This window comes from Nycticebus coucang, chromosome 15 (assembly GCF_027406575.1).
Source record: "Nycticebus coucang isolate mNycCou1 chromosome 15, mNycCou1.pri, whole genome shotgun sequence".
Taxonomy (NCBI): domain Eukaryota; kingdom Metazoa; phylum Chordata; class Mammalia; order Primates; family Lorisidae; genus Nycticebus; species Nycticebus coucang.
The window spans coordinates 78,391,001-78,533,846 of NC_069794.1; the positions used below are offsets into that span (position 1 = coordinate 78,391,001).

General features: G+C 44.7%; 4 protein-coding genes, 2 long non-coding RNA genes and 1 pseudogene across 15 annotated transcripts; 3 read left to right on the top strand and 4 right to left on the bottom strand.

The window, feature by feature from the left end:
• Nucleotides 1-21,480: 21,480 nt before the first annotated feature.
• Nucleotides 21,481-21,590, top strand: LOC128567119 (uncharacterized; annotated as a pseudogene).
• Nucleotides 21,591-59,825: 38,235 nt separating this feature from the next.
• Nucleotides 59,826-65,154, bottom strand: LOC128566757 (uncharacterized). Of its 3 annotated transcripts, none has more exons than XR_008374635.1 (5): nucleotides 65,020-65,154; nucleotides 62,642-64,317; nucleotides 62,119-62,502; nucleotides 60,845-60,983; nucleotides 59,826-59,959 (listed from the first exon to the last, which is right to left on the bottom strand). It is a non-coding gene; the product is annotated as an uncharacterized LOC128566757 (long non-coding RNA). The 3 variants fall into 3 exon arrangements; XR_008374634.1 differs by lacking the exon at nucleotides 59,826-59,959 and having other exon boundaries at nucleotides 62,642-63,335; nucleotides 63,867-64,317; XR_008374633.1 differs by lacking the exon at nucleotides 59,826-59,959 and having other exon boundaries at nucleotides 62,642-64,314; nucleotides 65,020-65,141.
• PDX1 (pancreatic and duodenal homeobox 1) lies at nucleotides 60,911-66,930 on the top strand. Its single transcript, XM_053563771.1, has 2 exons — nucleotides 60,911-61,503; nucleotides 65,038-66,930. The coding sequence occupies exons 1-2, from the start codon at nucleotides 60,921-60,923 to the stop codon at nucleotides 65,478-65,480; spliced, it is 1,026 nt and encodes a 341-aa protein (XP_053419746.1). The 5' UTR covers nucleotides 60,911-60,920; the 3' UTR covers nucleotides 65,481-66,930.
• On the bottom strand, nucleotides 65,656-68,996 carry LOC128566756 (uncharacterized). Its single transcript, XR_008374632.1, has 3 exons — nucleotides 68,862-68,996; nucleotides 68,363-68,550; nucleotides 65,656-65,777 (listed from the first exon to the last, which is right to left on the bottom strand). It is a non-coding gene; the product is annotated as an uncharacterized LOC128566756 (long non-coding RNA).
• On the top strand, nucleotides 68,921-87,853 carry LOC128566755 (uncharacterized). 7 transcript variants are annotated; one of them, XR_008374627.1, is made up of 6 exons: nucleotides 69,306-69,435; nucleotides 78,226-78,509; nucleotides 82,313-82,463; nucleotides 82,828-83,109; nucleotides 83,370-85,057; nucleotides 87,262-87,853. XR_008374627.1 is itself a non-coding variant. In XM_053563775.1 (2 exons), exons 1-2 carry the CDS (start codon nucleotides 68,921-68,923, stop codon nucleotides 69,708-69,710), a joined length of 618 nt encoding a protein of 205 aa, XP_053419750.1. In that variant the 3' UTR covers nucleotides 69,711-70,654. The 7 variants fall into 7 exon arrangements, 1 of the variants encoding a protein (XP_053419750.1); XR_008374626.1 differs by having other exon boundaries at nucleotides 78,226-78,340; XR_008374628.1 differs by having other exon boundaries at nucleotides 78,226-78,340; nucleotides 82,342-82,463.
• Nucleotides 87,854-95,668: 7,815 nt separating this feature from the next.
• CDX2 (caudal type homeobox 2) lies at nucleotides 95,669-102,236 on the bottom strand. 2 transcript variants are annotated; one of them, XM_053563772.1, is made up of 3 exons: nucleotides 101,506-102,236; nucleotides 97,989-98,134; nucleotides 95,669-96,899 (listed from the first exon to the last, which is right to left on the bottom strand). In XM_053563772.1, exons 1-3 carry the CDS (start codon nucleotides 102,044-102,046, stop codon nucleotides 96,642-96,644), a joined length of 945 nt encoding a protein of 314 aa, XP_053419747.1. In that variant the 5' UTR covers nucleotides 102,047-102,236; the 3' UTR covers nucleotides 95,669-96,641. The 2 variants fall into 2 exon arrangements, with proteins under 2 accessions (XP_053419747.1, XP_053419748.1); XM_053563773.1 differs by having other exon boundaries at nucleotides 96,755-96,899; nucleotides 97,993-98,134.
• A 7,306-nt stretch (nucleotides 102,237-109,542) lies between these two features.
• Nucleotides 109,543-120,335, bottom strand: URAD (ureidoimidazoline (2-oxo-4-hydroxy-4-carboxy-5-) decarboxylase). The gene is made up of 2 exons (XM_053563969.1): nucleotides 120,083-120,335; nucleotides 109,543-110,638 (listed from the first exon to the last, which is right to left on the bottom strand). The coding sequence occupies exons 1-2, from the start codon at nucleotides 120,255-120,257 to the stop codon at nucleotides 110,292-110,294; spliced, it is 522 nt and encodes a 173-aa protein (XP_053419944.1). The 5' UTR covers nucleotides 120,258-120,335; the 3' UTR covers nucleotides 109,543-110,291.
• Between the last annotated feature and the right edge of the window lie 22,511 nt (nucleotides 120,336-142,846).

Here is a 142,846-nt window from a genome sequence, read left to right on the forward strand (position 1 = left end):
CCTCACTCTGTCACCCTTGGTAGAGTACTGTGGCATCATACTGTACAGCAACTTCAAACTCTTGGGCTCAAGCGATCCTTTTGCCTCAACCTCCCAAGCAGCTGGGACTACAGGCACCCACTATAACGCCTGGCTAGTTTTTCCATTTTTAGTAGAAATGGGGTCTTGCTCTTGCTCAGGCTGGTCTCCAACTCCTGAGCTCAAGCAACTTACCCACCTCTGCCTCCCAGACTGCTGGGATTACAGGCGTGAGCCACCCGCACTTGACCAGACCCCAATCTTTTAATTTGTTTGCTCTTAGCTTCTTTAAGCTTTCAGCATTTCAGTTCATCTTACTTATTTCTACAAAGTTTTCATCCTAAAACGCAGAGCTGGCCTGGATTACTTTGGTCATATCTGAGCTAGCTGATTGCTTCACTTCCATGCACAAAACCTTTGAAAATTCCTTATTTTATATACTGAATAAAATCCAGTATACACATGCAGACAACCATGTCATCAGCCAGCAAGAAAATATTCACTGAGATCTCAGCCTGTGCTGGGGATTGTAAATGAGGAAGGAATTATAAAACATGGCTCCTGCATGAAAGTGTTTGAAACATGCATTTGTCACTTACAGACTACACAGGGCATGTTCATTTTGTATTTCCTCACCTTTTCATTTCTCTTTGGCTGAGCCTTCTTTATTCTGTTCCAGTACTTTGCTGCTGGGGGCAGTTTTTGGCTTGCCTGCTACAGGCCAAGGATGCTACCACCTCATCCCCCAGGACTCCAGGAGAAAAGCCCTCAGCTTCTCTCCAACTCTCTCTTTTTTCTTTAGAATGAGGTTAAGATACATGCATGTGATTTTTATCTCCTGTCCAAGTACTTTGAAAGGATTAATAAGAGGGCTTTAAAGGCCTTTGATAAGGCATGGTATATCGTCAAGGTAACCAACTATTACATTTTCTTATATGAAAGTCAAAACAAGCCACAGGAAGGGTTCCAGCATTCTACGTTTATTCATGTTTATTCTTGAAAACTGTTTCATTTGCCATTCAGGATTAGGACAACAGAGCCTGAGTACTGTGATTTTTAGGGCCCATAAACCTATAAATCTGCTCCCCAGATTAGGGTAAATAACTCTCCTGACTGACATAATTGAGGAAGTCAGAGCATGCCCAGGCTGTGGCTTGAAAGGGCTGTCATGAGAGGCACTCAGCTTTCTCAGCCTCTTGGCAGCTGGCAATGCAGCCCTGAAGTGCCCCCCTCTCATCCACGACGTCCCCAGCAGCCCCTTCTCCACTTCCTTCACAAAGCCTTCCTTCGCAACCCAACCTCCGGGTGCTGCTGTCCAGGGGCTCGTCCTCACCCTCCACTCTTCCGCAGTGACCTCACTTGCGCCAGCCTGTGGACAGGGCTCATTCTCCTTTTTACTGTTGGAAGAGCCTCTCTAGAACATTCCTTCACCTTCAGCCTCTTTATTTCACTTACTGGTTGTCTTAGAGGAAGTCCTACCTGCCCTCTGCCCTCCGGCCGTGGTCCATCCAAGCCAGTGACTGGATGTGCAGGACCATCTGAAGACGGAAGTATTGGGTGGCCCGTCCGGATGCAGCTCAAGAACCATGGCCTCTGATCAGCCTTATCAGCACTGATAGTAAGCGCTGATTCCTGGGCTTAGCAAGGAATTACTCACTGGGAAAGAAGTATTATTTGGTGACACCCCATACATACCATCTATTAATATATGCTGGTAACCCCCAGAGTTATATAGGAAGCCCGGATTTCTTTTCTGAGCCAGTTAGTACTGTATTTACACCTACGTGCATATAACTCACCTGCCACATGCTGGACAGCCTCAACATCAGAGATCTCCCCCCAGCTTGCCCCCACCTTAATAAGTGCCTGTGTGGTCTAGGACCTGACCTCCCACTCCCCATCCCACCCTCAGGCCTTTCCTAAGGCTTGGGAATCTCTCTCCAGGATACAGTTCAGCTCTCACTTTTCTCCCTTTCTGTTGCTTCCCATATGAGGTTGGATGATTAAGTTCTCCAACTCATTCTGGCAAAAGTGCTGCACACCTCACTGCTAAATATCATGATGGTCTCCTTCAAAGTACTCCCCCCGGGAAACTATGCACTAAAGCCAGTGCCTAGTCCACTCTTCACAGCAGTTTTGGAACTCTTCACAGCAGTTTTGGAACTCTTTTTGGAACTTCACAGCAGTTTTGGAACTCTTTCAATGGCCATCAGAGCTGTTGTCATATGAAGTCTGACAATTAAGTTCATTAACTCATTCTAGAAAAAGCTCTTTGCAAGGTGAACTAGTCTCTGGACTTCCCACGGGAAGTCCTTTGAAGGTGACCATAGTGATATTCAGCAATGAGGTACGTGCACTTATTCTAGCATGAGTTCACTAACTTAATTGTCTAAACTTATATAGCCTAAGCCAATGTTGTTTTTTGTGCAAAGTACTGCCATGACCTCTGAAAATTTTCCCTCATTTCTCTTTTGATCTGTTCCAGACTGTTCCTCATTTAACCAGATTCACATTCTTCAGCAAAGAGAATCTCGAAAGAATCCAAAGACAAATAGATGCTTGACGTACAGGGGAACACTCGCTGGAACGGCCATAGGCTTCTCATCAGAGGTGTGGAGCAGAGAGAGGAACCATTTCAAGTGCTGGAGGGGAGGGGAACACACACATAGCAAACCTGTCAACCCAGAATTTTACATCCAGTGAAAATATTTAAAAATGAGGGTGGAAAAATTCCACTTTGACCATGATGGAACAAGAAAGATCAAATTTTCCCTCCTATCTTAGAAAACAAAAAACCTGGGCAAAAATACATGAAGCAATGATTTCAAACACTGCACAACAGGCATCACAAGAAGGATAGCAGACAGGCTCTGTGATGTTCTGGCTCTGTGCGTAGGGAGAGTTCCCAGGACACAACACAGGTGTGGGGAGCAGGACGGAGCTCAGTGGTTGAGGAGATAAGGTTAAGGTTTGGGGAGGCCAGGAGGCTGGAATTCACAGGGCAGAATACTGGTGAGGAGTGCACTGCACAGAGAGGGGACAGATGCCCAAAGAACCCTAGAGAGCTGCCAAGGGATCCCCTGGAATCTTCATCTGAGTGCTTATGTGAAAGCTACTAGAGGCCAGGAAAAGAGCTGCCAGGAAGGAGCAGGCAAAATACCCTTGCAGCTCCTACAGGGGCTAGGAGTGTTCTGTGTTCCTACCAGGCCGAGCAGAAAAGCCTCAGGATACACGGGACAGAAGGTAGAATGCTCAGAGGGTATTCGCCCTAGTGGTGGCATGGGAATTATTGTTGTACAATTAAGTTCATGACAGTTAAGAGGGAGAACCTAGGGTGGTGGGAGAACCACAGGCTGCTGTGGCAAAGCTTAAAAGCTGATTCAAAAGGATCAAACGATTTCTGAATGATGTATCTGCATCCCAGAAAAAAACTGAAGAATTTTTTTTTTTTTTTTGTAGAGACAGAGTCTCTATTGCACTAAGGGCTGTGGCGTCACATGGCTCACAGCAACCTCCAGCTCTTAGGCTTAGACGATTTTCTTGCCTCAGCCTCCAGAGTAGCTGGGACTACAGGCACCTGCCACCACGCCCAGCTATTTTTTGTTTGTTTGTTTTGCAGTTCAGCCAGGGCCGGGTTTGAACCCGCCACCCTCGGTATATGGGGCCAGCGCCTTACTCACTGAGCCACAGGTGCTGCCCAAAACCGAAGAACTTTTAATGAAATACAAAATTATCTGGAACTCAATTAAGTAAAATTCACAATGTTTGGCATCCGGTTCAAAATTACCAGGTCTGCAAACACGGGGAAACGCCACATCCCTAATGAGGATAAAAACCGTGCAGTAGAAACAGACCCAGATGTGACGCAGATGATTAAATAAGAGGGTGAGGATGCAAAAACAGTTGTTTAACTCTGAAATAGTCATACTTCAAATACACCAGGAGAGGAGACCACAGCCAACTTATGGGAAGACATAGCAGATATATATGAAGACCCAAATTATAATTCTAGAGATGAAAAATCCAGTGCCTTGGATAAAAATACACTGAATAGGCTTAAAAGTAGGTTGGAGATTATGAGGTCAGATAATTAAGTTCACAAACTAATCCTAGAAAAAGTACCACATACTTTATTACTGAATATCTCTGTCACCTTTGAAGCACTCCCCTTGGGAAGCTGTGCCCTGATGTCAGAGCCTGGTCCACCCTTCAAAGCAATTTTAGTACTCCTTTCCTGCAATGGCCATCAGAATTATTGTTGTACAAAGTCTGACATTAAGTTCATGATCTCATCCTAGAAAAAGTACTTTGAAAGGGGAGCTAGGCACTGGCATCAGTGTACAGCTTCCCCAGGGGAGTAATGAGAAGGTGACCATAGTGAGATTCAGCAATGAGGTAGGTAGCAGTTTCTCTAGGATGAGTGCATGAATTTAATTGTCCAATCTAGAAGAAAAGATTTAATCCTCTTAAAGATCCTTTTAAAAAGGCAAAAAAAGGACTTTTTCTAAATAAAAGCTATAAAAAGTGCTAAAGGAATCTTCTTATGCTGAAAAGAAATGATATCAAAAGGAAACATAGATCTTCAAGAAGAAATGAAAATCATTAAAAATGGTAAACATAAAATAATAATTTTTTCCTTAAAATGAAAATACAACTGTTTAAAGTGAAAATTACAACATTGTTTTAGAAGGCTTATAACGTAGGTGGAGATTAATGTGTCTACACTGTTGAACAGTTTCTACCTGTCACATAAATTGGTACCAAATTAATCCTAAGTAAATTGTGACAGTAGAAGGGTGTCTATCTTAATCCTTAAAGCAACCATAAAAAAAATATGTAGCCTAGGCAGTGCCTGTGGCTCAAGGAGTAGGGTGCCGGACCCATATACCAGAGGTGGTAGGTTCAAACCCGGCCCCAGCCAAAAAAACTAAAAAAAAAAAAAAATATATATATATATATATATATATATATATAGTGCCTGTGACTCAGTGGGTGGGGCGCCATATACCAAGGGTGGCAGGTTCAAACCTGGCCCTGGTCAAACTGCAACAAAAAAAAGCCGGGTATTGTGGTGGGCACCTGTAACCCCAGCTACTCGGGAGGCTGAGGCAAGAGAATTGCCTGAGCCAAGAAGTTGGAGGTTGTTGTGAGCTGTGTGAGCCACAGCACTCTACCAAGGGTGATAAAATGTGACTCTGTCTCCACAAAAAAAAAAAAAAGAAAGAAAGAAAAATATGTAGCCAAAGAGCTAAAAACTAAATTAAAATAAGATTCCAAGGCCAGGCACAGTGGCTCAAACCTAAACAAATAAATAAATAAAATAGGATTTCAAAAATATGAAAAATAATCCAAAAGAAGGTAGGAAAGAGAGAATAAAAGGAAAGTAAATAAAGATCAACAGAAAATGAATAATAAAATGGTATTCTGAAATCTAATTATATCTGAAAATAATTACTTGAAAACTAATGAAGTATATATTGTGATTAAAATGCAGAAATTATCACAAAATATATAATGACAAGCCTAAAGTATATACTGTTCCTAAGACATGCATGTATATATATAAAGACACAAATTATAAGTCAGGGGATAGAAAATGATATACCATGCAAACAGCAAACATGAGAAGGCTGTAGGAGCTATCCTGATATCAGACAACACAGACTTTGAGGAAGGAACCATAATAACAAACATAAAGATATTTTATAGGGATAAAAGAGTAAATACAGGGTGTAAATACATACACCCTGTGTGTGTATGTGTGTAATAAAACTGCTTCATCATTGATAAAATGAGAAAATTGACAGAAATAACCCACAACTGTGCTTGAATATGAGTAGTTTAGGAATTGATAAGACCTAGAAAGAATTCAATGAAGAGACAGATGAACGGAACAAGACTATTAACCACTTTTATTTAATTGGTATTTACAGCACACTTTACCCAACAGTTTATATCTACAAAAAGGACATTCTCTTCAAGCACATATGGTTTATTGACCAAAATGGACCATATGCTGGACCATAAAACAAGGTTTGATACATTTAAGAGGGTTTAAATCATACAAAGCATAGTCTCGGATCAAAAAGGGTTAAGTTAGAAATTAATAATAGTAAGATAATTAAGGAGAAGTTAAATAATAGGGAAACGAAACAATTCACTTCTAAATAATCAACGGGTCGAAGAAAAAAAATCACAAGGGCAATTAGAAAATACTTTGAACTAGGGCAGCGCCTGTGGCTCAGTCGGTAAGGCGCCAGCCCCATATACCGAGGGTGGCGGGTTCAAACCCAGCCCCGGCCAAACTTCAACCAAAAAATAGCCAGGTGTTGTGGCGGGCGCCTGTGGTCCCAGCTGCTCGGGAGGCTGAGGCAAGAGAATCACTTAAGCCCAGGAGTTGGAGGTTGCTGTGAGCTGTGTGAGGCCACGGCACTCTACTGAGGGCAGTAAAGTGAGACTCTGTCTCAACAAAAAAAGAAAATACTTTGAACTAAATGACAAGGAAAGAAGGCCAGAATTTGTGGGATATAAACGAACAGTGCTTAGAAAGAAAGTTATAGCTTTAAGTGCATCTATTAGGAAAGAACAAGGTTTCAAAAACAGACCTAATGGTCCACCATAAAAATCTGGAAAAAGAAGAGCAAAATGAGCCCATAATAACTAGAAGAATAGGAATAATAAAAAGGAGAAATGGAACACACAATTGAGAAAATTAGCAAAGACTATTAAGTGTTTTTTTTATTTTATTTATTTATTTATTTTTTTGTAGAGACACAGAGACTCACTTTATCACCCTTGGTACAGTGCAGTGGCAGCCCAGCTCACAGCAACCTCCAACTCCTGGGCTTGCCTCAGCCTCCTGAGTAGCTGGGACTACAGGTGCCTGCCACATACGCCAGGATATTTTTTTGTTGCAGTTTGGCCAGGGCCAGGTTTAAACCTGCCACCCTCAGTATATGGGGCTGGTGCCCTACCTACTGAGCCACAGGCACTGCCCAAGATAAATATTAAGTTTGATAATAGAACTCTGGGAGGCTGAGGCAGGTGGATTGCCTACGCTCAGGACTTTGAGATCAGCCCGAGCCAGAGGGAGACCTCCTCTCTAAAATTAGCCATGTGCCGTGGCAGGCGCCTATAGTCCCAGCAACTTGGGAGACTGAGGCAAGAGAATCACTTGAGCCCAAGAGTTAGAGGTTGCTGTGAGCTATGATGTCACAGCACACTACTGAAGGTGACAAAGTGAGATTCTGTCTCAAAAAAAAAGTTTGATTATAGAGAAAGAATAAAAAAAATTCTCCATTTAATAGAGAAAAATAGTCTTTTCAGCATAAGTGGTGCTGGAGCAACTAGATGTCCACATCCAAAAGAAAGAAATTAAGCCACTGCCTCACACTGTACTCAAAGATTAACTCAAAATGGAACAGAGCTCTAACAGCTAAAACTATAAAATTCCTAAAAGAAAATATAGGCGTTAACCTGTGTGCCCTTAGGTAGTGGTTTCTTAGACATGACACAAAAGTACAAGTGACAAAAGAAAAACTATATTGGAATTCATCAAATTTTAAACTTTTATGCTTCAGAAGATACCATCAAAAGACAACCCATAGATTGGGAGAAAATGTTTGCAAACCACATATCTGATATCTAGGAGACAGATAAAGAACTCTTACAACACTAATAAAGGCAATCCAGTTTAAAAATAGAAAAATATTTGAAAAAGCTATACAAATGAGCAACAAGCTTATAAAAATATGTTCAATATTATTAGTGATTAAGGAAATGCAAACCAAAATCACAATGAGATACCACTTTGTGTCCATGAAAAATGTTGCCTGGACTAGGACTCCCAGCTGATGACTCCTCTTTCTCCTGCTCCTATGACCCCAGTGATCTTTGAAATGCAAGGCTGTTGATGTCACCACCCCTTCAGTGGCTTCCACGGCTCTTAGAATCAAGACTAAAATCTTTTTAGTCAAGTGGTTAGTAAAGACTAAACACTTTTTTGCAGACAAGTCTGATATCCAACCATGATATCTGTCTTGGTGTTCCAAAAGGTTAAGTCATTGAAAGAATTTTGTATTATACCAGTGGTGCATTTTACAAGGGTATATGTGAAACTTGGTAAATGTGGAATGTAAGTGTCTTGGCACAGTAACTGAGAGAAGGCCAGGAAGGCTATGTTAACCAGTGTGATGAAAGTGTGTCAAACGCTCTGTGAATCTAGTGAATGATGCCCCATGATCATATCAATGTACACAGCTATGATTTAATAAAAAAAATAAAATAATAAAAAAAGAAAGAATTTTGTATTATTAGCAAACAGTCATAGGAAGGAGAGTTCCTTCAAGCCTAGCCCAAAGAAGACATGAAAGTCTATTAGCACTCTAGTCTGAACATCCTATGTTGCCCAGGCCAGGTGGCCACAATGGACAAGCCACTGTCTGGCTCCTGAAGGTCCCACTCTACCTGCTCTGTATTCCAAAATGTGTCCCAGCACCGGCTTCCAAGCTTAGCAAGACTGGAGCTGAGCCAGGCGCAGTGGCTCACACCTGTAGTCTAGCACTCCGGGAGGCTGAAGCAGATGGATCGCTTGAGGTCAGAAGTTCGAGACCAGCCTGAGCAAGAGTGAGACCTCATCTCTACTAAAAATAGAAAAACTAGCCAGGCCTTGTGGCGAGTGCCTATAGTCACAGCTACTCAGGAGGCTGAGGCAAGAAGATCACCTAAGCCCAAGAGTTTGAGGTTGCTGTGAGCTGTGACGCCAGGGCACTGTACCCAGGTGACAGAATGAGACTGTGTTGCAAAAAAAGAAAAAAACAGAGCAGGGCTGAGAGAGAAAGTGGGCCCTTAGATCTCAGGAAGAATTGCAGACAAGGAGGTTGTACGCGTGCCCAAAGCGGGGTGGTTACTGCTAATGCACCCTTCACAGGCTCTGTCGCGTGCTGGAACAAATGCCAGGGCAGCAGGGATTTAGATTCTGTAGAATGGGTTTTCTGAAGGTAAGGATCATGAAATTCCAGTTAGCTCAGGAGATTGTATAATTCTTCTGCAAAGACTTTTAATAAACAGGAAGCCAGAGGAAAGATTTTTTTTTTTTAAGAAAAAAGTCTTTCCTTACGTCTATTTGGTTCTTTATACATTTTATTTCTGCGATGAAACTTTCTGCTCTTTTGTTTTAAGTATGTCTGGAATTGCTCGCTGCAATTCTTTAATGATAGCTATTTTAAAGTCCTTGTTAGGTCAATCCAACATCAGTGTTACATACCTAATGGCATTTATTGATCATGTTTTCTTGTTCAACTTGAGATCTTATTTCCTGGTCACTAATATGAGTGATTTTCAATTGTAGCCTGCACATTTAGGGTATTATTTTATGTGACTCTGGATCTTATCAAATGTCTGTTTTAGCAGAACTCATGGCAAACCTACAGTGGGAGAGGGAGGGAACCTTTTCTTCGTCTATCCAGTCTCTTACTAAGGGACACTTTTCAGCACTAGATTTATCATGGAAAAACAAACACACAGCAATATTCACTGTTCTGTATAACACTCTTGCTAAAACATACTACTTGAAATAAAGAAGGTATTTATGTACAGCGTGAGGACAAATTTTTCCATTAATTTTTAAATTATGATCTTTACAGATTGGCTTTCATCTTGGATAACTCTATGTTCACTCTATTCCTTGCCCTATTATAAGAAAGTATTCAATGATTTCAGTTCATCTTGGAAATTATGGTACCCCTCACTAGGAAATAAACTTTTGTGTGTATGTGTGTGTGTCTCTCTCTTCCCCTGAGACGCCTTAAATTCCTCCAGAGTAGGAAGTCTACTATTTTATCTTTAGGACCCAGCAGAAGGCTTAGTCCATAGCGATCTCTAAAAACATTGCTGCAGAACTTATCTCTGGGATAGTTTGCATGACTTTTTAAAATTCAAGATTTAGAAAACAGATTTAAAAGTGATAGATGGAAAGTTTCTCAACACCATTATTCTCAAAGAAACACAAATGTGAAACAGCCAGCTTCTCATGTTCCCAAAGATTAAAAAGATTGATTACACTAGAGCCGATATTCAGTGTGGTGCCCATTGGATGGGTGGGGTGTATGTCTGTCCCACTAAGTTGGGTTTCTGTATCCTTCAGTCTTTAAGATTCCTTCTATGCTGGTGATTATCTTGCCATCTGGTGGATATTTTAAAATTCATGCCCAGGTCATACGCTGTGTTAATTTGGTAAAGTCAAACGTTGGTGGCAGAGTGAATTAAAACATTTTTGGAGAGTAACCTAGCAGTATCTATCAAGGTGTACATACCTTGCAGTTCAACACCTGAACAAATGCACAAAGAAAGATGTGAAAGGACTTTCCATTTAGCATTTCCATGCCATCTCCTGGCAAATGCTAGAAATGTTGTCAAAGCTCATTGCCAGAGATTTGCCTCCAGTTGCCAGCCTCGAGGGTGTTTGGCTGCAGCTTTCTCATCCCTGGAATTGCAGCCATGAGTTCAACGACCCCAAAAGCAGCTCCTACTTCATGACCAGCTTCCCAGAAGACTAGTGTGGTAGATTTCTGGTAGTCATAGCTAGAAGCCCAACCTGGAGCCCACTCCTCCAGTCCATCCATTGATTTTGTAAGCTTCTGAGTCCGAGAACACACCACCATAGCTGAGATCCAGGAAACAAGTGAGATCCCCCACTCCCAGGACACTGGTGGCCAGGCATTAAAAAGGCTTCTGCAATAGCAGCCTCAGCCACCTGCAGTAAATAGCCAAGAGCAGTGGAAGGGACCTCTGCCTCACTTCTGCCTTCCGAGTCACGTGCCAGCACGTGTGAAAAGTGATGTGATTTATGGCCAGCTGGGAGGGAGCAAGGAAAAGATTTTCAACTTCCTAGCCTTTATGATACAAAAAGGCAATATTCCCCTATAGAACAGGAAGAGGACTGCCGATTAACCATTTCACCACAAACACTACCTTAGCATAGCATCTCTTTCTTTTCTTTCCTTTCTTTTTTCTTTCCTTCCTTCCTTCTTTCTTTCTTTCTTTGAGAAAGTGTTTCACTCAGTCACCCTGGTTAGAGTGCACTGGTGTCAGAGCCTACAGTAACCTCAAACACTTGGGCTCAGGATATCTTCTTCCCTCAGCCTCCTGAGTAGCAGGGACTACAGGCACCTGCCACAACAACTGGCCAGTTTTTCTATTTTTAGTAGAGACAGGGTCTCACTCTTGCTCAGGCTGGTCTTAAATTCCTGAGCTCAAGCAATCCTCCCGCCTCAGCCTCCCAGTGCTAGGATTACAGACAAGAGCTACCACTTCTGGCTTCCCTAGCATAGCATTTCTTAATTCTTTTATATACTAGGGGCTGCAAAACCTGAAAGTGGCCTTGTGCCTGTGAGGAGCTAGTGATGGTAGGATGAACAAAGATCTACAGTAAAAAAAAAAACAAATTTTTTTTCCATTTGTTTTTGCCTAAGTGCTTGAACCTCTCCCCAGGGCTAAATCTGCCACCTACGAGACACTTTTGAAGTAACAGCTTCACGAAGGCACAAGAATGTTGTTCTTTGCAATCAGCATCTCAAAGGTGCACAAGACCCCAAAAAGGGTGCAAAGCACTGAGCCAAAGGAAGCAGGGAAGTCATTGCCATTGTCAGCTGGAGTGGAGAGGAAGTGGGGTCACCCAGGCACAATGTGTGCTGGTGGTGCCCAGGAATCTAGTTCTGCGGAGGCCCCAGTTTTCTTCCATAGTCCTTTATTTTATTTTATTTTATTTTTTATTTTATTTTATTATTTTTGAGACAGTCTTACTGTCGTCTTGGGTTGAGTGCATCATCATAGCTCACAGCAACCTCAAACTCTTGGGGTTGAGCAATCCTTTTGCCTCAACCTCCCAAGGAGCTGGGACTATAGGCACCCACCACAACACCCAGCTAGTTTTTTGATTTTTAATAGCGACAGGATCTCCCCCTTGCTCAGTTTGGTCTTGAACTCCTGAGCTCAGGTGATCCTCCCGCCTTAGCCTGCCAGTAGTGCTAAGATTACAGGCATGAGCCACTGCGCCTGGCCACAGTCACTTATTTATTGATGCTCAAAAGCCAAATTTGGCTGTGCACCGTGGTCACCTGTGGAATTTGATAAAATACAGAATTTTGGCTCCCATCTTCACCCAGGCTGACCAAACCAAAATTTTTGAAGGGAGTAACTGTTTTGACCAGAAATCTGAATCTTTAATAAGTTTGACGGGTGACTCAGGTGCAGCACCAAGTTTGGGAGCCAATGCCTGAAAGCCTGGTGCTTGGCAGCTTGTCGGTGCTATTTCCTCCCTGTGCTGGCTGCTGGCCCCAGACACCTGCTCCCAGACAGGTGGGCCTTGGTCAGTCACTTTGGGACCCGTGATCCCGTTGCCCAATGTCCCCTTCAGGCTCCCCATCTGGAGAAATGGAAACTATTGCCTTCTACAAAGTATTGAGAAAGACTGACTCATGTCAAGAACTTTGTAATCTGCAGATAAAAGGCAATGCCTGATTCTCTCCCTGGAACTGCCGTCCCCAAGAGTGTTCTGTGAGGAAATCTCAGCCACCACTTCTGCAGGCAATCCATGAGCAGAGACACCAGCCCATGTCCACCACTGCGCACATGTCTCAGTCCTCTGTCATCCCAGTTACTGTCCCATCCCATGTTGCCAGGTGAGGGCCACGCTGCAGACTTCTTCACAAGTCTGATTCCAAATGTTTCTACCTGCGATCTGCTCCAGCTGTGGAATCTGCAGGTTGAGTTTAAACCTATTATCCTATCCCTGTGGACCTTAAACACTCTTTACTATATCTAACAGCAGTCAGCATTATGCAGGGCGAAGGGCAAGCAGATGACGTCTTTGCAAGGCGGCCAGATGTCGCCACAGGGCCAGTGGCTTTCATCCTGCGGCTGCTGAATTTCACATATATCAATATTTATCAGCTGGGATATTGTCAGTTTTATAAATGAAAACTGAATGGCCATAAATCATTCTGCCGGTAGGTAAGCATTGGGGCAGTGGGCGGTTCTATCTGGGAGCTTGCTAGCCAGGGGTGTCCATTCATTCAGTGGCAAGAGCAGGCTGCCCATCTGCCAGGATGGCTGGGGCCAGCGAGGGCTCACTGCGCACTCTGCTGCATACTACATGCTGGCATGCAGGCTGGAAGCAATTCACCAGCCTTGAAACCTCATGACCTTGTTTGTAAGGTAGTTTAATATGTGCCCCTATTATCACAATGTTCAGAGTCATGGCATAGTAGCAACTGATGTTACAGAGCCTGATGACAGACAGCATAGAACTGCTGTCTGGTCCCTGAACACCATCCCACCATGACGAGCTTCTAGGCTGATTTCTTTGAGATCTAGTAATTTCTTCATATTCGGGTGAAGTTGCATGGATGATAACTAATAGGGCCATCTACCGAGCACTCACTATGTGTACAGGACTAGGATCTCCCCCCCAAACCCAGGTCAAGCAGCCTCTCCTGGGCCCCAAATTCCAGATGGGAACTGAGGCTCAGAGAGGGTACACAACTTGTCCAGGGCACCAGACCATTAGCAGCAGAACCAGGATCATAACTTATTTCAGGCCGTTTTCAGAACCTGGACTCCTATAGTGATGGGATGACCAGGACTTCGTTAGACTAGACCAGTGCCAAAGAGCCCCAGGAGACATTCTGATTCTCAAGCTTCAATCTGACAACATTGTTTTGTTTGTTTGCTTGTTCAGTTGTTTTTTTGAGACAGAGTCTCACTCTACAACCCTGGGGTTGAGTGCTATGGTGTTATCACAGCTCACAACAACTTCAAACGTCTGGGCTCAAACAATCCTCTTGCCTCTGCCTCTGAGTAGCTGGGGCTACGGGTGTCTGCCACAATGCCCAGCTAGTTTTTCTTTTTTTAGTAGAAATTGAGTCTCATTCTTGCTCAAGCAGTTCTCGAACTCCTGAGCTCACACAATCCCCCTGCCTCAGCCTCCCAGAGTGCTAGGATTACAGGCGTGAGCCATGGTGCCCAGCTATGACACCATTGTTTTGATCTCTCTTCCAAGGAGAGAAAACATTGGTGCAAAGGAATGCTGCTAGGAACAGGGCCTTTTCCTTAGAGGAATCACCTGGAGGGCTCATTCAAACATGGATCACCAGGCCCCACTCTGGATTTTCTGATTCAGCAGGTCTGGGCTGGAGACTGGGCATTTGCATTTCCTGGGAGCGCCTAAGTGCTGCTGCTGGTCTAGGGACCACACTTTGAGGACCACTGTTTCAGCCCGTGGCACTACCCTGGGTGGCACGTTATGGTTGTACAGTTACCCTGAGCATGACTGGGTCTCCGCTTACTCTTCCCACCCCAATACAGGCCTCCCCAGGCTTTCCCTGGGCCAGTGCTCCCTGAGGGACTGTTATCACTAGCCAGATCTCTGCTTGCAGAGGGTTCTGATAGTCATTGTCACCTCCAGTCACCCCCTTCCAAGAGACTGACCCAGAAAACAGGCGAGGCAGAGCAATTCCCCAAACAATGGACTGAGTCAGGAATGGTGACATCTTGACACCTAAGGCTACTAAATCAGAGGCCCCCCAGGACACAAGAGGGTATATATGCCCTTTAAAAAAAAAAGGTGAAATCAGGTGCATAGAAGAAAAAAGGCATAAATAAGAGAAAAGCTTCTGGTAAAGGAAATGATGGCTTCAAGGCTGGTTTTCTCCACATCCATCACCTGTTCTCTGCATCAGCAAAAAGAAGCCCAGGTGGCTTTTCCCCTGTTTATTGTCTCTCTGATTAAGTCCAGTGTACTTCTTCATGCCCGCTCCTGGGGAAGGACCCTGGACCTCCTCCATGCGCACCCTCCTTTCATCTGTCCCCTCCCGTCACCACACCCACTTCTGCCCTGCCGGCAAAGTGACCTTTCCTCAGTGGGGCCTCCATTCCTGCGGGAGAGTGAGGGAGTGCACTGGCAGCTGGTCACGTAGGCAGGAAGCCCCTCCACCACCCTGCAGACCTTGAGAGGAGCGGGTCCCCTCCACTATCCCGCAGCCTTCTCAAGGCCAAGGGTTGTGCTGCTGTGGCACAGAGTAAGAATTCAACTAAACTTTTTGAATGAGTAAATGAATGACCTTTTAGGCCTCACAGAGGACAGACAGACACAACGCAGTGTTGCCTCCATGACAGTTCTCTGCACGGTAACCCTCGCTTGACCAGCAACCAGGCCAAGAAATGGAACGTGGCTGGCACACCCAGAAGCCACCTCCCACTCTGTTTTCACCACTGTGCCTGTCCCTTACCACAGGTGACCACAATTTTTCCTCTGAACAATATAAAACACCTTTGCCTGGCTTTGAACTTCGTACGAATGGAAACAGTTTGCACACTTGTCTCTGGCTTCTTTTGCTGTTTGTAGTCTTTGTGAGGTTCATGCATCTGTTTGCACAGAGCTGGATGGACGAGCCAAACATGTGTCCACCCACCCACACTGCTGTAGAGTACTCCATTTGTCTGAACACACTATGATGTATTTCTCCATTCTGCTGTTGTTGGCCTCACAGAGGACAGACAGACACGGGACAGTATTGCCTCCATGACAGTGCTCTGCACGGAGGTTTCTCCTTTGGTAGTTTCTACTTTGGGGCTGTCACAAAGAGCAGCAGCTATGAACAATCCAGTGCAGGGATTTTGATGAACTATGCATACATATTTGTTGAGTTTATGCCCCAAAGTGGGATCCCTGGGTCACAGCATGTTTAGCTTTAGGGGGTACTGCCAAGCCAAAGTGGTTCTATGAATGTGTGTGCCAATCTCTTCAATGCTGGTGTCGTCTGTTCCTCACGGTGCCATGCTGCTGGGTGCACAGTGGTATCACACCCTGGTTTCAATTTGTGTTTCTCTGAAGATTATTGGTGTAGAGCATCTTTTTATAAGTTCAATGACCACTTGAATATTCTCTCTTGTCCATAGTATTCTTCCTAACTTCTTGATTCTGGGAGAACTTTGCTTTATGTATTTATTTATTTATTTATTTATTTATTTGCTCATTTGTTCATTCATTCATTCGCCTAAGACAGAGTCTCACTCAGGCTAGAGTGTCATGGCATCGGCCTACCTCACAGCAACCTCAAACTCCTGGGCTCAAGCAATCGTCCTGCCTCAGCCTCCCAATTAGCTGGGACTACAGGTATCCACCACAATGCCCTGATAATTTTTCTATTTTTAGTAAAGACAGGGTCTCTCTCTGGTTCAGACTGGTTTTGAACTCCTGAGCTCAAGTGATCCTCCTGCCTCAGCCTGCCAGAGTGTTAGGATTACAGGTGTGAGCCAATGCACCCAGCTTTTGCTTTATTTTTTATTTGCTTTATTTTTTGTCAATGTGAGTGAAAATTAGTGCCCATTTAATATACACCTGGATCATATTCCTATACATCCACAGTCCCCAAACCCCACGCTGTGGACCAGTACCAGTCCGTGGCACAGTGGCACAGCAGGAGGCAAGTGGTGGGCAAGTGAGTAAAGCTTCATCTGTATTCACAGCCACTCCCCAGGGCTCACATCACTGCCTGGGCTTCACCTCCTGCCACATCAGCAATGTCATTAGGTTCTGACAGAAGTGTGAACCCCACTGCACACTGTAGTGTGAGGGATCTAGGTTGCACACTCCCTGCGAGACTCCAATGCCTGTTGATCTGGGGCGGAGATGTAATGCCTGGAATCATCCTGAAACCAACCGCCTCTCCTGGTCTGTGGAAAAATTGTCTTCCCTGAAACTGCTCTCTACTCCCAAAAGGTTGGAAAGCACTGCTGTACGTGGCCAATTGGCAGAGAAAGCAGTAACTATTGTAATAATGATGAGAGACAGCAATTTTGAGCATTCACTCTGGGTTATCTCATTTCCTCTTCACAAACACCCATCTTTTTAAATGGAAGAGTAAACTGAGGCACAAGATTGTTAAGTAACTTACACAAGATCACACAGGATTGAAACACAGGCAGCCTCACCTCAGAGCTGCTACATCAACCTCTATCCTAGTCCAGTTCCCAACTTCAGCCTCACGACACGTCACACCCATGAGAGAGGTTGTCCACCTCCACCGTCTGGCTAGGAATGGGGCTTCCGGTGATCCACGACAGTCTCCACCTGCCCAGGATTTTCGAAGTCAACCCTGACTATGGAACAAGCCTGTCCCACATTCAGACACATGACCGTCGTCTTTCATTTGGAAGAGGCCCCATAACTATCAACATGTGTTCTAGATTGGAGCGTTGAGGCCCCCGCGACCCCTCCCCTTCTGTCCACTCCCCTGTGCCCTTGTGTTCCTGCTGCTTTCCTAAAGTACAGCTCCTTTAAGGGGAGGAGCTGTTAGTTATTCATTCCAAGATCACCCTTATTAAAGGAACAGAGGGAGGTGGTATTGAATCATTTTGAATTACCACCAAAATAAAAACTATTTACCATGAAGGTAATTCATACCCTCCCTCAAAACCCAGTATCTATACAGGAAGAAAACTGACTGAAAATCTAGAAATATCCTAATGGAAAATACTCCGCTCCTAACCTCCACTCCACTTTTGGGAATGATGATGATGAGTGTCTCCAACAAGCTCCACCATTTGAGTGAACAGAGAGGCCTCGTGCCTTGGTCCAGAGGCCAATGAACTTGTCTCCACGGTGGAAAAAGTAGCGATTAGAGAGGAGAGCGCTGCCATCAGCTCCTGTTGCTCCTGCAGTCCGCCCATCCAAGCCCGGAGGAGCAGGCTGTAGCAATGTACTGCAGGTGGCCCCTGGAGGATGGTCCTTGGTAATATCCTATAGGACACTGAAGGTGCCTTGCCCTCTTCATCCAATGGAAAACTAGGTCCTCTCTGCTCTCAAGGCCTTTGTCAGCTCTTGTCTGAACTGTTACTGTGGCCCCATCTCTCACCGGTCTCCCTGACCCTCTCTGTCCCTCTTTCTGTATCTCCTGCCCCTGCTCTACCTTTGTTACCAGAGGACCAAATCTAAGAGCAACCTTGACCATGCACATCTCACTCCCATCTCCAGCAAGAACCTCGGAAGGCATGGACCCAGCCTGGCTCTCCTAATGCCCACGGGTCTGTTAGCTGCTGAGACCACAGCCAGCCCTGTGGCACACATCCCTGCCTGGGCCCATGACCTGGCCTTCCCACTGCTACCTTGCCCATTCCAAGACGTCCCCTTTATAGGGCACACATCGGTGCTGCTGTAGCAGTGGTTTGCTCTCCCACTGGGCTGTGTCCTATCACTTCCCTGTCACTTCTCAGGGCCCAGCCTGTGTTTGGCTCATGACAGTTGCCCGGGAAGCTGAAAGTCACTGCTGAAAGCTTCCTCAGTGGCAAAGCCCCAGGAGCCTCACTCCTACAGCCATCTCTGAGGGGTCAGCCAAAGATGGAGTCAGCTACTCATTTTACAGGTGAGAGACTGAGATGCTTTCCCCAGGCTTTGGGGTGTAGTAGGAAACCAATAAACAGGGTGCTGCTCTGCTGCGCTCAGACAAGCAGGGACTGGCTTCAGCGACAGGTGGACTCTATGACCCGGCAGGCTCAGGGCACCTTCTTGTTCTTCCTCAGATCCAGTGGGAGAGAGAAGAACTGAAACTCAAGGCGAAGGGGAGAATGAGTGGGATTACCACTCAGTACCCGAGTCCCACTACTGCTGGCCATGGAGGAGGACCAGGCCAGAGAAGGGATCCACCCTCGCATACCCGCCTCCTCAGGCTGTCCTCTGGCAAGGGTACTGGTGCTCTCTCAGCTGGCTAAAGTTTCTGCTGGTGCAGGCTGAGTAGTATTAGGCAAAATCAGAAAATCAGGACTCTGGCAGCTTAAACCCAGTGGGTGTGACTAGACATGCAAGGATTGACTCCTTAAAAAGCCCATTGCCCAGGCAGTGCCTGTGGCTCAGTGGGTAGGGCACTGGCCTCATATACCAAGGGTGGTAGATTCAAACCCGGCCCCAGCCAAACTGCAACAAAAATATAGCTGGGCGTTGTGGCAGGCGCCTGTAGTCCCAGCTGCTCAGGAGGCTGAAGCAAGAGAATCGCCTAAGCCCAGGAGTTGGAGGTTGCTGTGAGCTGTGTGACGCCACGGCACTCTACCGAGGGTGATGAAGTAAGACTCTGTCTCTACCAAAAAAAAAAAAAAAGCCCACTGCCCAAACCCAGCCATACACTTCCGCTGGTTTTGGAGATGGCCCCGGGGCCCAAATTCAAACTGCAGCACTTCAGTCAATTGTCAGCATTTATGAGGCCCACAGGCCTCCACTTCTTCAGAATACGGTCTGGCACGCAGAGGAAATCTCTTTGCAAAGTGATTTTTGCCTGGAAGGGGCTAGGTCCTGCCCAGGGTGGGAATGCCCCTCACTCCAGGTCAGGACCCTCCCTCTTTGCACCCCACCCAACTTCTGACCCCTCTGTGCCCTCTCAGGGCTTTTCATGGCCTTAGACCAGGCACCTGGATTCTGCCCCAACTGAGGGACCCTGGGTAATTCCATGACCCTGAGTCAGACTCAGTGCAGTTCGGCCCATGGGGGCAAAACCTGTCATCATGGGACTAGTGGGTAAATTAAAGTGCATCCATACCGCGGAACACCACAGTCATGGAAAAAAGTACTAGTATGGAATGATACCGACAATGTGCCACAAAGTGAAAAGAGCAAAGTACAGAATATTGTTATTTACTTACTATTGTTCATGGGAAAGGGGGGAAAGAATGCCTGCATGTAATTTCATATTATCTCTGAAAGACTTTTTTAAAAAGTGACCATGTTGGTTGTCTCCTGGATGGGGGTCTACACAGTTAGGGAACAGGGGCAGGGAGAAAATACTTTTCACTATCTGTCCTTTCAAATTTAGGCTATGTGGATATGTTATCTATTTACTAAAACTTTTGAAGTTAAAACAAGTCCCCAGATCAATTCTCCATCCTTTGCTTTCTCTTGGATATTGACTCAAATGCCTGCACCGCCTGACTCCCTCGCCGGCCTGCTTCTTGCTGGATTTTGCCTGTGGACATTCATAGGGCAAAAGGAGGGTAACTTAGGTGTCTCTCCCCTGCTCCCTCCTGGATCTGGGTTGCAAATTTTTAGTGAACAGCCCCCCTGCAGCTGAGCAACTCCCTCTACAGAACTGGCGCTCTCCCAGGATTCTGGTAAGAATAACTATTCCTTTCTCTTTCTCCTTCAGAGTAAGGGATGGGAATGGCTTCCTGCTGGCACCACTGCAAATACTTGTTTTATTAGAAGCTCCTCAGCTCAGTACCTATAGCACAGTGGTTATAGTGCCAGACACGTACACCAAGGATGTGGGTTCGAACCCAGCCCGGGCCAGCTAAACAACTGCAACAACAACAACAACAAAAAATAGCCGGGTATTGTGGTGGGCGCCTGTAGTCCCAGCTGCTTGGGAGGCTGAGGCAAGAGAATTGCTTAGGCCCAGGAGTTTGAGGTGGCTGTGAGCTGTGACGCCACAGCACTCTACTCAGCGCAACATGGTGGGACTCTGTCTCAAAAAAAATAATAACAATATAAAGCTCCTCAGCTGATCCATGCAAATGGATCCTGTTTCTACCCAAGACACCGTCTGATACAGATGTCCAGCTCTAGAGTGGAGGACAATTGTCTCTGTCTGCTCCTAACACAGGCACTGAGAGGATTATTAGAGAAAGAAAGTCATTCCCCCACAGAAAGGGCCACTGAGCAGTAAACATGCGTCCTCTACTAAGAGGACCCACCTGGGGGAGTAAGAGGAGACCCTGACTGGGGACAGAGCCGGGAAGATGCCGCCTCTCAGGGGCAAGAGAGGGAAGCTGCTCTAATGGGAAGGGAGGTGGAATGCAAAGGAATTGTGGGATGATTAGAAGACAAAGTTAGGGAAACTCCCTGAGAGAAAGGAGTAAGTTCAAGGAGGTTGCAAGTGCCTCAGAAAAGTTCAGCAGCGTGAGGACTAGGAAGAGGTTGCTGGATTGATTGATTAGAAAGTCACTGTTCGCTTTTGAACAAATAATCTTAGTAGAATGTGTGCCAGTTTTTTAAATACGCCCCATCCCATTTTTTAGAGTTAAATGGTTCCCATGAGAGGTGGTACTGTGTCCTTTTCCCCGGGATCTAAGCTGGATTTATGACTATTCTGATCAATGGGCAGCAGAAGAGACATTGTGTGGCTTCTGAGGCTGGATAAGAGAATGTTATGTAAACGGAGGTTGCTCTCCATAAGCTGCTCGCTGGGGGTTAAACCAGAGATCGTGTGAAAAGTCTGACTACCCTGAGTCTTCTGTGCTGGAGAGTCGGCTGCAGGTTCTCCAGGTAACAGGCAAGGTGAGCTTCCACCAGATATCTACCACCAGGACATCCACCACAGTCTCAGGTGACATCTGACCACAACCACAGGAGAAACTTTAAGCTAGAACTGCCCACCCAAGTTCTTCCCAATTTCTTATTTTACAAAATGATGAGTAGAAAGGGTGTGCTTAGAGTAAGGGGCCTGAAAAATGGCTCCTCTGTTTATAACACACCTAATAGGAATCTGGGGTCATTGTGATGAGAGGCACAATACAAATTCCGTACATGTGAAGAAGAAGAAAAAATATTATGAAATGTACATGGTGGGTGTAGGGCTGATCGCTGTAGAATTCTTTCAACTGTATTGTATGTTTAAAAAAATTGCCTAATGAAATATTAGAAAATTTTTAAAAAGCCATGAGTAGAGTTAAATGGTTGCTGGTTTAAGTTGCTAAGTTCCGAGGTGAGGCCCTTTGTTACACAGCAATAGTAACAACCAGACTCTGGCACTAGAAATGGGATACTCTGCACATACGTCCTTGGCTTTGGGACTGAAAGACAAGCGAAGCTGAGAGGACTCTGAGGAGACTTTTAGGAAATGACTGATAGTCCTCTGAGAAGTTGTCAGTGATAGCACACAGGACCACAAGGGAAATCTTACTGGAAACAGGAGAAAAGGAGATCTTTGTAAAAAGACGGCAGAAAATTTAATAAAATTTTCATCTGTGGTAATATGAAATACTGAAAACTTACTTAATGAACTGGTGAATCTGGCTGAGGAGATTTCTAGGCAGAATGTCAAAAGTGGGCTGGGTGCCGAGGCTCACACCTGTAACCCTGACACTCTGCGAGGCTGAGGCGAGTGGATCGCTTGAGCTTAGGAGTTGAGACCCCATTTCTACTTAAAAAAATATATATATATATAGAAACTAGCCAGTCATCATGATGGCATCATGATGAGTAGTCCCAGCTACTCAGGAGGTTGAGGCAAGAGAATCACTTGAGCCCAAGAGTTTGAGGTTGCTGTGAACTACGAAGCCAGGGCACTCTACCCAGGGTGACAGAGTGTACCCAAAACCAAAAAAGTGACAAGTGGTTTCTTTTAATTATGTATCAAAAGATAATGGTTGGAGAGAGATGAGCTGAAAAAAAAAAAGGTGGCGGGGATTAAGGGATTATTTTATGATCAAGCAGAATTTAGAGAAAATCTAAAAGAAACATAACTTAATAGGGTCAAAAACAAAATTATTTCTCATCCCCATTTCTCCTAGAAGATTCTGAAAGTAAAAAGTGACCATACAGAAAATAGCAAACCCAGAGTGCTGACAAAAAAATGTCTCAGAGAAAAGTAGAACCAAATGTGAGACTCCAACATCTTTGTTGAAACCTTGGGAAGTTTTTTGTGGGGAGGAGGGTTAAAATAAACTTTTTAAAACCTTAAGAATCTTAAAGTCTTGTCTGGCAGCCCTCTCTGTTAGATAATAGGGCTTCTCGTGGTTATTACCTCATACTGAAGCCTTATAAATAGCCCAAGGTAAAGAATGATTAATCTTGAAGAGATTTATAGGCATAGCTTTTGTCCAATGCAGTGGAATTATATAATGTAATACATAGGAATCTCACAACATTGTAAAGGGAATTTCAGCTTTGACTAAAAGGGACAAAATAGTACAAAATGAAAAGAATTTTTTAGACACCTCCCTCCAACTTTGTATGGGCAGGAAGCAGATGGAGAAATCTACTCAGTTGCAACCATGGTCATTTTTTGTGGAAGAAGGATGTCTCAGGGCAGGGAAACAACAGCCCAAAGAACAAAGCCAAAGCCCAGAGGATAGAAAAGAATCATACTTCAGGGTCTAAAAGCTTGTGCCTAGATGGATTCCAGAGTGAATATACCCCAGTGTGTCTCCCATTTCCCAGCTTTTGAATGGAAGTGTCTATAGCAGTTGCCCCTCACATGACATTCCCCGGGTTACGAACAAGATAGATTCTGTAGGCTTGCTCTTAGGTTGAATTTGCAGATAAGTTGGAACAGGTACATTTTCCTATTACCATTCATAGCTTCCATTCATAAGTTTGAGTTGTATGTCAGTCAAATATAGTCCCTGTATGTCAGGGACTGCCTGTAGTTTAGGTGAGTAGAAAACAGATATCATATTCAGTTCGTCAAACTATATTCAAGTGATCTCATTCAAAGAGGCTCTTTTGCTTGGGGACCTGGTTTAGGTGACAAGATCCTGACATGGCCCCTGATGCTATCAAGGAGATTTTAAGGGATTCTAGAGAGGGAGTATGTTACTGAAGGAGAAATGTAAATAATTTGTGATGAGAGGGTGGACTATGGCAGTTTTAAAACATAGTCTCAAAATTGTTTGATACTCTTCTCATTTAGAATTGGGGTCTCGGTCTTCTCCTTTTGAATCTAGGCAGGCTATGACTGCTTCACCCAGTAAAGCACAGGGGAAGTGATGATGTATAGCTCTGGTGCTGGGGTGAAAGGACCATCTAGTTTCTGCCTAATCTTTGGGGACACTTCCTATAGGGGAAGCCAGTTACCATTACTACTCTAAGCCTGCCACACTGGAGAGGCCACGGGAGGCATTTGAGTGGACAGATGCAACTGAGGTTTTGGACAGCAGCCACTATCAATTGCCTGTCACGGGAGTGGGCCATCTCAGATGCCAGCCCAGGTGAGCCTTCCACGCTGGCTGACATCTTGCAACTATACAAGAGGGCCCAAGGAGGAACCCTGTAGCCACCGTCTTCCCAAATTCCTGCTCAACAAAATTGTGAGCAATTGTTGTTTTAAGATACTACATTTTGGGATAATTTTAATGTAACAGTAATAACTGGAATAAATGGCGACAGTCCGAGACTAGTTACATGGGGTTAAGAATACATAAATACCACACTTATTGAGGCAATTTGAGAAATTCCGTACAGAAGGAAAGGAAAAAGAGGATAGCATGGTTTGGAAGCAAGAGGAGTTGAGGGAAACTTTCTTCTCTAAATGGAAAGGCTGAGCCAATAGACAGAAAGAGGGTGACAATGGCAGCACTGTCCCCAGAGAGGCGTGGTGTGATGGGCTCAGGGATACAGAGCCTTGGGCAGAAGGTAGGTTGATTTCTGCTCTGACACTGCGGAAGAAAGAAGGGGACCATTGGTGCAGCCATGAAGAGGACTGAGAACATTGCCACCAGATGAAGTAAGGACATTACTTCTGTAAACTCCAAACCCAGGACTTCGTGTCTCCATGAATAGCTGGATCATGCTCAGAAAAGACCCTCTGGCTGGGCACCCCAGCCTGGGCCTGCTAAACTAAAAAAATTGCCAACTGGGCAGCACCCATAGCTCAGTGGGTAGGTGCTGGCCACATACACCGAGGCTGGCAGGTTTGAACCCAGCCCAGGCCGGCTAAAACAACAATGACAAGTGCAACAACAAAAAAAATAGCCGGGCATTGTGGCAGGCGCCTATAGTCCCAACTACTTGGGGGTCTGAGGCAAGAGAATTGCTTAGGCCCAGGAGTTTGAGATTGCTGTGAGCTGTGACGCCACAGCACTCTACTAAGGGCAACATAGTGAGACTCTGTCTCAAAAAAAAAAAAAAAGACTCATTCCCAACACATAACAATATGCACAAGAAGTAAGAAGAAAAAAATCAAAAAGTCACAGCGGGGCTCAAAGTCAAGGTAAACATCTCCTTTCATTAGAATTTCTAAGTAGCATGTGGAAATAGTGGTGAAAGAAAATAGTCAAAATCAAGAAGATTGATTGACAGTCTGTTTAAAGAATCTAATCCTCCCAATCCACCTGGGTTTGACATACAAAGTAGGGAAAGTGACCAGAGCCACTGGGCTTAAAAAATAAAATTAAAAGTGAAGAAACCCAGAAGCCACTGTGATTTGCATGACATATTTTTTAAAAACTCAGGAATTGGCTGCATTCATAATCTGGAAAATGAGGGTGCACTGGAGGGGATGCTGTAAGTCGAGTAGATTGGGTGAAAATATGTTTAAAAGGAAATTTGTCACCCAAATCCTTTCCTTCACTCTGCAAACTCGGGGCAGTAGTGGGAATTCCAGCACCATAGGATAAGAAGGACTAAAAAAGTGGTACATTGTTAAGTAAAATAAGTAAGGAAGGAAAAGACAGAGGGTGCACGGTCTCACTCATATGTGGGGGCTAACAAAGTGACCTCCCGGAGGGGGAGGGATGAATGACAGCTGCCAGAGGTTGGGAAGTACAGTGAGGAGGGAGGCTAAAAAGGAGGTGGTTAATGGATGCAACACTACAAGTCGATAGAAGGACTAATATCTAGTGTCGGGTAGCACAACAGGGCAACAACAGTTAACATCAACTTACAGTATATTTCAAAATAACAAGAAGAGAGGAATTGGAATGTCCCTAACACGAAGAAGTGTTAGGAACTTGAGGTGATAGATACCCCAATTATCCTGCTCTAATTATCACTCACAGTATGCCAAAAATTCACATGTACCCCATAAATATGCACAACTATTATGTAGCTATAAAAATTACAAATACAAAAATGTAAATAAAATAAAATGTGATGCATTAAATAAAGGACTGGGGCAAACACTGGTGTTTAAAAATTGGGGTGTGATGGTAGCCCTGCTTCTACCAAATGCTATCTGAGATTACACTGCTCTTGGAGAAATGCTGGTTTGGGAAGGGAGGGAGATAGACCCAGCCCGTTTCTGGAAGCTGAGCCAAACTACTGTCTGAATTTATGCAAAGAGTGTTACAGAGCCCACCCCTGGATCAAGGGCCCAGAGAGTCAGAGAGAGGCAATAACAAAAATTCTAGGGAGGGAAGAGCATTCCAGTCAGTTATTGCTGTGTAACATCAACTCAAAGTGGCTTAAAACATTGCCCAGTTATTCTTTTTATTCATGAATCTGCCTTCTGCCAGGGTTCAATGGAGACGTCGGTGGCATCAGCTGGTGTGGTTCTGCTGGGGCTGGAAGACCCACTCCCAGGATGGCTCACTCACAAGGCAGGCGAATTGACCCTCACTGTTAGTTCTTCACAGCATGGTTGCTGGGTTCTGAAAGCAGCTACTGTAAGAAAGAAGAATGAAAGAGAAACGAAAACTCTTCTATTCCAAATATGTCTGAAAAATAAAAACAAAAATGCATGAAGAAATAAATCTAAGGCTGAGAAAATAGCAAGAGTTCAAGGTTCTAGGTAAAGACAGAGGACAGAACATAACCAGCTTTTTCTACCTTCCAAATATCATTAAGATAATATTTTAAGAACCAATAAATCCACAAGGATGAACAAAATAGGAGAAGAGACAAGGAACAAAATTTCAGGATTTTTAAGACAGATGAATGAGCCAGGTGTGGTGTCTCACACCTGTAATCGTAGCAATCCAGGAGGCTGGGGCAGGTGGATTGCTTGAACTCAGGAGTTTGAGGTTGTTGTGAGCTTTGACACCACAGCACTCTACTGAGGGTGACATAGTGAAACTCTGTCTCAAAAATAAATAAACAATCTGTGAATATTCATAGGCACAATACATAGTTTATTGTTTTTTTCCAAATTAAGCCATGGAATTTTAGAACAGGAAATAAATTTCTGGGCTTAAAAAATAACTTATTCTATTAAAATCTCCTATATTTTTATTAGTGCCAATGTCCTACAACATATTTCTTAAGTAGTTTTGTTTTTATCATTCAAATAAACAAAACTTGCCTGAAAAGCAAGAAAAAGAAAAGCAATAAGCAAAATTAGAGTATGAAATTACTCCATATAAAATTAATATTATATGGCACAATGGCTCAAGTCCCAGCTACTTGAGAAGCTAAGGCAGGAGGATCACTTGAGGCCAGGATCCTGGGCAACATAGTGAGACCCTATCTCAATAAATAAATAAATACTCTGGCAAAAACATGTACTAATATGTTTAAAATTTTAAAGAAGAAAATGAAGGCATAACTTCAATTAAAAAAAAAAAAAATATATATATATAGGCTCGGCACCTGTAGCTCAGCAGCTAGGGCGCCAGCCACATATATCGAAGCTGGCAGGTTCAAACCCAGCCCAGGCCTGCCAAACAACAATGACAACTGCAACAAGAAAATAGCCTGGCATTGTGGTGGGTGCCTATAGTACCAGCTGGTTGGGAGGCTGAGGCAAGAGAATCGCTTAAGCCCAAGAGTTTGAGTTTGAGGTTGCTATGAGCTGTGACGCCACAGCACTCTACCCAGGGTGACAGAGTGAGACTCTGTCTCAAAAAAAAAAAAAAAAAAAATATATATATATATATATAAAAAACAACTGCACTCTGTGAGGCCAAGGCAAGTGGATTGCCTGAGCTCATGAGTTGGAGATCAGCCTGAGCCAGAGTGAGACCTCATCATGGCACTCTATCGAGGGTGACAAAGTGAGACTCTGTCTCAAAATAATAATATATATATTATTATATATATATAAACACAAACTACCAGAAATAAAACAAAAATACATGATATCTTTTAAAACATCAGAAATCTTAGAAATGAAAAATACAACCACTGATGTAAAGTCTCCAACAGATGGGATATAATCTCTAGATCTAACATAATAAACAATAAAATAAATAAATTAAGAATAGTATGATAGATAGATTGCCCTCATGTAAGAAGTGGAGAAATAGGGGCAGAGAAAGAATTACTCAGGATCACATAGGCAGTGGCAGAGTTGAGATTTAAATGTAGGAATCTATGCCCATAGTTTAGGTACTTCACTGTCAGACTATAAATAAAAATTAACTTCTTACACATTTCCAAGTGCATTAATAAATCTGAAAAGACAATGTATCTTCTTCCCCTTAACTTTTTTCTTTTTTTTTTTTCATTGTTGGGGATTCATTGAGGGTACAATAAGCCAGGTTACACTGATTGCAATTGTTAGGTAAAGTCCCTCTTGCAATCATGTCTTGCCCCCATAAAGTGTGACACACACCAAGGCCCCACCCCCCTCCCTCCGTCCCTCTTTCTGCTTCCCCCCCCATAACCTTAATTGTCATTAATTGTCCTCATAACAAAATTGAGTACATAGGATTCATGCTTCTCCATTCTTGTGATGCTTTACTAAGAATAATGTCTTCCACTTCCATCCAGGTTAATACAAAGGCTGTAAAGTCTCCATCTTTTTTAATGGCTGAATAGTATTCCATGGTGTACATATACCACAGCTTGTTAATCCATTCCTGGGTTGGTGGGCATTTAGGCTGTTTCCACATTTTGGCGATTGTAAATTGAGCTGCAATAAACAGTCTAGTACAAGTGTCCTTATGATAAAAGGATTTTTTTCCTTAACTTTTTTCTTAATCATTTGATATTTCTGAAGGAGCTAGATGCTTGTTACAGAAAACACTAAGAAAATATTATTTTATATGTGGATTTTTTTTTTTATTATTTGGAATTACAAGGAGCCCAGATTAGAGTCTGATAATTTTATCATTGCCATAAAGACAGTTATTAATAAATTTATTTAAATCTAAATTTATTATGTCAGCAAGTGTTTCCAAGCTTATAATTAGTTTCAAAATAGCAATCATATTATATATGTGTGTATTTGTATATGTAAAAATTATATATGTAAAATACAAATAGTCATATGAAATATACTATATGTATATTTATTTTAGATTTCTTGGTAGTTTTATTTTTAAGATAAATTCATCTTAAAGAGTACATTAGTTAGGCTGTATAAAGTTACACTATTTTTGGATACTTCATTGTGACTCTTAAATTATGGACTCCATATGCCCATTGTCAGTAGCCAGCTTGAATAACTACCAAAATATAGACAATCTTGTTTCACCCACAATTATTTCTCATTTGTTACTCCATTCATCCCTTTCTCTTCTGATTATTTCAGAGCTAAGTGTTAAGATTTATTTATTTTTTATTTATTTTTTTTTTTTTGTAGAGACAGAGTCTCACTTTATGGCCCTCGGTAGAGTGCCGTGGCATCACACAGCTCACAGCAACCTCCAGCTCCTGGGCTTAAGCGATTCTCTTGCCTCAGCCTCCCGAGTAGCTGGGACTACAGGTGCCCGCCACAACGCCCGGCTATTTTTTGGTTGCAGTTTGGCCGGGGCCGGGTTTGAACCCGCCACCCTCGGTATATGGGGCTAGCGCCTTACCGACTGAGCCACAGGCGCCGCCCGTTAAGATTTATTTTTAATACAGGGTGTGGAGAGTCTTCACAATGAATTTTGGAGAGAATCCAGGAAACATAATGTACAGTATTTTGAATTGGAGTTCCTCATCATGAAAATTGATAAATCACAATTCCAAGACATGCTTTGAGCCCTGTGAGAAGAGTGATAATATGACAGTGTGGAAAGAGAAGACAGGCATACAAGTAGTCTCCTACTCCAGGCTGTGGTTCTAAAGAGATGTCCAATGAGTACCTACTATGTGCCGACCTCCGTTCTACACTTTGAGGCTATAAAGTCAAATAGCCTTTGGATCCTCAGTAGCCTCCTAAATGCTTGATACTAAGGTTCCTCATATTTTCACCATCTCATTGAACACAAATAGCAATACTTATTTTTCATACAGAGTTTGTTGCAAGGATCAAAAGAAATATGGCTTAAGAAGGCATATTTGGGGCTGCACCTGTGGCTCAGTGAGCAGGGCGCCGGCCCCATATACCAAGGGTGGCGGGTTCAAACCCAGCCCCGGCCAAACTGCAACAAAAAAATAGCCGGGCGTTGTAGCGGGTGCCTGTAGTCCCAGCTACTCGGGAGGCTGAGGCAGGAGAATCGCAGAAGCCCAGGAGTTGGAGGTTGCTGTGAGCTGTGTGACGCCACGGCACTCTACCGAGGGCAATAGAGTGAAACTCTTGTCTCTACAAAAAAAAAAAAAAAAAGAAGGCATATTTGAAAAGGGCCCAGCAATGTTATAAAAAGAAGGTAATAGTATTGATTGATTTGACATTTTCTTCTATTGCTGTTGTGCTAGTGATTATTACTGATCAGGTGCAAATGTGAGTTAATTGAAGTATAAATTTGGACTTAAAAAAATAGTAATGAGAATTTCACTCAGAATTCAGTACAGAGAGGCACTGAAAAAATTAATGAGAACTATCTAGAAATAGGATTGAGAGATTCCAAGAAATTTTTAACAGGAGTTCCAAAATAAAAGAAGGGAGGCCCCAACAGAGAAGAAACATGAAAAAAATAATCACAGGTAATTTTTCAGAAAGAAGAAACATATTGCCATTCACCTTGGATACTAAGCAGGAGAATAAAAAATACAATAAATTCCACACCCAGGCACATTATAGTGAAACTGGAGAACATTAAGTATGAAAGGACAATCCTACAAGCCATGATAGGAAAAAAGATACATTATCTACCACGAAATTTCAATAGACTTTCTTATCAGAACAGTAAAAGCTGGCAGTAAGGAGGTAATAATATCTTCAAAAGCGCTGAGAGAAATGACTGTGTCGGTTCTATTAATATCTGTGCAGAAATAAACTAAGGTACTGGGACATTAAGTAACTCTCCTAATTCTAGTAACTCTTTCAAGATGCAAACCTGTGTTTGCATCGCAGGTGGGATGCAAACCCAGACCATTCTTAGCTACTAACCTATACTGTGCTTATAGGGAGAATTTACATAATGCAAGGAATAATCCACCAAATAATGTGTTCTTAACAACAAAAGTTAAATATTTAACAACAGAAAAACAAGTAAATTATGGGATAGCCCCACAACAGAACACTGTGCAGTGATTAAAATGAATGAACAGTACTTATGTCTGTCAACAGATATATCTCTCAAATATATAAAGTGCCATGAACATGTGCCTGCACCCCCACTGAAAAAGATTAAAAGATCGATAGAAGCGTTAAAGGTGAGATTAAAGGTTTTTCTTCTGAAAAATGTCCTCCTGGGAAATTTACCTGTTACATCTTTTCCACAACTTCGAGATTTGAATAAGAAAAAGAAATTTTAGAGTGTATTGTTTGGACTGAGAACACGGAGGCATGTGAAAGTCTGAATGGGTTGACAATTCTTTCATACCTGTAGAGGTTACTTGAACAAATAAAACTGCCAGTTAATCCAAAATCCAGATGATCCTGTTGATCTCAGACGATTGCCTAGAATCACTTGTATTTAATTTGTAATTGGTCCCTTTTGGTTTTTCTGCTGACTTACGAAAAAAGCTCAGCAAGATCCTCTTCTAATTGTACAAAACAAGAAAAAATGGAAAGTCAGAGTGAATTTAAGTTTATTCGTAAGGAGTTATACTAGAAAACTAAAAATGCTTGACAGCAAGCACCAGTAAGAGGACCACATAGTGTGAGATAATCTTTGGACTCTCAACGATGAGTATTTGTTCAAAATCAATAATTTTGAAATTATTTCTCCAGTTGGCCTGAGGATAGGCAACAAATGTCAAATCTGGTAGCTTTCCCCCATATTTAGTGACTAGACAAATTAATACTATTTTTGAATTTTCAAAAGAGGGCTGAGTGTGGTGGCACAAGCCTGTAATCCTAGCACTTTGGGAGACAGAGGCAGGAGGATTGCTTGAGGCCAGGAGTTCAAGACCAGCCTGAGGCTAGGAGTGGGGGCTCAATCCTATAATCCTAACACTCTGGGAGGCTGAGGCTAGTGTATCTCTATTAAAAATAAAAAAAAAACAGCCTCCATCTCCATAAAAATAGAAAAACTATAGTCAGGTGTAATGGTGGGCACCTATAGTCCCAGCTAAATGAGAGGCTGAGGCAAGAGGATCACTTGAGCCCAAGAGTTTGAGGTTGCTGTGAGCTATGATGCGATGGCACTCTGCTCAGGGTAACAGAGTGAGACTCTGTCTCCAAAACATAGATAGATAGATAGATAGATAGATAGATAGATAGATAGATAGATAGATAGATAGATAGACAGACAGATAATTGAAAAATTAGCTGGGCATTGTGGTAGGTGCCTGTAGTCCTAGCTACTTGGGAGACAGAGGCAAGACTATTGCTTAAGCCCAAGAGTTTGAGGTTGCTGTGAGCTCTGACACCATGGCACTCTACCCACAGAGTGAGACTCTGACTCAAAAAAAAAAAGACCAGCCTAAGCAACATAGCAAGACCCGAGTCTCCACAAAAGATAGAAAAATTAGCTAGGTGTGGTGGCATGTACCAGCAGTCCCAGCTATTTGGGAGGCTGATGCAGGACAGGAGTTTGAGATTGCTGCACATTATGATGACGCCCAGGAATAGAGTGAGACTCTGTATCAGAAAGGAATGCTATGTTTGGACTACTGAAGTTGTTTTATTAGCAGTCTCCTACCAGGTTTCCCAGGATAGAGTTCAATCTCCCTAATGTCCATAGAATAAAATATGTATGTTCTCACTACATGTTCCTCTGACACCACACCCCCAAATCTGTCTGTCTTCTCAGCCAGACTGAAAATCTGCCCGTGGCAGGGACTATGTCTTATTCAGCTTCTGAGTTCTAATATTTATGCTTGACTCAGCTGTAGTTCAAAAATTGTTTGCTAAATCAACAAAACTCAGAATTGGTGGAGATGTAATACTAGAGAACGCTAGTAGGTGGCGCCATGTTTTGTTTTTGAGATGAAGAAAGAAAAATCTCCTGCTATTTAATAAACTCAAGAGCACCATAAAAAGCAGCCTTACTAACTGCTCTGCTTACACCAGTACCTGGGAAGAGACGTATTGCCCAAAAAGGCCCCATGAGAAAATCTTGCTGTTCATGAAAATCCCTTTCTGAAAGCTTTAGGGCCCACAGTTAAATGTACACCTCCGTATGGGATCAGTAACTCTTTCTATGGTTAATTTTATAAGTTAATCTGGCCTTTAGGAAAAAAGCTGAAGTGTCTAAAAGGTGTCTAAATTACCATCTTGTGAAATTATGATAAAATCATACATAGACCTAAAATAATCTGAGTACAAAAATACCCTATCTTTTATTAATGTAAGAAAAATACATACAAATCTTCTAAACTATAGAACCTAGGTAGAGGTGCTTTAGAAATATCTGTAGATATACAAAAGTTTTAAAATTTGACTTGGATGTCAAGAGAATATCCAGGCTATCCTAATGTCTAAATTCTCTATATATTCCTGGAAAGTCCAAAGCCTGGATAATTGAGAATTACTCAATTTGTATGTACCCAGGGATTAAGTGTTAAGGAAACCAGTTTTTAAATCCCTTCCTGAGAGAATTCTAAATGTTTAAAAACCTGTAGGTGAGCTTGGTAGCCAGGTAACAACTCAACTTAAACATTTATTAAGTGCATAATAAGTTTTTTTTATTTATAAAAACACTTGTACAACATTGGAAAATTTAGAAACCCATAATCCACCCACCCAGAGATAACTGCTTTTAACATTGTGGCATATACTTCAATTTAAATTTCTCCCCTGAAGTTTTCTTAAAACCTAAATTTTTAAACCTTACTATATATGACATTTTTTCCCTGGGCATTTTAACAAAGTTATTTCTCATGTTACTAAAAAAGTTTCGTAAACAAAATTTTAATCTTGAGTATTTTTAAAGTTTTGCTACATAGTTAATCATTTTCTTCATGGTTTCGACTTATGTTGTCATGTTTAAGGTTTCGCTACATATTATCGAATTAATCTACAGGAAGGTTGCATCAATTTACTGTTAAAATATAAAAATGCTGGGGCGGCGCCTGTGGCTCAGTCGGTAGGGCGCCGGCCCCATATACCGAGGGTGGCGGGTTCAAACCCGGCCCCGGCTGAACTGCAACCAAAAAATAGCTGGGCGTTGTGGTGGGCGCCTGTAGTCCCAGCTACTCGGGAGGCTGAGGCAAGAGAATCGCTTAAGCCCAGGAGTTGGAGGTTGCTGTGAGCTGGGTGAGGCCACGGCACTCTACCGAGGGCCATAAAGTGAGACTCTGTCTCTACAAAAAAAAATATATATATATATATTATTTATATATATATAAATGCCCACTTCCATACATCTTCAACAGATGTTGGAGGTTGCTGTGAGCTGTGATGCCATGCCACTCTACCCAGTGGAGGCTGAAGTTCCACTGGGGATAATTCCTATGCCCCGAGGCCTGCTAGAATTGTTCAAACCAGCCAAAGCCTCCTCACCCTGCTTTGCCCCTTCCTTCCCACAGAAACCATGTGCAGTCCTTCTCCCTCCACTCCTGTCCCACCTGGGGCTTCCCCAAGCAGTCCCCAGTGATGAGTGCCCCTTCCTCTTGCAATCTGTGGGTACAACAAACTCTCTTTTTAATGGCAGTCTTTTCCTGGTCTGCTGCTCTTGCCATACTTAAAAATAGTTAAAACTTCATTTAAAAACACAGGCCAAAATACATAAAATTCGATCCTAACGCCAGCATTTTATTTAATGGGGAGATAAGAGCTATTCCCAGTAAAGTCAGAAACCAGGCAAAATGTCCACTGCTCCCACAACTGGATAACAGTTCTAATCAAAATAACTTGACTAGAGATGACTACCGGAGGCATAAGGAAAATAAAATGTAAAATAAAACTCTCTATTAGCAGATGATATAATAGCAAACCTAAAATATGCTGGAAAATCAATGATAAAATAATTCAAACAATCAAAGAATTTCATAAGATAGCAGGATGTAAAATTAACATACAAAAATCAATAGTGTTGGCTTCTACCTTCTGGTCTAACATGCGAAGAGCTTGGAACTCACTACTCCCGATGGCAAAATAAGCAAAAGAAAAAGAAAAGAAAGTAAAGGCCGAGCAAACTGAAAACCAACAACTTTACAGAGATCTGAGAATTGAGGTCACAGGGCAAACTAGAGAGACACACAGATGATCAGCTTATGGGGAGCAGAATCATGCTGCTGGTGAAGGTGGGGACACTTAAAAGTTCCCCACCTTCCCCACCCGGCCCCGGCTGAACTGCAACCAAAAAAAAAAAAAATAGCCGGGCGTTGTGGCGGGCACCTGTGGTCCCAGCTACTCGGGAGGCTGAGGCAAGAGAATCGCTTAAGCCCAGGAGTTGGAGGTTGCTGTGAGCTGTATGATGCCATGGCACTCTACCGAGGGCCATAAAGTGAGACTCTGTCTCTACAAAAAAAAAAAAAAAAAAGACTCTGTATGATGCTTCACACCCCCCACACCATACTGCGACATCAGTGGGGATTATATTTTATATATATATATGTGAGATTTTAGCTGAAAGAACTACGAACTCCAGACCCTATCAAAGAAGGAATATCCAGGGAAACCCAAAGACAACAGAGGAGACAAAAAATAAGGACTCTAGAGGAAATTTTAGCCTTGGATACTACAACAAAGAGTAAGAGTAAGCATAGCCTAACTCCTGGCCAGATTAACATAAAACCTCACTCTAAAAGCCTAATTATCTCAGTTTCTTTTACCCAGTACTGGCTTTCAAAAGAAAAAAATTAAAAGGCAAAAATAATAGTCTGGGAAGACAAAGCATGCCTTAGAACCAGACTTAGATATGATAGAATGTTTTTTAATTATTAGACCAATAATTTCAAATAATTGTAATTGATATGCTAAGAATGCTAATGGCAAAAGTAGGCAACATGCAAGAACAGATGGGTAATGTAAGAAAAAAGATGGAAATTCTAAGACAGAATCAAAAAGAAATGCTAGAAATCAAATACACAATAACAGAAATTAAGAACGCCTTGGATGGGTTCTTTAGTAGACTAGCCACAGCCAAGGAGGGAATCCAGGAGCTTGAAGGGAGTTAAAAAAGAATGAGGAAAATCTCTATGAATCCATATAGAGTGACTTCCAGGAAATTTCACTGAGTCAGAAAAGCAAAGGAGAAAAAAAGCATTTAGAGTATGTGTATGAAGTCTTTTATGAAAAAAGAAGAAATTAGAAAATGCACATATGTCTGCTTACCATTGCAAAAAAAAAAAACCCCACAGGATGAAAAAACAATGAAGTCAGTTACCCCAGAGGTACAAAGGATATAGGACAGAATGATACTTCTCTGAATATAATTTTTTATATAGTTTTGGCTTTTGAGAACATGCTAATATTTTACATATTCAAAAATTAAATTAAATTATAAGAATTTATTATTATTCAAAAATAAAAGTAAATCAATAAGAATACCTCTTTGCAGGAAATACAAAGCTAAAAGTGAAAGCCATATGTATGTATGTATTTTCCAGACCTGTCTGCGGGAAAGGCTAAGAGGCAAACATACTCAGTAGTAATAGCATCCTGAAACACCCAGAACTTGGTCCCTAATACCATTCTGCATTAAAGGGACTAGGGGATCTTAGAAAAATGGCTAATCCAGGGTTTGTCAAGATGGCTCTAAGAATATAAATCTAAAATTTCATGTTATGCAGAAAGCAAGAAGTCTTTCTTTTTTATTTTATTTATTTATTTATTTTTGAGATAGGGTCTCACTCTAGAGTCCAGTGGCATCAGCCTAGCTCACAGCAACCTCAAACTCCCTCAGTTCAAGTGATCCTCCTGCCTCAGCCTCCCAAGTAGCTGGAACTACAGGCATCCACCACAATGCCTGGCTAATTTTTCTTTTTCTTTCTTTTTTTTGAGACAGAGTCTCACTGTTACCCTCGGCAGAGTGCTGTGGCATCACAGCTCACAGCAACTTTAAACTCTTGGTGAATCATTCTCTTCAAGAGTGATTCTCTTGCCTCAGCCTCCCAAGTAGCTGGGACTACAGGCACTCACCACAATGCCCAGCTATTTTTTGTTGCAGTTGTCATTGTTGTTTAGCTGGCCCAGGTCATGTTCGAACCCACCAGCCTCAGTGTATGTGGCTGACTCTGTAATCATTGGGCTACAGGCACTGAGCCTAATTTTTCTGTTTTTGTAGAGACAAGGTCTCTCTCTTGCTCAGGCTGATTTCAAACTCCTTGCCTCAAACGATCCTCTCACCTAGACCTCCCATAGTAGCTAGGATTTCAGGTTGAGCCACTGCACTGGCCAAAAAAGTCCTTTTTAAAAATGATGGCCTCATGGCTGGGAAGCCGTACTGAAGAGGCTCTGACTGGCCAAATCTGTCACAATTTTTGAGCACCAGAATAATTATTATAGTAATGAATTATGAATCACTCAAAAATAGGAATTCGTGAATAGTAACAATAATTCATGAGCCCAAATGAATAAATGTGAAGAAGGAAAGGCTTTTGCTTACAGGGTGCTGAGGGCCAGTTGGTAAACGTGGAGGGTTGCAAACTTGGAAAATAATCACTTTGCAACCACTAAGGAAAGATCAGATCAGTCAAGAATCGCCAGTGGATGAATTAATAAACAAAAATAGTACACACATATAATAATATTCAATCTTTAAAAAGAAGGAAATTTTGACATGTGCTACAACATTTCGCTTAGCTTCACAGAAGTTATGCTGAGGGAAATAAACTAGTCACAAAGAGACAAATGCTGTGTGATCCCACTCATGTGAGGTATCAAGAGTAGGCAACCCACAGAGAGTAGATTGTCAGATTCCTGGGGCTGGGGAAGAGGGAGGAAGGGGGGTTGTTTAACGGGTTTTGATTATCAATTTGGAAAGAGAAGAGTTCTGGAGATCGGTGCTAGTAATGATTTCACGGCAATGTTACTGAATTTACTTAATACCACTGAACCGTGTGCTGAAAAACGGTTAAGATAGTAGGAGGAACACACTTACAAGAGCAACCTTGCTTGACAAATGCAATTAGTGTAACCTAGATCTTTGTACTCTTTTTTTTTTTTTTTAGTTTTTTATTATTAAATCATAGCTGTGTACATTAATGCGATCATGGGGCACCATACACTGGTTTTATAGACCGTTTGACACATTTTCATCACACTGGTTAACATAGCTTTCCTGGCATTTTCTTAGTTATTGTGTTAAGACATTTATATTCTACATTTACTAAGTTTCACATGTACCCTTGTAAGATGCACTGCAGGTGTAATCCCACCAATCACCCTCCCTCTGCCCATCCTCCCCCCTGCCTCCCCTCCCTCTCCCCCTTCCCCATATTCTTAGGTTATAACTGGGTTATAGCTTTCATATGAAAGCCATAAATTAGTTTCATAGTAGGGCTGGATCTTTGTACTCTTAATGAATCCCCAACAATTAAAAAAAAATGGTTGAGATGGTACATTTTGTGTTAATGCATATTTTTACAATTAAAAATAAGTAAATAACTTAAAAAAAAATCATTGGCTGGGCACAGCGGCTCACATCTATTAATCCCAGTGCGTTGGGAGGCTGAGGCAGGAGTGCTTGAGGCCAGGAGTTTGAGAACTGTCTGAACAATATATCAAGACTTTGTCTCTACAAAAAAAAATCACAAATGAGCCTAGTGGTGGTGCATGCCTGGAGTCCCAGCTACTTAGGAAGCTGAGGCAAGAGAACCACTATAGTCCAGAAGTTCAAGGTTACAGTGAACTGTGATCAGACCACTGCATTCCAGCCTGGGTGATGGGAGCAAGACCCTAGCCCTAATATATATATATATACATTTTTTCCAAAAATTTGGTGTGTACAGGGGTTTTTTTTTACATGGATAAATTGAATCATGGTAAAGTCAGGCTTTCAGTGCACCCATCACCAGAATAATGCACCTTGTACTCAACAGGTAGATTTCTACTCCTTACTCCTCCTTGTCTACCCTCCCTCATCTTAGTTTCCAAAGTCCATTACTGCTCTTTATAATCATATATATCTTTCATTTAGTTCCACTTATAAGTGAGAACATATGGTATCCATTTTGCCATTCCTGAGATACTACACTTAGGATAATGGTCTCCAGTTCCATCCAAGTTACTGCAAAAGACATTATTTCATTCCTTTTCATGGCTGAGTAGTATTCCATGGTGTGTGAGTGTGTGTGTCTGTTTTCTTTGTCCACTCATCAGTTGATGGGTACTTAGGTTAATTCCATATCTTTGCTATTGTGAATTGTCTCAAAAAATTTTTTTAAGTAAAAGATAAAAATAAACAAAATTATGAAGAAGCATCAATGGATGCCAAAACCAGGGGGAAATTTGTATGAGGGCAGGATTTTGCATTATCTTAAAATGTCTCCCTATAAACTGTGTATTGGTTATAGAGAATAAATTAGGCAACATCTTGATCAGGGGATCAAAATTATAATAACATCACTAATGAGGCATAGATGGACAACATGTGTCTCCAAGAGTGATACCCTGAGATGGACACCAGAAGCATCAGACAAAGGCAAAATGTAGAATATTCTATTAGAAAAATGGGAGAAGAAGAGAGCCTGTAGCCTTTAAAACTGTTAATGTTGTAAAAGGCAAATAAAGGCTATTTAATGAAGCTAAAGAGACAGGCAATGCTGGACCATCAGGTGGAACCTGTGCTGGGGAAGGGAAATCTATCAAGGCTGTTATATGTTCAACTGACCAAATTAGAACAAGAGAAGTAGATTAAAGTAGTATATCAGTAAAGCAATGATTAAGTTGGTAGTTATACTGTGATTATGGAAGAGTGTATTCTATTCTTAAAGAATACAAACTGAAGTCATCTTCCGTAGCTCACATTAGGTTGTTGGTATTTAGGGTTAAAGAGATACAATAAATGTAACTTACCTTCAAGTAATTCAGGAAGAAAATATGTGTATGTATGTGTGTGTGTCTTGAGCACCCAGCACATAGTCGGCACTCAATAGATGTGTGCTGGAGGAAGGATGAAATTAAACAACCGGTTAGCGCGTAGCCCTGAGGACTGCACTTCAGCTGCCTTCCCTTTGCACCATGAACACACTTGGTGTTGTACTCCAGATCTGCCTTCTACTTTACCCTTGCCTCCACCCTCGGTTCAGGGATATTTCTTTAGGTCATTGGAAAGTGAAGCTCTTTCTGACTCTACCTGAGTTCTCTTCCTCGGTTCACAGTGGCCACTTGAACCCGCACACGGCAGCTTCCCCATTTCACAATTTGCCTTTTCCTGAGCACCCCTCCTGTCCTTGAGTTCAGCACCCCAACCCCTCATGCTTCTTGAATCCACAATTGTCCTGCAAGTTTTCTATTTCTTAAACTATTAATCCTCTCCCCCAAGGAGTCCACTCTGAGAAAACCAGATAAACACCCGCCATTTCATATTATCACACCTGCCTCTAGAACAGCAGGTTTATATTTTCAGGGCACACTGTTGTGGTAGAATCATTAGCATAAACATTATCATAACCGAATGCCTTTTTCTTACATCTTTATTACCCTTGCTCTGGCTAGGACCAAATTACTCTCAATACTAGTTTTTCAAGACAAGAAAATTTTGCCTGAAAGTGGTAAACAAGTTGATTTTTCTATTTATAAGTAACTTAAATAAAAAGACTTTCTGACTGTGCCTTTGGTGGAGTTTACTATTATCTTTGGGTTTTGCACATATAGGCTATCCACCAATAAATAACCTATCTGTCAAAGAACTTTAAATTCTTTTTCAAAGCCTGACCACTCTGTCCAAAAATAGCCAAATGAACCTCCAGATCTGGAGTCAGGACTATTTATTTATTTATTTATTCATTCATTCACTCACTCACTCACTCATTCAATCAATAAAAACCTGAGCACTGGGCGGTGCTTGTGGCTCAGTGAGTAGGGTGCTGGCCCCATATACCAAGGCTGGCAGGTTCAAACCCCGCCCCGGCCAAACTGCAACAACAACAAAAAAACAAAAACAAACAAAACCCTGAGCACTTATCCTGAACAAGGCATTATTCTAGGGGCTATGTGATAAAGCATTTGTTTTAAGCACTTGGTGATAAAGCATATGGTGGTTCCTGTCTTCCAGGAGACTAGTGAACCATAACAACTGGTCCTCTGATCCTTCCAGCAAGCTCGTCCTTCCCCCTTCATCTGGGCATGGACATGTGACACAGACCTTTCCCTGCCACTGCTCCTGAACGGAATAGGTCACAAAAGCCAGGCCAGCCAGATCTTTCCCCATGGGTTTTCTTTTTGGAGGTAGAGGAGAAGTTTCTCTTGCACTTGGATCACAAGCTATAAAGATGGCATTGAGCAAAGTAAGGTCCATTTTCCCTCCATAGAGGAAGCCAGTTATCATTAGGTAAGAATGAAGTCAACTCACAAATAGAGGCATAAGTTAGATGTAGAGGCTTTGGATCCAGTTGTGGCCCAGTTTTCCCTCATATTCCAGGTTATCTGAGCCCACAAATGCTCTCTTTGCTAATTTGCATTGTGATCCTGCCACATGCCACTTAGAGGCCCTGACGGACAAGGGAGCTGACAGTGATGACACCTAGCAACAGTAGTGGCCCCACGAATGACAGGAAGGATAAAACAAGCACCTACAAAAATTAAGAGGAGAGTTTTCCTTCACTGGGGAAGATCAGGAAAAAGTGACATTTGAACTGTTCTTAAAGAATGAGTTAAATCTTGATAAGTAGAAATGAGTAAGAGAATATTCTAGTGGACGGAACAAAGGGAAAGTGGTGAAGAAGTGTCCAGGTTGGCAAGAGGGTATTGGTAGCAGAGGAGTACAAGAACTAAGATAAGAAGGGAAGCTTGGGTCAGTCAGTGGAAGATTTTGAATTCTGAAAGAATATACATGTAGTATGGTCTCCCTGGTACACAAAATGTTATGGCGCAGCTCAAAAGAGTAGTTAGGGCTGGAGACCTAAGCTTGGGAACCACCTGCAGAAAAATTATAGTTCAAGCCTTCAGGAGACTGAGCACTCATAATAACTAATGGTAACTAAGGTATATTTTTCGTATTAAATTAAAATTTATTATTACATTAAGTCTCATTTTTTTGTTAGTAGCTAAGGTATGTTGAACACTTATTCAGGTTAGGTATTATGCTAAAGTATAGTGATTGCAGTTTTATTTAGTCCTAAGAGAAAACCCATGAGGTAAATACTAGTTTTTAGGCCATTTTGAAGTTGAAGGAAACAAGGCTTACAAAGTTAAACAACCAATTTATAGGCCCCAAACTAGTTAATGGCAGAGTCAGGATTTGAACTTAAGTCTGTCTTCCCTCCAGGGTGTAAGCTGTTAATCATCATGCTGTAATGCACTTCCCAGTGGGAAAATATAGGAAAAGAAAAAGGGCAGACAAACACTCTTGGGAAACATCTAGCAGAAACAAGATCTGTCTACTGGATCAGGTGGGAACCTGGGTTTGTAGATGCAATTGATTTTTTTTTTTTTTTTTTTTTTTTAGAGACAGAGTCTCTTTGTTGCCCTTGGTAGAGTGCTGTGGCATCACAGCTCACAGCAATCTCCAGCTCTTGGGCTTAGTTAATTCTCTTGCCTCAGCCTCCCGAGTAGCTGGGACCACAGGCTCCCACCACAACACTTGGCTATTTTTTGTTGCAGTTTGGCCAGGGCCGGGTTTGAACCCACCACCCTCGGTATATGGGGCCAATGCCCTACTCACTGAGCCACAGGCGCCACCCTGTAGATGCAATTTAAAGGTGGGAGAGCCAGGCAAGGATTTATTTGACCCATGTCCATTCTTTTGTGGTTCACATCTGTCACTCTGCTTCTCTTCCAATAACTATCATTCCCTCAAACTGACCTAATTTCATGCACTTTTTTCATGATGTCTCCATCTATCTTTTAAAGTAAATATCAGAGTTTCTGTCTACTTTGGTGGGTTCTGGCTCTAATGACAAATTAATTTTTAAAGCCCTTGCAGTATTATTTTGGTCTATTTTCATTTCTCTGGTGCAACAGGAGATTCTTTCTTTTCCCTGCATGTGTTGCTTAATGGCCCCAAAAGAACTTCCCTGGGTCAAGCGGCCTGGCACCTCTAGACTGGGGAGGGAAGTCCCAGGCCCAGGCCTGGCAGGGGTGGGGAATGACAGTGAGGCTTCCCAAGCTGTTTGTGTGTTGTGTTGAGATCTTCCTGGCCAGAGCCATCCTGCCTCCCAGTGTCTAAGTGCTCAGTGGGCGAGGAGAATCCCATCTAGTTTCCTAGCGTATCCCACTTTCCGAAGCCACTGGGCTTACCTGGTGTTTCCCATTTGATCCAGGGAGGAATGAGACCACCTGGGCTGCCTTCTTCTGCTTGGTGATGGTCAGGAAACACCAGGCCTGGGTCACATTTTACTACTGGTTGGGTGGCCATAAGATGCCCTGCTACTTTCTTGTTCCCTATCCTAGGGTTTCAACCTGTCTGCCTTCTTTTCACCTTTCAGAGTTGTCCTTTGGTGTTTGTTGTTCAGCAAGTTTATAGTTGTACTCAGAGGGGAGGAACAGAGAGAGAACAAGTCTCCACCATCTCATCTAGGCTGCAAATCTGATCACCTTTTTAGTGCCTCTTACTGACTAAACTCTACATACAGTAAAAGAGTGAATGAGCCCTTTAATGCAACATACAAAGGCAGCTTCCCAGAGCAGGGAGGAGGGAGAAGGCTGGAAAGTGGACTTGGAGAGGCAAACAGAACACCCAGCACAATGACCACTTCCTTGTGAAGGAAAAATCAAAACATGCTGAAATATACAAAGACCAAGAGCATTTTCCCACCCACACATCATCATTAAAAGAACATCAGAAAAACAGTAACCTTGAGGGTAAGGTTGGAAAAGCAAAAAAGTGAGATTGAAAATGAATAAAATACGATGGTATATTCAGTTAAACATTTATCAACAGCCACAAAACCTAATTGTGGGTTCTAAAACAGGTGATGCTCAATCGATAGATTAAAATCACAAGGAATACGGAGAGTGGTTCAGTGAATAAAGGTTAGCGCTGTCCCTGTCTTTTTCTAAAGAGGGACAATAGTCTTGGGTAACTTTAGATGTCATTAGAAATTTTACAGTTATAATGGATTTAAAAAAAAAAAATTAAGGGAACTACTGACAGAGTAACTGCATAAACGGGAAATGGGAAATATAAAAATCTTTACCCATTTTAAATGAGGCAGCAAAAAGCCAGAGAGGCAAGGGAAAGACGGCAAAAAAAGGTGGCAAAGAGGAAACGCGAAGTAAGTCGCTGGCACTGTTCTGAGAGTCGGGGGAGGCATGAACAAATCATTTGATTCAGCAAAACACAAATGTTTTCAATCTCTGCTTTGTGCGCAAAGTACTTTAAAGAGAATAAGGCAGCTTTGCTTTCTCACAAAAATTGATAATTAACCAGCTCCCTGAAGGATATATCGATGTGGGTTGGGGGAGTTAAAAATCAATCCCGGGTAAAACTATTTCCTGCTTCTTTCGTCTTCCCCCACCTGGCCTCCTCACTGGCCCTACACCCGGGACTTCAAACCCCTTTCAGACCTCAGAGCCTAGCACTTCTTTTGCCTGGAGGGGGGCAAAAGTGATTTGCTCCTTGCCATATATATAATAGAAATCACTAAGTAAATCTCTATTTTTACAGGAATTTCCCAAAACAATAAGGAAACCAGGAGCAATGACTACGTCTAATTCCTCTTTAAATCCCCTCTACTTAGCACAATAGCGACTGACACAGAAATTATTTACATAAAAGAGAAGGAAAGGAGGTAGAAAGGTGGGGGTAGGGAAGGAGAATCAATAAACATTTACTGAGCACTCCCTTGCTAAGCACTGAGGAAGTAGAATTGCAAAGGTATAGCATTGAAATGCATGGGATCCATTCCCAATAGTGTTGAAGGGACTCAGCTGCATTTGCAAGAATCAGATTTCCTGGATAAGACTGAGATTCTCAGTCTCATATCCCATGCCCTTCCCATTCCCTTCCTCATTGCCTCTAGCTCAACCCCTCCTCATGCATGACTGTTGTAGGATGAAGTATCTCACCCTGCATCCATATCCCTCTTCCTCTCACATAAAGCCAGAAGCATAACTTCAGCCCATCAGCTCTCTTTTTTGCAAATCTCCCCCTTAGCAGTATCTCCAAGAGCAACAACGTTAACAAATTCTTCATTAAGGTCACCAGATTCTTGCGTCTCAAATAATTTCTTTGAGAGTTGAGAGAATCTTTCACCAAATGTGTTGCTAATGGCGCATCCTACAGAGGCCACGTAGGAAAAAGCTGCTGGGCTACACATTCAAGATGTTCCACAATCTCCCACCTTTAAACCCCTGTCAATCTCTCAATCACAGCCACTAAGTAGCAGGGCCAAGACTGAATGGCATATATTCGGGCCATTTCAGTTTTTTACAGCTTTCTCTGATTTTTCAAGTTCAATCCCAGTGCTCAATCAATGTGTGCTTTATGGACCTATCCTAACCACCTATCTGGGGCCCTAGGACACAATCTAGTGAGAATCTTCTGCATATCCACCATCCAGGCCTCAAGGATGCTGTCTCAACATGCAAAGAATGTCGTGGGCACCCATCATGCAGGCGGAGTGCTGACCAAAAGGGAAGGATAACAGCTGATTGTGACAAGAGGGAGTTATTTTTCTCAAAGGAGAGACCCATAAAGACAGAAGAAACAATCCATCAGTGGACATCAACTTTTCAGCAGTAAATATAACATGAAAAATTTAATCAGGAAGTTTTTTTTTAAGTGGCCCTTTTTAAGAGACATGAACAGAAACTTTTCTCACGAAGACAGACAAATGGCCAACGAATATATGAAAATATGCTCATCATCCCTAATTACCAGGGAAATGCAAATCAAAACCACCCTGAGATATCACCTAACCCCAGTGAGAATGGCCCACATCACAAAGTCCCAAAGCTGCAGATGCTGGCGTGGATGTGGAGAGGAGGGAAAAGTTTTACACTGCTGGTGGGACTGCAAACTAATTCAGCCTCTTTGAAAAGAAGTATGGAGAATCCTCAAAGAGCTCAAATTTGACCTTCCATTTGATCCCGTAATTCCATTATGAATAATCCCATTATTAGGTGTCCTTTCTGAAGAAAAAAAATCATTTTATCATAAGGACATTTACATTAGATTGTTTATTGCAGCTCAATTTATAATTGCCACGATATGGAAACAACCTAAATGGCCATCAACTCAGGAATGAATTAATAAACTGTGGTTTGGGTGGACCATGGAATACTATTCAGCCATAAAAAGATGGAGACTTTACATCTTTTGTATTAATCTGGATAGAGTTGGAGAACATTCTCTTTACTAAAGTATCACAAGAATGAAAAAGCAAGTATCCAATGTACTCAATACTAATAAGAAGCTAGTAGATGAACTAAAACCCACACAAGAGAAAAACTTAATTTAATTCAAGTGGGGGGAGGGGCAAAGGACGGAGGAGAGAAAGGGGAGGAGGGCGGGGAATTGGTGTGCTCTCACCTAATGGCTACTATGTAAGACCCACCTCCTCGGTGAGTGGCACAAATCCAACGGGGAACTTACCTAACAAATGCAAACATTGTAATCTAATTGTTGTATTCTCATATTAATCTAAAATTTAAAAAAAATGATTATTGGTACAATTGCATTAATACCTACAAAATTTGTAACTTTTCTATTCATTGCACTTTATTTAAAAAATTCCACTCTTTTTTAAAAAAATGTTTCCAGATAGGAAAAAAATGTAGCCCTTCTCATGTATTTTTCTTCCACTGATAGTAATTGTATTCCTTGGTTTTGAATTTGAACATAGTAATATTTTGTTTCATACCAATATCCTTTTTATGCTATTTGCCATGTCGCTGGCCTTTGAAGGACAGACAGAAGTTTGCCAGGATCACACATGCAAGGCATTACTAGTCCAGGCAGCAGGAGGTCATGAGAGGACGTGCTGCCCCCGGAGAGGCTGAGAAGAGCCATTTGATTGGAGCATTTGATAGTTGGGGGAGGAGAGAATTTGTGGAAAAGGCCACTTGATGATGACGGGGTGGTGACAAAACTTAGCCTCAATGGAGAGTTTGACCTTACTCTGTAGGCAGTGGGGAAAAAGAAGTCAATTTTTGGATTGAGAACATTATAAAATTCATATTGTAAGAAAAATAACTGTAGTGATAAAATATACAAGCTAAGATGTGAAGAAGCAGGCTGCAGGGAACCTGGTGGACGCCTGTCACAACAGCCCAGATGAGACCCAGTCTGCACTACAGCAGCCAAGAACGTTAATTAAGGAAAAGCTGATTCAAGAAGCAGCACAGATGGGAATTGGGAAGCTAGAGGACGTGCGACCCAGACAGAAGCTGAGGAGGTGGAGCGAATGATGGCGCCTGCTCTGAGATTAGCTGGGCGCACTGCTCAGAACTCTTCACTGACTTTTCTGAGTCACGGCTGACTCAGATCTGCGACTCACTGTCCTCCAGTCACAGTCACACTTCTCCGAACTGAAGTACACAAACCATTTTTCTATGAGATCACACACTCACGAACTGTGCTTTACTGACTTTACTGACTCCCCTTTCTCTTTTCTGGTCCATAGGTGAATATATCCCCAAGAATTTAACTGTCTCTCTCTTTTCGTTTACACTCGATGTTGCCACCAGCAAATCAACACTTAGGTCTTTAGCTGTCCACGTGCCCAGCCCTGTTCTCTCACCCAGTCCTTTATTGCCAAAGGCCTGTAAGCCTCTTGAATTTATGTTGCCCACCTTCATCTCAAACTCAGCATATTCAAATAGGACTAATCGTTATCTTGCCCTGAAAACTGGCCCCCTCTATCAATACCACCTTTTCTGTCTATAGTAAAATCACTTTTTCAGTCTCACAGACTAGCAACCTTGAGGCCACCTTGGTAATAAATGAGCATGGGTTTTGGAGTCAGATAGATGCTGGGTAATATGACTCAATCCGCTATCACCAGATGACTCTGGGCGAGCTAATCAACCTTTCTGATCCTCGGCTTCTTCGATAGGGAAATGGGGATGATAGTCCCTGACTGAGGAATGCTATAGGATGTAAATGAGATCCTACAGGCAAAAAGTCAGTGCTCACTGAGACGTCTAGTCTTTTCCTTTGCTTCTGTTCAACTATTCACCAACTCCTATAGTCTCTTCCTGATTAAATTTTGGATTGTCCCCCCCTTTTCCCATTCTCACTACCATTCTAGGCTACATGTCCACTGCTACTCTAACAGCCTCTGAACTGGTCTGAACACCTTAGTCTCCCATTTGTGGGTCAGTGCTGGGTGCTGCCATATTCATGTTGCTGAAACATTGCTTTCATCCTCAGATGAGTTCGGTATGCACAAGCGGGTGCTTATATAAATATTTCTAAGTCATCTGTGTGTGTGTCCTCCACACACTTGTTTTCGTATAGCTTATAAGAAACAGATCCTTTCTTGTTGCCTTCCACCCCCTTAGTATCTTCCTACTAGTTGAGCACAGAGACAGGCAAATAGTGAGCACTCAGCAAACACTGTCAACCCCGTGATTAACTCACCTTTTCCTCAAATGCCTCTCAATCTACAGCAATTTATTTTCTAGAAGGTATATAGTTCGTGAATCCATAGAATTTCAGGGAACAGCAGTAGCAATGGGAAGAAAAAGGCAGACTTATTTCAGAGGAAAGTCTCCAGCCAGGAGGGAGAGCCCATGAGGACAGATGACATCCTACTCTAACAATGACAAAGCACTGAGAAAGTAACACGATGCAGAAGGTAAGTGGAAGGTAAAAACCCTGTTGGGTAGTTGCTAGGGAGGGGACAATGGGGAACTGTGGTTTAATACCATACAGAGTTTCAGTTTTACAACATGAAAAGAGTTCTAGAGGTGGGTCACACACGATGTGAATACACTTCACACTACACACTTAGAAATGGGTAAGGCGATAAATTTTAGGTTACGGGGTAGAAGGGTAAAATGTATGTCATTGTTCTGGTTTCTAAAACAAAACAAAACAAAAGAACAAAACTATGTGAGAATACTGAAGGAGCTGGAGGCTAGGGAGCTAATCAAGTAAAAAGAAAGCAGCTCAGGGTTAGGGGTGCACTTGGCCATGGAGTTGCCATCACAGCCTACATTCACCTCAGTCACAAAGATGAGTACTAGTTCCCTCTCTAGTAGTCTCACTCTCCTGCTAGATGCGATTTTTCTTTAAAGCAGAGACCACCTGTTTACTGTGGCATCTCTTAGTACAGAGCACACATTCCATAAATATTTGTGACATTGAGTGAGTTACGTGGCACTAGACACGTTCTTTCCACATATTAACTCCTGGGGAGGACTTTGTGGTAGACATCCTCTTTATCCCACTTTACAGCAGAGGAAACTGGATCACAGAGACTCTGGGTAAAGCACTTGCCCAAGGCCATACAACTAGCAAATGGTGAGGCTGGGCTTTAAACCAAATCAGTCAGCTTTGGAGTCTACACTCTTACCTGCTAAGCTGCCGTTCAGTAGGTAAGAATTGGAAATGCAGGTGAGCTGAAAGTCCGAAGTTAAATTGCTAGTAAGAGATGAGGCCCAACCATACCCTATCTGCTTTGAGGAAATAGGAAGCCTGGGCCACAAGAGGAGGCCGGATTGTCTCCATAGGAGCTGTGTGTCCACCGGCTTTTTACTCTGTGTGTGTGTGTGTGTGCGCGCGCACACATGGGAGCTTATTTTCTTCCTATTACTAGAATCTAAGGCCTCCAGGGTATAGATTATGTCTGATTCTGTTATATCCCCAAATCCTGGCAACAGTACCTGGCACAGAATAGATATTTAGACAATGAAAGGAAGAGAAAGAACAATCTGAAGCCAAACTACTATTTATGGCAACACATCAATGTCACAGTTCAATGCTTCTATAAGTCAATGAATTTCTAATTACTCTTGGACTTATTATTTCCTATATTCTAAACTCACCATATGACCTTCAGTAGGTTTATTACCTTCATATAGCAGGTGACTACAGCAAGAAAATTGAGCAATAATTATCAAATGTGTAAGTCCTCTGTAAGTAGCACGAATGTCCCTAATTAAACAACCAATAATCATTGAGAATATTTACAAGGAAGCACTTTTTATAAAGTTTTATAAAGTTCCATCGAGTGTGTCGGATTCAGACATAATTCAGAACTAGGGATGAAAAGTACAAGCTAGGTACTCAACACCAGTTGAGTCCAGGTGATGGAGGTGAGGGATAGGGGATTAAATTTCCTGAAATATCATGTAGAATATTGTGTGCTTACTCACAAGTGTTTTCCTCTGGGAAATGATTCAAAACATAATAATCTCAAAGAGCTACTTAAGTAAAACAACAAAGTCTGAACTATGTAGGACTTTGGAACAACTGCACCTCCGTATCTGTGGGTTAGGCAATGGCACATTCAACCAACTGTGTTGTTTTCAATCTGTTGGTTGGACCTGAAGAGGATAGGGACCCACAGAAGCAGAGGGCTGACTTTTTCAAAGCAGTTGTAAAGGACTTGTACATACTCAGATTTTGGTATCTGCGGGTGTCCTAGAACCAATGCTCTCAGGATACAGACAGCCAACTGCATCTTCCTCCACCTATTGGGGAAAAATATTTTTCTTCCAAGCACCAACTCCTTACAGATGGAGAGAAAAAAAGAAAGCAGATGAAATTTGTGAAGCTCCTAGTAGCCTGATAGAAAGGAAGCTTTGTGCAAAATTTGGATTTAAGGTGCTTGTTACTCTATTGCCCTAATTAGTGATTCTCTTAGAAGTTGAACTAAATTGATTCTTCAAGTACATTTTTATAGAAAACAAAGTTTAAATTAGATGGGGAATGAGGAGCAGGTGCAGCCATGTGCCTGTTGACTTCCATGACCGCTCCACTGTCCTTTACTCAACTGCTCTGTTATATTTTTTTCAGGTGAAATATACACAAACCATCTCCAGTTTTCTTCTCTTGTCATATTAAGCAAAAAACAGAACCAGAGTCCTAGAATATTGTAAATGCTAGATGGCATAATATCAGATTCTCTTAAAAAATGGCTCTGGGGCTTGCGAGGAAGAGATTCATAAGGAATCACAGCAGGATAAAGGGGAAAAACTAGAATGTTTCCCAATACTTTTTCTTACTAGATTTTTGTAGTTGTACATTTAAATTCAGCAACCAGTCATATAAATACAAAAATGTAAATAATGTCACTCCACTTTCTTGAGAAAAATACAAATTCTGTGTAATTATAGGCCAGGAGACAGATTACAGCAGGCGAGGGGTTAGAGACTTTTGTTTGCCTTTTTGTTATCACCTGTCACAATTTGCTGGGAAGGTAAGAAAACACTGCTGTTTATCTGGATTCATGACAATCTCTAACTTTCAGAAACTTCAAGGTTTGACTGTGACCTGTTGGCAGAGTCTAACAAATTGCTTTGTAAATGAAGCAGACAACACTGATTGATTATGTTTTACAATACAGCATTCGTAGAAAAAGGTTTTTTCCCACCTAAATTGAATTTTAGTTCCATGGGTGCCTCTTTTCCAAGAAAACCAATGAAAATGTAGTCAGTTTACATAGAGACTGAGCATAAAGTCTGAGAAACATAGATAATACTATTTTCTTTTGTATACCTGAAATATATTCTTGACATTATATAGAGCTTTCTGTGTTCAGACTTTTAAGGACACATTCTAGGAGTCGTGATTGGGTCTGTACTGAAAGTTCAGCACGCAAGTGACAATCTTGGATGCAAATTGGATCCAAGATATTTAGATATTTAAAGCCCCTCAGCTTCTACTTTCCCTTCAATTACCTGAACGGAGCAGGTCACAGAATTCTCTCCAGCAGGTATGTATATTAGCAGGTTGCTGTCATATACAGATGTACTGTGACAGGCATGGTACAGGACATATTGCAAGACTCTTGAACTGAATCATCAATATTTACATGAAAATAAACAAACGTGCAACACCCAAAACAAATGGGACCCACTCCTGGCTGTTTTTTAGATGAATTGTTCAGCAAAGATAGCCCTTCCTGACTCTGAAGAGTCGATGTGAATGAGGAATGCTCACGGGGACACACAGCATGCTGCAAGGGCTGACCCAGATGACACGGTGGACCAGATGATCCACACCTTCAATGAACCCCTCCCATATAAAATTTTCACCATTCAAATAATTATACAACAGTTGATATCCTATTGAATAATAATAAGAAATCATATGCATTAGATTTAAAAACCCAAATTCTTTCCTATGTTTTAAAATAATACATCTCAGCGATTAGAATTTGGCGCAGTTCTTACCTTACCCACGTCCTCTAGGAACCTAATCCAGTTAGAAACACTTTGTGAAAAATAATTTACTATCCAGAAAGTTTCCCTGTTTCCAAGATAAGAAAGCCTGTTCTGCCATCCCAGCAGGCAAGGGTTGTTTAAGTTACTAGATAACAACGTTGTTATTGATTCTATTATTTTTACTCTTCCTGATTCCTTGCAGTCCAAAGAATGATTTTTATTTAAAAAAAAAAAAAAAAGAGAGAGAGCAGTTATTGTTGTAACTGGCCTCATTGTGACAGATGGGATCCTAGTGTTTTCTCGCTGCCCTTTACTCAGGAGGTAAGAGAACAGAAAGCAAATAACCAAGAAACCAGCACACTCCTAGTAATCTGGATTTCTCAGCGTTGAGCCAGAGCACTTGGAAATCAAATATTGTCTCCTCCTGAACGCCCCTTTTAGCCTGTTGTTGTTAACCAGTGTAACATTCCCTTATCGCATGCTCATGTGGGCAGAATTAAATGGAATTAGCTACAAATTATATAAAATTCATTTACCTTTAGAGGAAGCTATTTGGTCAAGTTCAGTGTAGAGAGAGTATTGCATTAAGACACAAGTTAATGGTACTGCCTGGGGGTGAATCAATTTGCTTTGGTTTTATTACCTCTCTTTATTTGCCCTTATGTGTTAGCTCCTGTGGCTGGAAATGCTCAGCTCAAGTCCACAGAGCCCACATTGTAGCCACATTAATGTCCCAAGGAGAGGCCTACTATTCCTAAAGAGCTCAGTCTGAGTAAGCACAATAATACAGCAAGATCATGCCGATCCTCTCTAAATCTGTCATTACATAAAGAAAGAATGAATGTGTAAGAGAGAAAAGAAAACCTATGAAAATGTTCACATTTTGTAAGATTCAGATAATATCTATTGAGCTTCTATTTTCTGTACTGACTTCGGCATCTTTCCAGCGTTTCCTCATTTAAACCTCACAACCTTAAGATGTACCGGTATACTTTTACTTGAATGTCTACGCTTCATTTGTCCCTGAATAGTATATATGAGGCCAGGCATGGTGGCTGATGCCTGTAATCCTAGCACTCGGTGAGTCTGAGGCAAGTGGATTGCTTTGCGGTCAGGAGTTCAAGACCAGCCTGAACAACAATGAGACCCTGTCTCTACCAAAAAATAGAAAAAAATTAACCAGAAGTGTTGGCATGCATCTATACTCCCAGGTATTCAGGAGGCTGAGATAGGAGGCTCTCTCTAGCCCAGGAGTTTGAGGTTGCTGTCAGCTCTGATGATACTATGGCACTTTCGCCTGTGGAGCTGAGACTATGTCTCTAAAAAAAACAAAGAATGTGGGTGGTGCCTGTTGCTCAGTGAGTATCCCGCCAACCCCATGCACTCAGGGTGGCAGGTTCGAGCCCAGCCCCAGCCAAACTGCAACAAAAAATAGCCGGGCATTGTGGTGGGCACCTGTAGTCCTAGCTACTCAGGAGGCTGAGGCAAGAGAATCGCCTAAGCCCAAGAGCTGGAGATTTCTGTGAGCTGTGATGCCCTGGCACTTTGCAAAGGGTGACAAAGTGAGACTCTGTCTCTTAAAAAAAAACAAACAAAAAAACAATGTGTATGAGTATCCACATATCAAATAAATCATAGTTTCAGTGTGTTACTGTTATTCTGAATCTGTAATGTTCATAATAACAATGTTTTTAAATGCAGATTCCCAACTCTCACCCACCCTCATATTTTTATTCAATAGGTCTGGGATTGGGCTCAGATGTTTGCATTTTATAAGCATCCTAGTGATTTGGATACATATGATTCACAAATCACGCCTCCAGAAACACTGCCCTGTGAATCCAGGTTATTTCATTGGTAAGTAGGAATCTGTATCTTTATGGGATTTGCCTAAAGGTAAATGTGTCGCCATATATAACTAGAGAAAACACAGAAAATAAATGTATTCACAACCCTTTTCTCTCTGCACAACAATACATTGGTAAGTGATAGCTATGACACAAAGAATTATTATCAGGGAAATTTGACAAAGTTGGGACCCCAGTCAAACAACTGGCCTTTTACCTTAATCATTGCAAGACAAGATAGTGGGTCTACCCTAGGCAGTTAAAAGATAGGGCCTTCAGTTGTGTGGCTCTGAGCTTGGGATTGGCTCTGCTGCTTGAACCTCATAACTTTCTAATGCTAACATTTTGTGCATGAGTCTTAGATTTAGGGAACATACAGAAGAATCACTTTGATGGGGGTGTTCCCTGCACCTCACAGATGACCAGAATTACAAATGACATTTTGTCTAATCTGGAAAAAGTAAGGATGGGGCATATTTCCAGCCCTGCTGTGTCTGATCCAGAAACTGGAATGATTCCCTTCCCTCTTGAGTTATTTTATTTTATTCATTCTTTTTTTTTTTTACTTTTTTTTTTTTTTTGAGACAGAGTCTCACTATGTCACCCTGGGTAGAGTGCCATAGCATCATACCTCACAGCAACCTCAAACTCTTGGGCTCAAGCAATTCTCTTGCCTCAACCTCCCAAGTAGCTGGGACTACAGGTGCCTACCACAAGGCCTGGCTGTTTTGTTTTGTTCTGTGTTAGAGACAGGGTCTTGCTCTTGTTCAGGCTGATCTTGAACTTGTGAGCTCAAGCAATACACCCACCTCAGCCTTCCAGTGTGCTAGGATTACAGGCATGAGCCACTGTGCTGGGCTGCCGTTTTATTTTATTGATTTATTTATTTTGGAGACAGAGTCTTACTCTGTCTCTCTGGATAGAGTGCTATGGCATCATCATAGCTCATAGCAGCCTCAAACTCTAGGGCTCAAGGGATCCTCTTGACTCAGTTCCCCAAGTAGCTGGGACAACAGGTGTCTGCCATGACACTCGCCTATTTTTCTATTTTTAGTAGAGTAGGGGGATCTTGCTTTTTCTCAGGCTGGTCTTGAACTCCTGACCTCAGGTGTCCACCCACCCTGGCCTCCCAGAGTGCCAGGATTACAGGGGTGAGCCACTGTGCCCTGCCTGAGCCATTTTAGAAATTCCTGAGTCTATGATGATAGTTTCATCTTCCAACCTAGAAATGGAAGAATATGGGAGGGGCCTTCAGCTGGAAAACAACGCTGAGATGGGGGACTCCATACCTACTATGCTGACTAAGGCATTTTTAGCTGTGATTAGTTCACCCCTTCAAGTCTTTCTTTCAGGCTTTCCTGGCTGTGGAAAAGGAGAATTCCTGCTCCTCCCCCACACCTGTCTCTCTCCCTCTGCAGCACGTTGAGGGCAGCTTGATTGAGTGTCCCCCACAAACTCCTTCCTCCACATCCTTTAAGTGGGACTCTGCTGGGGGACACATTCCCCTAAAACACTGAACCCATGCAGTGCTTCCTCCCAGTGTTCCTGAATAAGTCTTTCCAGGCCTACTTGTCTGCAAATGTCTTCAGACATAGTCCTCTGGTAATAATCTGCAATTCTTTTGAATGCAATAATGGCCAATGGTTAAAAGTCTATTGGTGCATGAAAAGCAATCCTAAGGGAGAAAGGAAGAGAGCATTTGTTGAGAGCCCAAAACATGACTCCCCTCAGCTTGCTAAAAACATTAGACATTTTATCTCATTAAATTCTTACGAAAATAAAACAAATTTCTTAGTGCTTACTATATAGCAAAATAGTATTGTGTCATAGCCAATAGAATAGATCCTAAAACCATATCACCTTGGCCTGAATCTGGGCTCTGCCACTTACTAGCTATATGACGCTGGGCAAGTAACTTAATATGGCAGTGCCTCAATTTCCTCCATTGCAAAATGAAGACAACAGTACCAAGCTCATGAGATTTGTGAGAATTAACATATGGAAAGTACTTGAAACAGTGCCTGGCTCCATGCGATTGATGTAATTACTGTAAGTATTACTGTATGCAATAAGTGCTTTTTACAAGGCAGTGCTATTAGTTCCATTAAAAAGAATAAGGTGAGGGAGGCTTAGGGAAGTTATGTAAGCCCTCCTAACTTGCCAAGGAACACATAGTTTGTGCAGGGCCCAGCAAGATTTGGTAGACAGGGGCATGCAACTCCTGAGAGCTTTCTATAGTACACCAAAGCCAGAACATTTTCCTATGAGTGAGTTTTGGTCACTCAAGGAGTTTGCGGGCAGGTGCACAGTAAAAGCTCTATAGCCATTTGATCAATAACTATTATTGAAAACATTGGCCCTTGGGCGGCATCTGTGGCTCAGTGAGTAGGGTGCCGGCCCCATATGCCGAGGGTGGCGGGTTCAAACCCAGCCCCGGCCAAACTGCAACAAAAAAATAGCCGGGCGTTGTGGCGGGCGCCTGTAGTCCCAGCTGCTGGGGAGGCTGAGGCAAGAGAATAGCGTAAGCCCAAGAGTTAAGAGGTTGCTGTGAGCCGTGTGACGCCACGGCACTCTACCCGAGGGCAGTACAGTGAGACTCTGTCTCTACAAAAAAAAAAAAAAAAAGAAAAGAAAAGAAAACATTGGCCCTTCAAACCAATAAACCATGTGAAATTCAGCCTGGTAGAGGAGGGTGGCAGAAAGGGGCAGAAGGCACTGGGTGGTGTTGGTCAAGCCTTGTTTGGGCCATAGCAGAAACCTGGAGGTAAGGAGAGGTTCCCAGAAGAACAAAGGATTAGTCACAGCAAACAGGTGGGGGGCGGGGAGGCCCAGGAGGGGAATGCAATGGAAGCAAGGGCCTGGATATTCAGAACTAAGATCAGGATGGAAAGAGCAAGGGCTGGGATATCTGGACGCTGCACATCTGGACACCTGGGTGAATGGACCAAAGAGATGTGTCCAGAAAGGCAGAGGGTGGGCCACAGCAGACCTGGGAGCCTTTGGAGTCTCAACTTCCTTTCATGCTTTTCCTTTCACAGGGAAGCCACAGAAGGACTAAACCAAAAGGGGAAAGGGCTGGTGTCTGGGGCTCCCAGCCCAAGGGAGGTGACACTGGGGAGGGGTAGAAGGAGCGGTGTATAGGCTCAGCACCTGTAGCTCAGTGGTTAGGCAGCCACATACACCAGGGCTGGCAGGTTCGAACCCACCCAGGCCTGCCAAACAACAATGACAACTACAACAACAAAAAAAAACAGGCATTGTGGCGTAGTTACTGCAGTCATGGCTGTAGTCATAGCTATGTGGGAGGCTGAGACAAGAGAATCACTTACGCCCAAGAGTCTGAGGTTGCTGTGAGCTGTGATGCCGTGGCACTGTACCCAGGGCAACATAGTGAGACTCTTGTCAGAAAGAAGAAAGAAAGAAAGAAAGAAAGAGCAGTGTGTAGCCCCCAGATGGGCAGAGCCTCCCTTGTAGCTCCTCTCAACCTGAAGAGCCAGTGAAGTAGTAAATGAGGTAAGTATCCAGTTAAATTTGATTTTTAAGTTGCATTTATTTGTACAGTTGGGGGTGTGTGAATTATCTGGAGAATAATTTCAACTTTCCACTTACTTTCACTAGATGATTTTGTCCTGGGAAGCAATGGAAAACTTTTGATTCCAAGTCTGAGGTCCTTTTGCCTCTCACCCCCACAACTCCCCACGGGGGCTTCCCTGGCCCCTCTCAGACCTGGGTGCCAGACCTGAGAATTTAGAAAGTACCAGGAGGGAAGAATTGATCCCACCTAGGGAAATGAAAACCTGTCTGCATTAGTGCCACTGAAGGATATGCTAACACACAAAAATTCAAAGTCAAGCACAGAAGGATTCGTCTCAGTACATACATCACATTGTTTGCTTTATACAGTTTTTTAACTCAGTTTTTATTTTCAACAGCAAAATCGTTATAAAGATGAATATTCTCTAATAAAGTTCAACATATATTTATGATATACACCTTGGACTTAAAGTGAGGTTCATCTGGGCTTTTTGTTCTCCCGTATAATTAGATGCAAAGTCTTAAAATTTTTATCATCAAGCCAAATTCAGCACTTGGCATGCCTCTGGAAATCACCAACGAAGACTTAGCCATTTACCAGGAACAAGGCAACCTGTGTTCTCCAGGGCTCAAACTGCCGTCCTCTGCCAGGGGAAAGGAGAAAAGGGCAGGCGAGGACCTCCAGTATCAGCGAGGACTATCAGGACGTCCTGCTAATAAACGACTTTTTCACTGTCCACACTATAATTGGTTTACAGCCTTTTCTGTTTATTTATCCATAAGAGCTGCTGTTAAATGGCTCGGGAAGGCGCTGGCCTAATGGCTTGGGATCGCTGCCTGCCCGTAGGAGGCGAGGAGGCCTGGAGGGGCTGCCAGCGTCAGCGCGGATTCAGAGCGGAAACGCATTTCACCTGTAATGGACTTGGTGCTTTTATGGTACCAGCAGCTATATCCACAGAGAAATACAATACACGATCTTACTCAGTGGAAGGTCCTGGGGGATGCGTTTTTTATATATATACAGAAGTAGGTGGTGATTAGCCAATCCAAAATTCCTGATAGCCTTTTCTCACATGATGATGATAATAATAATAACAACAATAATAAAATGGCTGTTTGACGTTTGCTTCCTCGGTCTCTCCTTTAGGTAGCAGCTTGGCATGCCCCCATAGCGATCTTCAGCACCCCAACCCCCTCCCACAGTCTTTGCTCAGCCAGAGTACTCGGGTTTTAGCCAGCAACCGCGGTGGGTGGTTTTGTTTTCTGCTGAGAGCCTGTTTTCTTTCTGCAGGACCGAGCAAAAATATTAAATGGGAGCAAATGAAGCATCGAAATGGAGACCAATTTACAGAAATGTGCAATTAGATGAGAAGTGCAAAGTAAACACTCCGGGAGTGGCGAGCAGAGGAGGGAGAGTGGGGCGAGGACAGAGTCGGAGTTGGGTGATGGTTCCCAGGGGAAGAGGAGGGAATGAGAGGGGGAGGGTGAAAGTGGCCGATCTTTGTCCCGAGCAAGCGGAGCTCGCGGTCCTCTCATAACCGCGTCACCAAGTCAACCCTGGGCGACTCGGCAGATTATCTCTGTGGGTCAACACACCGCCGTGGCGGGGCAAACCCCCTCCGCCCTGCCCTCCTGATCAATGTGGTCACTCGCGGCCAGGGTGATAGCTGCAAGTCCTCCGCGGCCGCCCGAACAATGGACTCATTGACTCTGGGTGCAGAGATTAGATGCGCAAGTCTCATGATCTTTCACTTCCTGGCCCCCTAAGACCACAGGTGGCCCTTTTCCCTGAAGAAATCACAGAAACCCTCCCTGCCTGGCGTGCTTTCCTTGTCCTGACCTTCGGTGACAACCAGAGGGCTGCACGAGATCCCACACTCGCTGGGACCACTCAGGGACCAGAGCACATCGCAAGGCAAAGGTTGATACCACACCAGCTTCCCCCAGAGAAAGAATCTTCAGAGAAGCCCAAATTCCAGACTCACTTTTTCTTTAATGAAGAGTATTCAAATGCATTTAAAACACGAGTATTTCCAGTAAGAGAAGATAAAGTAAAATCTACTTGCAAAGGTCTAGATGCAGGCGTTGTTTAGGAAAGTCAGGTGGCAGTGATTTTCCTCTTGGTTTTTTGTGGTTCTCACTCTCTTTTGCTCAGGCTTTTCTGCACAAGTGTCCAGATTTTCTAAAACCTCTGTGGTGGCTGGAGAAATATCTTCATTTCGAGAGGATCCAGTCGGAGGCTGGTTGGACCACCCAGCCCTGGAAGGTCAGCAGCATCTGTCAAACACAGGCCCAGGACTGGGCACCATCGCCACCCACAGGTAGCTACTTGGTGCCAGTGAGTGCAGAAAAAGTGGCCCTATTTAAGTCAGGACCCCAGAGTGCCCAGACGTTATTGAACAGTTTGAAGCACAGCATAGATACTAGCATGAAAAATGCAGTATTTTTGTTTCTTTTTCTAAATTCCCCTTCTATCCCTCCCCATTCGCCTGCCTTATTTCAACTGCAAGCAGAAGAGAGTGGAAGTTCTCCACTGACAGACTCTGGCTGGGATGGGTGGGGTGTCATCAGGGGTCTAAAAACCATGTGCCCACCCCCTGTCCTGGCCTCCCAGCCCCAGCCAGAGGCCTCTTCTTTCACACTTGCCAAATTGGGAAACTGAGTTGTGAGTTGGCCAATTAGGTCCCAATTTCCCAAAATGAAAATGTATAATACCCTTCAATTAAAAAAAAAATAAGCCACTGCGAATGCTTCTTAAGTTACAGTTCACACTCCAGAAGTACCTGGAGCAAAATCACAGGTAAAAATCCACAACGAATGGGTTCTGTGTGTTTGTTCACTGACATCGTTGGTGGTTATGGACAAAGTTCCTAAATAAAATAGAACCAACTGTTTCGATCCATAGGACTGGGTCTGTAGACTTTTCTTATTCCTTACCATGTCTATTTATAAACTGTATTAATGAACTAATATGTACGTTATCAAGACACAAAGAAAACAGAAACGTTTATGGCACGCTGAGAATGTTTCTATAAATGAAGAGAAGTTTCACCACTTCCGTGCGCGCTCGCTACGGAGAGCACTGTCAGCTGCGCGTACAGGGTTGTGCAGCAAACTCAGATGAGAGAGAAAATTGAAACAAATGCAGGTGCTCGCGGGTACCTGGCCTTCTCTCTTAAGGCACTCAGCCAGGCCAATAACAGCCCCAGGCTGAGCCACGTGGGGCACGTCGGAGCCTATGGCGCCGCAGTCTGTCGGTCCTCCCCGCCAGCCGTGGGTTCCCTCTGAGAACAGTGCAGAGCTGTCAACGAGCGCAGGGGTGGTGCCCAGAGTGGGAGAGCCGCAATCACAGCGGCCAAGTCCCCTGCTCCAGCTCCCTACTCCCAGCTCCTGGTGCCGAAGCCCAGGCTGCAGCATGAACGGCGAGGAGGAGTACTACGCGGCCACGCAGCTTTACAAGGACCCGTGCGCGTTCCAGAGGGGCCCGGCGCTGGAGTTCAGCTCCAGCCCTCCTGCATGCCTGTACATGGGCCGCCAGCCCCCGCTGCCGCCGCCGCCCCCGTTTCCTGGAGCCCTGGGGGCGCTGGAGCAGGGCAGCCCCCCAGACATCTCCCCGTACGAGGTTCCCCCACTCGCTGACGACCCCGCGGTGGCGCAGCTACACCATCACCTCCCAGCTCAGCTCGCTCTCCCCCATCCGCATGCCGGGCCCTTCCCGGATGGAACAGAGCCGAGTGCCCCAGAGGAGCACAGTCGCGTCCAGCTGCCTTTCCCGTGGATGAAGTCTACCAAAGCTCATGCATGGAAAGGCCAGTGGTCAGGTAAGGCTGGCTCACCACCTCTTTCTCCTTTCCGGTTGTGGGCCTGGCTGCCCCTACTCTGCCTTAGACCGTCTCTCTGTTCGCGTTCTCCGACCCTTGGATAACCCAGAGTCGGACTAAACTACAGCAGAGAGCCAAGAAGCTGCTCAGAAGCCCTCCTTCGGTCCAATTCGGGGCATCTTTCCTACCCAGCTCTCCTCCTGGAAACTAAGCTCCTTCCTTCCCTATATACTGAACCCATCTTCCCCTAAGAGTCCTGGCACTTCTAGTGCCTCTCCAGAAAGTCAAGGCCTAGCCGGGCTCAGGGCTTCTGGCGCTCAGGATCTGCCTGGAGGGGAGCCGCCCTCAGCCTAGGTCTCCCTGGTACGCCTTGAGGAAGCCCAGCGTCACCCAGGACTTTTCTGACCCAGGCCGGAGGTCGCTTTCTGGTCCCCTCATACTTAGGCTTTATTAGAAAAGCCAGGCCGTTTCTGGGGCACTAGGTAGGTGCAGAAAGACTAGGAAGGAAAGGAAAACTGCATCCAATTCCTCAATGTCCCGTGGCGCTGGTGGAGGTACGGGAGTGGGAGCCATCAGGAAGGGGCTGGGGCAAGGCTAGGTGTGAGGGGTGCTCACCGTAAGGCTCCTCTCCTCGAGGGGACTCGTCTTCTAAGCCCAGAGCTGGGGAAGTGTTTGAGATGCCAATTCAATTTTGACCAACCAAAAGCATTCGAAGGGGGTCTCTGGAAGTGCTTCGCAGGAAGTTAAGTCTGGAAAAGGAGATGTGCCCTCCCCCACAGCCGGCTCGAGGAGGCGGGAGCCCGGGGTTCCCGGGCTCTAGGGGCCGGTGCCTAAAAGAAAGTCTTTCCGGGAGCTGGAGCGGGAGCCGGGAGCGGTAAACGCTGAACAGTCCTTTCCCAAGGACTTTCCGCCCGTAGCTGCTGGTGAGTTGCAGCGTGGTGTATGCCGCAGCCCTACACAATGTTATCTCTTCCGTGCGACAGCCACTTCTGGTCCCACCTGCATTGCAAATAGTGATCTTTTTTTTTCCTTTCAACCACAGTCCAGAGTAGGGGGACAGAAGCTCGAGTTGGCGCGCCTCCCCACCCCCCGCCAGGATCCTCAGTACATTGTCGGCTGAGTCTGGCCTGACACTGACCCGGGGCGTAGCCAAGCGGGGCGGGTGGGGGTGGAGGGCTCCAGGCTCGCCCAGGGTCCCCAGGGTTTGCTTCTTCGTAGTCCCCTCTCTAATGTCCTGAAGGAAGACTCGGCCCAAACTGCTGCAGTCACTCTACCTCCCGCGAAACCCGGGCGAGGCTGTCATGCTGCCTCGGCTCCTTGGCGTACTCATCCCTGCCACATAGCCAGGGCCAAAGGCCTCAAGGTCTCGGGAAATGCCGGATTCTTGGGAGGAAGGAGGATGGCGTGTTTCTGGCACCCCGGGCCCTCGCGGCTCCTGCCCTCCAAACATGGGGCTTCTTTGCGAAAAGAGCGAGACTCTCTGAGAGAGGGTAGCTGGGGTGGGCTAACTTCTCTATCTAACCCAAAAGGCATTGCTCCTTTCTAGAGGAGCTTGGGCTCGAGAGGACCCAAGAAGCCAGGAAGGAAAACCCAAAGGCAAATAAATAGGCAGCCTTGCCTGGGGGTGGATCCTCCAGCTGGGAGTCGGGGCTGGGCAGGCCTGTGCGGGCGCCTGGTAACCCACTGTGCTCTCAGCACGCGGGAAAGGAGCCGACCTCCTCCCGTTTCCTGGAAGCCGCCTGCCAGGTTGTCACATACCTTACAAATCCTCTGGGACAACTTTCGAAGTAGCCGAACTTCAAGAAGCCGCAGACCCACCTCCTGGCATGTCCCTAGGAAGAGTGAAGTGAGGAAAGGGCCCTCATTTGCAGTATGAATATGAATACTAAGAACAACAGATTTCTGAAAATCTCGATCTAAATAAACTGAAACAGATGCTCTGGCCAGTCTTCCTGCACTCTAAGCCTCCAGGGAGGGCCCAGACCCCGTCATTGACCTCTTGGCATAATGCCTCCAGCAGCCTCTATCCTAACCTCCACCTGGAGCCACCTCGCTCTGGACACAGCCCTCCACCCTCCACCCCCGACCCCCATGGTGGAGGCCTGCAGGAGGACAGAGGGCGGGACCCCCATCCAAAAGGTTTTAGTTGAATGTAAGAACTTTGGAGGGCATTTTAAAATACTTCATTAAGCCCCCGCCCCACTTCTTGGCCAGTCTAAGGAAGGCCCAGTGGCCTGGTAAGGTGCCCGGCTGGGAGCAGGGTCTGGCTTTCTGCCTAGGCATCTGGATCCTCCTCTCGACCTGGAGGGATATCCAGGAGGGTCCCATTGCAAAATGAACCCTCTTCCCAAAGACATACACACTTGCCTTTCAATTCCCTAAGGCTTCTCCAAGAGTCACAGTAGAAATGTTCCTCTCCCTTTGGTAGGACAAACCGACTTAAGCTTCTTTCCAGAGTTTTGATGGAACTTCGGGCTCTAGTGTCCACAGTCCGGGTACAGTCAGTATTTCTCACAGAAAGGAAAAGACCAGAAGGTCTTAGAGGAACGAGCACAGCAGAAACACCAACGGTGCTGCCCGCAGCCCTGTTGCTTCCTGGCAGCCCAGGCTTGGACCTGGGAGGCCGGAGACTCGGAAGGCTTGGTGTGCACTACCGCCCCCTCCTCGCTGCCCTCTCAGCTCCGGTGCTCCCCTTTCCCCCTTTGCCGGCATTTGGGACGAGGACCTGGGAATACAGAGTTGCCAGTGTCCTAGTCCCGCCACAGGCGACCTTTCCCCAAACAGTATTCCTTCTTCTCTCAGGCAGGGGTCCTGCTGAAATGAAAACAACAAATAGAATTTGCTGGTTCTCCAGTTGGGGCTGGTAACAATATAACTCCAGAGAGAGATAATATGTGATCAGATATAGCAAAATGTGTCAGAACCTGTATTAGCACAGGGATTTTCAAACCTCAGGTTGCATTAGTGATTCATAAAATCAGTTTGTTTCGTTTTCTTTTAACTAAATAGCAACGTGGAAAAAACTAGATAGCACGGAGGGCGGTAGCGGTTGGCTTAAGTCTTGTAAAATTTGTTAGTTATATCCATCTGTGAACTAGACAATGATCTGAAATGTATTTTTACTGCGGGTCATGGTTAGAAAGGTTTTTAAAGGTAAGTTCTTTGTTAAAGACAGTTTATTGCCTTTGTAGAATAGAATCGGTTTAAATATCTATCATATGCACTTAGATCATCATGGAGACACGTACCGGTTAAATGAACTCATTCAGGAACCACTCGTTGATGGAGCCCAGCGCCAGCTCACAGAGAGAGCTGGTTTGGCTTTGGCCTCCAAGAAAGGACTCCCTTCTATACTAGAGGAAAGGGCTGTGTGGGACCACAGTGGGTGCTGAAGTTGGAGACTGGGGGATCTGGTGGCTTTGGCGGGAGCAGCTGGGAAGGCAAGGGCTACGTGAGCCCCAGCTGAAGATTGGAAGGCGCGAGTCGGGCCTGGCAGGGGTCGGGGACCACACTCACACACTGTGTTGCCCGCAGGAGGCGCCTACGCGGCGGAGCAGGAGGAGACCAAGCGGACGCGCACCGCCTACACGCGCGCGCAGTTGCTGGAGCTGGAGAAAGAATTCTTGTTCAACAAGTACATCTCCCGGCCGCGTCGCGTGGAGCTGGCCGTAATGCTGAACTTGACCGAGAGACACATCAAGATCTGGTTCCAAAACCGCCGCATGAAATGGAAGAAAGAGGAGGACAAGAAGCGCGGCGGGGCAGCGGCCGGGGGCGGTGGGGGTGCAGAGCCCGAGCAGGACTGCGCGGTGACCTCGGGTGAAGAGATGCTGGCGCTGCCCCCGCCGCCACCCCCCGGGAGTGCTGTGCCGCCAGCTGCGCCTGTCTCTGCCCGAGAGGGCCGCCTACCACCCGGCCTTAGCACGTCGCCACAGCCCTCCAGTGTGGCGCCTAGGCGGCCCCAGGAACCACGGTGAGAGGCTGGGGCTGCTCCCTGCTGGGCGGCTTCGACCACTCGCCAAGGAAGGGGAGCGGGCCTAAGATCCCAGGTGTGGACAACTGGCCCTAGCAGTGGGACGGGGCCAGAAGTGGGGGGCCCAACCTAGACCAGAGGGGGAAACCCGCTCTCCCAGGCGCACGTGCCCCGGGAGGGAAACACTGGCAGACCTTCCTGAAGGAGAAGAGACTTTGGTTTCTGTAGTATTTGAGACCTCTTTCGGTGATATTATTTGATTTGTGGCCTCCTCTCTGCCTGCAGCACTTCGCCTTGGGACCTGTTTAGAGAAACCAACTATTCAAAAAAAAAATAGTAACTGTACAAATGGAAATACGCCTCAACATAGGGCGGGCCGGCGGGACAGAGTGCCTTAGTTTGCCCGTATACAGAGCCATTCTTACTCGGGTGCTCACTTTAAGCTTAGAAATAATTAAAAAGAAATGGGGCGGCGCCTGTGGCTCAGTGAGTAGGACGCCGGCCCAAACCCGGCCCCGGCCAAACTGCAACAACAAAAAAACAGCCGGGTGTTGTGGCGGGTGCCTGTAGTCCCAGCTACTTGGGAGGCTGAGGCAAGAGAATCACCTAAACCCAGGAGTCGGAGGTTGCTGTGAGCTGTGACGCCACGGCACTCTACCAAGGGTGACAAAGTGAGACTCTGTCTCAAGAAAAAGGAAAAAAGAAATGTTTGAGGTTCCAACTAGTCAGTGAACTTGAGGCCAGTGGAATAGAATGAGCGTCTCTCCTCTTCCTCCTCCTCTTTTTCCTTTTCTTGTTCTTCCTCTTACCCTTCTCCTCCAGTCGCATACTACACTACTGTTCATACTTCAACTTGTTCCCCTTTCTTTTGAAAAAGAGAAAATCTTGCCAGGAAGGCAGGGCAGCAGGGCTGGCCTGCAGGAGCGCAGCAGAAGTCCCTGTGTGCCCCAGGCGACCCCACAGTGCTGCCTGGGAGGAAGGCCTCGAGAAGACCCAACTGGATCTAGGGGTGAGACCACCCCTGAGCAATCACTGAAAGGAAGGTATCTGTAGCCCTCCGTTCAGGATGTGGATTTATTTCCTGCCTCGGCGGGAAGGCTGTGCAGGGTGGCCTGGTGCACTTTGGAAACAACTATGCACCAACCCACTGTGATTACCACATCTTTAGAAATTATTAAAACATACAGTGATTGGACAGTTTGCAAAACGGGTTGTTTTTATTTAAAGTTTTAAAATTGCCTAACTTTTCTTTACAGCAGGTCTGTGCTTTCCAGGTCAGTTCCTCCTTTCAAGATCTGGGCTTTGTATTCAGGTTATATTTGTGGGAAACGGTGAATAAATATGTATAAAATAGGAAGAGATAAAAATTGATTCTCCTTGCCTTGTCAAGCTTTACCTGCAGTGCAATGATTACTATTCATTTCAAAAATTAAACCAGCAGAGGTTTTTTTCCCCCAGTACTAACCACAGAAAACCAGGTAATTAAGAAACATCGAAGTTGTGCCTTGTCTTGGAGTAGCGTATGAACGGGTGAAAGTTCCTCTTTTGTTTTATTTTTAATTTGAGTCTTTCAAGATCTTTCTCAGGCAATACAGCCTGGGTTGTGAGAGTTGGCAATGCTGTTGGCTGACACCCAATGAGGGCACGGACCAAATCTTCTCTGAGCAGAAGGCAAGAAAAACAGCGCAGCTGCTGGGCCCATGGAGCGGTCTCCTCTTTCCTCTCCCAACTAGGGACTCCAGGGAGGCCTTCATCCGCAGCCCATTCAAAGGCAGTGTTGGTTTGGATTCGTTTCCGCCCCAAGAGACCGAGGGCCAAGTGTCTTGTGTTAGAGACACAGATGTTCTGATTTAGAAGGCTTCCTAACTCGGAGCCACCCTGCGTCTCGCTCTCTCGCAGCTCTCCCACGCGCGCCCCAGCCAGACCGCGGAGCTCCGACGGCCGCCTCCTGGGCTGGTCTGGGTTCAGAACGAGAGACTCGCTTTCGGGAGTCACCGGTTTTATTTTCTTCTCAGGGCATTTGTTGTTGTTTTGTTTTGTTTTGAGAAATCGGGTCAGAACGCCCCCTCTGGATAAATGAAAGTCCCCTGCACCAGTAAGACGGCGGCGCTCTTTCCCCGCGTCGTCTCCACACACGTCTAGGCTCCGGAGTCTGGCAAATCTGGTTCTTCAAATATTGATTTGTAACATAAAAATTATTCAAGCTTTCTGTGCCTCAGTTTTCCTCATCCATGCAGTGGAGGCAAATATTACTTACTCATGGAGTTGCTGTGAAGTCTAAATCAAAGCACACACGGATGGTGCTCAATTTGGTTTCGGAATATAGTTATCCTTCCCCCAATATTAGCTATTGTTTTATGACCCTCGTCGTTTTCGGAAGCAGGGAGAGCTGCTCCTCGGTCAAATCCTCGCACAGTCACTATTGATCCGATTCTTGTTCGTGTACCCACCGGGTAATTTAGACTTGCTGGAGCTCCGCGGCCCTCTGCGTGGAGGTGCCCCGACTTCCCCGGCCGGAAAGAACCCGCTTCTTTCTCTCTCTCTCTCTCTCTCTCTCTCTCTCTCTCTCTCTCTCTCTGTCTCTCTCTCTCTCTCTCTCTCTCTCTCTCTCTCTCTCTCTCTCTCTCTCTCTCTCTCTCTTTCTCGGAGGCTCCAGGCCCAGCTCCGGTACGTGCTGACTGGAGCCAGGCATGCCCCACCACCCCGCCCAGGCCTGCGGCTGGGCTTGGGATCTCTGGGTTTTGGGGGAAATCTCCCTGGACCCCAGACTCGAGCACCCAATCCTATACCTCCCGCAGAGAAAATCTCTGGAGTCCCACAGCCTTGGGATTTGACTTCCCGGACTTTCTTGCCTACGCTTGGCCTTAATTAATTCGCTTCACTCACTGTCTCCAGGTCCATAGAATGTGCTCATAACGAGGGTTTAATAAGGTGATATCTTTGAAGGACAGGGCCGGTCACGCAGTCTCCAGCACACGCGGTGGGGGTGGCGGAGGGGATGTGCTGTAGTTGCCAGTAGAAACTGGCCTCCCAGAGAGGCTCAGGGAGGCCGCGGACAGTGAAGCCAGACTGGCCTAGAAAAAAGCGATGAAAGAAGAACCAGCGCCGCGCCGGAGCACCCCTCGGGATCAACTCATGCAGCGGACTCGGGGCAGGTGGGGGCTCTGTCCGGACCCTTCAGGTGTCTGGACCGCAACGCAGCCGCGGAGATATACATCAAGCCCCATGGGGTGACTCGCCTGGGGCTTGATGTGTGTAGCTCAGACTCCGAGCGGACACCCTTGGCCGACTGGCCAGTGGACGCCAGCCGTGGGCCCGTGCCTCGGAAGCGACTTCTTTCTGCAAACGAAGGGACCTCCAGGTTTGACCCTAATACCTGCCTCACCTGGGAGCTAACGGCTTCCCTCTGCTCTTCAGTCTTGGCGTGCTCCATCCACTCCTGTAATGATCAGACATCGGTGCCTTCGAAAACCCTGGGGGGACAGTGGCCTTAGGCGCAGAGCAAGAGCGGAGCTCCAGCAGTGCTGCGCTCGGCTCCCGGCGCAGGCGCGCTCCGGCACCCCAGCAACCCGCCAGCCCCACTGCGCTCTGGCCAGGAGTGAAACTCGGAGAGCGCGCCCCGCTGCACTTCCCGCCCCTCCCTGCCGCCGAAATCCTCCAAGCTGGAGCCACAGGCCTCGCCATTCCTCTTCAACCCCTAGGGGAGGTACGTTAGTGGAACGCTGCCGAGCACTGCACGAGATTCGGACACTGATCGGGTCCCAAGACTCCACCGAGCCCTTCCCGCGCGCCGCTACTTGCGAAGCACTCTCCTGGGTTGGTCGAAGATTCCGAACTCCGGATTCGGAAAATCCTGCGCTGGTTCCTCACCACACGCACCCTCAGGTGGAAGCCTATGAAAATGGGAACCTGAAAAAGCGCACCGCTAAGTGGACGCGGACTGAGCTGTGGGACTACTTGTGAGTTTCCCCAAGTCGGTTGTGTCCCACGCCGCGCCGGGGGCGCATAGTGACACCTAGTGCCTAAAATAGTGCATGGAAGACAAACCAAAAGGAAGCTAAATCTATATCATACAATAACAATATCTGAGAGTTGGTGATGATTTCCCGTCCTGTCTATTGTTTTTAACAGCGGAGGCGATGTCTGTAATTCACCTGGACCCTTTGCCCCAGGACTGGAGCCTGAACACATTCAGCGTCATTTCTTGGGCTGGGCATGGCTGGAAACCGTATAGTGCTTGCCCTGAAAATGCTTACAGTTTTATAAAGTCGATTACTTCTTCCCGCTGATGGTCGACACGGTCGTGGACGTTAATTTGACTATTGGTAAATTTACTAGAGTATATTGAAGCCACTCGGATTCCCAAAATGCCTCCCTTTGAACAAAAGCTGTTATGGGGGCGGCGCCTGTGGCTCAAAGGAGTAGGGCACTGGACCCATATACGGGAGGTGGCAGGTTCAGACCCAGCCCCAGCCAAAAAAAACTGCAAAAAAAAAAAATTTAAAAGGAGCTGTTATGATTTCTCCAAATTAATTTTGGCCCCCTTCACCGACCGCTGCCACCCTCTCTAACATCCTTGCCTTCGATTCAGTTCAGTTCAATGCATTTAAGTTTGAATGAAATTTAAGTATCGCCCTGCTTTTTTCAGGTTGGTAAAATCTACCTGTTTTTATGTGTCTATCCCCCACGTCCCCTCTCATTCTCCTCACCCCTTCCTTACATCCTGTGGGGGAGGAGGGGGGAGTGTGGTTTGTGTCTGAGGGCTAGTCTCTTCAACCTCATGTGTCTGGAGATGCCTGTGTGTACTATATGTGTTTGTGTGAATGTGTTTAGAATGTGTCTTATCCAGGTGCCATGGTGACAATGATCAGGTGTATCTGGGAACCAGGTGCACATCCTGCATACTCTTTTTTTTTTATTTTTTTTTTTATAGAGACAGAGTTTCACTTTATCGCCCTTGGTAGAGTGCAATGGCGTCACACTGCTCACAGCAACCGCCAACTCCTGGGCTTAGGCGATTCTCTTGCCTCAGCCTCCCAAGTAGCTGGGACAACAGGCGCCCGCAACACCCGGCTGTTTTGTTGTTGTTGTTGTTGTTGTTATTGTTGTTGCAGTTCGGCCGGGCAGGGTTTGAACCCGCCACCCTCTGTATATGGGGCCGGCGACCTACCCACTGAGCCACAGGTGCCGCCCACTGAGCCACAGGTACCGCCCCCTGCATACTCTTTTATTCCTCCCAGCACAACCATCTCCCAAATGCCTGATGACAGTGTGATTATGTAAACTGTCCACTCATGTTACTGTCTCAATTCTTCATGTTGACATGAAGTGTGTGAAGGGAGGAAAAGTGGTCTTTTAGGCCTGGTGCTATGGCTCACGCCTGTAATCCCAGCACTTGGGAGGCCAAGGTAGGTGGATTGCCTGAGCTGTAGTCCCAGCTACTTGAGAGGCTGAGGCAAAAAGGATAGCTTGAACCCCAGAGTTTGAGGTTGCTGCAAGTTATGGCATGATGCCACACCACTCTACCCAGGGTGACCGAGTGAAACTCTGTCTCAAAAAAAGAAAGGAAGGAAGGAAGAAAAGAAAAGCTGTCTTTAAAAGGACACAAGGTTGAAACTTTGGTAAAAGCTGGCACTGCTAAAATATTACCGTAATAATTTTAAAATATTTTCTTTCCAAGAAAAAAATTTCACACCTAAGGTATTTCATGAGTTCAACAGCTTTACCTGCAAAAATCCTCCTGAAAATGAAGAAGATAGAATGGTCAAAACAGGCAAGTTCTGGGTTGATATTGAATCAAACTTTACTCCAACCTAGCTCGGACAAGCTAGATGTAGGAGCAATAAACTTAATGAAAAATTGAGGCAGAACAGCAGAAAGACTTCCCTGCAAAAGAACTGGGAATGGCACAGACTGGCAGCCAGACTTCACTGCCTATGGACAACTTGGCAGTGGGAAGAGATTGCCAGAAATTCTTTGGAGGCCAACCTCTGCAAATAGTAGCTGCAAATAGCTGTTTTGCTTTTTTGTTTGTTTGTTTTAACATTTTTTTTTCATTAATCTTGTGTGTGTGTGTGTGTTTTGGCCGGGGGTGGGTTTGAACCCGCCACCTCCGGCATATGGGACCGGCGCCCTACACCTTGAGCCACAGGCGCCGCCCTGCAAATAGCTGTTTTAAGAGTGAGAATGGCTGGCTGAAAAAAATCTGTCAAGCTAGGATCCTGTATTAAAGTGCTGGTGTATTTATATTTACAAAATATTCTGTCCTTACTGGCCACCTCTTTGTAAAATTTTATAATGAGTATTTTGTAAATAAAGATACATTTAGCTATAATTTCCCATTTTCCCTATTATGGCAACTTTAAGGGCAACCTTTGGGACAAGCACCTGGTTCCTCCAGAAACTGACACCTTCTTGCCCCACTAGATGGAAAACAGCGCTTTTGCTTAGTGGGCCACAGAGGAGGTAACAACACAAATTGGAGGCCTTCTAGTCCTCCCTCAAATGGAGACAGCTAGATCTTGTCCTCACTCTTCACAAGAAAATGTTACTGCAAAGTCACATTGGTGCTGACCAGACATGAGCAAAAATAAGCCACCACCTCTATAAAACAGAGGCAAAAGCTAACAGCACTGAAGTCACACGGCAAATAGCATTCATTGATGCCCGTGTGCAACTAGCTTTATGTGTAAGGCACACTTGTTTTAACCAACTTAAGGATAGTCTGATGACCAAAACTAGAAAGTCTCTTGCAAAATGGAATTTGTCTGAGGAACCCTGAGACCCCAAGAACAGAAGATTGTCCTAGGACCTCCTTCATAAGTGATTGCCTTAGATGTTGCTATATTGATTAGGTTTGGCTGTGACTAATAGAGACCTCCATTAGCACTTGCTTATGAGTGGTGTTAATTTCTCTCCTCTATGGAAGGCTAAAGGTAGTAATCCAGGACTGGAATGTTGCTCCAGAATTGTCTGGTACCCAAGGGCTGCTTTGGATTTCCACTCTGCTATCCCTAAACTGTGCCCCTCCCTCAGTCCCATAGGGCACTCCAGCCATCACACCCACTTCCTAAGCAGCAGGAGGGAACATATAAGGAAGAAAAATAGGACCCTACCACAGGTAGGCAGAGTAATGGTGTCTGAAAAACTGAAAGTTGTCCATGTTATAATCCCTGGAACCCATGACTCTGATCCCTCACAGGACAAAACAGATTTTACAGATGTAATTAGGTTAGGGGCCTTAAATGAAGAGATTATTCAGGCTTATCTTCATGGGCCCAATTTAATCCTACAAACCCTTAAAAGCAAAGAAATTCTTCCAGCTGGAATTCAAGAGACATAGCAGCAGGAAAAGTTGAAGAGACGATTTGCTAAACCATTGCAAGGACCTAAAAGAGGCCCTTTGGAGCTAAGGGATGCCCCAGGAGACAGAAAGGAAACTGAAGCCTGATTCCTCCAAACATAAGACCTGTCCTTGTGAACACTAGTGAGAGAAATAGGCTGAGCCAAGGGGTACTTTGACCTACAGAAACTGTAAGAAAATAAAATTGTATTGTTCTTAGCTGCCAAATTTGTGGTCATGTGTTACTGAAGCAATAGAAAACATATACAGTCCCTTTACCTTTGTAATATGTCAAGGAAGTTACACACACATGACTCCTGCTTACACGTCATTAGCAGAACTTAATTGGGTGAAAACATCTGGATGCATAGCTGGCAGGGAAAGCTAGTCTCTATTGCGCATGGTCATTATCTACTTAAAATTGGGAGGAGGTATAGCATTTAAAAAGAAAAATCAAACGGATTTTAGGGACAACAGGCAGTCTCCACTACTGTTACCAAGGGTTTGTATGAAAAAGTGTCATAATAATGTGATGGTTTCTGAAAAGCCACAGATGAAAATAATATTCATTATTATCCAATAGCCCATACATGGAGCCCATGTCCTGGAATTTAATGCTAGAAGGAAGTTTGTCCAGATAAACGTGTCTGCTTGCTTTTATCAAACAATGAGCATATATAGCCCATTGTTTGCCCTGCCTATCAGAAAGCTCAGAACCAAAATTAGTAGGCCATTAGTGTGCAATTGCATATCTCATTCTAACATAGGATATGGAAGAAGGCTGAAATTTTCAACCAGAAAGTTTGGTTTCCAGTTCTGTAATTACTATTCATCACCCTTCTGAACTGGGGCAAATGACTTTGTTATCTTTTGAGCCTCCATTTTCTCATTAGTCAATTGGGAGAAATACCCATCTCAGAGGACTGTTATGAGGGCCAATAAAAAACGTATGTGGGGGTGGCGCCTGTGGCTCAGTGAGTAGGGCGCCAGCCCCAAATACCAAGAGTCGGGCACCTGTAGTCCAAGCTACATGGGAGGCTGAGGCAAGAGAATTGCCTAAGCCCAAGAGCTGGAGGTTGCTGTGAGCTGTGACACCACGGCCCTCAGTAGTGAGACTCTGTCTCTTAAAAAAAAAAAAAAAGTATGTGCAAAGAGATGGAAAAGGGCCCTATAAATATAACTATGTAACATTTGAGCTCTGCTTCCTCTGTCAATGTTTTTTCAACAGTAAATTGCAATAAATTAGTAATTAATGAAATCAAGTAAGTAGGCTGTTACCAGATTTTTTTAAGTTAAATAAAATAGAATGGAAAATATCAGAGTGCATTCTGCACAGTGAGGATAAGGATCGCTATGCAAAACTTCTCTCAGTGACATACGTATGTGTGTCATAAATCATAATATAACAACTATTTCTACTTTGGCTGCCATACAAAATTTTGAATGGTGTGTGGTCCTTACTTTAAGCCTTTTCATTTTAAATATCCTATTCAGTGTGTGTCTTTGTTGAAAAACAACTCAAATCCTCTTTGGAGAGAGAAATTTAGGTGAAAAATGGGAAGTATGGGGAGAAACTCATGCCAAATACTATTTGGACAAGATACGATTGTTCAGCTCTTATTTCTTGGGCCCAAATCCACCCTTCTATACGCTGCTCTGTGATGAGTGATGCTGGAGATGGGGTGAGACACTGAAAACTAGATTTCTTCTTTGGCACCTGGCTATTGGTCAGGCTTTGCCAATCAACATGAGGCATGCGGGAGGCTATAAGACTGAAGGCCAGAGGAAGGCCTGGTTTCTTCCTTTCTGCGTCCAGTTTTCCTCAGTGCAAGCCTGCCCACACATCTTCAAAGAGTGACCCGTTAGCCCATTAATAGCACCTTATTGCGATTTGTAGTTTTTCAAGAATTAGCACCTTCTCAAAGACAGACACCAGTTCATCATCAGCCCCTCCTGATCTAAGTCTCTCCTCCTTTGAACTTCTAGTTTTCATATATATGTGTGTGTGCGTGTGTATAATTTTTTTTTTTTTAAACAGAGTCTCACTCTGTTGCCGTGGGTAGAGTGCTGTGGCATCACAGTTCACAGCAACCTCAAACTTTTGGGCTCAAGAGATCCTCTTACTTCTCCCTCCAGAGTAGCTGGGACAACAGGTGGATGCCTCTACACTTGGCTAGGTTTCTTTCTACTTTTAGTAGAGATGTGGCCTCACTCTTGCTCAGCCTGCTAGATTTCATATTTATTGATAAAACCTCTTTATTTTGCTGCTTCAGCCCTAGAACTGATAGCTGCTTGTTGTCGTTACACCTCTTGTGATACCTTGTGTTCCATTTTTACTTTTTTGGTTTTCTAATACATAATTCTCCTCCTAAGTGAATTTGTATTCTGACTAGATTGTGAACTAAGAGACACCATAATGTGCTTTGAGGGCAAGGTAGATTGTTCAGGGGGAAGTGACAGAATTTATACATTTTTCCCAGCCTCCCTGCCTGTCTATGGAGAACTCACATTGACTGTGAGTGACCAGTCAAGATAAGACATTTGGTTTATCTATGTGAAAATACCTGATTACTTAGCTTATCCATTTTGGGACTGGTCTTAGAAGTCGAATTGTTACTAAAGTTATGTTTTTAAATTGCATTGGTGAGATGTGATCCCTGTAAAGACAAGGCATCTTTCATCCTGCAAAAACATGTCACTAGGGAATGATTTGCGGGATTCTGTGTCATTAATTTATAACATTGTGTTACACAAAGTTCACATTTCGTTTTACAACAGAAGCTATGGGGATGTGCCAGTTCTGATTTTGTTTTGTTTTGTTTAGATAGAGGCTCATTCCGTCGCCCAGACTACCTCATAGCAACATCAAACTCCTGGGTTCAACCAATCCCCTTGCCTCAGCCTTTGGAAGCTGGCACTATAGACACCCACCACAATGCCCCACTAATTTTTCTATTTTTAATAGAGACAGGGTCTCGCTTATGCTCAGGCTAGTCTCAAACTCTTGAGCTCAAGTTATCCTTCTCCCGCCTTGGCCTCCCAGAGTGCTAGGATTATAGGTATGAACCACCATACTGGCCCTGATATTTATTTTTAAATTGCACATACACATACACATTCATATATAGTTACATACAATGTGTTATATGTGAAACATTTTATAATAAAATATGAGACAAAATTCAATGCATTAACATAAATAGCCCCACATGTACTATTACTTTCTAATGTACTTCTTAATCACGACACAAATCTTTCAAATATTGGAGTCCGTTCCTTTTCCCTTCCAGAATCCTCTTGAATCTGTTTCCTTCTGTGCTTCTCCCACCAAGGTTTTTCCTTCTCCTCCCTCCTTTCTCACCAGTTCTGTTGCCATGGATAACTGATCTTGCTCTCTGTAGCACTGTCTTCTCCAACCCATCCCTCACTGAGGCCTGAAAACCTTCCTTTCTTTCTTTCTTTTTGTGTTTTTGAGACAGAGTATCACTTTGTTGCCCTCAGTAGAGTGACACCATGGTGTCACAGCTAACAGCAACCTCCAACTCCTGGGCTTAAGCAATTCTCTTGCCTCAGCCTCCTGAGTAGCTGGGACTACAGGCACCTGCCACAACGCCTGGGTTGTTGTTGTTGTTGCTGCTGCTGTTTTAGCTGGCTGGCCGGGGCTGGGTTTGAACCTGCCACCTTCGGTATATGGGGCCGGTGCCTACCCACTGAGCCACAGGCACTGCCCAACCTTTCTAAAATGTGAATATGATCACATCTCTCCATCCTGCAAAGCTATGCATTAACTTCTATAGTCTGAAGGGTCAAGTGCAAATTCCTCAGACAGGACTATCAGGCCCTTCCTTCTCTGGGACCATAGGTACAGGTGTGGGTCCTAAAACCTACTACATAACCTGTAAACAACATAGCTCAGCCTCTAACTAAAAGGGCCTACTAGCTGACACTGCCTGCCTTCTTTCCTTCTGTCCAGCCTTCTCTTAAAATGTATTGAGTAATTACTGTCCTAGGCTCTGGACCTGGCCTTGGGTCCTCCAAAAGCCTATTATCACACCAAGTATTGGATGTTCTCCATGAAAGTCCCAAACTTCTCCAGAATCCTTCTGTGGTAACTAGCTTATGAAATGGCCCCCAGTGAGTCATCCCCCTCGATTTCCACGCCTTTATTTCCTCTCACATTGAATCTGGACTGGGCCTATGGCTCACTTTAACCAGTAGACTACAGCAAAATTGATACTATGCCAGTTCTGGGCTTAAAACTTAGGAAGACCTGACAGCTTCTACATTTGTGCTTTGGAGAATCCCGGACATCCCTATGTTTAAAAAAAGAAAAAAAAAAATACACAGCTGTTTTGCTAGTAAGATGACATCATGAAAGGTTCACATAAAGATACTCCACAGAGAAGAGAAACCCTAAGAAAACATGAAGAGAAGGCCAGGGATGGTGGCTTACACCTGTGATCCTAGCCCTCTGAGAGGTCGATGCCAACCCGAGCCAGAGTGAGATCCTGTCTCTAAAAAAATAGCTGAGTGTCACGGCGGGAGCCTGTAGTCCCAGCTATTGAGGAGGCTGAAGCAAGAGGATTGCTTAACCCAAGAGTTGGAGGTTCTGTGAGCTATGGCTCTCTACCCAGGGAGACAGAGTAAGACTCTGTTGAAAGGAAGGAAGGAAGAGAGAGAGGGGAGAGAGGAAAGAAAAAGAGAGAGACAGAGAGAGACAGAGAGAAAAGAAAGGGAGGAAGGAAGGAACGAAGGAAGAAAGAAAGAGTGGGGGAAGGAAAAGAAAAGGAAATAGTGACTAATTCTCATTTAAGTTGGATTTAATTTTGACCAAAGTACATTACTTGAACAATAATTTTTAATTCAACTTGTTAATATATTGTTTAGGATATTGCATCCTCATTTATAAGTGAAATATGTTTGTAATTTCCCTTTATAATAATATATATTTTTCCGATTTTAATCTCAGGTATATCCAGATGAAGTAGAATGAGTTTGAAGTATTTCTTCTTTTTCTATTGTCTGTAAGATTTGGCATGCTCTGTTTTTTGAAATTATCTTCTATTTTTATTTATAAATATTAGTTGTCTATTTTTTTGAGACTTTGGAAAAAGAAAGAAAGCGAGAGAGAGAGAGGAAAAAAAGAGAAACAATTTGAAGAATTTCATGCTATAGGTGATTAGGTATTTATGAAGTCATTGAAAAAAAGCCACCAGGTTTTTTGCCTCAAGGTCATATTGCCATAATTGTAATACAGAAGTCTAGAAACTGCTGATTTTACCATATTTCTACCCTATATCCAAGAAGATGATGGAAAGTGGATTTGGCTATGCAAATACATCTGCCAGAACCAGTCAACCCCAAACATGACAACAACAACGACCTCTCTCCTCTTTCTGTCTTCCAGATATTGGACGCATGCATCTCAATTGGCAGAACCTTCATCACACCTGGAGGTCAGATCTTGCTGCTAAAACTTCTGGAAAACCCAGATGCCACTCCCAGCTACTCAGGAGGCTGAGGTGGGAGGATCTCTTGAGGCCAGGAGTTTGAGGCAGCCGTGTGCTATGATTGCACCTGTAAATAGCTGCTGCATTCTATTCTGCTCTCAACATAGTGAGAGCTCATCACAAAGAAAAAATATAACTTCTGAAAAATGTAGCTTTTAGCATTGCAACTAATACTATACAGGTGAGAATAAAAATGAAGTTAGAAATGGATGATGAGGGTCAATTAACAACATGTAGCGTCTTTCTGTATCCCTACCCCAATCCAAGCTCTGGTAAGTAGAGGGTCTTACAGGTTTATTGAATGAATTGGTAAACATACAAATAAATTATCAGTCAGTCAGGATAGCTTATAGTTATGGTTCTCTCCCATGCTAGATGCTAGGAAAGCAAAGGTGAACAGATGGTAAAGACATTTCCAAAAAGCAAAGTCCCAGGGAAGAGCTGAAGTGTGAATTTTATAAGATTCTCACTATTATTTTTGGAGTCCTTATCTTCTACTCTCTTGTGAAAGTAAATAGGCAAATGCAGAATCCATTTCAGATTTTAACCTCGTCAACATGTTTTGCTAATGTAACTAGATTATCCTGGCTGTTTTTCCAAATCCAGCCCTGTAGCTGATTCAAAAAAACATAAAGCATGTTTAAAGACAATAAATCAGCCACAGTCTATATTCTTGAAAACAGTCACAACTAAGGCTGTCTTGAAAGGTAAACTCTATGGCTTCCTCTTGAACTTTATTTAACCTTGGAGGTTAAATAAAATCACTTCACACATGCTATTTATTTATCCAAGCTGTCACTTAAAGCTCCACATAGCTGTCAATCCTGTGATGTGGAAAAGTGGAACACAGACCAGAAATAGGAATTCAAGAGTCTAGTGTTCTTTTCTTAGTTTAGCAATCAGCTTGTAAATTCTAGTTAAGAACTTGTTTTCAGCTATATTATTTTCACCATTTACAAAGTGCAGGTTTTATATGGGTAGCCAAACAAGGCTAATAAAATATTGGACAGTTGCCATAGATACCATTACCTTTATCTGCTTTATGTTGAATATATGAGAAAATTTGTTTAATTATAAGGCTTATGCCCCACTATGCCCCACACATCCCTCACACAATTTGTTTAGCCATTCATAAACAAAAGATTAGGATTTTGTGTTAAAAGAAATTAATTGATCTCAGGTGTTCTGTACAAATTTTTTTGTTGGTTTCCATTTCTGTTGTTAAGTTCTTGTGCTTTCGGCTAGGAGTGGTGTCTGGCACCTGTAATCCTAGCACTCTGGGAGGCTGAGGCAGGTGGATTGCTTGAGCTCAGAAGTTTGAGACCAGCCTGAGCAAGAGCAAGACTCTGTCTCTACTAAAAATAGAAAAACTATCTGGGTATTATGGCAAACACTTGTAGTCCCAGATATTCAGGAGGCTGAGGCAGGAGGATCACTGGAGCCTCAGGAGTCTGAGGTTGCTGTGAGCTATGCCACCAGGGCAGTCTAGTCTGGGGCAACAGTGTTAAGATTGTCTCAAAGGAAAAAATAATCTTGTGCTTTTTAAAGAGGTTGCTTAGGCTGGGCGCCTGTGCTCAGTGGTTAGGGTGCCGGCCATATGCACCAAGGCTGGTGGATTTGAACTCGGCCCAGACCTGCTAAACAAAAAATAGCCAGGCATTGTGGGCAGGCACCTGTATTCCCAACTACTTGGGAGGCTGAGGCAAGAGAACTGCTTGAGCCCAAGAGTTTGAGGTTGCTGTGAGCTATTGATAGCACCGCACTCTACATAGGGTGACAAAGTGAGACTCTGTCTCAATAAAAATAAAATTAAATAAAGTGGTTGCTTAATAGCTTAAAAAAAGATGAGATAAAACTATAACCAAATATTAAGTCAGGAGAGTGCAACTGGGCATTCCTTTTATTTTACATTTTCTTCTGCATTGTCTCTATTTGTGATGATGGGCGTGGACTGATTTTAAAATTAAAAGTACACTTTCTAAGTGTTGTCGATGACTAACTCTGAGTACAGAGATTGCAGGTGATTAAAAAAAATTTTTCTTGGGCGGCGCCTGTGGCTCAGCCGGTAGGGCGCCGGCCCCATATACCAAGGGTGGCGGGTTCAAACCCAGCCCCGGCCAAACTGCAACAACAACAACAAAAAAAATAGCCGGGCGTTGTGGCAGGCGCCTGTAGTCCCAGCTACTTGGGAGGCTGAGTCAAGAGAATCGCCTAAGCCCAAGGATTTGGAGGTTGCTGTGAGCTGTGTGACGCCACGGCACTCTACCAAGGGCGATAAGGTGAGACTCTGTCTCTACAAAAAAAAAAAAAAATTGTTTTCTTATTTGAACTTTACTTATGTTGAGAAAAATCAGCATTATTTAAAAGAACATTGACTAAACTTTGTCACTTTTCCTGCAGAAAAGAGCAACAAGTGTATCAAGTTACAAGTAGGTCTGTTCTGAGAAGTCTATAAACTCTTCTCCACCTCATTAATCATTGGCTGACCTGTAGAGACTCAGGAATAATGAGCTGGGGTCAAACTGCACAGTACTTGGAAGGCTGTCTGACTTCTAATGTACTGAGAGGGATGGCCTCAGACCTCACAGTTCAAGGTCAGACTGACTGGGAAGGGAACAGGAGTCTTCCTAGGGTGTGAAGGGTAGAACCTGGCCAGACAATGCCAGGTACTCCAGAGTAAATTGCCTTAGTTAAGGCATTATTTGTATGGTGTGATTCCTTATTGTGGTTTTCCATTTGTTCTCATCCCATAAATTTGTGTGAACTGCTGATCACTGAGTCTAGAAAGAGGCAAGATATATGTAGGATCCTTGCCCTCAAAAAGTCCATCATCAAAAGCAAGAATTAGACAGGCAAAACAGATAAATTATAATGCAATATAGTAAGTGATATAACATAGGTTTACACAAAGTGCTCAAGAAGTACAGAGTACAAGCGTGGAGGATTCAGGGGAGTCCTAACAGAGTTACTCCTGAAGTAGGCAAGCTAGGAGAAGGCAGCTGGGAGAGGAGGGAATCTCAAGCCCACAGAACACCTGGGGCAAAGATCTAGAAACAAGAACTAGCAACGAGAAAGGATACATTCATAATTTCTGCATTTGTTTTGTATGACTGTTGTCAAATTACCACAAATGTAGAGGCTTCCAACAACAGAAGGTGGCTATGTAAAGATCATGGAAGCAAGATTTTGTAGAAATGAGATTAGAAGAGCAGCCTTGAGAGGTTGGAAAGGGCAAGAAAAGGCAGGAACGGTGGCTTACACCTGTAATCCTAGCACTCTGGGAGGCTGAGGCTGGTGGATCCCTTAAGCTCAGAGTTCAAGACCAGCCTGAGCAAGAACGAGACCCCATGGGCGGTGCCTGTGGCTCAAGGAGTAGGGCTCCAGCCTCATATACTGGAGGTGGCAGGTTCAAACCTGGCCCCGGTCAAAAACTGCAGAAAAAAAAGAACGAGACCCCCATCTCTAGTAAGAATTGAAAAACTAGCCAGGGGGCAGCGCCTGTGGCTCAGTAAGTGGGGCGCTGGCCCCATGTACCAAGGGCATGGGTTCGAGCCCGGCCCCAGCCAAACTGCAACAACAACAACAAAAAATAGCCGGGCGTTGTGGAAGGCGCCTATAGTCCCAGCTGCTTGGGAGGCTGAGGCAAGAGAATCACCTAAGTCCAAGAGCTGGAGGTTGCTGTGAGCTGTGATGCCAAGCACTCTACCGAGGGCAACATAATGAGACTGTGTCTCTAAAAAAAAAAAAAAAAGAAAGAAAAAGAAAAACTAGCCAGGCAGTGTGGTGGGTACCTGTAGTCCTGCTACTCAGGAGGCTGGGGCAAGAGAATTGCTCAAGCTCAAGAGTTTGAGGTCGGTGTGAGCTATGATGCCACAGCACTCTACCCAGGGTGACAGACTCTGACTCAAAAAAATAAATGAAATGAAATGATAAAGAGTAAAATCTGAAAATGGCTAAAAATATTTTGTTATTCCTTCTCTGAAGAAGTGGATTTATGTCCTCTCCTCTCAAAGCTGCTTCAATCAATGGACAATACTAGTGAGAGTGACACCATACGATCTGAAGCTGTATCATAATTGTAAACACAGTTTCCACCTCACTTTCTGAAACAACCCTTGGAGCTGAGAACCACAAGGTAAGAATTCTAATGACATCATGGAAGCCCAAGCCAAGTGAAGAGAAATTCTGGTTAATAATCCATAATAAGATGAACCTTTGAGGGCGGTGCCTGTGGCTCAGTCGGTAAGGCGCCGGCCCCATATACCGAGGGTGGCGGGTTCAAACCCAGCCCCGGCCAAACTGCAACCAAAAAATAGCCGGGCGTTGTGGCAGGTGCCTGTGGTCCCAGCTACTCGGGAGGCTGAGGCAGGAGTTGGAGGTTGCCCAGGAGTTGGAGGTTGCTGTGAGCTATGTGAGGACACGGCACTCTACCGAGGGCCATGAAGTGAGACTCTGTCTCTACAAAAAAAAAAAAAAAATGAACCTTTGACTTGTTGCAGCCCAGACACGAACTATATAAGTAAAGCAACCTCTAGGTGATTTTGGCTGCAGCCATTCCAGTCTTCCTAACTGAGGTTCCAGACATTGTGAAGGGCAGAAGGCACAGAAGGGTGGTGTTGGTCAAGCCTTGTTTGGGCCATAGCAGAAGCCTGGAGGTAAGGAGAGGTTCCCAGAAGAACAAAGGATTAGTCACAGCAAACAGGTGGGGCGGGGGAGGCCCAGGAGGGGAATGCAATGGAAGCAAGCGCCTGGATATTCAGAACTAAGATCAGGATGGAGGGGTGGTGCCTGTGGCTCAGTGAGTAGGGCGAGGGTGGCGGGTTCAAACCCAGCCCCCGCCAAACTGCAACAAAAAAATAGCCGGGCGTTGTGGAGGGCGCCTGTAGTCCCAGCTACTCGGGAGGCTGAGGCAGGAGAATCATGTAAGCCCAAGAGTTAGAGGTTGCTGTGAGCCGTGTGACACCACGGCACTCTACCCGAGGGCGGTACAGTGAGTCTCTACAAAAAAAAAAAAAAAAAAAAAAAAGATCAGGATGGAAAGAGCAAGGGCTGGGATATCTGGACGCTGCACATCTGGACACCTGGGTGAATGGACCAAAGAGATGTGTCCAGAAAGGCAGAGGGTGGGCCACAGCAGACCTGGGAGCCTTTGGAGTCTCAACTTCCTTTCATGCTTTTCCTTTCACAGGGAAGCCACAGAAGGACTAAACCAAAAGGGGAAAGGGCTGGTGTCTGGGGCTTCCAGCCCAAGGGAGGTGACACTGGGGAGGGGTAGAAGGAGCAGTGTATAGGCTCAGCACCTGTAGCTCAGTGGTTAGGCAGCCACATACACCAGGGTTGGCAGGTTCGAACCCACCCAGGCCTGCCAAACAACAATGACAACTACAACAACAAAAAAAAACAGGCATTGTGGCGTAGTTACTGCAGTCATGGCTGTAGTCATAGCTATGTGGGAGGCTGAGACAAGAGAATCATTTGAGCCAAAAGAGTTTGAGGTTGCTGTGAGCTAGACACCGTGGCTCTCTACCGAGGGTGACAAAGGAAGTCTCTGTCTCAAAAAAAAAAAAATCTCATACCTGCAAAGACTTTTTTGGTTGGGTTTTGCTTGTTTGTTTTTTGTTTGTTTGGTTTGGTTTAGTATTTTTTGCAGTTTTGGCCAGGGCCGGGCTTGGACCTGCCACCCCTGGTATATGGGGCCGGCACCCTACTCCTTGAGCCACAGGCGCCACCTGCCAGTATCTTCTTGGGGACATTTTTTTTAGCTTACTAGCATTTCATAGTTGCAAAATGTTATAATATGTATATTCTTTTGTATCTTGCCTTTTTAAATGTATGACCCAAAATACGATTCCCCGTGCCATTACTTACACCGAAAATAGCAGTTTGATGGTTATGTATGGATCTTCATGACTGTGAGTAGTTTAAGACTTGTAAAATATATCACCAAATTGGCATTTAAAAAATATATATTAATGTATTATCTTATATATATAAATGTATTATCTTATTATTTGTGTAGGAGATGCCTGTTTCATCATATCCCCAGCAGCACTGAGTACTGGTTTTTGTTTTTTTTTGGAAGTGTTAGTTGTTTGCTGATATTTCTTTAGAAATCTAGTGTTTTTCTTATCAATTTATTTCTTTTTTTTAATAGTATTTTGTTGTTGTTGTTGTTGTTGCAGTTTTTGGCCAGGACCAGATTTGAACCTGCCACCTCTGGTATATGGGCTGGCACCCTACTCCTTGAACCTACTCTTATCAATTTCTATTGGGATATATATATATACACATACATATATAATAAGGATACCAATCCTCTGTCTTTTTTTAGCAATTTTTTTTTGTCATTTTATAATTTGCTTTTATGGCTATGATCTTTTCGATAGCTATCTATTAGTTTCTTTGTCATTTCAAACCCTGCCTTTATACTTAGAATGTCTGCTTCTCTCAGAAAGCAGACACTACAGTGGTTTACATAGCATGGTGTTTGATGTCAGAAAAGCCTGGATTAGTATTTATCCCATAGGAATGGATACTGATTGTTGCAAAACTTAAACAAAATAATTTAAGTTAAAAAAATAAGCACTCACACCATTTCTTTTAGTTCTGTTTAGGAGAAGAACAAATTCAGGCTGAGAGTGCTGGCCCGCGCCTATAATCCTAGCACACTAAGAGGTTAAAGTGGAACGATCTCTTGAAGTCAAGAGTTGGAGACCAGTCTGAATAAGAGTAAGACCCTATATCTACAAAAATAGAAAAAAATGGCTGGGTCTTGGGCCTGCAGTCCCAGCTACTGGGGAGGCTAAGGCAGAAGGATTGTTTGAGCCCTGGAGTTTGAGGTTGCAGTGAGCTATGGTGATGTCATTGCACTCCATCCCAAGCAACAGAGCAACACTCTATCTCAAAAAATAAACAAACAAGGCAGAGTGCAGGTTTGAGGTTGCTGTGAGCTATGATGCCACAGCACTCTACCGAGCGTGACAAAAATGAGGATTAAACCTGTAATCTTAGCACTTTGGGAGGCTGAAGCAGGGGGATAGCTTTAACTCAAGAGTTTGAGACCAGCCTGAGTAAGGGCCAGACCCCTCATAAAAAACAGCTAGTGTTGTGGCAGGTGATTATAGTCCCAGCTATTAGGGAGCCTGAGGCAAGAGGATTGCTCAGGAGTCTGAGGTTGCTGTGAGCTATGACACCAACAGGGTGATGGAAGGAGAGACTTTGTCTCAAAAAAGAAAAGAAAGGGTGGCGCCTGTCGCTCAGAGGAGTAGGGCGCCGGCCCCATATGCTGGAGGTGGCGGGTTCAATCCCAGCCCTGGCCAAAAACTGCAAAAAAAAAAAGAAAGAAAACAAAACAAAACAAAACAAACTGCTAGCAGACTCAAAACAAATCATGGAAAGGAAAATGCAAATGCCCAATAAACATATGGAAATATGCTCAACCCACATAATAATTTTTTTTTTTTGAGACAGAGTCTGAAGCTGTCGCCCTGAATAGAGTGCCGTGGCGTCACAGCTCATAGCAACCTCAAACTCTTCAGCTTAAGTGATTCTCTTGCCTCAGCCTCCCAGTAGCTCAGACTACAGGCATCTGCCACAACACCTGGCTATTTTTTTGTTGCAATTGCTATTGTTGTTTTAGCTGGCCCAGGCCAAGTTCAAACCCGCCAGCCTCGGTATATGTGGCGGGCACCCTACCCACCACTACGGGCGCCGCCAACCCACTTAATAATTTTTGAGTGGAAAGTTAAATTGGTTATCATTATTTGTCCAATCAGATTAGCAAAAACTTAAATCATAACCTCTAGTGCAAAAGAGGATATGAAGAAAGGGGAACTCACTCTTGAACACTGTGAATTGTGTGACTTGCTCAACCTTTTTGGAAAGCAATGACTATTATTTACTAAAGTTAAAATTATGCATATTCTTTGATCCAGCATTCTCTACTTAAGTAATGCATCTTTCAAAAATACAAAAACACGAAGGGATATATAAGATGTTTACCTCTTTACGATTTGTAGTAACAAAACACTGACAACAATTTGAATGTACACTGGTAAGAAAATAATTAGAAAAGGGATTTTTAGCTGCATGTGGCCTGTAGTTCTAGCTACTGGAAGCCAGGAGTTCTAGGCCAGGCTGGAAATACAGCAAGACACCAGCTGATGTCAAAAAAAAAAAAAAAATACAGAGAGAGAGAACAGGGATTTTTATCTGTGACTATTACTGCTATTTTCCAAGCACCTAGCATATTGTAAACATTTAAAATAAATTGTCCAGGGCATGTACTCCCAGCTACTTGGGAGGCTGAGGCAAGAGGATCACTTGAGCCCAAGAGTTTGAGGTTGCTGTGAGCTATGATGCCATAGCACTCTACTGAGGGTGACAAAATTGAGACTATCTCAAAAAAATAAGTTGTTGAATAAATGAGTAAAAATTCTGGTATATTCGCATTTATAAAATTTTATAATAATTTATAAAATTAATTAATTTTTAATAAACTTTCATTTTAATTTTATTTATTTATTTATTTAATCTGAGACAGTCTCACTTCGTCACCCAATGCAGGGTTGTGACAGTTCACAGCAACCTCAAACTCAAGCAATTCTCTTGCCTCAGCCTCCCGAGTAGCTGGGACTACCCGTGCCAGCCACAAGGCCTGGCTATTTTTAGAGATAAGGTCTCTCTCTTGCTCAGGCTGGTCTCCTACCTGTGAGCTAAGGCAATCCGCCGCCTCGGCCTCCCAGAGGGCTAGTATTACAGGCGTGAGCCACTGCGCCTGGCAATTTATAAAATTTAGACATTAAAAAAATTGGTTGGATTTATGGTTAATGAACTGGGGAAATGCTCATGATATTAAGTGATAAAAGCAAGTCACAGAGTTAAGTATGATTTCATTGTTGTTGTTATTTGTTTGTTTGTTTGTTTGTTTTAAGGATTGAAAATGAAGAACAAGCAATTCTTGAAATGACATGAACTGGTGTTAACATTGGTCTGGCAGAGGGATGGAATCGAAACGATCGGGGAGAAATTACTAACTTTTTTCTTTCCACACCTCTGCATTGTTGGAAGGAATTGTTTGTGCAAACCCTTACTTTGCACTAATAAAAGCTCAAACCCGACCAAACCTTGCTATTTCTCATAAACGATACGCTTGAATTGCACACACACTAGAAACAAGTGAACTTGACGCTATCAGGTATTTTTTTGTACAGTATTGGTTTGCTGTCTTTTTCTTTGAGTGTTTGTTGAACCTCGTAAAGTCTGCTCCCCCTGTCCCCTTTAGTTTGCTCTGCCTGTCCCTTTCCTGCGGGTATTTTTGCTGTGGAGCCTGCCAACTCTGTCCTGCCCGCTTATCTCTTTGACTCCAGTTTGGAGCCTGAGCTGCTTCTGTGGGGGCAGCTACTGTGTGCACTCTCGACCTTTGCCACTTGCCGCGCTGGTGAGAACTGGAGGAGGATGTGGTTTAGCCAGAATGTGACACAAGCGTCCTTGTTTCTGGAATATACCCCGAAGTACAAGTCTCATCTCCAATTCTGAAAGAATTATTGGAGGAAGGGGATTTGCTTGGAGGAGGTGGGGGTGAGAGGGGAAGATGAGGGGTTGTTGGAGAAGCACGAAGCATGGCGCCTCTATTAATATTAACTTTTCTTAATAAGACCTGTTCCTTTTCTCCCCGGGGCTCACAAAGCAGGAAGTAAAGGGCAGTGGTACAGGGAAAGGAATTGGCAGGAAGAGAAGACCTTGAGTAAATTATTTAGCTGTGCCATGAGATTAAGAGTGATTCCGCCCTCCTCCCTACTCCACACACCGCAAAGTGGGCCCAGGTTGGGGATCAGCCCTCAAATGGCCACTAACCATTTAAGCCGAGAGGCAAAATCAGGTTTCTGGGAGCCCCCAAATTGCAGGGGTCTGGTGAGGGGCAAAGGCCATGGTGGCGACCCGGGAAGGCGTTTCTTTGTCTGTGATGAGATGGAAACCGTCTTTGGGCCACAAACGGACTCTGGGGGAGAATGGCCTTTGCCTAGAGGGCAGGCCGCGCCTTCTGGTGGCTGTGAAGAGAAACCTGAAAAAGGTGACACCCCCTGAGCCCTACCCCGAGCCCCGAGCCCCGAGCCCCGAGCCCTCGGCGGGGAAGTCAGGAAAGCCATCGAGGCGGGTGGGGAAGGGCCGCGGGGTCCCCGGGCTCTTCTTGCAGCGGCTCAGTCCTGTGGCTTCCCGCTCCGAGTCCCGGCTCTCTCAAGGCCCCAGGGCCGGGGCCAGAGTCCGGCGGCTGCTCCCCACCCCCGACCCGCTGTTCCGCCCTTTCAGCCGGAGCGGCAGCGCCGCCTGCCGGGGGCCTCGGAGACCAACCCGGTGCCCGCAGGCCGCGGTTGGGAGCAGCGCGGAGGGGGCAGAACCCACGAACACTCCTGTCCTCCCCTTTCAAACTATACTTCCTCGGTCCGGGTCGCCACCGTCACTGGCCAAACGATGGAATCCGCTGTTCCTCGTGCCCATGGCCCAGGTTTTCAGCACCTCCGCGCCATAGCTGCCTGCGTCGGAGCTGTTTAAAAATCATCCCATGGCCGCTGCGGTGGCTCACGCCTGTAATCCTAGTGCTCTAGGAGGCCAAGGCGGGAGGATTGCCTGAGTTCAGGAGTTCGAGACCAGCCTGAGAAAGAGCGAGACCTTGTCTCTACCAAAAATAGAAAAACTAGCCTACTGTTGTGGCGGGTGCCAGTAATCCCAGCGGCTGGGGAGGCCGAGGCAGGAGGATGGCTTGAGCTCAGGAATTTGAGGTTGCTACGATGCCATGGAACTCTACCCAGGGCGACAGAGTGAGACTCTGTCTCAATAAGTGAAATGAAATGGAAATAAATAAAAATTTAAAATAATCCCATGAGGCTCGGTGCCGTGGCTCACGCCTCTACTGTGGGAGGCTGAGGCCCAAGGATTGTTTAAGGACAGGAGTTGGAGATCAGTGAGACCGCGTTTCTACAAAAATAGAAAACTTCGCAGGAGGTTTAGCGCCGCGCCGGCTGGGCTGGCGGGGGTGGGCCTGCGACCAGTGCCTGGCGGCCCATCTCCCGCCCCAAACCCCCCCGGAAGAGGCCACGAATCTCGGCGGCAAGCGGCGAGGGCGCCCGACAGAGCGGTCTGGCTCCGGGTGCCGGGGCTGCGCGCCCTGAGCGGCCCCACGGGACGGAAGGCAGGCTGACCTTGTGCGCGGCGGAAGACCCGCCACAGCCCCTCCCAGGCGGCAGGGGTGGGCGTGGAGTCGCTGCTACCCGAACCGTATCTTCTCCAAGATACCAGACTCAAAGCTTCCTGCAGGCATATAGTGGACACCTGGCCTATTGGGGCATAAGCAAAGAACCAGTTTCATCCATTTTTCTGTCTAAAATATACAGGTTCTGGGTGGCGCCTGTGGCTCAGAGGGGTAGGGCGTGGCCCCATATGCCGGAGGTGGCGGGTTCAAACCCAGCCCCGGCCAAAAACTATAAATAAATAAATAAAATAAAAAATTATAAAAAATAAAATAAAATATACAGGTTCAAACTTAGACAATGGTTTCTCTGAGGTAGAGGTGAAGGGAGGAAGAAAACTAAAGTTAGGGCTGAGGAAAGAGCACTTGCTTCTTGTTGATTTTGCCCGTCTCTAGATTTGCAAAAGTAGCGCTCAGCTTTATTCGGGCATAACAAGTCCATCTGAAAATTTACCCACGGAACAACTTCAGATGTCACGACCTTTCGGTGATAGCTTTTTTTTTTCTTTTTTTTTCCCGCCCCTTAGAGTCTCACTCTGTTGCTCAGGCTAGAGTGCAGTGGTGTCATCATAGATCACCTGGGCTCAAGGGATCCTCCTTAAGGATCTCAGCCTTCCAAGTAGCTGGGACTACAGGGATCTGGCCACAACGACCAGCTAATTCTTCTATTTTTAGTAGAGACAGGTCTCACTCTTGTTCAGGCTGGTCTTGAACTTCTGAACTCGAGGATTCCTCCCTCCTCCTTGGCCTCCCAGAGTGCTAAGATTGCAGGATGAGCCACCCCTGGTGATAGCTTTTTAGTTTTCCATTCTGGCCAAGGGTCCACTAAAGACGACCAATCATGACACCAGATGTACATTTCAAGGGCCTCGCTTTTCTGTAGAAATGAGAAATATTTAAGTTTTGATTGTAGGTTGCCTGTAGATTTGTCATCATGCCCAAGAACTGCCGTTCTCCAGTTATAGGATCTGAATCAGTGTCTAATGTGCCACGTAACATGATATTTATCACTGACAGCTACCTAAAAGTATTAAAGATGTTTATATGAAATTTATAGATAGGATGAAAATAATAGGAGCAAATAAAGACAAATAGGAATTGAGATTTCTGAAATATGCAACATTTTCAATAAAGTAGTTCAAGGGGGAAAACATTAATTTTTTTATGTTGTGAGTTTCAGACAGTCTACCTTTTTGTTCTTCCTGCCCTCTTCTATGTTGTTATTTACTGGACAATGATCCCTGGTTCTGGCTTATTTATGTCCTTCTTCTGTTTCTGGCAATGCACTTATACCCTACCATGATTCTGTCTAGAAAATAGTAGGGTAAAGTGAAGACTACAAATAGAATCTAGTTCTATTGAGTTTTGTGTTTCTTGTTTTAAAAATTACATATACAGAGTGAAAGGACCATATACTGTGTGTCTTTCATGAGTAGAAGACCTGCCCTAGTCATTTCTTTTCTTTTCTTTTCTTTTTTTTTTTTTTTTGAGACATAGTCTCACTATATTGCCCTCAGTAGAGTGCCGTGGTGTCACAGCTCATAGCACCTCTAACTCTTGGGCTTAAGCGATTCTCTTGCCTCAGCCTACTGAGTAGTTGGGACTATAGGCGCCCACCACAACACCCAGCTATTTTTTCATTGTAGTTGTCATTGTTTTTTGGCAGGCTTGGGTTGGGTTTGAACCCGCCAATTCCTGTGTATGTGGCTGGTGCCCTAGCTGCTGAACTACAAGAGCAGAGCCTGCCCTATCATTTCTAACAATTCCAAATCTCTGTGGCACGTGGCTCATGCCAGTAGTCCTACAACTCTGGGAGGCTGAGGTGGGTGGATTGCTTGTGCACAGGAGTTCAGAGACCAGCCTAAGCAAGAGTGAGACCCCATCTCTACTAAAAATAGAAGTACTAGCTGGTATGGTAGCACAGGCCTGTGTTCCCAACTACTTGGAAGGCTGAGGCAAGAGAATTGCTCAAGCCCAAGACTGTGAGGTTGCTGTGAGCTATGACTCCGTGGCACTCTACCCAGGACGACAGAGTCAAACTCTATATAAAAAAAAAAAAAAATCCTAATCTGTGGTTTAGGTTCTTAATCTTTGTCACTGATTCTACTAATCATCAATAAATTAAAATTATTTAAATGCCACACAATAAGCCATTGTATGTTTGTACTACAATGACTTTAGCTCCTACATTGTTTTTATTGTTTGCTTTCCTGAGGTTGGAAAGGCATTTATCAACTACCACTTGTATATTATTGTCGTACTACAAATACAAAGTATTATGATAGCAGACTGTCAATCCTGAAAGTTCTGAGATAACACAGGAACAATTAGGAAAGAATTCCTTTCCTAGAAGTTAAAATTCAGATATAAAAATGCATGCACTGCCTGAGGTTCTTACTTGCTGATAAACTATTAGATACCTCAGCCCAAGAAAGGACAGAAGTATTGTTTAAATAAATGTGTATGTATGTGAAAGGATGGTTTGGTAATACTTTCATCTCAGGGAACTCTTTTTTCATGGATCTGGTTGTACTCCAGTTTATGAATTAGATCTCCCTAGCACGGAATTGCCAGGATCCTGCAGAAAGGAAAAAACAAAAACAAAACAGGTTGTTTAACTTTGGTCATCCGGCAACTTAGTTGATAGTATCTATATCTATTGTGTTTAATGACGAATTCCAATTTGGAAAAGCTGTTATTAAAGCAAATGTAGTGTTTGGGTACTAGAGACATAGGAGCCAAAAGGTCACCTAAGCACTTGCCCACATCTCCTATAGACTGACAGCAAGAAGAAAGACAAGGTAAATGTTGGTATAATCTTTAGAACTGATAGATTCTGTTTTTATTTGGAATTTGCGTTTTTTTCTAGATATAATTTCATAACCTTCTAGAAAATCACGATATAAGAAATAGATACATTTCCTCTGATTTGTAGCTCAGAAAAGAAGATGTTGAGTGTTTTGGCCCAGTATCACACAGCTAGTCCCACAGCTAAAAACCTGCTGGGTTTCCCAAAATTGTAATGCACCTTTTCCCAGAAGAGCAAGAAGCAAAAGGAAAATGTAAAGGAAAAATGACTTCTAGGGATGAATCAGCCCTAGAGAATTAAAAGTACAGCAGCCTCTTGGGGTGGCTCCTGAAAGAGTACAGCATTAATATTGAGATGTTTGGGTGGAAATTGTTATAAAATAAAGAAATTTTAATTCCATCTAGAGTATCTGCCTCTCTGCTTCTTTTGGGTTAAGATTGTACTGATAGAATATGGGAAGGTTCTCAACTACATCCTCAACTAATCCAGATTCTCCTAAGTACAACCAGAAAATAGACTGTGAACACTGGTAAATGAAAGGGCAAGTAAACTATGCAGATTAGTAACTTATCTTCACATCTGGAATGTCAGTGCTTTGCCACTCGTGATTTTATGCAGATGCCTAAGCAGAGGTAATCAGGAAACAGCAGAGGTGAGGCTATTCTGGAAAGGGGTTATTCTATTGTGATTTGAAAAGTCATCTTGTTCAAAAGCTCTCTGTAAAGACTGTCCAGAACTTTACAGAAAATAGTTCAAGAAGCAGCTCATCTTATAATTGGAGTGTAATCTTAAGTGTATATAAAGCTATGTTCGCTAATTACCTCATTTGATCCGCTTGAGATGAGGAAGTGGCAGCTCAGAGGTTGTGATCTTCCCAAGGCCAGTAAGCTGATGAGTAAGCAGCCAGTCTCTAAAGCAAGGTGCAGATAGTGGCCCTAGAAAACATTTAACCTTTTCTTGTCATTCTGTAGCTGATATTGCTTTCATTTCTGCTTGTTGCCTTCTCTCATTTTTTCCTATGTGGTTGGGAATAACAGCAAAAATATTGCTGTTTACATATTTGGATTGCTAGTAGACTAATTTTCTTGACTAGATATTGTTAGAAAGACGTGAAACTCAGTAACCTAATTGAAACATTTCTTGCTTTAATTATCAGTCCATTTGTTAATTTTATTGTATGAATGTGTTAAAGTCACAAATTGTTTACAGAAAAATAAAAAAGACTTCAGCTATTTTCTCTGCACATGAGTTCCACAACACTGGTACATTTTATTCCCATGTTTATACTAAATTTATACTACTTTTATGCTAAACTTCCAGTCTTGCCATATATTAAAACCATGCCCACATTACTGTAATTTTTAAAAATACAATACAGACACATCTTGTGCAAAATGATCCTTTTAGAATGGCATAGATATCCCCTTTCTCCCAATTTTGTTCTTCTTGAACATTCACCAAATCCAGGAATCGCCCTCGCCTGAACTTAGTTTCAAGAGACCCACGGTCAACGTGGGAAAATCTCATAGTGCCCCAATTTGGGAGCAGCCCGGGTTGGGAGAGGCTCCGGAGATTGTACCTTCCGATGGGCTGAGCACTGGAGCCCTTTCCCGCCTCTCTTCCCAGAGCGCGCGCGCCCCCTCGTGGTCTATGCCGACGACTGCGCTTCGAGTGCCCAGTGCCAGAGGCGCTCAGAGTCCTAAGTCACCTGGTCTACCGTCATCCCTGGCTCCCCACGCAGGCCTCCCTAAATTCATCAGGTTGTGCTGCCCCTCATGCCACGTCCCTAATTCCTTGGATTTGCTCCGCAGGTGACACGGTGTCTCGGCTTCAGAAGCGCAGACCTCCCTTGCTGGGGAGGACCCTGGTTTTTGCGCCTTTTCGGTGGCCTGGGAGGCCGGGCGGGCGGGCGCAAAAGCGAGCCGGTGGTGCATGTCAGGGGGAAGCCCAGCTCCGCTCCCTGGTCCCCCATCTGCGCTCATGGAGGCCGAGCGCCGGGAAGGGGAAGAACGTGTAATCGCTTGCAGCGGGACAATGACGACTTTTGAACCTCTAACCACTAAGCAAACAACCCTTGTGCTCTCGCTCCACTGTCCAAACAGCGTTTATTGACAGGCGTTTCACAGCAACGCATAGCAACTGCGGCTGCCGGGGGCGGGCGTGTGGGCGCGGCCGGGGCGTGGGCCGGAGCTCCCTACTTGTGCCGGGAGACCCGGGGGGCACCGGGATCACAGCGGCCCTGAACCCGGACCCCTCGCCCAGCGGATCCCAACACCGCTTCCCTCCTGTTCCTGCAGCCCCCGCACCCGCGCTCCACACTGACAAGGCCGGCCAGGCCCCCCTCCTCCCGCTCCCGCCGGGCGCCCGCGGGCCCCACCCACCTGAACCCCTTTCCCAATCCCGGAGGAGAACGCGCCACCCGGAAGGGCGGCGGAACTGGGGGGGCCCTGCAGAGGGTATTTATGCCTCTTGCTGCGCATTCTCCCCAGCAGCCCTCGAATGGCCTCCCCACTCTGTTGAGGCACTGATTAGGCCCTAAGGTGCTGGCGGGAAGAAACGGAGGCCAAAGCCCTCCTCCCCCTAGGCCCTGCCGGGAGCGCCCAGCTCCGGGGCCTCCAGGACCAAAAACCTCAAGGGCGGCAGCCAAGTCCCCAGAGGAACAGCCAGATAACAAGCAGCCATCACTGAAGCGATCTTCTTACACTGGGTCTTGAATTCTTCTTTGGGGAGGAGATGGGATAAGGAAACCTCAGGAACAGGAAAGGAAGAGGCAGAAATGCTCATGGAAATGTCCAGTCTTCTGGATTCCCAGAAGACCGTACTTGCATAAAGGTTGTCTTGGGCAACAGTGGGGGAGATGTTTTTCTTCACATAATGAATGCTATGTGTAATTAGCTAGATTGTGGGGCATCTCTAGGGAGGAAGGTGTCACTGAAGAGGGGACTTGCCTGGCCTTTGCAATTGCTTTAAGGGGGCCCTCTCACCTCCACCCCCCCATAATTCTAGGCGGCTGGGAAGCAGCTGACCATTCAGATGTGTATTTTGCCCAAAGGCACCCCTAGGAGAACCACACATTCCAAAGCTGGGCTCCAGCTTGGGGGCAGGGAAGGTCTCAGAACCTGCTCCTTCAGGCTTCTGACCCTCTGGGGTAAAATGAGGCTGTCCAGATAACCTTCTCCACCCACTCCCTGATTTTTCTGATTCTAGCTCGCAACCAAAGAAGATATTTAAAAAAAAAAAAAATCCAGATAAAAACTGAAAAAAAAAAATCCATAAGTACAAAATCTGAAATCAGGAATGCTCATTTATCTCTTTTTTCTTTTTAGAAAAAAAAATTCAAAAGTGTTCAAATATCCCCCACTTCCCTTCACCATATCGTTCTCTTCCCATAGATTCAGAAGGCTTTTAGAATCTTGGCTTGGATGTTTACACAGACCAACAACCCAAACAGCAGCAACAACAACAAAAACTCCCCTTCTTCATCAGCCCAAGATTGTGAAAATGACAGGAAGTCCAGGTTGGCTCTGGCATTTATAGCACTGACATACATTCAGCCCAGAGAAGCTCTGGTGACAGGCTTTCTAAACAAGCCCTGTCTGGGGCCCCTTGTCAGGCCTGGAGTCCAATAACCACCCCCTCCCACCACACACCACCATACACCAGCCATGCCTCTCCTGATCTGGAGAGGGAGGAGAAAAAAGACACAGGCCACCTGGGGGTTCTGCAGTCTTTGGTCAGTCCAGCCTTCTATCTTAGCTGCCTCTGGCTTCTGCAGTTTAAATCTTGCCCGCCCCGAGGCAGGAGGGCCAGTTAGGCCTTGGGTGGTTGTAAGCAGGCAGTGCCATCTTGGCTCCGAGTGTGCAGTTCCTGAGTCCCTCTCTCCCCTCAGTTCCAGCCAGGCATGCAGTTTGCAGATCTTGGAGGCAAAAGCTAGGGAGGAGAAAGCTGAAAGCCTGGTCAGTGTGGTCAGTCCAGGCAATGCTTCTGCCAGTGGTGAAGGAAGTCCAGTAGTCATTTCCTGTCTCCTCAATGGCAGAAAAAGCCAGACTGGAAAAAGGAAAAATCTGGGAGAATATCTTCCTTGAGAGCTCCATCCCACTTGTCTTTACTCGCAGCCCGCATTTTTCCTCGAGAGCTAGGTTTATAGGTATGTGTTTGTGGGTGGGAGTGGAGGGGTCTCTTCTGAGGATTCTAGCAGAGTCCATGCTCCTCATGGCTCAGCCTGGAATTGCTCTGCCACTGCCAACCACGGTGGGTCACTAGGTGACAGTGGGGTTTAACACACCCCCAGTGGGCCCCAGAACCCCAGGGACAGAACCTGGCACTGAGCCTTGCAGGGAAGACACAGGACTCAAGGGCTCTGGCACATTTCTCAAAGGACCAGGCTGAGGCTGGGGAGGCTGTTGGGGAGGCGGTGGAGGTGGCTGCTGCTGTGGCTGTTGCTGCTGCTGCTGCTGCAACTTTTTCTTGTTGATTTTCCTTTCCTTTGCTCTTCGGTTCTGAAACCAAATCTTAACCTAGAAATGAAAAGGTGGAAAAATATATAGAAGGCAATGACAAAAAGGAAAAGAGAAACCGTATCCATCAATATCACCAATGTCTCCCTCCCCAGCTATGGAATCCCAAATCCTTCTAGAAGCTTTCATTGGGCCCATCTCTGGAGTCATTCCCAAGCCAAGTTCATTCTCAGGTAAAGTCCTCCTCCTCCCTTGCTCCCCAGTTTTCTTTTCAAAGCAACCTTTATCTATAACTTTACTGGAAAAGTTCAGAGTCTCGGGACCAAAAGGCCCTTTCTACACAAGCAAAAGGAGGCCAGTGTACTTTAAATGACAACCTTTGGCCCCTCAAGGCTAAACTGAAATGTAATATTCCTCACCTTGGAGCTGAATTTGAGGTACAATGCATGGCTTCCTGGTTGTGAATTTGGCCTGCTTTGTTCTAGATTATATAGAAAGTGTTCGTGAAACAAAATGTTGCCCCTCTAGTTTTTATTAGCAGAAATCGGTTAATATTTTTCTCTCTCACTACAACACCAAAAACAAAAAGAAAAGATATTCCATATGTCCTTATTGACACAAATGGAATTCTGTTTTAATCTAATACCATAGGCTTTTTCTCACACCTATCAGAGCCCTCAACATAGAAAAACAAACACAACATCAAAGAAGACAACTAACCAGAGATAGAAGAAATCTTTTTAAAAAGAACTCCAGGACAGCACCTGTGGCTCAGCTTGTAGGGTGCCGGCCCCATATACTGAGAGTGTCAGGTTCGAACCTGGCCCTGGCCAAACTGCAACAAAAAATAGCCAGGTGTTTGGCGGACACTTGTAGTCCCAGCTACTCTACTCGGGAGGCTGAGGCAAGAGACTCACCTAAGCCCAAGAGCTGGAGGTTGCTGTGAGCTACATCACCATGGCACTATACGGAGGGCAACAAAGACTCTGCCTCTTAAAAAAAAAAAAAATGTACTCCAAAGGCAAATGGAGCTCATCCTCCTGCTATAATCTGCCCACAGAACTAGGTGGCCCCTATGGCCAGCCTTCTAACTCCCACAACCCTCCCCTAGGCAGTGTCCAGGACCACGGGTAGCTGGGCGGTTCCCACCTGCCTCTCTGAAAGCCCCAGCGTGGCAGCCAGCTCTGCCTTCCTCCGGATGGTGATGTAGCGGCTGTAGTGAAACTCTTTCTCCAGCTCCAGCCGCTGGTGGTCCGTGTACACGACCCGGTATTTGTCTTTCGTCCTGGTTTTCACTGTGGAGGAAGGAAAAGTTAGGACTGAGGACTACAAGGCAGCCCATCAGTCATGGGTAATGACAAACCTCCCTAACCCAAGGGCCATTTCTCTTCCTCCACCACGCTAGGGGGTCCCTGATTTGGCCGGTTCCTGCCAAGTCTGACAAGACCCCCCAGAGGGTCGGGGGGGGGGGGGGAGGAAGGAGACTAGTGGGAGCAACTAAACTAACCTTGGGGTTAAGTGGCTTTTTTAATTAAAAAAAAAAAAGCCTGAAACCTCATACACATGGAAGATAACTGAAGCCAACCACCCTTTGGGTAAAGCAAATCTCATACGGGCATATATTTGGCACCATGGGAAAGAGGTGGGGGTGGGTAGCCAGAGTCCAGGGAACATCCAGATTTTCAGGCCTACCAGAAGCAGAAGCCCAGCCTGAATACAGCTGGGGTTGTGTTGCAAAGGTGGAGGTTAAGGTTACTTTCTGTTTGCTTTACTACAAATAGAAAGTGGGGTGCAAGAGCTGACAGGTTCCCTCAAGTCGCTAGAATCAACCCCCACCACCACCACCACCACCATGGAGTAGAATTCTGAGCTGGGCTTTGGCATTCGGAACCCATGCTGGCAGGCCGAAAACCAGTCCAGCTGGGGACATTTTATGCCTGGGAGAACTCAGTTTGGCATTTGGCACTTTTTCTTTTTAATCCTCCATTTAGTCCAGCAGCAAACCTGGCCAGAGCTATCCTGACCAGTGATCTATGCTCATTGGATTGAGTCAACATATTAAATCCTGGATTGATTGTTTTACTGAAGGGCCTTGACAAATAATGTCCACAATTGTTGGAGCAGCAGGAGCCTGTGTCTCCATCAGGTCTGTCCTGGGTGTCAGAGCCCCGGTCAGGAGCTGTTCTCTGGGGCTGGGTCCCGAGTTGGGATCTTCGTGCAGCTGAACAGGTTCAATTGCCCCCGTGCCCAATCCTACAGAAAGATCTAAAGGGTCTGAGAGTTGCCTGGAGGTGTTTAATGCCCCGCAGGCCGACTTTGTTCAGGTAAAACCCTTTGCAAACCACAACAAAAGCGTCCTGGGAAGATACAGGCCGGATCAGAGGGAGCTCCCCGGAGCCGCTGAAAGGGGAACACAGCCGCAAACAATGCAGGACAAGGCGATCTTATCAAAGAAAAGCCCTTTCAATGCCTTAATAACAACCGCGTTCTGTTTGAATTACCACTACTGAGCAAATGGCGGCCCCAGCTTTCATCCCCCTCCCCGCCAGGCGCATTAACATAAACACGGCTGGCAGGCGCATTTGAATGGACGCGACAGCCCCGACCCCGAGGCCGCTAGTAAAGTGCAGGGAACCGACACGTCCCGGGAGCTGTCTACCCGGTGGGCGCGCTCACAGGCACTACCGCCTCAAACCCACTCGCCGCTGCCATTGACACTTGCCTCTTCTTACAGATGAGGAAATGGGGCATCAGACCAGGTCACGCAGATAGTATAAGGCGGGGAGCCGGGACACCCCCAGGGCTGGGGACCGGGCACAGAACAGTTCCCTCAGCAGGACACCCCAGGAGCGATACTCGCCTTGAGGTGCTTCTTAGCGACCCTTGCTCGGGTGCTGCCCTTTCAGTGTCCCGGGAGGGCGGGGAAACTCGGTGACCAGGACCCTGCGATCTCTTCGGCCCGCGCCCCAAGGGCCTTGGAGGCGCCCCGCACCCCCTGGGAACCAAGGAGGGGGGGCAGAAGGAGGGAAGGGATGAGAGGGACTTGTCAGAATTCATTATTGACTGCGAAAGTCACCACCCTCTTTCCGGGCCCTAAAAGAGACAATGGCAGGGCTGGGAAGGTGTATATCAAAGCGAGCCAGGCCGCGTACCCCCAACCCCTCTACCCCTTGACAGATGACGCTCTGCAGAGGAGTCGGGCACTGCCGGCAAGGAGCGGCCTCCCCATATTAACATCACAAGGGCGCCTGGCGCCGTCCGCGGCCTTGCCACCTCCGCGCAGGACTTCACAGCGACCTCTCATCTGCTGACCCCACGGCCTGGGCTTCTGCAGCTCCCTTCCCTCCCCCACACTCGGCCCTGGCCCCCCTGCAATTCTCCCGGGACACGCAAAAGGTCTCCCTTCGGCTGCCGACGACCCCAATCAACCATGCCCCAGTCAGCCTGTGTAGAAAGGGTACCTGGGAGCTCGGTCTCTTGTGGAGCGGACCAAGTCCAGTCTCTAGGGCCAGCCCAAGGCTGATCTGCGGCCTTCTGTGGGGCGGCCGCATTTCCCACCGGACTCTGCTCCGCCTGTGCTCAGAGATGCCAAAACTAACTGATGCCCAGACACAGCCTCAATAGCCGCTCTGATTTATGCGGCTGTAATTGGCTGTAAACCTCTCCAAAGTGGCCATAACCTGCGTGCGAGCCCGACTGGGCAAGCAAGGAGAAAGGCCAAACAAGCGGAAGCGCGGAGGTCTGGGGAAAGCCTTCTTGGAGTAAAAGAGGTCGCAGAAAGAACTCCCACCATCACACCTATTCGCACTTCTTTCCCACCTGGACGCACATCATGACACCAGAAGGAGCCAATGAGCTCCTCAGTCTTGCAAGCCCGGGAGTCTGGAACACACACAAATGTACGCACACACTCCTGACATCCTTGAAAGGAAGATCTGGGAAAATGACTACCATCTGGAGCAGCATCCCTACCAGGCTTTCTTCCCACTCTACCTGCTCTCTTGTCAAACAGAAAAGACTCCCTCGGTTTCTAGCCCCTAGCCTTCCAACTTTTGCCAGGAATAACCCCTTCGCATGTAAAAGGTTCAGAAACTGGCACGCCCCAGACCCCTTGGCCCCTGGGGCCAGCACCTTCTTTCCTCCGCAGCGTTCCCCGCCCTCTCTGCTCGCTGTAGCTCCTATACCTCGAATTAACACGAATGGCCAAACCTGGCCCCTCGCGCAGCTTCACCACCCGCCTGACAAGTCTCAGGCCACCTTTCTTCAAGGGAGGCTTAGATGGGGAAGGAGATCGCAGAGAAGAATGGTTTAGACCCGGCTCCTTCTCCTCAGCGGCGAGAAGCTAAGCTAGGAGCAACGGCCACAGCAAATGCGAAGGACTCGATTCACCATCTCAGAGTCGTGAATGAGGGACTATTGGAAAGAGGGAGCCTCTCCTCTTCCCGAATCTGAACACGGTGTTGTGAAGCTCAGAATATTCATTCCCAGGTGCAGTAGCCAGAACCCTGTAGGGGACAGAGCCCCCGGAATTTGTCCCCTGGTTCTGCCGCCCTGGCGCGGAGCTCCTAGACAGCCCGAGCTCGCTGGGCACGCTGCCGCCCCGCAGCCAGCGGCGGGGCCAGCGCCTTCTCAGAGCGCCCTCGCGCGGGACACCAGGGCCGCTTACCTTGGCTTCCAAGAGACGGCTGCGCCGGCTTCCGCATCCACTCGCACAGGTTCCGCCGCTGGCCTCCCGGGGACAACTGCTCCGCGGCGGCGGTGGCGGCCGGCCCGGGCGGCCCGGGGTTGAGCGTCTGCAGCAGCCCAGAGGCGCAAGAAGGCGCAGCGGCCGGATGGTGCGGGTGGTGGTGTGGGTGGTGGTGCGGGTGGTAATCCGCGGGGCTACTGTAGCCCATGGCGGCGGCTGGGGATCCCCCGTTGAGGCTGTGCGCCACGGCGTTGGCGGCGGCCGCTGCGCCCCCCGGCGCATAGCCGTTCCAGTCCTCCCGGAGCGGGGCGCCATATGCGGGCGGCCAGGATGGCCCTGGGGACTGCGCGCTGTCCAAGTTCGCGGCCGCCGCGGCCGCAGCCGCCACGTGGTAACCTCCGTAGTCCGGGTACTGCGGGGGGCTGACGAAGTTCTGCGGCGCCAGGTTGAGGCCGCCAGAGTGGCGCACGGAGCTGGGGTACATGCTCACGTCCTTGTCCAGAAGGTAGCTCACGTACATGGTGGCGAGGGCCCGAGAGCAGACTTCACCATGCTGCCTGGGGACGAATGCTGGAGGCTGCCCGGGGCGCGAAGGAGAAGGGGCTGGGGGCGCGGGGAGAGGCGGAAGGCTGAGCCCCAGCCCGCGGTGCTCCGCTCTCTCCTTGCGGCGCTTCTGTCTCCGAGGCGGTCCCTCCCTCTGGCCTGCCTCCTCCCTCCCTCCCTCCCTTTCTTCCTACTTTCCTCCCACCTCCTTCCCACTGAGCCGCAGAGGCGGGGAAGACCCGCCACAGGCTGGCGTGCGGAGCCCCTGGACGGCGGCCTTACGTGATTAACGAGTGTTTACAAGACTCTATTAGTAATGACACAGACACCAATGGCTGGAGACGTCGAGGCGCAGCGAGCATTCAGCGCACAACCCCCCGAAACACAATTTGCATTTTAAAAGATAAGGGGGGGAGCTCGGGAGAGGGCAGCGACCTGCTCACAGCTAAATATTCAAACCTTTATTGTTTAGAGCTTCCTCCTTCCAACCTGGTGCACTTTAACCTCCAATCACAGGTTCAAAGAATGAAATCAAGAGACTTGCAAAAGAGAGGGGGAGAGAAAGCTATCTCGGTGGGAATCTGGGCTTGGAGACAGTAGTAGTTCTTGTTTATGCATTTGCAGGGAAGGGGGCGGTCAAGAAACTCCTTCTGCCCCAAAGAGAAAAGAAAACGGAAGCCATTGCTTTGATGAGAGTATCTCTGACCAGCCAGGGAGGTGTCGAGCAGAGCCCAAAGAGATGGGCCGATTCCTTCCCGCCCTGCGCTCCCAGCCAGGAGGACTGGGGGCGAGCAGGGGGGGGAGGCGACAACTGTCACCGCCAATCACTTGTTTTCTTGCCCAAGGAAATCACTTGCACAAGATAAATTACGATTCTAGCTTTGAGCTGCATCTTGGAATCCGTCTTACATTTGGTATTTGAGTTAAATTAAAGCAACTTATTTTTTAATCATTTACATTCAAGAATCATAAAAATCTTAACTGAAAAACCAAGTTAGACTAGTGGTTACCTGGGAGAGCATAACTGGGGAGCAGCAGAAGGGATTGCTAGGGTGTTGGTAATGGTTTCCTGTGCTTCTCCTTACACAGAGTATTCAGTTTGTTAGTTTTGCGAGCTAAACTTGCATGTTTATGATACTTACATCAGTGGTTAAAAATCAAAGAAAAGGAGTCTAGAATTTCTGCTAGTAAGTATGGCTACTAGCATGTTTTACCTTATATCTATGCCTTAAAAACACTTTTCCTTTACAAAGTAAAACATTCTTGGGGAAATTTGTTTTTCATCTCTAGGGAATGGAATGGCAACTCAGGGCCATTCTTGCTAATGAAAAGCTACAAGCGAGGAAAGGTTGAGAAAGGAATTCTCTTGCCTTTGGGAGTGCTGCGGCCAAGGCTGGGATTGGCCACGGTGGAGACGGAAGCTGCGCAGCGGTGATCGGGAATAGCCCCGACACCAGCGCGAAGGCGGCGAGATTTGGCTCTCGGGCGCCCATCTCCCTCGGTTTCAGCAAACCATGGAGTGGGCCGGCGGTCGCTGTTTGCCTCCTCTGCGAGCCCCAGTCGGCGCTGCCAGACTCGGGTGTGAAGATCGCTGCGGCCTGGCCCAGGGGGCCGGGCAGCCTGACTGGGTGGGTTAGAGAGCCCTCAAACCCGCGGGCTGCCGCTCTCCTGGAAACCTGCACTTGTATTTGTCACCTACCGCCATCATCCCATCATTTCTGGAGTGCTTTCCAGTGTGGGCATCTCACATCTCCTAGATCCGGGACAAAGCCAGTGTTATCCTCCTCCCCGTTTTGCAGGTGACAGCTGCCATGCTGCCTCTGCGGACAGACCTAAGTGAGATCAAAACTAGCCCAGGTGGGCTGCACATCTTATATTTTCTGGTCCCCTCCTTTGCGTTCTGTGAGGAAGAAGATTAAAATTGGGGGTGGCAGAGTACCCAGGAGACAAGGAGCTTCTCCCTCAAGAGTTAGGAGGCCAGAGCTGGTCCTCTGGGAGGCCCTCCAGGCCTGGCCCAGACAGCCCAGCGTGCTCAGACTTCCCAAGAAATAAAACCGGAAGTAAATTGCAAACCCCATTACAAATCCCAGCTCCCTGAGAGCATGGGAGAAAGGGATGTCTACAGTCTTGATGGGGTGGGAATGCGGCAGGTTAAGTGGTGGGCACTGGGAACTTTTGATCTAGAAAACATCTTCCTCTTTTTCCTGAAGACACAATCCCCCCTTTCCATCCCCCACAACTCCCCCAACCCCAGACCTGAGCCCTGTAAGCCTAGGCTGAGGCTCCAGCCGGTGTCTTCGGAATGCAGGCATTCTTTGGAACAATCGCTTTATTGGGGACAGCTATCCCTCCTCCCTGTGGTGGCCGCTTCCTGCGTTTTTATGGCTGGGGCTGCTGGCCACTAGCTAATTGTGCCGGTTTTCCAGCTGTGTCTCTCTGCTCTACCCTGGAGAAGAGTCTCTGGCCTACACACCTAACTGCTTTGGGAGCGTCCAAGGCTGCTCTGGCCGTTGGGGTGAAGCTGGACCTCAGAGCTGGCCAGGTCCTAGGGAAGGCTGAGGCTGGCTTGGGGTGCTCCAGCCACCAAAAGAATATGAATCAGTTTCCTCATTGCAAAAATGTGTCTCTTGGCAGTAGCCTGGCCTGCTTGTGGTTCCAGGGTCTGGGCTGTTTGGTGAGGGGAAAAAATCTTGTAAAAATTCTCAGTGTGGCAGTGTCCTTCTATATCCAGGTTGCACTCTCAGCCAAGAGGGAACCCAGCTGGGAACACAGAAAGGGCAGGATTATATGAGATGTCAGGGAGGGGTTGAAGGTGGCTGATGGGATGGAAGACTGGACAGCCCTAGACCCTTGCAGGTTGGTGGCCCTGGCTGTCGTCTGGAGGACAGGACTCTGGGCAAGGGCAGAATCTCTAGCCTCTGAGTGCAGGTGTGTAGCCCTGGGAGGATGCTGGAGCCACCTGCATCAGGCCCAGTGCAAGGCTTTAGTAGTTCTAGGGCCAAGGTGCTTAGTGGGTTTCTTAGAGAACCCAGAAGGGAGACTGGGATAACCATTACTAACCCCTGCTGCTTGGAAGCATCCTTCCGTCTTGTCCTTCTCTGTCCCCACACTGCTGCTGCTGCCTCCTGGCCAGAAAAGCTGATAGCAAATCATGAGGGGGGAGGGGGTGTGTGCAAATTTGTTTGGGAAGGTTGAGGTTGGGGTTGGAGTGGGGCTGAAGCTGCAACCCCATGATGCCATAGCCAGAGACTTTTAAAGGCAGAAAAGTGTGAGAAGAGATCCAGGTAAATAAAGTGACAAGAAAACTGCAGGGGCAGCTGCAACCAGGTTATCAAAGAGACATCTCTTTGTTACTAAATGTGTGGAGGCCATTTCACATTCCTGACAGAGGGTCTGGGCCTCCAGGATCCTGCTGGTGGCAAGGGCAGGAGCTGCAAGAGGGGTTGGGAGTGGGAGGCTGCCGGAAGGGGCAGGCTGCCTTGCCAGGCAGATGAGACACTCCTTAAATCCACAGATCATTGACACAGCACCCTCCCTGCTCAAAGGTCCCCAGTGTTTGCTCCAGCTTGGGGGACCTGCCTCTGCCTACTATTTGTGGCTCCAGGAAACTGGGGAGCCCAGTGACCCACATAACAAGCTGTCTCTACCCAATTTACCAAGTAATCTACTTGAGTTCTTTTTGGATCAAGAATATTATCTAATGCATACTCTCCCATACCCCTTTCCTCCCCTGCCCAGGAAATCCTCACCCTGCTTTGACCTGAATTCCCAGGATAATTAAGTAAATGTGAGAGGGAAGGGAACATTGTCTGATAAAATTATCCAGCTCCGCAGTCTGTACTGCTATGGAAAAACTGCTCAATCTCTGGGTAATTTGGCATTTAGGGAGTCTTTCAACCATTACACTCAATCAGCCATCCACTCACAAAGAAAGGCTGGATAATGGATGGTTTGACCCCAACACCCGCACCCTGCCCTGCATCAGAACATTCTGCTAACATCTCCAGGAAGGAAATCAATAACAGTGTCCTTTCTGTGGGGCCTCCCCAGAGTCCACCACCTGTCTGGCCCCATCAGGCCACAAAGGAACCCAACATGTTCATCTTGAACAGCAGGGAGGGGCCGCAGCTGCCCACAGCTGCCCAGGCTTCATTCACAAGAGCAGATGTGTCCTTGCCCAGTGGAGTGAACAATGTTTTCCTCTCAAAACATGGGTTTCTTGTCCTTTCTATCTAAGGAAAAGCTTCCAAATTCATGAGAAGTCATTGGTGGGCTAAAGTTTTACCCCTTATGGACTAGGATGCAGGAGGCTAGGATGAGGAAAAACAGCTGTCTTTTCTTATGGAGGAAACACCAAGGTTTCTGACCCAAGGCAGATAATACATACATTTTTTATGTTTCTCTATCCAGAATATATTCTTATAGCCAGGAGATCAAGGAAAATAAAGAGCCTAAGGAGAGGTAGTATTTGGGTATAGAAACCTGGTTTTGCTCATTGGGTGAAAGTTATGGATTCTAAATATTAGTGATGGGTGAGCACAGAGATGCTTTAAATCCCAAAGAGGGAAAGTTTTGGGAATAGCAGGGATTTGATACCCCCACTGAGAGTGGGGGCTTCTACCCCCGAGGAAACTGCTTGGTGCTAGGAAGGATCTGGCTCTCTAAACAGGCACCAGCCAATTGCTACCACTATTACATGGCCTTGGCATGGAAAGCTTCCCCCTAATATTTGTTCACTCACTATTGCCTGATTGGGGGAATGACCTTTGTTTATCATATGAAAATACATTCCTAGGAAGCCCTACCAGTAAGTTTTACCTGGCTAAAGGAAGTGCTTAGATAAAGGTTCAACTCTCCTTGAGTCACGGGACCCACTGGCTAGCTACCTTCTCTAGAGGGGACCCAGGGGTCTTAGAATATGTATAACATTTACATTTTACAAAGGAGAATCTGAGGCCCAGAGAAGTTAGATAATTTTCCCAAGGTCACACAGCTAGCTGTTCAAGTCCCTTGAATTAAATAAGCTACAATATGTGCAGTCCGTACAGATATTAACAATTAGTGGTGTCACCCTAGAAACACTGCATCCTCAATGCAAAACCAATTGGCTTGATTCAGAAAATCCCAACTTCCCATTCCCATCCCCTCCACCAAAACGATCAGTTTTTCTTGTTGCTACAATTCTGACCACTTTCCACATCCTTATTTATTTCTCTCTTTCATGAGTACCTTGCTTACTTCAATTATTGAATAGCGAATTTTCCATAAATTCCATTTTTTTCCATCTACTTTTGTCTCATAGTAAACACTCTCTGAAAGAGAAAGAGCTCTTCTCTGTTTTTGAATCAGAACCAACATCCTGTGGCTATTCTCTGGAAACACGGTGAATTTAAAATGAGTAAAGATTATGCAGAGAATTTGTGTTGCTTTTTCCCCGTTTCTTTCTTCCCATATGAATGCCTTGTAGATATCTTTTGGATACACAGACCAAACCCCCTACCTTTCAGGTTGCCAGTTACATAGGTGAGCAACAAGGTTGTATTCTGCTTCTGAATTCCTAGCGGGAGCCCCCTTCACTCCCCTCAGAGCATAGGTTCAAATGGGCTTGGACATTTCAAAAAGCAGTGAAAATCCACAAAGCCGCCCCCCACCTCGTAAGGGCCTGTGCACGGATGGGTTGTTGGCTCACAGAAATTGAAATCAGGTCCTCACCTTCCAATTCTCTTAAGCGTTGCCAATGTGGTTCTTTTTGTTTTGTTTTCTTTTTAACGAATTGGCCAGTAAAATATTAATGTTCACTGTGGAATCTGCACAAACTATTTCTGGGGTCCCTGACGCTCACTGAGTGTGGCCTGTCCCCACATTCCGCAGAGGTGGCGGGCTTGTGTGCCTTAGGGTCCCCGTGTCCCGGGCTTGTCTCCCGCATCCTGCGCATCAGAGAGCAGAAACGAGAAATTGTCTCTGCCTAGCCATGGTCGGCAGAAGCCCAGGGCGTGTCGCTGTTTGAGCCGAGAGGTCTCCGGAGAAAACTGCCTACCAGACTTCAGCAGCCACAGATGACCCACCGGCGCCAGAAACAGCCTCTACCCCTTTGCTCCTCCCGCAGGGGAAAGGAAGAGCCCCCAGCGGCTTTTGCTAGGGCCCTCCCCAACCCCACGCCCGCGTCCGCGTCCCCCACTCTCCCCAAGGCTGCTAGTGGTCAGAGGCTTTGGGAGAGGGATCCTACAGTCAGGTCTCTGTCCTCTCACCCCCACCTCCTTCCACAGAGACAAATCCAGCGTCTGACTCCCACAAGGATAAACAATTTTTTGAACAAGCTTTTAACTGTTGAAATGTAATTGTGTAACTGTTAACACCTGGGGTTGTGCCTCAGCGTCTAGATCACATCTGTGCTCCTGCTTAAAAAAAAAAAAAAACTGCAGGGAATTTTGCCCTGGTAGGTTCTGTGCATCTGGTGTTGAGCTCATTGACATGAGGGCAGCTGAACACTAAATTTAGGAGGCCTATTTAGCTAAGCATTGGACGCATCTCAGAGTCAGACAGGGTGCCTGCCTTAAGTGCAGTGGGTTATTCTGAGTCTTAGGCTCAGTCTGGGATAGTTGAATCCTGGGTCAGAAAATCCTCTTCACCAAACAGCGAGTTATTGTGTATGCCAGGAAATCCCCAAAGTTACCTACCTTGGGGATAGGGAAACAGGTGTCTAGCTCAGACCTCAGCCCCCAACCATTGCCTCAAAGTCCTAAAGTTCAGGAATCGAGTGAGTCATTGAGTTCCCTTCAGGATGTGCACCTGGTGCTCCTACACCCAGAAAAGGGTCCGAGCACAAGCCCACAGACATTGCCCACTTCCCTGGCACCCACCCCATTTCCAGCTTTTCCTTCCTTCACCTTTACTTAACTACTAGCAGGGAACACCAGTAAGATGGGAAGGGGAAAGGAGTGACTTGTCTAAAATTTCCAGTGTGAGAAGAATGATTAATTCCTCCCAAACATCAGCTCCAGAACCAAGGGTGAGGCCACACAGCACTTTATAGAAAGGAAAGGTTTTCTTGCTGTAGCTGCTAATCTTGAACAGGGATGGTCACTGGTGGAAGTTCTTGTCCTCAGAAGGGCCTCCCCCTCTTACCTTATCTGTGTTAGGGAAGACATGGATGATTTGTTTCTCTTCTGCCAATAGAAGCCTAACCAGTATTTGTTGGGGCCTGGCCTGGCACACCTTCCGTGCATGTGAGGTGTGTGTGTGTGAGAGAGAGAGAGAGCATGTGGTGGGCTCCTTCTGCGTGATGGACCTTCCCCCAGCGGCCATTCAGATGGCTGATGCAGGAAGCTACTCAGCCTAATTCAGCTCCAAAGCCCTGGTGTTGACAAACTCCCCAGACTTGGCCTACTATGCCTGGGAAGGTTTCTACGGGAGAGTCCAGTTCATGTCATGGGTGGGGGGGGGGAGAAGGTTTATAATACTCAGCGGTTCGGTAAGTCGTATTATTTTAATAACTGATTGGTTTCCCAGGACAGTCGAGCCAACCCCCAAGAGCTGACCACCGAGTGCGACAAGGGGCCCACCTGCTCCAGGCAGTCAGGCCCATCCAGCGCGGACACCGCACACCCCTCCCTGTGAACAATGGCTGCAGCGACTCCGCACGTCCCCCCTGCGCGCCTTCCAAACGCTGGGCCTCCGTGGGGCTCTTCCTGGGCCACCGCCCCTTCCTGAGACTTTCCCCCACACCCCAGACCAAGGCCAGTGCTTTGCTTTCCTAGCTCCGACTCGGTGCCCCAGAGTGAGAAAGCCGCTTCTGCTCACGCGTAAATTTGGGGTGGGGGGGACGCCACAGACAAACCGCTGTGGAATAAATGTTTTCTTTTCCGTCTGTTTTGCTTTGCAGCTCAGGCTTAGCAGGAGAGAGTGGGAAGCCAACAAGACCTGGAAAAGCGCTTTCAAATCCTCAAAAGCTGGTGGGGTCAACAGGCCGCAAAAGAAGTGAAAAATTGAGTGAATACATGGGGCAAAGCACTAAACTATATATTTTGGCAGCGCGTGCACGTGTGGGCGAGTGGACAAAAGGGCTCATTACTGGTATGATTGACTCAATTCTCCACTTCCTGCGAGCGCGTGTTTGGACGCTGGTTCCAGGCCAGAGTCAGCCTCTCGCCCAGGGCGCACAGCTCCAGGCCCGGGGCCCCGCTCCTCTCGCCGCGCGTCCCGAGTCCCCGCCTGTGTGCAAGCTACAGCCTAGCCGGATCGGCGCCGAAGAGGTCGGCGAGGCGCAGGCGGCCGATCTTCTTCACCTCGCCCAGGGCGGTGCGCAGCTCCTCCGCCGGCGGGCAGCGCAGTCGGCATGCCAGCTCGCGCGGCACCGCAGCCCGGTCGCTGAGGCGCGCAGCGACCACGAAGGGGAAACCGAAGCGTGCGCGGTACTGCGCGTTGAGCTCGGCTAGCTGGAGCTGCTCGGCCGCGCCCAGACTTGTCAGGCCGGCCCCGCTCTGTTCCCGCTGCGACTCGGCTGTCAGTGTGCCCCGCTGCAGCTCGCGGCCCGCCAGGTCCGGGTGGCAGCGCAGGATGCCCTCTTGGCCTGTGGAGAAGCGCAAACAAGTGGCGGGAGCGCGTCACCGCGCCTGTTCCGCGTGGTGCTGCGGGTCGGCGCGCACGCTGGGAGCTGGAAGAGCCCGCCCCACTGCCCCGCCCCAACCCGAAGGAGGCTGCGGAAGGGCAAAGCAGGGTCCCCAGACCGAGGTGTTGTGGCGTAGCAGGGGAACCCACTGCGCCCGCCCCTCTACCAAGTCCCGAACCGTAACCCTCACTGTCCCTGCTACTTTCGGTCTGGGCTGGGGTCGAGGCGAGAAGTGATAGGTTTGTCTTTCGAGACCTTGGGTGGTGAACAGCGGAGGAGAGGGGGCGGCCGCGGAGGCTCGGAATTTACGACTCCGTCGGGAGGGAGCAGGGGCGCGATAAGAAGCCCGGAGCAGTTCGTATCTTCGAATCTTTTCAAAGTCCTTTGCTCTCAGGGGGGCTTTGATGTCGAAAGGGGCCCGACCGTAGTGCCTAAAGACTTCCTGCAAAAGCCCTGGAATGGGCTTCGTTCTGCTCCAAAGGAGAAGGGACAGGGGCGGGGTGGATCTGTAGGGATAACATCCATGGGGCTTGGCAAATAAATGTCCAGAATTCTGTTACCCTGAGTGTGAGTTCTGGGTTTCTGCAGGCATCTAAAAAGCCTCACAGGCGATTAACTGCAAAGAAATCCATTTCCAGCAGGAGATCTACAGCCCTTTGAAAGAAAGTGGCTTTCCTCTCTTTAGGGAAATTGCACCCACTCACCACCTAATCTCCTAGGCCTAAAATTGGAAACCCGTGGTGTGGTGTGATACCTGGGTTTGCTTTATTATTTGTTCCCCCAGAGACAGGATCTCTCACTATCACCCAGGCTGCAGTGCAGTGGAACGACCATAGTTTACTCAAGTTATCCTCCTGCCTTAGCCTCCTGAGTAGCTGAGATTACCAACTAGTATTTTGGGGTTTTGTAGACAGGGATCTCACTATTTTGCCTAGGCTAGTCTCAAACTTCCAGCCTCATTTGATCCTGCCTTCTCTGCTTCTGAAAGTGCTGGAGTTACAGGCATGAGCCCTGGTTCCCAGACCACACATGAGATTTTAAATTCTAACCCAAGGGCTTTCTCTGAACCCTGGCCAATCGTTTAGTTTAGCTCTTTAACGTGAGAATTAGAATCCTCCTGGCTAGGCAAGACTTCAGACATGGTGAACAGGGTACCATGATCTGTAAAAAAGAAGGTGACACCTAATTTGCTAAGTAGTTGTGAAGATTAAAGACAATTCATTTACAAAAACAGAGCCTAATCCTTAGTAAACATAAATAGCCACTATTGGTCATAGTAAACCCAGTGGAATTGGACTAGTGGGCCATGGAAAGTACCTAGCTCTTGGAATCTTAGTACCTATCTTCAGCAGTTGTCAGCCTCTGGTGCTGAGAATAGGTGTGAGGCTCTATTAGAAAGGGAAAGTGTGTAAAATACCTTTCATAAATTACATCTCAATAAAGTTGAAGGGGAAAAAACCCTTTTATTATGGTATAACCTTCTCATCCTGAAACCTTATAGTTTCTATATAGTAAAATGATGGTTGAGATTGTCCTGTCTAATTCATGGACCAAAGTCCTGAGAAGTAGGGAGAACTAGGAGTAATGTCTTCATGTAAGAGAGAATTTAATAAATGCCAAGAGAGGCTTAGTTGACCTTCCCTGGTCAGTCAGCCCTCTGCCTGGACCATCAACTCCAAATCACAAGTGTTTTCAGGGCATGGCTGCCCCTGCAAGGTTAAAGGGAGTTCAAAACGAAACTCATGCCACCAATAATCACATCCCTCTAACACCAACATTTTGCAGCCCCTCTTGTAGGTGGCCTGCCCCTGGGGCTTCGCAAATAGGAGCTGGGTGTTTATTTTCCTTCTTTCCTTCCTTCCTTCCTTCTATTTTTCTATTTTTAGTAGAGACAGGGTCTCACTCTTGCTCACACTGGTCTCAAACTCCTGAGCTAAAGCAATTCTCCTGCCTCAGTTTCCCAAAGTGCTAGGTTACAGGAGTGAAGTCCCATCCCTTGGTTCTTTCTCGCTCCCCAAGTCCAACCCCATCCTCCTCTGCAAAAATGTGGGTGTTAAATTCCCCACCTGGAGGAGTAGCCCCAGCCCTAGACCTGGGGTTGTCCTGGCACCACAGCTTCTTGCCAGGCCAGGGAGAATCCAGCTCAGCGCAGACTCAGAGCCCCGCCTGGATCTCCTCGGTGGCCAAGCAGTCAGTGTCTGCAAAGGGCCCCAGCTGCAGAGAAGGGGAAATCAAGGGTCCTGAGCAGCTTCTGTGCAGGGACCCACCGGACAGTCCCCGTGCCTACCCCTCACTTATTCAAAAATAAGTCCTTTAAGTGCCTTTGCCCAGTCGGGGAGCTCCCTTTGCCCCATATTTCATACTGTACTCTCAGGAAGATTATTCCGAGCTGCAGAGGAAGTAGTCATGGGAGGCAGACCCCAGCTTGGGGGTAGAGCTGAGATCTGTGCCCTTACCACCCCCTACACAGCCTGCTGGCAGAGTGGAGGGGGTGGCGAGCAGCGCCCGTGTGCCACCAAGGCCCCCTCTTGCCCTTCTTGGCCTTCATCTTGCATCTCACTCCCCCCTAGGGTTTATCTACCCACTTGAAAACATCACCCCGGGGCCGGGGTTAATGTTTGCCTAGGACAGAACATGTGCTTTTAACTCTTGCAGAGAGGAGAGAAAAGAGGCCAAGAAAAGGGCAGCGCAAAAGACACAAGCAAAGAGACTAAAAAAGAAGAACTGGAATTTACACATATACACACATACACACCCTCAGCTGCATGTAAGAAAAGGGTGTGGGGAGTCAGAGGATAGTAGCTCAGAAGAAATGGATCCTGACCTCGCCCAGCCAAAGCCTTCATCTTCATTGCCCCAAAGCACTGAGTACTGGGGAGGGGGGAGGGTAGAGATGGTGACCACGCCACCCACGGGCCTGCAGCAAGGACCCCGTTCCCCTGCAAGGGCTGTATCCCAAAGGGGCCCCTGGGTGCACACATGCTAGCTAGCTGAGCAGTGCAATGGCGAATGGCTCCTTAGGGCGTCTCAATGCGGTCCATTCTTCAGGCTTTCCTGAAATCCTGGACTTAGTGCTTGTCCCACTGGCGTGTCATATCTAAAGATGTAGGTATGAGTGTGTATTATTTGCCAGCACCACAGGATATGAGTCTTTGCACCTAGAAGAGGCACAGAGTGGACACTCTTTGTTTCACCGAGACCTCGAAACTCAGAAGTTCATACCAGTTCACCTGCCTCCCTTCTCTGTACCCATGTATGTGTTTTTCACTCCTGGTACAATGGATAGTCTGTCCTTTCTATGTTAGATCAACCCCACCATTTGGGTTATGGAAGCCAGCCCCTCTCCTTCTCATTTCTTTGCTTATGGAATTTTCAATATCTATTTCTCCATCCCTCCAACCCTCATCAACATGCAAACCTGCCTTAGAATTACTCATCCTACAAACAAAATTAAAGCTCTCTCTCAATTCCTTGTTGCCCTCTAGTTTCTCCCTATTTCTCTGCCCCTCCTTACAGAAAAACCTGAAAAGAATTGTCTTCTGCCTCATCTCCCCTTCCAGGTTTACTACTATCAAGCTTCCAGCCACACCCCCCACCAATCTGTACTCATCAAGGTCATAGATGATGGACATCTTGCCTGAGCCCAAAGACCAGTGCCCCGGCTTCTTCTTTGTTACCCTCTCTGGAGCATATCTCCTGGTTGGTCCTCTCTCCTTCTTAAAAGATTAAGAGAGAAAGCTTGCCCATTTTCATCTTGCTCTGCCAGATCACAAACATTGAGGTAGGTACCCCAGGACTCAATACTCACATCTCTTCTCTTCTTTACTTACATCAATGCACAATGTGTTCTCGTCCAATCTCACGCTTTATTTTATTTGTTTTTGAGAAAGAGTCTCACTCTGTTGCCTTAAGTAGAATGCTTTGTCATCATAGTTCACAGCAACCTCAAACTCCTGGATTTAAGCGATCCTCTTGCCTCAGCTTCTCAAGTAGCTGAGGTTACAGGTGCCCAACAACGTCTCAAGTAGCTGAGGTTACAGGTGCCCAACAACGCCCCAGCTAGTTTTTTTATTTTTAGTAGAGACAAGGTCTCACTCTTGCTCAGGCTGGTCTTGAACTCCTGAGCTCAAGCAATCCACCAGCATAGTCCTCCCAGAGTGCTAGAATTACAGACATGCCCTGACCATCTCATGGTTTTATTTTTATTTATTTATTTTTGCAGTTTTTGGCCGGGGCTGGGTTTGAACCTGCCACCTCCAGCATATGGGGCCGGTGCCCTACTCCTTTGAGCCACAGGCGTCGCCCCATCATCTCATGGTTTTAAAGGCCATCAGTTCTTCAATCACATTCAGATCTAGTTCAGCTCTTAGTTTTTCATGGAGTTGTGATCCAACCGAGCATAATTATGGATAATTATGGGGCATCTTAGATTCAGCAAGCTCTTTCTCCATCCTGCTGTCTCAATTCTAAGTCTTCCTCACCTCAGGAAATGGCACCACCACTCATCCAGTTGCTCAGACTAAAAATTTAGGAGTTTTGATTCAGCTTTGTTTTTTATCTGCCTCCCCTCCCACAAATCCATTTAAAATAAAGCCTGTAGGCTCTAACTCTTAAGATTTCTTCTAGACTGGGTGTGGTGGCTCATGCCTATATTCTCAGCACCTTGGGAGGCTGAGCCAGATGGATTGCCTGGACTCAGGAATTTGAGACCAGCCTGAGCAAAAGTGAGACGCTATCTCTAAAAGTAGCCAGGTGTTGTAGCAGGTGTCTGTAGTCCCGGCTACTCAGGAGACTGAGGCTAGAGGATCACTTGAACCCAAGAGTTTGAGGTTGCTGTGAGCTATGACACCACCATACTCTACAGAGCGACAAAGTGAGACTCTGTCTCAAAAAAAATAAAAATCTCTCCTGAGAACCCTGTCACATTTCTCCATCTCTGTTGCCCCAACTACAACCCTGGCAACCTGTTACTTGTAGTACTGCAGCCACCCTGGACCTGTTCCCCCTGTGTCTGATGTAGCTCCTACACAACCGTCCTAAAGGGTAAAGCCAGTGGTGAATGGTTGCAAGGGCAGAAAACCAAATTCCTTAAAATACCTAAACAGATCTGCACGATCTGGCCCTTGCTGCCTCTTCTTCCTCAATTCCCTCCACCCTTTACTATTCTCCAACTACCCTGGTCTTTCTGTGTCCCCCAATTAGCAAGTGCCTTCTGGTCTCAGGTTCCTTTTCTTAGAGCGGCCTCATCCTACGTTTTGGCCGCTTCCTTCTCATCCTTCAGGTTTAAACTTATATCTCACCTCTTAGGAAAGAACTCTTAGATATTTTCTCCGATAATTCCTAGAATCTGAAATAATCATATTTTTTATGTTAATCTTGAAGGAAGCCATTCAGTCTTGTTCACTACTCAGTTTCCAGTGCCCAAGACAATACCAGGGCCATAGTGGTATTTATCAACCAACATATCACTCTTCAAAAGGAGTGGTGGTTTTTTTGTTTGTTTGTTTGTTTTTCCAGTTTTTGGCTGGGGCTGGGTTTGAACCCACCACCTCAGGTATATGTACATGGGGCCGGTGCCGTACTCCTTTGAGCCACAGGCACCGCCTGTTTTTTTTTGTTTGTTTTTGTTTTGTTTTTTGCTGAATGACTTAATAATCACCCTAGAATAGCTTAATCTAAAACCTTCATAGCCTATTTTAAAAGGGGATTATTAGTATCCATCTCCTTTATTCAGATTAGAAACAAATATCTGTTCGTGTGGGGGTGTGTGTTTCAACCTTCTTCCCCTCACTATTTCCATTCCTCTTACCTTTCCCCATCCCCCATCCTTGTAAGAACAGATGGGCTAGAATGGTACTTGGCTGGTTAATGCTCGGCCAAATATTAATCCTGGACTGCCACCTACTGGCCAATAACCATCATAGCATGACCTAAATGGACTTCCAACTTCGATTTGCTCTGGAAACTCAATTTTCAGTTTTCTGTTAATGGGGAAGGGTTTCCCTAGATCATCAAAACAAATACTCGAATGGGTAGATCACCGTATCCTGATCATCTTTCTAAGGTGCCTTCTAGTTTTAGGATTCAAAGACTCTATTTCACCCAGTTTGTTCCTTATTATGCAAGAGGTAAAGCTAGACTATGCAATAAATCCCTTTTAAAATATTTTTTGATACATACAAATTTTATATGTTTATACCGTGAAATTTGATGTTTTGATGTATAAATACACTTTGAAATAATGAAAACAAGCTGTTCAACATATCTGTAATCTCACATACTCAATGTTTTTTGGTGGTAAGAATATTTAAAATCTACTGTCTCAGCAATCTTCAGGTATCCAAAAGATTACTGTTAACCATAGCTACCACAATGCACAATAGGCTATTTTATTCGATTATTTAAACACTGAAACATGGGGTCTGGGACATCAAGCGTTCATGTTAATTGAATATATTAGTGAATGAATGAATCAAACCATGAAACTCCTTAAAACTATTCCTAGAATTTGTTTCTGATTCCTTGGAAAATTCTTTAAAACCTGTTGGGTTTGACTCCCCATTCTGACACTTTCTTCAAAAGCTGTTGGTTTGACTCTCAGGGTTATTAGAATTCCAGTTCTACCACTTTCTAATGGTGTGGCCTTGCTCAAGTTACTTAATCTCTCTATGCCTCAGTTTTCTCATCTGTAAAATGAGGGTAACAATATTATTATCTACTTTATAGGATTATTAGGAGGATAAAATGAGTTAACATGTACAAAGTGTTTTGAAAAGTGCCTGGAACACACCTGTGGTAAAAGTTGGATAAATTTAAGCTATTTGTTATTCTTGTGATTACTATTGCTAGCATCACTTATCTAATCTCATTAAGATGATTAGATAAGGAGCAGCCTCCAGACAGCATTGAGGCATTGCTCCCGGCTGCCTTGGAGACAAGTGTGGACACCACCGTACGTCCCATACGCAGCCTCCACCAGAGGAGAGGTTCCTCCAGAGAACTGTGTCTAGTGCAAAAGCCACAACTATCCGGTTTGCACAAACTCTCTGTAGTCATTTTGTTCCACTAATCTAAGGTAAAGTTCCCCCCAGTTAAAATGTTAAAAGGGAAGGGGTGATACCAGGATCCATCTTTAAACCTCATTTTGGGCTCACTTTGAGATCAATTTCATTCATTCATTCAGCAAACATGTATTAAGTTCCCAATATCCTATTCACTCAGTAGTGTGCGATTTTTTTTTTTTAACTGAGTCTCACTCTGTCCTGGTGTCATCATAGCTTACAGCACCTCAAATTGTTTTTTTTTTCTTTTTTTTAGAGACAGAGTCTCACTTTGTCATTCTGGGTAGAGTGCCGTTGCATCACAGCTCACAGCAACCTCCAAGTCTTGGGCTTAGGCGATTCTCTTGCCTCAGCCTCCCAAGTAGCTGGGACTACAGGCACCCGCCACAATGCCTGGCTATTTTTTGTTGCAGTTTGGCCGGGGCTGGGTTTAGCCACCCTCGGTATATGGGGCCAGCGCCGTACTCACTGAGCCACAGGCGCCGCCCAGCACCTCAAATTCTTGAGCTCAAGAGATCCTCTTGCCTCAGCATTCCCCGTAGCTGGGATGACTGGCATGGGCTCTTCTCTTCTGACCTGGCTAGCTCTTCTACTTTTTCCAGTGAAGACGAGTTCTCACTCTTGCTGGTCTCAAACTCCTAAGCTCAAGCAATCCACTTGCCTTGGCCTCACAGAGTGCTAGGGTTACAGGTGTGAGCCACCATACCGAGCTACTGGTCTGGGATTCTGACACTGGCCAGAGAAGACAGAGGACCTATTGAATCAGGAGAGGGATCAAAACATCAGTGCCCAATCCGGGCCACACCTCCCAGTACTCAGAATCATGACTAGATTCCCCCTTAACTAGGTCAAAACGGATTGGGGTGAGAGTTGGTAGGAAAGAAAATGGAAATAGAGAAAATTTTATTTATCTAAGTTCTGGGGACAGGATAATAAACTGCAAATAAATGTGTGTTAAATAAGTTGACAAACCAATGAATAATAGATCTAAATGATTCCTGCTCTCCTATCTTTCTCAACACGTTCCCTCCTCACCCCCACCACCTCCTTGGGTATTAAGACAATCATGGGATTTCCCCCTTTTTTCTGATAGATAAAAGAAGTCACTCAGAACCTCTAAAAATTATTTTCCCCTGTCCCTCAAGAAGCTCTCTCCTTGCTTCTTCCACCTTCCCGCCAGACACTGAGCGTAGTCTCCAAAGGCCTCTTGCTTGTGCCATCTTGCCCTGCAGCTATGGGCTGGGCTGCCCTGTGGTTGTGGGTCAGAGGCTCCTGGGACTGCGGCCTTCCCTCAGGGCTGGGGACTCAGCCCATTGGAGGAGCCAGGGAGCCCAGCCATGGAGAAGCCCCAAGAAATAGGTGAGTGTCAACATGATCTCTACATTCCTGTCAATTTAATTTTATGACGTGATCCTCTTCTTTTCCTAGATGTGCCCAAAATGAATTAAGATCAGTTCCTTTTTTTTGAAGAAGTTCGTATGACGATTGGAAGCCATACAGGTTGTCCAAGGCTGTGCTGAGGGGCAACCCTGTTTTGTTGGCTCCTTGGTGGAGCAGAAGTCTGCCCACTGGATGTCTGCAGAAGGCCTCGGTGTGAAGGCTGCCCCTTCAGCACACTTCAGGCTTCTCCAAAAAGCATCTAGGACAGCCCCAGAGGCAGCCTGGGTTGCCTGCCCTCAGCTCCTGACTGTGTCACACACAGCCTAAACCTCCACCTCTTCTCCCCCACCCCACACCCAGAAGAAACTCTTTTTCTCTCTCTCCCTCAAGAGAAAGCAACAACTTCTTTCTCTTTCTCCAGGGGGATTCCTTCAGATTTTCCTCTTTCCCCCTCAATCCCTCAGGGAGTTGCTGATCTGAATGAATTCACCTTCCTCAGCAATCCAGTCCAAACTGGCCCATTCTGGTAAAAAAAAAAAAAAAAGGGCAGCCATTTGCTCTTTCCCCTGGGCTCCTGAGATAGTCTGATATCCAGCCGTCGCCTCTCTTGCATACAGGACATTCCCCGAATGAACACTGGGTGGCTGAGGGTGGGCCCTCAGCCTGACCTTCGGCCCCTAAATCACTCTGAGGCCTTTAGCCCTGTCTCTGCTGCGACCTCAAAGCTCTAATATTTAACAGCCATGTTACCCTTGCCAGAACACCTTCCTTTGGCCAACTTCTGACCTAAACCACAAACAGGCTTGCCTGTCATTGACTAAACCTGAGGAAACATACTGAACCTTCTGATGAAAATTAGCTAAATAAATATATCAAGTATAAGCAACTAGACTGAAATATCTAAGCATGTCTTGATAGGCATATTTGAGGGCCCTTTGGAGAGAATGTCTTTCTGAAGCCTTACCTGACTGTGGCAGAGCATCAATAAAGGCAAAAAAGTGCTTCTCTAAATCTTCCACGTCCGAGAATGGTCTCTGGGACCAAACGGCAGCTGCAATAAGAGGACATCGCTCAATGACGTTCCCAAACACATCCACAAATTCTCCAAAGTCCATGGAGTTGACCTTGTCAATGTCCATTGCTCGTGTTGAGCTGCAGGGAGCAGGATGTCCTGCTTCCCGCTCCCAGAGTGAGTGACACCAACTCTGCTCACTGGTTATATTTGCTGAATACACTAGCTTGCTTTTTATGCAATACCGCAAATGTCCCTGGGAGAAGCAGATCCAGAATATTTGTGTAATGAACAAACACAGGCTTAAGGTTCTAATCAAAGGAGCAGAGATCGCTGCAAGGTCAACATTTCTAACCAAATTGTCTCCGTAGTCAAAACTAGCCAGAGCCATACTTCAGCCTGAGCCTTTCAGCCAGATGTACTTTTTGTGTCATAAGCATTTTTGTTGTTGTTGTTGTTGTTGCAGTTTGGCCAGGGAAGGCTCGAACCTGCCGCCCTCAGTATATGGGGCTGGCACCTTACCCACTGAGACACGGGCACCGCCCGTCATTAGCATTTTAATATCATTGCTTTTCCAGGTTAGTTTTCCCTGATAATTTAGATAGTTCACAGGCCATCCCATTTGGAACTTGATTTCTTATTTTTCTCCTGGCGGAATAAATGCTTTTTAAACAGGGTGATCCATTCTCTAGGCTCTCAAATACCATTATAAGTTAGTGTCTGGAACATATCTGTCCTCATCTGAAACCATCTTGCTATTGTATTTATTTACTTTCATGTCCTGGAATCAGTCAACTCTCAGCCCTGACTGGTTCCAGGAGCCTAAAGACAGTGTGTCTTGTTATCTCTGTATCCTGGGTGCCTAGAACCTGCCATGGCAGGCATGCAAGTACCATAAGGAATGAATTATTTGGCCAATTGACCACATAGATTAGATTTCACATGGTAATGTCTCCCATGTATACAAAAACAAAAATAATGTGCAAGGTGGCCAGGCACAGTGGTTCGTGCCTGTAATCCTACACTCTGGGAGGCCAAGGTGGGTGGATCCCTTGAGTTCAGGAGTTTGAGACCAGCCTGAGCAAGAGTCAGACCAGGTCTCTACTAAAAAATAGAAAAACTAGGCAGGTGTTTTCATGGATACCTGTAATCCCAGCTACTTGGGAGGCTGAGGCAAAGGGATCTCACACACCCAGGAGTTGGAGGTTGCTGTGAGCTATGATGCCAGGGCACTCTACCCAGGGTGACAGAGTGAGACTCTGTCTCAAAAATAAATAAATAAATAAATAAATAAAAAACAAAAAAGTTGGAAGGTAAAGTCAAAGAAGGGGTCAGAGTTTACAAATAAAGACATCACTACTATTTCCCCTTAGAATTAGATATGAAAATGTATTTTCAAAAGTTGTACCAGTTACACATTTGCTTCCATTTGAATCAAAATTCCTCAAGAGAGCAATAGCATGAGGATTAATGAAGCAATCACATTTGCCCATATGGTCTGTGAGAGGCAGGTGACGACAGTGCCCATGTGGTCTTTCAGTAGCCACAGGCTTTGCCCTAACTCTGCCTGTAACCCTTTCCCCAGTGGGGTGCCCCCTTGACTGACTGGGCCATTGGGTCATGAATGATCAACAAAGACCTCATCCCTTAGAAAAAAGTTGATAAAATTTGCTTTTCAAAGGGTACCAGAAGCTCCACTATTAGCCTTCTCTTCAAATCTGAAGGAAGAATGGGTTAATATTTATACATCATATACCTATGTATGTACAAAAAAATGTGGAGCTGCTAGTGGGTCTGCAGTTTCCAGCAATATAGCACAGCAGAGAGAGCTTGAGCTCAGGAGCCAGACATCCCGGGGTTCTAATACTGTCTCCACCACCACCTGATATGTGGCAAGTTATTGAAGTTTTCTAGTTACTGAAGTTTTCAATTTCTTCCTCTATAAAATGGGGACAATAACAGTGTTTGCTTCATGGGAGTTTTGCAAAGGTAAAGTGAATTAATATCCTGCAGTGCTCAAAACCATTCCTGTCACATAGCACTACATAGGTACTGGCTAACATAACATCTACTGTACCATCACTCCATTGGACCAACGTAGAATTTTTTTTTCTTCTGTCTCCAGAGTCACGTCCCCTTTTCCTTGTCCAGGTTTTGCCACAAACATAGCTCAACAGCCCAATATGCGTTCCTTCCCCTTCTCCCTCACTGCCTTCCTCAGCCTCAGTTAATTTGAGAGCTGACCTGTGCGGCCTCCACAATGTCAAAAGACCAGGAAAGGGGCTTGGTCACTCCTGCCCTCTCCTTTTCCACTCTACAGGCATCTGGTCTCAGAGAGCAGGGAAGGCAGGCTGAGCGGTGCTGAGGAAGAAGGGGCCCTGGCTCCCCTGCTGTCCGTGCCTCTGACAGCCCCTCCCCCGGTTTCTGTCCCCACCACTTCTATGCCTCTGCACACTGAGGGTCTCCCTGGGGCTCAGAGCTCCTGCTGCAGACTGGGACTTGGGGTTATTGGTTTCTCTGCAGCAGGAAAGAGACATGAATTTGCAAGTTAAAACTCTTTTGGCACAAGGAAATACTGATGCACTTGGTGGGAAGGGCCTCGACTCTGATGTCACTGTGCTGCTAGCGCATTGAGTTACATAAGCTCATCTTCACCAGACAGGAAATAGAACCTCCTTTTATTTTGTTATGGTTACTGCATATTAGTGGAACTCTAAATGAACATTTAAACTCAAAAAGTCAAGGAATTAAATAGTTAAGCATATAGAAGTAACATTGACAAAAGACAAATTATTAATATGGAACTCAACATCCTAGGAATTCTGGGCTTCACTTTTTTTTTTTTTTGTTTGACTTTCTCTCTCTCTCTCTCTCTTTTTTTTTTTTGAGACAGAGTCTCATTATGTCACCCTGAGTAGAGTGCTGTGGCGTCACAGCTCAGAGCAACCTCAAACACTTAGGCTTAAGCAAGTCTCTTGCCTCAGCCTCCCAAGTAGCTGGGACTACAGGTGCCCACCACCACGCCAGGCTATTTTGTTGTTGTTGTTAAAGTTGTCATTGTTTAGCAGGCCCAGACTGGGTTCAAACCCACCAGCCCTGGTATATGCGGCCAGCGCCCTAACCACTGAGCTACGGGCACCGAGCCATGTTTAATTTTCTCATCAGTGAAATCAATCAAGGAAAGAATTGTAGAAAAAACTGAAGCACTTTTCTTCTAAGCAGAAAACTAACTTATGGAATTGTATACTATAAATAGGTGAATTGCATGTTATGTGAATTATATATCAATAAAGAAAAGAAAAAGGTATAAAAGGTAAAAATAAAGGTATTTTCTTTAAAGCTAACTTATATACAGATGTTATCTCATAATTTTTTCTTTTCTTTTTCTTTTTTTTTTTTTTGAGACAGAGTTTCACTTAGTCACCCTGGGTAGAGTACCATGGCGTCATGGCTCATAGCAACCTCAAACTCTTGGGCTCAAGCGGTCCTCTTGTCTCAGACTCTCCAGTAGCTGGGACTACACGTTCCTGCCACTATGCCCAGCTAGTTATTCTATTTTTTTTTTAATAGAGACAGGGGTGTCTTGCTTTGCTCAGGCTGGTCTTGAACTCCTGACCTCAAGCAATCCACCCTCCTTGGCCTCCCAGAGGGCCAAAATTATAGGAGTGAGCCACCGCACCCAGCCCTAACTTTTGTTTAACCGTACCATTTATGATTTTTATGTTTTGGTTGCTGAATACATTACATTTAACTTTATTATAATTTTTCTTTTACAATACACTGTTTTAGCAGCACATAAAGTTCTTACTATGCATAGTCAAATTTTTACGTATTTTTTAGAGACAAGGGTCTCTCACTGTAATCTAAGCTAGAGTGCAGTGGCACTGTCATAGCTCTCTGCAGCCTTGAACTTCTGCACTCAAACAATCTATCGGCCTCAGCTGCCCAAGTTGCTGGGATTATAAGTGTGAGCCACCAGCTATTTCATTTTTCAGTTTGAAACATTTCATGCATCTATTCTCTTCAACCACATCCATTTATCTTTTGCGATTGGAGCTTATGAAGAAGTTTCTTCTTGATGAGGTACCAGAAAGACAAATCACTTTCTGACATATACATGTTTAATTTGAGGCAAACTGGGAGTTGAAACTCATTTAAGCTTGCTGTTTCCAGACCTGCTTCACTGACTGAGGGCTGAGCAAGATGATGCAAGAGGAGCCCCGGACACCTGCAGTGTCCAGCGTGCTCACAGGAGGTGGGTAGTGTGGAAGCCAGGCCAGGCCTCCCACTTACTAGCTCTGTGTATAGGTGACTTAATCTTCTTATGCTTCGATTTCACCATCTGTTAAGCTGCCACAGAGCAAGCTCTACTTTACAATTTTTTTTTTTTTTTTTCAGTGTTTGGCCGGGGCTGGGTTTGAACCTACCAACTTCGGCATATGGGGCCAGCGCCCTACTACTTTGAGCCACAGGCGCCGCCCCTACTTTACAATTTATTAAATGGGATAATCCATATGAAGCCTTTAACTCAGCTCTAGAATACATTATGTTATCAATAAATGATATTATATTGCACCCGTAGCTCAGTGGTCAGGGCACTGGCCACATGCACCAGGGATGGTGGGTTCAAAGCTGGCCTGGGTCTGCTAAAAACAACAATGACAACAATAATAAAAAAAATAGCCAGGTGTTGTGGTGGGCACCAATAGTCCCAGCTACTTGGGAGGCTGAGACAAGAGAATCGCTTAAGCCCAAGAGTTTGAGGTTGTTATGAGTTGTGACACCACAGCACTCTACTGAGGGTGACAAAGTGAAACTTTGTCTCAAAAAAAAAAAAATGATATTATAGGCTGGGCCCAGTGGTTCACACCTGTAATCCTAGTACTCTGGAAGGCTGAGGTGGGTGGACCCTTTGAGCTCAGGTGTTCAAGACCAGCCTGAGCAAGAGCAAGACCCCATCTCTACTAAAAAGTAAAATAGAAAAACTGGCCAGGTATCATGGTAGACACTGTAGTTCCAGCTACTGGGAAAACTGAGGCAGGAAGGTTGCCTGAGCCCAAGAGATTGAGGTTGCTATGAGCTATGATGATGCTATGGCACTCTACCCAGGGTGACAGAGACTGTTAAAAAAAAAAAATGTTATTATAATGAAAGAATTCATCAAAGTGAACCTTGCAGACATTATACAAGGTGAAATAAGCCAGTCACAAAAAGACAAATACTAGATGAGTTCACTTATATGAGATACCTAGAGTAGTCAGATTTATAAGGACAGAAAGTAAAATGGGAGTATCCAGGAGCTGGTGGGAATGAGGAAGGGGAAGTCATTCTTAATGGGGACAAAGTTTCAGTTTGGAAAGGTGGAAAAATTGTGGAGATGGATGGTGGGGATGGTTGCATAATGATATGAATGTACCTAACATCACTGAACTGCTCACTTAAAAATGGTTAATTTAACTTTCTTAACACAGGGAAAAATGATTAAGATGGAGATTTTTATGTTATGTTTATTTTGCCACAAAATAAATCATCTAAGCCCTTTATGCCTCATTAAGATAATTTAGAATTTAATATCTGTTGGACTCCATGGGAGCTAAAAATATGTGTGTGTTTTCCTAGGTTATAACTCTCCTTATTTTTCACTTTTGTTGCTGATGGTGATTCTGGCATAGACAGAATTGATTGTAAGTACTGATATATCATTTATTTCTGACAAAAATGATAATGGGAGTGGCAGAATGATTTAGCTGAATCTGTTACTGAGGAACTCTTTCCCCAAAAGCCAACGATAGAGAAAGAAGAGAAGATCAGGAAGAAACACACAAGGTTGTGAGGGGGGGGCTGGAACTGCTGTAGGAGGTTGCCCAGGACATGATCCTGCTGCAGACCAGACCCTGTAGGAGCTTTTCTTAGTCTTAAAAATCTCTAGGAGTAGGAAATAGGCTCTTTGTTTTCAGTATAGGAAGCCAAGCCAGGATCCAACAACTCTAAGAATGGAAGGTATTCCAAGAAGAATAAGTTGAATGCACTGTAGAATGCACTGTAGCAAATAGAGTAATAAAAACCAGGTCCCATAAAAAGATCTGACATTCAGCTGCCCAGTTAGTGCTGGGGAGGAATGTGATAAATGAGGCACATAAAAGGCACACTCATTACCATAGTCAAGAAACAGCTGATATAAAGCAAACATTGAGATTTGAAGGGAGATGTAGACAGCAACATGACAATAGCAGTCAATTTCAACATCCGACAGACCATCAAGACAGAAAAATCAACAAAGAAACATTGAACTTGGACTACACCAAATGGACCTGACAGGCATATATAGAATGTTCCACCCAACAAGAGCAGACTACACATTCTTGTCAAGTGTGCACAGAACATTCTCAAGGATAGATCATATATTAGGCCACAAAATAAGTCTTAACAAATTTAAGAAGGTGAAATCATCTCAGTATCTTTTTTGACCACAATATGGTATCAAACCAGAAATCAATAACAGAAGGAATCATGGAAAACTAAGGAATATGTGAAAATTAAATAATATGCTCTTAAACAACCACTGGATTAAAGAAAAAATTAAAGGGAAATTTTTAAATAATAGTTGAAACAAATGAAAACAAATACACCAAAACTTATGGGATATAGTAAAAGCAGTTCTAAGAGGGAAATCTATAGCAATAAACATTTACAACAAAAAAGAAGAATGATCCTGAATGAACAATCAAATGTTATACTTCAAGAAACTAGAAGTAACTAAGCATGAAGTTAGCAGAAGGAAGATCAGAAGAGAAATAAATGAAATAGGGACTAGGAAAAATCAGCAAGACTATGAGTTGTTTTTTTTAAAGCTAAACAAAATTGACAAATGCTTAGCTATAAGAAAAAAGAGAGAAAACTCAAACAAATAAAATCAGCAATGAAAAAAGAAAGATTACAACTGATAACACAGAAATATAAAGGATCATAAGAGACTACTATGAACAATTACATGCCAACAAATTGGACAACCTAGAAGAAGTGGGTAAATTCTTAGAAACATATAATCTACCAAGACAAAATCATGAAGAAACTGGAAATCTGAACAGACCAACAACAAATAAGGAGACTGAATAGTAATGAAAATTTCCCATTTGAATGATATATCAGTACTTTCCCATTTAAATGATATATCAGTACTTACAATCAATTCTGTCTATCCCATTTAAAAAAAGCCCAGGATCTAATGACTTCATGTCTGAATTCTACCAAACATTTAAAGAAAAACTAATTTCACTCCTTCTCAAACTCTTCCAAAAAAATTGAAGAGGAGGGAATATTTATAAACTCCTTTTCTGAGACCAGCAATACCCTAATTTCTTATCATGATAAGACACGACAAGAAAGCCATAGGCCGAAGAATTCTGGGAAGATGGCTGATTGGTAAGCAATCCTCAGCAGAGGAAGAAAACAAGACGGAATCAGACTCTATGAAGACAAAGGTGGAGAGCTGAGCCAAGAAAGAAGTTTGGCAAGCTGTAACTCCAAGGAAGAGCATTCAAGAAAACAAATTACAGGTACAAAGCCTATCCACTAGAAGACAGGAGACCCCTCCCCAAGCAGGGGGTCTGCCGCAGGTGATCTTGCAAATGTGCAGGGTACAAACGACCTCTCATTTTACCTTGCTGGAGAGAGCCACTAAACTCCAGGTCTCTTTCTCCAGGGAGGTCCCACTTAGGAACCTAGACACCACCCTGCCAGGCATAAAATTGAACAGATATTTTCCCCCAGAAGTCCAAACTACCAGTCCACCCTTCACCCTTGTATGGCGGTCTGAAGTTCTGCCCCCTGCAGAGCACAAAGTGTTTGGTCTTGTCCTGAGAGATCTGGGCATAGTGTGGACCACCAACCATCAGGACAGAATATGTGACCAATGGGGAAGAAAGAAGGTGTGGGAAGAAAGGGGCTCTGGGTAGGAGGAGGAGCAGTCCCCTGGTTATGACTTTGCCTGGCCAGTGTGGTGTTGATCCTCAGTTGGGGCTGTGTCTGGCAGGACATGGTGCAGAACCCCTGGCTCTGATGGCACTCACAATAGGAGAATGGTTGCCCTGTGTGGACTGAGTTCGGCAGACAGGGCTGGTCCCCAGCCCCTACAGGGCCTGCAAGCAGTGGCTTGCTGGGTGTGGACTGAGACCTGAGAGCAAGGGCGTGGTCCCCTGATTCCAACAGAACCCTTGAGCAGTGGCTTGCTGGTATGAACCAAGACCTGAGGGCTAGGGCATGGTCCCCTGTCTCCAGCAGGGCTGGTGAGCAGAGGCTTTCTGAGTAAGGACTGAGACCTGTGGGCAGGGTGCAGTGCCCTGACTCTAATGGAGCTGGTGAACAGAGGCTTTCCAGGCAGTGGACAGAGACTGGCGTGGTCCCCTGACTCCAATTGGTCTGGCAAGCAGAGGCTAGCTGGGTGTGGACTGAGACCAGTGGGCGGGGGTGTGACCCCTGACTCCAACTGGGCCTGTGAGCAGAGAAGCGGACAACAGTATGGACTGAGTCTGGTGGGTGGGAGTGTGGATCCCTGGCTCCAGTTGTGCTGTTGGAGACCCTTGAACCCCTTTCTGTTGAGCATGGTTAGCACTGCCTATGACAATTAAATGAGAACCTGTGTCTGGGGCTATCCACTTGGGGACATTCTGAGGTTGACCTTTTGGAGCAGAAAAGAACTGAAGGGTGGGGTCTGGGTGCCGCAGCTGTTTGTATCTTTTCACAGTTGAGATTTAAACCTAATACTGTGGCTTCTTAGTACAGGGTAGAGGTTGGCTGATATCAAAACACAGCCAGTTGGTGCTATCTCACCAAGTAGGTCCTCAGAGTCTCCAGCCAAAACTCTGAAAGGGGCCTTTGTAAGGTTGTAGGAGATAAGCCACAATTACAAAGCCTAGCACTTTGGTAAGGGGCTATCTCTACTACCTGGGAACCCCAATTCAATTTCACCCTACCAGTTCTAATAAGCAAACAGTGGAAAATAAACATGGTATAGATCCAACAGAAGAACTCTGGCAACGTGAATAACCAGAGTAGATCAAACCCCCCAAGAAACGACAAAAGTGATACAACTGAAGATGCCATGCATAGATAAATGGTAGCAATGTCAGAAATCAAATTCAGAATATGGATTGCAAATAAGATAAATAGAATGGAAGAAAAGATAGAAATTGAATTCCAAAGAGTAGTTCTAAAGTTGTGGCAAGAAATTAATGAATTCAGGCTCAGCACCTGTAGCTCAAGCGGCTAGGGCACCAGCCACATACACCAGAGCTGGCAGGTTCAAATCCAGCCCCAGCCTGCCGAACAACAATGGCAACTGCAACAAAAAATAGCTGGGCATTGTGGCAGGTGCCTGTAGTCCCAGTTACTCAGGAGGCTGAGGCAAGAGAATCGCTTAAGCCTGAGAGTTTGAGGTTGCTGTGAGTTGTGACACCACGGCACTCTACCCAGGGTGACAGCTTGAGACTCTGTCTAAAAAAAAAAAGAAAGAAAAGAAAAAAGAAAGAAAGAAAAGAAATTAGTGAACTCAAAGCCCAACTCACCAAAGATATGGACATAATGAGAAAAGAGATAGCAGAGCTCAAGGAAATGAAAAAGTTAGTTGAGGAACTCAAAAATACAGTAGAATCCCTCAGTAATAGAGTTGACCAGACAGAAGAAAGGATCTCTGAAACTGAAGACAAAGCTTTTGAACATTCCAGAACACTCAAAGAGGCAGACAAATGGAGAGCAAAAACTGATCATTCCCTGAGAGAGTTGTGGGATCACTCCAAAAGATCAAACATTTGTCTCATAGGAATTCCGAAAGAAGAGGTATAGATGCTCTACTCCAAGAGATTTTGGAGGAGAATTTCCTAAGCATTGCAAGGGATACAGAATTTTAGATAGCAGACAGTTTCAGAACCCTAACAAGACTCAATCCAAATAAAGCATCTCCTAGACACATTGTGATTAACTTTGCCAAAGTTAAGACAAAGGAGAAAATTCTGCAAGCAGCCAGACATAAGTAAAGCATTACCTACAAAGGACGAAGTATCAGAATGACTGCAGATCTCTCAGCCAAAACGTTTCAAGCCAAAAGAAGATGGTTGTCACCCTTCAGTCTCCTAAAATAAAACAACTTCCAGCCCAAGATCCTGTATCCATCTAAACTGAGTTTCATTTGTGATGGAGAAATCAAATACTTTTTTTTTTTTTAGAGATAGAGTCTTACTTTATCACCATTGGTAGAGTGCTATGGTGTCACACAGCTCATAGCAACCTCCAACTCCTGGGCATAGGCACTTCTCTTGCCTCAGCCTCCCGAGTAGCTGGGACTACAGGCGCCCACCACATTGCCTGGCTATTTTTTTGTTGCAGTTTGGCCAGGGTTGGGTTTGAACCCACCATCCTCAGTATATGGGGCTGGCGCCCTATCCACTGAGCCACAGGTGCCCGCCACAATGCCTGGCTATTTTTTTTTTGTTGCAGTTTGGCCAGAGCTGGGTTTGAACCCACCACCCTCAGTATATGGGGCTGGCACCCTACCCACTGAGCCACAGGCGCCTCCCAGAAATCAAATAATTTAACAACACAGACATGTTGAAGAAATTTGCCATAACCAAACCAGCTGTCCAGGATATTCTCAGACCCATCCTCCACAATGACCAGCACAATGCTCTACCTCCAAAGTAAACTCACCCAGAAATTTTTGAACAAAACCCAACTTCCACAGTGGTGAAAGGATTAAAGATGTTCACTGGACATCTGAAAATCATGACACCCAAAACACAACCAGGCTTATCAATTCTCTCAGTTTATGTGAATGATTTAAATTGTCCTCTAAAGTGGCACAGGCTGGCTGACTGGATACATAAACTCAGACTGGATATCTGCTGTATACAAGAATCTCACCTTACCTTTAAGAATAAAAATAGACTTAGGGTGAAGGGATGCAGTTGTATAATATAGGCAAATGGAAACCAGAAAAAAGCAGGGGTTGTGATTTTAGTAATAGATACAATTGGCTTTAAACAAACAAAGATAAAGAAAGATAAGGAAGGTCACTACATATTTGTCAAGGGAAACACCCAACATGAAGAGATTTTGATAATTAACATTTATGTACCCAACCAGAATGTTCCTCAATTCATAAAGAAGATCCTAATGGATATGAACAATTTGATATCTTCCTGCACTATACAAGTTGGAGATTTTAACACCTCCTTGACAGTTTTGGATAGATCCTCCAAGAAGAAACTGAACAAAGAAATATTAGACTTAAACCTGACTCTAGAACAAATGGACTTTACAGACCTCTACAGAACATTTCACCCTAATAAAACTGAATATACATCCTTCTTATCAATCCACGGGTCATCCTCCAAAATAGATCATATCCTAGGACACAGGTATAATGTCAGCAAATTTAAAAGTATAGAAATTATTCCTTGTATCTTCTCAGACCACCATGGAATAAAAGTTGAACTCAACAGCAACAGAAACCCTCATACTCAAACAAAGCATGGAAACTAAATAAACTTAGGCTGATGACAGCTGGGTCAAAGATGAGATTAAGAAGGAAATCACCAAATTTTTGGAACAAAGTCATAACAAAGACACAAATTATCAAAACCTGTGGGATACTGCAAAGGCAGTCCTAAGAGGGAAATTTATAGCATTGGAAGCCTTCATCAGGAAAACAGAAAGAGAGGAAGCCAACAACTTAATGGGTCACCTCAAGCAACTGGAAAAGGAAGAACATTCCAACCCCAAACCCAGCAGAAGAAAAGAAAGAACCAAAATTAGGGCAGAATTAAATGAAATTGAAAACAAAAGAATCATTCAGAAGATCAACAAAACAAAAGGTTGGGTTTTTTGAAAAGACTAACAAAATTGATAAACCTTTTGCCAACCTAACGAGAAATAGAAAAGTAAAATCTCTAATATCATCTATCAGAAATGATAAAGGAGAAATAACAACAGACACTTCAGAAATTCAAAAAATCCTCAATGACTACTACAAAAATCTCCATTCCCAGAAATATGAAAATCTGAAGGAAATGGACCAATACCTGGAAGCACACCACCTTCCTAGACTCAACCAGAAAGAATTAGAAATCTTGAATAGACCTATATCAATCACTGAAATAGCATCAACAATATGAAATCTCCCAAAAAAGAAAAGTCTGGGACCAGATGGCTTCACATCTGAATTCTACCAAACCTTTCAAGAGGAACTAGTACCTACATTATACAACATTTCCAAAGCATAGAAAAAGAAGAAATACTTCCCAACAGATTCTATGAAGCAAATATCACCCTGAAACCCAAACCAGGAAAGGATCCAACAAAGAAAGAAAATTATAGACCAATATCATTAGTGAATATCGATGCAAAAATATTCAATAAGATCATAGCAAACAGAATTCAACAACACATCAAAAAAATTATACACCATGATCAAGTTGGTTTTACTCCAGGGTTACAGGGTTGGTTCAACATACGCAAATCTATAAATATAATACATCACATCAATAAAATAAAAAACAAAGACCATATGATTCTCTCAAATGATGCAGAAAAAGCCTTTGATAATATCCAGCATCCTTCCATAATCAGAACACTTAAGAAAATAAGCATAGAAGGGACATTTCTTAAACTGATGAGGCCATCTATAGCAAACCCACAGCCAATATCATATTGAATGGTATAAAATTGAAAACATTTCCACTCAGATCAGGAACGAGGCTAGGATGCCCACTGTCTCCACTGCTATTCAACATAGTAACAGAAGTCTTAGCCATCACAATCAGGCAAGAGAAGGCAATCAGGTGTACCCAAATAGGGTCAGAGGAGATCAAACTCTCACTCTTCACTGATGATTTGATCCCATACCTGGAAAATCCCAGGGATTTTCAACCTCAAAACTCTTAGACATGATCAAGGAATACAGCAGTGTCTCAGGATACAAAATCAATACTTACAAGTCAGTAGCTTTTATATATGCCAACAACAGTCAAGCTGAAAAAACAGTCAAGGATTCTATTCCTTTTACAATAGTGCCAAAGAAGATGAACTATCTGGGAATTTACCTAACAAAGGATGTGAAATATCTCTATAAAGAGAACTACGAAACTCTGAGAAAAGAAATAGCTGAAGATGTTAACAAATGGAAAAACATACCATGCTCATGGCTGGGAAGAATCAACATTGTTAAAATGTCCATAATACCCAAAGCAATCTACAGATTTAATGCAATCCCTATTAAAACACTATTGTCATACTTTAAAGAACTTGAAAACATAGTACTTTGTTTTATATGGAATCAGAAAAACCTCGAATAGCAAATACATTACTCAGAAATAAGAACAAATCAGAAGGTATCATGTTACCAAACTTCAGGCTACACTATAAATCTATAGTGATCAAAACAGCATGGTACTGGCACAAAAACAGAGTGGTAGATTTATGGAACAGAATAGAGAACCAAGAGATGAACCCGGATACTTATCATTTGATCTTTGACAAGTCTATCAAAAATATTCAGTGGGGGAAAGCTTCCCTATTTAACAAATGGTGCTGGGTGAACTGGCTGGTGACTTGTAGAAGACTGAAACTAGACCTCTACCTTTCACCATTAACAAAAATTGATTCTCACTGGATAAAAGATTTAAACTTAAGACATTAAACTATAAAAATACTATAAGAGAGTACAGGGAAAACACTTGAAGAAATAGGTGTGGGAGAATATTTTAAGAGGACCCCCCGGGCAATTGAAGCAACACCAAAAATACATTACTGGAATCTGATCAAACTAAAAAGCTTTTGCACAGTCAAGAGCAGAGTAAGTAAAGCAGACAACCTTCAGAATGGGAGAGGATTTTTGCAGGTTATTCTTTCAACAAAGGTCTGATAACTAGAATCTACAAGGAACTCAAACTAATCAATAAGAAAAGAACAAATAACCCCATTTCTATGTGGGCAAGAGATTTGAACAGAAACTTCTCTGATGAAGACAGACTCATGGTCTACAATCAAATGAAAAAATGCTCATCATCTTTAATCACCAGAGAAATTCTAATCAAAATCACTTTGAGATATCATCTAACTCCAGTAAAATTAGCCTACATTACAAAATTCCAAAACTACAGATGTCAGCGGAGAGAAGGGAATGCTTCTACACTGCTGGTGGGAATGCAAGCTAATATGACCTTTTTGGAAAGGAGTTTGGAGAACACTCAAGGAACTAAAAGTAGATCTACTATTTGATCCCGCAATTCCTCTACTAGGTATATACCCAGATGATCAAAAATTATTTTACAACAAAGACATTTGCACCAGAATGTTTATTGCAGCCCAATTCATAATAGCCAAGACATGGAAACAGCCCAAGTATCACATTGACCCACGAATGGATTAACAAATTGTGGTATATGTACACCATGGAATACTATGCAGCCATTAAAAAGATGGAGACTTGGGGCGGCGCCTGTGGCTCAGTCGGTAAGGCGCCGGCCCCATATACCGAGGGTGGCGGGTTCAAACCTGGCCCCGGCTGAACTGCAAACCAAAAAATAGCCAGGCATTGTGGCGGGCGCCTGTAGTCCCAGCTACTCGGGAGGCTGAGGCAAGAGAATCGCTTCAGCCCAGGAGTTGGAGGTTGCTGTGAGCTGTATGATGCCATGGCACTCTACCGAGGGCTATAAAGTGAGACTCTGTCTCTACAAAAAAAAAAAAGGATGGAGACTTCACATCTTTTATCTTTACCTAGATGGAACTGGAACATATTCTTAGTAAAGTATCTCAAGAATGGAAAAAAAAGTATCCAATGTACTCAATAGTACTATGAAAGCAATATATAATCACCTATGCACTCATATGAATGGAAAAACATAACTGTTGTCCAGAAAGTAAAAGGGAAGAGGAGAGAGAGGGGAGGGGAGGGGTGACATGGGAGAAGAGACAGTATTTGGGGGGACTTCACCTAATGTGTATGATGCAATGGTACATTTCAAAACTATTAAGAAATGAGTATAATTGTGATGGATGTGTTACTTAGTTCAATGAAAGCATTTCACATTGTATATCGAAGCAGTATTCTGCTTCCCCATAAATGCATCAATGTACAAAGTTATGATAAAAAAAAGAAAGAAAGAAAGAAAGAAAGCCACAGTCCAATATTACTGATTAACACTGGTAGAAAAATCCTCAATAGAATACTGGTAAACTATATTCAACAGCACATTAAAAGGATCATTCACCATGGTCAAGGGAGTTTGTCCCTGAGATGTAAGCTTGGTTTTAACATGTGCAAATCAATAAATGTGATCTTCTATATTAGTAGAACGAAGGACCAAAACCATATGATCATTTCAATGGACACAGAAAAAGCATTTAAGAAAACTCAACATATTTTTATGATAAAATTTCCAACCAATTGGGTATAGAAGGATGTTCCTCAACACAGTGAAGGTCATATACATAGTATATGTATATGTATAGGTCATATACATAGAAGCCCACAGCTAACATCATACTCAATAGTGAAAAGTTGACAGCTCTTCTTCAAAGATCAGGAACAAGACAAGGATTTGAACTCTCACCACTTCCATTCAATGTAGTACTGAAAGTTGTAGTCAGAGCAATTAGACAAGAGAAAGAAATATTAATAAAAGGCATCAAAACAGCAAAAGATGAAGTGCAGTTATTTCTGTTTGTTAACAATGTGGTCTTATATACAGCAAATCCTAAAGACTCCACCAAAAAATTGTTAAAGCTGATAAACAAATTCAGTAAAGCTGTAGGACAGAAAATCAACTTGCAAAACTCAGTAGTGTTTCTTTCTTTTTTTTTTTTTTGTAGAGACAGAGTTTCACTTTATTGCCCTCGGTAGAGTGCCGTGGCATCACATAGCTCACAGCAACCTCCAACTCCTGGGCTTAGGCAATTCTCCTGCCTCAGCCTCCCAAGTAGCTGGGACTACAGGCGCCCACCACAACGCCCGGCTATTTTTTTGTTGCAGTTTGGCCGGGGCTGGGTTTGAACCCACCACCCTCGGCATATGGGGCCAGCGCCCTGCTCACTGAGCCACAGGTGCCGCCCTCAGTAGTGTTTCTTTACATAACAGTGAACTGCCTGAAAAAGAAATGAAGAAAACAATTCCATTTATAATAACATCAAAAAATTAAAATACTTAGGAGAACCTTAACCAAGAAAGTGAAAGGTCTTTCTACTGAAAACTATAAAACATTGATGAAAGAAATTGAAGATGACACAAATAAATGAAAAGATATCCCATGTTCATGGAAGAATCAATATTATTAAAATGTCCATGCTATTCAAAGCAGTTGACAGATTCAATGTAATCCCAATCAAAATTACAATGTCATTCTTCACAGGAATAGAAAAAAAATCCTAAAATTCATATTCATCCTCAATTCACAAAAGACCCCAAATAGTCAAAGCAATCTTTACCAAAAAGAACAAAGTAGGATCCATCATGCTACTGAATTTGAAACTATATTACAAAGCTGAAATGATCAAAATAGCAGGGTACTGGTGTAAAAACAGACAATAAACCAATAGAATAGGATAGGGAGACCAGAAATAAACCCACCCATCTAGAGTCAATTGATTTTCAACAAAGGCACCAAGAATACATAATGGAGAAAGAACAGTCTCTTCAATAAATGGCATTGGGAAAAACTGGATAGCCATATACAGAAGAATGAAAATGGCCCCTATTTCAACTCTTAAATAAGAGTCAACTCAAAATGGATTAAATATCTGAATGCAAGACTTGAAACTATGAAACTACTTGAAAAAAATATAGAGGGAAAGTTCCATTATATTGTTCTGGGCAGCAAATTTCTTGGATATGACCCCCAAAGCAGAGGCTACAAAAATGAAAATAGGTGAACGGGATTGTATCAAACTTAAAAGCTTCTATACAGCAAAGAAAATACTTAATAAGAGTGAAGAGACCACCAAAAGAGTGGAAGAAAATATTTGCAAATCATGCATCAAATAAGGAATTAATATTCAAAATACTCAAGGAACTCAAACTACTCAATAACAAGAAAACAAGTAACCCTATTTTAAAATGGGCAAAAGATTTGAACAGAAATTTGTCAAAAGAAGATATATGAAAGGGCAACAGATTATGAAAAAACTCAACATCTCTAATCATAAATAATATGCAAATTAAAATCATAATGAGATTCACCTCTCACCCTTATTAGATTAGCTATTATTAGAAAAATAAAAGGTAAATGTTGGTGAGGATGTAGAAATAAGAGAATGCTTATACACTGTTGGCGGTATTGTATAAACCTACTGTAGCCATTTGGACAATAGTTCCTCAAAAAACTTAAAATAGAATTACCACAGGATCCAACAGGATACCACAGGATCTACGGGCTTTATACCCAAAAGAATTAAAATCAGTGTGTCAAAGAAATGTCTGCACTCTGATGTTCATTGCAGCATTATTCATGATAGCCAAGATATATCTACGTATCCATCAACAGGTGAATGGATTTTAAAAACATGACATACGTACACAATGTGAAAGATTCAGCCTTTAGAAGAACACAGGAGATCCTGTCATTGGCAACAACATGGATGAATCTAGAGGGCACTATGTTAAGTGAAATGAGGCAGGCACAGAGAGTCAAACATTGTGTGATCTCCCATGTGGAGTCTGAAAAACTCAAACTCATAGAAGTAGAGGGTAGAATGGTAGTTACCAGAGGCTGGGTGCGGTGGTGGAGTGGTAGACAAATCCTTTTCTGGAAAAGGGAAGATGTTGATCAATGAGTAAGTTTCAATTAGATATAGGAGGAATTAAGTTGTGGTCATCTATTGCACAGCATGGTGACTATAATTAATGTATATTCAAAAGAGCTAAAAGGAGGATTTTAAATATTCTTACCACAAAGAAATGACAAGTATTTGAGGTGATGAATATGCTAAATGTAGCCTACTTTGATCATTGCACAAAGTATGCATGTATGAAAACATCACATTGGACCCCATAAGTATATGCAATTATTGTCTATTAAAATTTTTAAAAGGCAACGGAATAAATAAAGTTATCTGTATAGAGGGTTATTATTCCCTCTAGCCAACCAATAGGCCTTTTCTTTAATTCTGCTGCTCATAATACGTCACTCGTTTCAGAGGGCAAGCAGAGTGTAGTTATGAAATCGATCCCAGTGCCCGGGATCAATTGAAGAACAATGGTGCTAGGGCGTCACCTACTGGCCAGATTGCTACAAAGGCCCGGAGAAGGGGCTGCCTTAGCACAAGAGCAACACTTCTTCAAAATCAGTGTTTGTAAATAATCTTCCTACATGATGTTAAAAATGGATACAGGAACCTCAAATAGCCAAAACATTACTCAGCAATAAAAACAAGGCAGGAGGAATCACGCTACCAGACCTGAGACTGTACTATAAATCCATAGTGATCAAAGCAGCATGGTACTGGCACAAAAACAGAGAAGTAGATGTCTGGAACAGAATAGAGAACCAAGAGATAAATCCAGCTACTTACCATTATTGGATCTTTGACAAGCCAATTAAAAACACTCAGTGGGAAAAAGATTCCCTATTAAACAAATGGTGCTGGGTAAACTGGCTGGCAACCTGTAGAAGATTGAAACTGGACCCACACCTTTCACCATTAACTAAGATAGACTCTCACTGGATAAAAGGTTTAAACAGAAGACATGAAACTATAAAAATACTTGAAGAAAGTGCAGGGAAAACTCTTGAAGGAATCGGCCTGGGTGAATATTTTATGAGGAGGACTCCCCAGGCAATTGAAGCAGTATCAAAAATACACTACTGGGACTTGCTAAAAAGCTTCTGCACAGCCAAGAACATAGTAAGTAAAGCAAGCAGACAGCCCTCAGAATGGGAGAAAATATTTGCAGGTTATACCTCTGATAAAGGTCTAATAACCAGAATCCACAGAGAACTCAAACGTATTAGCAAGAAAAGAACACGTGACCCCATCTCAGGGTGGGCAAGGGACTTGGAGAGAAACTTCTCTAAAGAAGACAGACGCACGATCTACAAACACATCAAAAAAGCTCATCATCCTTATTCATCAGAGAAATGCAAATCAAAACTACTTTGAGATATCACCTAAGCCCAGTAAGAGTAGCCCACATAACAAAATCCCAAAACCAGAGATGTTGGCGTGGATGTGGAGAAAAGGGCACACTTCTATACTGCTGGGGGGAATGCACACTAATACATTCCTTCTGGAAGGACGTTTGGAGAATACTTAGAGACCTAAAAATAGACCTGCCATTCGATCCTATAATTCCTTTACTAGCTTTATACCCAGAAGACCAAAACTACAATGTAACAAAGACATCTGTACCAGAATGTTTATTGCAGCCCAATTCATAATTGCTAAGTCATGGAAGAAGCCCATGTGCCCATCAACCCACGAATGGACTAGCAAATTGTGGTACATGTATACCATGGAATATTATGCAGCCTTGAAAGATGGAGATTTCACCTCTTTCATGTTTACATGGATGAAGCTGGAACATATTCTTCTTAGCAAAGTATCTCAGGAATGGAAGAAAAAGTATCCAATGCACTCAGCTCTACTATGAAGCTAATTTATAGCTTTCAAATGAAGGCTATAACCCAACTATAGCACAAGACTATGGGGAAAGGGCCAAGGAAGGGGAAGGGAGGGGGGAGGTTAGGGTGGAGGGAGGATAATGGGTGGGGCCACACCTACGGTGCATCTTAGAATGGGTACAGGGGAAACTTACTAAATGCAGAAGATAAATGCTTACATACAATAAGTAAGAAAATGCCATGAAGGCTGCGTTGAACAGTTTGATGAAAATATTTCAGATTGTATATGAAACTAGTACATTGTACCCCTTGTTGCACTAATATACACAGCTATGATTTAACAATAAAAAAAAGAAATGCACACTGAATTATTTAGGGATTAAAAAATACAACTGCAAATTATTACCACATAGTTTAGAAAAATAAAAATCTTTGTCTGATATACAAAAAAAAAAAAAATGGATACAGGGCCCTGTGCAATGGCTTATACCTGTAACCTCAGAACTTTGGGAGGCTAAGGTGGGAGGATCACTTGAGCCCAGGAGTTCAAGGCTGCGGTGAGCTATGATGCAGCCACTGCACTCCAGCCTTGGTGACAGAGTGAGGTCCTATCTCTAATAAGTAACTAAGTAAGTAGGTAGTTATGTCAGGGACACACAGACCAAAATGAAACCGAATCTGTGGTAAGGGTAAGGGTTAGATTTAATTAGTCTAATTTCATTTTTCCTCAAGAGGTTTTAAAATGTCATCATTCCACAGAGAATGTTGTCTTTTAAATATCGTATTTGGCACATGAAAAAGGTATATTATAAACTACAGTAATATGAAGAACACCTGTGAACCACTACCCAGTTCAACCCAAAAAACTTTAAATGTCATCAGTATGAGAATGAATGAATAGAGATAACTGTATATTCATATAGTACATCAGTGAAATGAAGAAACTTTAGCTCCACGCAATGCCATCAATCAATCTTAGAATAATAATATTGATTTTCTTTTAAAAGTAGGATATGGGGGCAGCACCTGTGACTCAGTGAGTAGGGCACCAGCCCTATTTGTCAAGGGTGGTGGGTTCAAACCCAGCCCTGGTCCAACTGCAACAAAAGATAGCAGGGCTTTGTGGCGGGCACCTGTGGTCCCAGCTGCATGGGAGGCTGAGGCAAGAGAACCACTCCCAGGAGCTGGAGGTTGCTGTGAGCTGTGTGATGCCATGGCACTCTACCGAGGGCAGCATAGTGAAACTCTGTCTCTAAAAAAAAAAAAAAAAAGTCGGATATGGAAGTCTATATAGACTATGACACCATTTTTATAAGACTCACAAACAAGAGAATATTCATTTTCAAGGAAATCTTTTCTTTGATAACTTCAATACTGCACAAAAGGGGTGTGCTCCAGTGATGATTCCAGGTATAAACATATTTTTTTTGGTTCCCTCAGAGAAGTCAAGTTCAAAATGTGCATGTGTCTTAACCAAAAGGACTTTGGCAGAAGGAAAAGTAGAGCATTCCTATAAATGTTAACTCACATTTATTTTCTTCCCTATTATCACCAACAAACATTTTGAGACACGCAGTTCAACAGTACTACTTACCAAATGCTTGTCACTCAATTCCCTCCTCAAATCCTATCAAGATATTATATTATAATAGGAGAATATAAAAGTGCAAAATGAAAATAAACTAGTAGCATTCAAAGCTAGAAAGGCTATTGACATCCCAAAACAGGATGTTGAAGAAAAAGTAACACAGATGAGATTCTCAGTTCTGCAGAGGAGTCTGAGAATCAATCCAGGTGTACCCATCAAGGTTCTCAGGTTGTAAGCAACAGAGGCAGACCTGGACTCACTGTATCAGAAGAGGATTCAATGAAAGGATGTGGTGTGGCTCATAGGAAAGCCAGACACCAAGGCTTGGGAAAGATAAGGGACCAAAGCATCTCTAGAGCGTCTATGTGTCGCTTTTGTCAGAGACTGGTACTGTGTGAGTTAAGTGCCAACTCCTTTTTCCCTCTTTGCCTGAAGCTAGCCAGTGTATAAAGTTATAGAGCAAGAAAGTTGAGCCAGGCTCAGTGGCTCACACCTGTAAGGGCTCACACCCTGGGAGGCTGAGGTAGATGGACCACTTGGGAGGCTGAGGTGGATGGACCACTTGGGAGGCTGAGGTAGATGGACCACTTGGGAGGCTGAGGTGGACGGACCACTTGAGCTCAGGAGTTTGAGACCAGCCTGACCAAGAGTTAAGAACACACCTCTACTAAAAATAGAAAACCTAGCCACGCATGGTGGTGCATACTGTAGTCCGAGTTATTGGGGAGGCCGAGGCAAGAGGATTGATTGCTCAAGCCCAAGAGTTTGAGGTTTCTGTGAGCTGTGATGCCATGGCACTGTACCCAGGGCAACAGAGTGAGACTCAGTGGAAAGAAAGGAAAAGAAAGAAAGGAAGGGGAAAGAAGGGAAGGGATGGGAAGGAGAAAAAAAGGAAGTTGATAAGCCTAGTGTGGGCCAAGGACCCATTTTAGCTAGAAGGCAAAGCCATGTGACTGAAGTCCCACCAAACTGCATATAATAGGGAGAAGTAATGTCTGAACCAAGGAAACACATGACCATTCACTGCAACTGAGACTTTAAAAATAGTAAGTACAAAAAATTAAAAATAGAGCTACCTATGATCCAATAATCACACTTCTGGGTATATACCCAAAAGAACTGAAAGCAGGATTTTGAAGAGATATTTGCATACCTCTGTTTGCAGCAGCATTATTCACAACAGCCGAGAGGTGGAAGCAACCTAAGCGTCCATCCATGGATGTATGAACAAAATGTGGTTTTATACAATGGAATATTACTGAGTCTTACAAAGGAAGGAAATTCTGCCATATGCTATAACATGCATGAACTTTAAAGACATTATGTTAAGTGAAATAAGCCAGACACAAAAGGAAAAATATTACATGATTGCACCTGTATGAGGTATCTAGAGTTGCTAAACCTATAGAAACAGAAAGTAGAATGATGGCTGCCGGGGACTGAGAAAGGGGAGAATGGGAAGTTAGTGTTTAATGGATAACAGCACCATATTTGAAAGATGAAAAAGAGTTTTAGAGATTG

Bases quoted from the DNA above. Each gene is read 5' to 3' on its own strand.
- URAD (XM_053563969.1), bottom strand. From the start codon at position 120,257: ATGGACATTGACAAGGTCAACTCCATGGACTTTGGAGAATTTGTGGAT. The intron at 110,639-120,082 runs GTAAGGCTTCAG...GCTTCTCCACAG, and splicing joins TGATGCTCTGCCACAGTCAG to GCCAAGAGGGCATCCTGCGC.
- LOC128566755 (XM_053563775.1), top strand. From the start codon at position 68,921: ATGATCAGACATCGGTGCCTTCGAAAACCCTGGGGGGACAGTGGCCTT. The intron at 69,436-69,607 runs GTGAGTTTCCCC...TGTTTTTAACAG, and splicing joins ACTGAGCTGTGGGACTACTT to CGGAGGCGATGTCTGTAATT.
- CDX2 (XM_053563772.1), bottom strand. From the start codon at position 102,046: ATGTACGTGAGCTACCTTCTGGACAAGGACGTGAGCATGTACCCCAGC. The intron at 98,135-101,505 runs GTAAGCGGCCCT...CTTCCTCCACAG, and splicing joins GCCGTCTCTTGGAAGCCAAG to TGAAAACCAGGACGAAAGAC. The intron at 96,900-97,988 runs GTGGGAACCGCC...TTTCATTTCTAG, and splicing joins TGGGGCTTTCAGAGAGGCAG to GTTAAGATTTGGTTTCAGAA.
- PDX1 (XM_053563771.1), top strand. From the start codon at position 60,921: ATGGCGCCGCAGTCTGTCGGTCCTCCCCGCCAGCCGTGGGTTCCCTCT. The intron at 61,504-65,037 runs GTAAGGCTGGCT...TGTTGCCCGCAG, and splicing joins ATGGAAAGGCCAGTGGTCAG to GAGGCGCCTACGCGGCGGAG.